General features: G+C 45.2%; 2 protein-coding genes across 6 annotated transcripts; both read right to left on the bottom strand.

Annotated features, from left to right (window-relative positions):
- Positions 1–24,361: 24,361 nt before the first annotated feature.
- ASB1 (ankyrin repeat and SOCS box containing 1) lies at positions 24,362–47,190 on the bottom strand. Its single transcript, XM_012755667.3, has 5 exons — positions 47,025–47,190; positions 41,928–42,069; positions 40,544–40,846; positions 32,130–32,515; positions 24,362–30,893 (listed from the first exon to the last, which is right to left on the bottom strand). Exons 1-5 carry the CDS (start codon positions 47,071–47,073, stop codon positions 30,766–30,768), a joined length of 1,008 nt encoding a protein of 335 aa, XP_012611121.1. The 5' UTR covers positions 47,074–47,190; the 3' UTR covers positions 24,362–30,765.
- A 23,399-nt stretch (positions 47,191–70,589) lies between these two features.
- On the bottom strand, positions 70,590–138,608 carry TRAF3IP1 (TRAF3 interacting protein 1). Of its 5 annotated transcripts, none has more exons than XM_012755668.2 (18): positions 138,281–138,608; positions 134,750–134,818; positions 134,154–134,315; positions 131,238–131,381; positions 130,730–131,143; positions 126,505–126,576; positions 124,349–124,424; positions 121,780–121,881; positions 119,938–120,033; positions 116,793–116,855; positions 113,982–114,002; positions 112,914–112,998; positions 112,376–112,459; positions 110,065–110,188; positions 108,535–108,571; positions 105,407–105,483; positions 72,907–73,130; positions 70,590–71,225 (listed from the first exon to the last, which is right to left on the bottom strand). In XM_012755668.2, the coding sequence occupies exons 1-18, from the start codon at positions 138,401–138,403 to the stop codon at positions 71,060–71,062; spliced, it is 2,139 nt and encodes a 712-aa protein (XP_012611122.1). In that variant the 5' UTR covers positions 138,404–138,608; the 3' UTR covers positions 70,590–71,059. The 5 variants fall into 5 exon arrangements, with proteins under 5 accessions (XP_012611122.1, XP_012611123.1, XP_012611124.1 ...); XM_076006109.1 differs by lacking the exon at positions 70,590–71,225 and adding an exon at positions 107,272–107,314 and having other exon boundaries at positions 72,997–73,130; XM_012755669.2 differs by lacking the exon at positions 121,780–121,881 and having other exon boundaries at positions 138,281–138,607.
- Between the last annotated feature and the right edge of the window lie 5,571 nt (positions 138,609–144,179).

The following is a 144,179-nucleotide window of genomic DNA, read 5'->3' as shown; positions in this document are numbered from 1 at the left end:
AATCACTTCAAATCAGCTCACTACCTGCTTGAATTAAACTGATCTGCGCCTCATCTCACTGCCTGAAATAAGCAAAAGCAAAACTTCCCTAGGGGAAGATAACATTATTCAGAACTTCAACAAATTATGATCACAATGTCCAGCATTTGGTCGGCAATTACCAAACACACTGGATACACACGAAAAGAAAAATGTCACAAGAGAATGCTATTGTGGAAACAATGGAAATAACCATCAACAATAGAATGAGTAAATAAAATGTGGTATAGTCATATAATCCATTGTTTCATACCAATAAAAAAGCTGTTGCAGAGAATAGCAGGGATAAATCTCAGACATAATGTTCAGTAAACAAAGTGAGATATAAAAGAATAAATACAAGGAAATATATTTATAGGAAGTTCAAATACAGACAAAATTAATCCATGGTAACAGAGGTCAAAAAATGGTTATCTTTGAGGAAAATATCAGATACAAGGAACAAGAAGGAGAATTTGGGGTGCTGGGAACTTAAAACATCTTGATCTGGTTGTTAATTGCTTGAATATGAAAATAGATATAGATGTGTGTGTGTGTGTAACATTTTATCAAGCTAAATAAACACTTAGGTTTACTGTACATAAGTTATACTTCATAAAAAAATCAAATAAATAAATGTATTTATTTATCATTCTAAATAAATAAATACAACTCAATACATGATCAAAGTAGATTCAATATAACAGAAGAGAGAATTAGAGACCTGGAAGATAAATCAGTAGAAAATTAAGGAAAGAAAAATATAAATGAAAAATACAGAAAGTCACTTTAAGAGAAATCTGGGGCATGTAACATATGAGCAAAAAAGAAACTAAGTTGGTAGATAGATTTAAGGCCAAATATATCAGTACTTATAATAAATATAAATATATTATTAAATATGTCAATTAAAAAACAAATTATCAGATTGGATAAAATACAAACTCCAACTCTATGATGCTTATAAGAGACAAACATTAAATATAAGGATACAGAGAATGTGAAAGCAAAAAATAGAAAATGATACATCATGCAAGCATTAACCAATGGTATCCAGTGATGCTATAACAATAACAAATTAAACTCAAAAGCAAGAAACATGAATAGAAGGAAGTAGATTTTATAATAAAAGAGTCAATCCATCAAGAAGACATGACAATTCCAAATTCATATGCACCTAATAATATAGGCTTAAAATATGTAAATCAAATATTACACAAATAAAAGGAAAAAATAGATGAATCCATAACCAAAACTGGATATATTAACAAATATCTCTCCAAAATAGATAGAATAAACAGACAAAAGTATCAGTAAATATACAGAAGATTTGAGCAACATGTTGAAATCTCAATGATTTCAAAGAACTGAAAACATACAGATTATGTTCTCTATTTTCTGGCTACAACTGAATTAAGCTACAACTGTGGAGAAATTAAAATTCTCAAATACTCTTTAAATAACCTGTGAGTCAGAAAGATATAATAATAGAAATTACAAATATTTAAAAATGAATGAAAATGAAATATAACATGAAAACATGAGATTGAAGCTAAAGCAATGTTCAGAGGGAAATTTTATAAATTTAAATGCACATAAGAGAAAAGAAGACAGGCTAAGAATCAATTATCAAAGTCTCTATGTCAAGAAATTAGAAAAGAACAACAAACTAAATCCTAAGAAGAAAGAAAAAAGCTGAAGGGATAATCCAGAAAACATTTGTGAATGTAGCTTCTGTCTAATGGGGTCACCTGCAATGAAATTCACATATGACCCACAAAGTTTTTGAGAGATTTATACTAGCAAAAATACTTCTAGCTTAAACTAAAATGGATAAAGATAGAACTAAATAAAAGGAAGAAGTTTGACCCACAAAATCCTACCAATAATAAGAAAGCTATGAAAACTACTCCACTGAATACATGCACTACTTTTCACCAAAAAAAAAAAAAAGTAGAAGCATGACTTGGAGGAAACAAGAGGGCAAAATAAAGTGCTATAGAGAATAATTTCCAGGTCTTGAGACCTAATCAAGGAACTTCTAACATTGGCCCAGCTGGATTTCAGAATTGCTATGGACCAGTTACTAGTGTGTGTCTCTCATTTCCCCCTATTTAAAAAGGAATATCTACAGTTGATTCATTCCATGAGTAAAAAAAAAATAATAATAAAATAAAATAAAATAAAATAAAAAGGAATATCTGCAATGGTTATAGTATACGTGTCCCACCGTTGTATATTAGGCATGGAGGCAGGTACCTTCTCTCTCTAGTTTCACAGGTCTAAAGAGGGAGAGGACTATACTCCAGGAGCTGTGCTGGAGGGACCGTATTTGAGCAGCCTCATCACAGAGACAGTAAACTTGGAGGAGTGTGCATGCATGGGAGGAAAGACATAAGGTAGCTATAGCTGGAGGGGTGTTTTAATCTGTTCAGGCTGCTGTGACAAAATACCATAAACTGGGTAGTTTATAAATAACAGAGATTCATTTCTCAGAGCTCTGGAGGCTGGGAAGTCCAAGAGCAAGGCACCAGCAGAGCTGGCGTCTGGTGAGGGCCACTTTCTCACTCAGAGACGGCGTCTTCTCTCTGTGTCCTCACGTGGCGGGAGGGATGAGCGGGCCCTGGGGCCTCTTTTGTAAGGGTGCTAAGCCCTCGTGACCTAGTCTCCTCCCCAAACTCTACCTCCTAATACCATCATCTTGGGGGTTATTCTACATATGGATTTTGGGGGACACAAACTTTCATATAAAGGGGAGTGTGGGGTCAAGAAGGTTTTTTGAGTTTTTTATGGAAGAGAATTGACCCCCCCCAGTCAAAGGTCAGAAAAGTTCACTCTGCCTCTCAAGGGAGGAACTGAACAGCCAGGTGGCAGTCAGCATGGATACAGGAAAGGAGGGAAAGGTGGGGCCTGACCTCATCTCCGAACTCCAAAATGGCACACTCAAATAACCTAGGCCACATTTTCCACCAGGATGTCTCAAAGATAACTCAAAATTCGACATTTCCAAGACCAGGCCTCATCTGGTAGCTTCCATCTCAGGAAACAAGACTCTACCCAGTTGCATGAGGCAGAAATCTAGACCTCGTCCTGACACCATCCTTTTCCTTACCACCCATTGTCCAGACAGTCACCAGGTTCGGAGGATCTTACTCCCTAAACAATTCTAACACCAGCCCCCTTCTCTCAATCCCCCTCTACCACCCGCCCACCACCACAGTCCAAGCTGCCAGTATCAAAGCTGGACTCCAGCAAGGGACAAATTGTTGGCCTCCTCCAGACCTCAAGGCCAGCTCCTGCAGGGAGAACACACTTCCCAAAATGCAAGTCCCACATGGCTTTCCCTGCCTAAACCTGCCCCAGCAGATGCTCTGTGGTCTCCACCAATCGGCCTCCCCAGCCCCCTTTTGCTCCTGTCTCCCCCAGCCCTCCGCCCCGAGCCCCACCACCCTGCCTCCTCTCAGCCCTCGAGTGCGCTGGGTGCCCTCCCACTGCAGACCTCTGCACACGCTGCCCCCTTCCTCCGCTCCCAGCTCTGCCCCTTGTCTAATAAACTCCCCCCAGACACCAGATTTCACCTAAGTACATCTTCCCTCTCACCCCGACTTCAATCCATGGCTCACTAACTGCATCCTTATCCCCTGATAAGCCCAGGGGAGCAGAAGCCAGCTCCCAGCACGGGGCCAGGCACATGCAGACACTTGCTGAATGAGCGATGAACCTCGTTTAACCCCTGAAATAATCCTGAGCAGTGGACATTCTTGGTCCCCCTCTGCACATGAAGGGACAAAAGCCCAGAGAAGTAAGGAGAAATGGCCGAGGTCTCAGAGCTGGGGACGGGTCCCTCCCCCTAAAGAGGAACAAGAAGCTCAATTCACATCTGATCCACAGAATAAAAAAAAAAAAAAACAACTATTGGGCAAGTATTTAACACACCTTACTTCAAAACATGATACAAAGAACAAGTGGAGAAGTAAATTCTGTGACTAGGGTCACTTCAGTTCCTTTGTATTTTCTCTTTCTCTCTTCTCCCCAATTTTTTCCTCTCTCCCTGTGTTCAGTAGCTGACTTGTGTCCCTTTAAATACTTCCCAAGGAAGCAGCCCGAACAGTCTTTCCCACAGATTTGAAAATTCCCTGCAATAAAAATGTCAAGGGTGAAATAAGACAATGCATTTTCTCAGCTCAACATCAGGCCAAATTACATATTAAAGGACCAACATCGGAACAATAAAACTCAGGATGAGAGTCACCTTTAACTTGCTGGATCCCTGGTTATGGTCCAGATTAAACACAGCGAGGGCTGGAGCTGAAGTTGTCATTCTCCGAAGTTTTTCATACATGGATAACAAATCCGCTTGGCCCCTTCCCACCCTCCCCAGCTTCTGCCACTCCCTGCCGGGCTACGGGAACGCTGCAGAGGTGCTGATGGACACCCCCTGAGGTTGGTTCCGAGAAAGTGTCCTTTTGCGCCAGAATTAAAAGCCTGCACTGTGCCTGCTCCTCCCCCAGAGCACAAATGCCCCGAGGACCAGCATCCCTAGGGCTGCAGAAGCCGCCCGGTTCCTGGCCCTGCGCTGGGCACAAGGTACCTGCTGAACTGAATGGAGGGTTGTGACCACACTCACCCCACACAGGCCAGCTCCGCCAGGCCAGCAGCGTGGCCACGCCCCGGGAGCCCAAGCAGCACTGGGCCAGTCCCCGCCTGGCAGTGTTGGGCCAGGCAGAACCTGAAGGTGCAGACATCTCATGCCCGGGGACCAGATAAGCGTCGCAGGCTTTTCTCGTTGTCTTGCTTCAGGGCAGCGCCTACCCATACTTCCCATAGCTTTTTTAAAAAAAACTTTCTTATTTAGGTGAAAGGACTCAAAGGTCCCTCTCCCAAAGTGCCTGAAAATCCTCTTTCTGTCCAAACACTGGTGTGCACGTTGTTGCTCCCTCACTGCCCAGCATGCCAGTTCCCGGACCTTCATGACGTCAGATGGCAGCGCAAGTATCAGACATCAGCAGGTGGCTGACTGGAGATGCTTGCCACCATCCCCCACAAAAAGGGACCCGCACACAAATCAACAACTGTCTTCCCACTGGAGCGACAGGGAAGTAGATGGAGAACACGAGGGAGCAGTGAGTCCCTGAGCGGCGCGGAAGCCCAGGGTAGCACCACGCAGAGGGGAGCGCAGCACTGGCCTCTGCCACGCGGTCTCCCCGGCCAGCACGCGGTCTCCCCGGCCAGCACGAGGTCTCCCCGGCCAGCACTGGCTCGGAGGCAGGGGGTCTTCTTCTTACGGGTAAAAGGTAAGGTGCAGACCCTCAGAAGTCCACATCACTGCTCCGGATGCCAGCAGTCACTGCTCCGGGAAGGTCCCCCAGTCCTCACAGGTTCCAAATCCAGCGTGGACAGTTGCTGGGAGTCTGCAGGACAGCATTGGCCCAGAGCAGGAACCCCCTTGACATCACCCACCCCCATGACCTCAGCTGCTACTGCACAGTACCATTTTGAAACCAGACCCGCAGCTGCAGTGCACCTTTCCCTCGGGGCAGTAGTCACCAACTCCCTCCGTCCCTGAGATCCGCCATCATCCCACTACATTCACACAGGCGCCTGCGGTACCAATACCCCAACAGCCCAGAGCCTAGTCCAAAGGAAAGACTGAGACCCCAACATCCAAACCCATAGGCACCCTATCACCAGAGAAACAGGCAGACCTTCATAGCAGGGAAATTGCTTGTTTTAGATTGTTTGACAAAGCTGATTTAAAGGAAGCTCATTCAGGTTTCACAAAGAAAAAAACAATATCTCTCTAATTATTTTGTTTGCTTTTCAAAATATTCATTATACAATTCTCATCAAAATACCAACCCCATTTTACACAGATCCAGAAAAAAATAATCCTAAACTTCACATGGGACCAAAAAAAGACCTCGAGTAGCCAAAGTGATCCTAAGCAAAAAGAACAGATCTAGAGGCATGACATTACCCAACTTCAATTTATATTACAAGGCTACAGTAACAAAACATCATGGTACTGGTATAAAGGTGGATGCACAAACCAATGGAACAGAATAAAGAACCTACAAGTAAAGCCACAAAGCTATGAACAACTGATTTTTGACAAAGCAGACAAAAACATACACTGTAGAAAGGACTCCGAGCTCAACAAATGGTGCTGGGAAACCCAGATAGCCACATGCAAAAGAATGAAATGGAATCCCTCACCTTATACAAAAGTTAACTCAAGATGGATTAAAAACTTAAATATAAGATCTGAAACCATAAAAATTCTAGAAGAAAACACTGGAAAGACTCTTCTGGACATTGGCCTAAGCAAAGAATTTATCACTAAGACCACAAAGGCAAATATAGCAAAAACAAAAATAATTAAGTGTGACTTGATTAAACTAAAAAGTCTCTGCACAGCAAAGGAAATAATCAACAGAGTAAATATACAATCTACAGAATGGGAGAAGATATTTGCAAAGTATACATCCGACAAAGGGCTAATATCCAGAATCTACAAAGAACTCAAACAAATCAGCAAGAAAAAAAAAAAATAATCCCATCAAAAAGTGGGCAAAAGACATGAACAGACTTTTTAAAAGAAGAAAAGTGGCCAACAAACATATGAAAAAATGCTCAACATCATTAATCATCAAGGAAAAGTAAATTAAAACCACAACAAGATACCTCCTTTACCCCTCTCAAGATGGCCATTACTAAAAAGACAAAAACAATAGATGTTCGAGTGGATGTGTCAAGAAGGGAACGCTTATACACTCTTGGTGGGAATGTAAACTAGTTACAACCTCTATGGAAGCTAGTATGGAGATTCCTCGAAAAACGAAAAGTAGACCTACCATGCAGTCCCACAATGCTACTACTGGGTATCTACCCAAAGGAAAAGAAGTCATTTTATAAAAAACACAACTGCACCTGAATGTTTATCTCAGCACAGTTCACAACTGCAAAAATATGGAATCAACCTAAGTGCCCATCAACTGAGGAGTGGATAAAGAAAATGTGGCATATATGTACCATGGAGTACTACTCAGCGATGAAAAGGAAAGAAATATCAAAACTAGTAGCTTTCCAGAGAAAGAAAAAAAAAGTAATGAAATAATGTCATTTGCAGCAACTTGGATGGAACTGGAGACCACAATCCTAAGTGAAGTATCTCAGGAATGGAAATACAAACAACACATGTTCTCACTCATAAGTGGGAGCTAAATGAGGGGTAGTATATACGGTCGTAAAGTTGTGTAATGGATATTGAAAACTAAGAGGAGGGAAGTGGGAGGGGATAAAAGGTAAAAATCTACCTATTGGGTACAACATGCATTATTCTGGTGACAGACACACTGAAAGCCCTGACTTCAGCATGATACGATCCATCCATGTAACAAAAACCACTTGTACCCTCTAAGTCTACTGAAATTTTTAAAAGTCCCCATCCTTATTTATAAGCCAAATTTCCCACAGAGACCACTACATATTTATAAAAACTTTAATTTCATTTCCAGGTTTATTCCAAAAAGAGTTGCTAGATTTAACAAATAAAAATACAGAGGCCCAGTTAAATTTAAATATTGCATGAGACATAACTTTACTAAAAATTCATTGGTTTATCTGCAATTCAAATTTAACTGGGCACCATTCAGTCTGGCAATCCTATAAGATTTAAATCACCAGCATCTATAGAACAGGAGCCCTGGCCCGGCGCGGTGGCTCACGCCTATAATCCTAGCTCTCTGGGAGGCCGAGGCGGGCAGATTGCTCAAGGTCAGGAGTTCGAAACTAGCCTGAACAAGAGCGAGACCCCATCTCTACTATAAATAGAAAGAAATTAATTGGCCAACTAATATATATAGAAAAAATTAGCTGGGCATGGTGGTGCATGCCTGTAGTCCCAGCTACTCGGGAGGCTGAGGCAGGAGGATTGCTTGAGCCCAAGAGTTTGAGGTTGCTGTGAGCTAGGCTGATGCCACGGCACTCACTCTAGCCTAGGCAACAAAGCGAGACTCTGTCTCAAAAAAAAAAAAAAAAAAAAAAGAACAGGAGCTCTTCCTGATTAGACAAAACTCTTCCGGAATCTCATCCTCTCACAAGAACCTGCCAAGGGCCCCACCCATCTTGGCATCATCATCTTGGACTATAAATAAGAGTCTTTCTTCAGAAATGTCCTGTTTCCGTGATGTTGTGGTTTGAATGTATGTGTCCCCCCAAAATTCACATGTTGGAAACTGAGACCCAATGTGATAGTATTAAGAAGTGGGGTCTTTAGGAGGTGATAATGGATTAGTACCCTTACAGTAGGGGTAGTGGGAACCAGCTAAGCTCTTTGGCTCTTCCATCCTTCCACCATGTGAGGACACGCCATTCCAGCTGCCACTGCAGAAGCAGCGGCTGGGCCCTCACCAGACATTGAACCTGCCGGCACCTTGATCTTGAACTTCCCAGTCTCCAGAACTCCAGGGAATAAATTTCTATTATTTTTAAATTACCCAATCTCCAGAATTTTGTCAAAGCAGCATGATGGACTAAGATACATGGATTCAGATATTGTGGGGTTTTTTTAAGGTTTTCATTCATAAGGGTGAAATTTGTCCGGTGCCAGTGGCCTTAGAGAAGTGAAAGGCTTTACAGCTACTGTCAGGCAGAGACTGCTGGGGCTGTCTGTACAAGGTGAGCCCCAGGCACCTTTACCCACCTGGCTGTCGATTAGTTCCAGCCCCTCCAGGCGTGAGGACAAGAAACCTATACTCAGACCCTTACAACGAATGCTTGGGGCCCGGCATGTCCAAGATGGCAGGGAGCATGGGGCAGGGAAGACCACTCAGCTGGGAGGGGCGGGAGGCTTCCCGGCACTGAAAAGGGGGCAGCCCAGGAGGGAGGAAGGTCCTGGCCCACATGTGGGAGGAGCATGGTCAGGCTTAGGGAACTAAGCCCCTGGCGGATGAGGGTGGGACAGGGTGCTGGGCACAGGCCTGCAGCCTACCCAAGTAGCCACCGCAGTAGGTCAGGGAGGTGGGAGAGAGCTGATCCCAAGTCTCCTGCCCCACCGCCCACCGCTACTTGGTGGCTTGCATGTCAAATGCAGTTCGCACACCTGGAATTCCGATTGGATTTTACAAGCCATGAAATGCAAGCTCTCCGGTGCACACGACCCCTCCCAGCCCTGCCCCGGAGCCCACGGCTCACCACAGCTTGGCTCCCGCCTGCGGCTGCACCTTCTAAAACAGCGTGCATATCCAATTTGGGATTTCGAGACCTTAAATGCACATTTTTCCAAAAACCCCCTCCCAGGACTGCTGGATGTGAAGCCAGACACCCCAGACACAGGCCTGGAGGGGGGGCGGGGAGGGGCCCCAGAGCCACTGGCAGCAGGGCCAGGCGGGGCACAGCACAGTCTCTGCACTGGGCTCCCCAGAGGCTGTTTCAGTCTATAAAGCGGATTCTTCCTGTGGGAACACAGCATCCGCTCATTGGACCAGCACCACGCAGCACCTGCCGTCAGCCGGGCTCTGGAGGGGCAAGGACAAGGCAAAGGGAACGCTGCCTCTTTCAAACCAAGGGCAGTGGCTTCTGTAGGAAACGTCAGCCGCTCTTCTAATTCATTCTAGTTTACTTCCTCAAAGAACAGCCTCCTCTTCTGCCCAAAGGCCCTGTGACGCTCAGGGGCCAGGGCACCGCGTGGAGAGGCTCTGGGCGTGGTCCTGGCGCCACCACGGCAGGGGAGCGACCACGGCCAGTTGGCTCTTCTCACCTCCCTGGGCCTCAAGACGGAGCTGGACTCCACCTCTGGTCTTCTCCAAAACCATGACGGTGAAGGCCAGAGCCAGCCCTTGCCGTTGCTGCCATTCTGACGTCCGGCAGCCCTCGCTGAAGTCCCGGGAAGCGCCTGCCACGATGCATGCGAGGTAGGTCGGGCTACCCCTCTGCCTCCCACTGCTCACGGCCGCGACTGTGCTTTCGTGCAAGGTGCGGCTGGGCCAGGAGATGTGGTCCCTGCAGAGCAGAGACAGGAGTGCCAGAAGGAGGTGACCCTCACTCATACGCCTCCAGGAGCTGAGTGTTGAGGGGACGGAAGAGGACCTCAAACTGAGCGTGGGGATGTGGGGACCAGGAGGCCCCCACCAAAAACACAGGAATCTCAGAGGCCGAATAGCAGGGAGACAGTGGAACTCGAGGTTGCTGGTTTATAATCTAACCTTCAGGAGCCCCACCTTGTATACAAAGAGCTTCCTGCAGGAAACAATGAAGCAGTCAGCTCAGACCAGCCCCGGCTGCTTTAGATCTGCTTTAGCTGTCCTATAGCGCCCTACAGCCAATTGCAATACTAAAATCCCCACCTAGTGGAGAATTATAATATCATTAACGTAACACGGGCTGTATGATGGCACACGATGATGGTGCTGTGTGTGCATGATTTGTTTCACTGTGAACAAGCAAAGATACGATGTAAAAACTCTGAGTTATTCATGGAGAAAAAATTTAGGGCAACACCACAAGATGGGCAAAAGCAGACTTTGCATGCGAGAAAGCTCCCGAGAAAGAAATTCCCGTGCCTCCCAGGAGCAAGTGCCCCTGTAAGGGACATCCAATACACTCATCTAACTCGCAGAGCTGGGCTTGCCTGAGTCATTCCTTGGTCTCTTGGCACCCTCTCATTTGGGGGGCAGTTTTTCTATGCTGTCCCAGGATTTTCCTGAAACATCAATATACCAAAATCTATTGTATTTCTCTTCACTTGCAATGAACAATCCAAAAATAAATTTAGAAAACAATTCCATTTGTGATAGCACTAAAAGGAATAAAATACTTAGAAATAAATTTAACAAAAGAACTCTAAGACATGCATCCCCAAAACCTTAAAACATTATTGAAAATTAAAGAAGATCTAAATAAATGGGAAGACATCTTGGGCTAATAAATTATATGACTTAATATTGTTAAGATGGAAATATTCCCCCAGTGCAATCAATGGATTCAACAGGATCCCTATAAAAATCCCAGCTGCTTTTTAGCAGAAATTGACAAGGTGATCCTAAAATTCATATGGAAATGTAAGAGACCCAGTATAGCCAAAATAATCTTGAAAAAGAGCAAACATGGAGTACTTATACTTCCTTGTTTCAAAACTTACTACAAAGCAACAGTAATAAAGACAGTGTGGTACTGGCATAAGATTAGAAATATATTATCAATGGAAAAGAATTACAAATTCAGAAATAAACCCTTATATTAATGGCCAATTGATTTCTGACAAGGTTCCAAGACAATTCAATGGGGAAAAGAATAGTCTTTTCAACAAATGATTCTGGAATAAATGGGTATCCACATGCAAAAGAATGAAGTGGTCCCTCTACCTCATGCCATATATAAACATTATCTCAATATGGATTAGCTGGTCAAAGTGGTTCACACCTGTAATCCCAGCACCTTGGGAGGCCAAGGCAGGAAGATAACTAGAGCCCAAGGGTTCAAGATAAGCCTAGGCAGCATAGCAAGACATGGACTCTACAAAAAATTTAAAAATTAGCCAGGCATCATGGTGCTCACTTGAAGTCCCAGCTAATTGGGAGGCTGAGACAGGAGGATCGCTTAAGCCCAGGAGTTTGAGGTTACAGTGAGCTATGATCATGCCACTGCATTCAGCTTGGATGACAGAGTAAGACCCTCATTCTAAAAAAAGGAAAGGAAAGGAAAGGAAAGGAAAGGAAAGGAAAGGAAAGGAAAGGAAAGGAAAGGAAAGGAAAGGAAAGGAAAGGAAAGGAAAGGAAAGGAAAGGAAAGGAAAGGAAAGGAAAGGAAAGGAAAGGAAAGGAAAGACGAATCAAAGATATAAATGTAAAAACTATAAGACTTATAAGAACACATAGGAGTAAGTCTTCATGATCTTGGATTGGGCAATGGATTCTTAGATATGATACCAAAAGCATAGGTAAAAAAAGAAAAAGATAAAGTGGATTTCATCAAAATTAAACATTTTTGCTCTTCAAAGAAAATCATGAAAGTTAAAAGAAAACCCACAGAATGGGAATAAATATTTACGAATAAAATATCTGACAAGGGAATTGTATCCAACATATATAAAGACCTCTTCCAAGTCAACAATAAAAAGACCAGCAATTTTAAAATGAGCAAAGGATTTAAACATATATTTCTCAAAGGAAATATATAAACAGCCAAAGAACACATGAAACAATGCTCAGCATCATTACTCACTAAGGAAATACAAATCAAAATCGTAATAAGATACCACTTCATACCCACTAGGTATGAAGACAGATAATGACAAGTGTTGGCAAGAACACAGAGAAATCTAAACCTCACGCAATTTAGAGAAAAACAGTCCTGCTGTTTCTTAAACACTAAACACTGAATTAATTACCATATGACCCAGCAATTCCACTCCCAGGTATATAATACAACCAAGAGAATTGGAAACATAATTTGCACAAAAATCTGTACCTAAGTGTTCATAGCAGCATTATTCACAGTAGCCAAAAAGTAGAAACAACCCGAATGTCCATTGACAGATAAATGGATAAACAAAATGTGGTGTATGCATATGGTGAGTATCATTTGGCCATAAAAAAAGAGGAAACTCTGATACAGGCGACAACATGGATGCATCTTAAAATTACCATGCTAAGAAGCCACTCACAGAAGGCTACATGTGATGTGACTCCATTTACATGAAATATAAATCCCTAAAAACTGAAAGCAGATTAGTGGCTGCCAGGGGCTGGTGGGGAGGGAACTGGGGAATGACTGCAACCGGGAATGGAGTTTCTGGAACTGGAAATGTTCTGGAATAAGATAGTGGTGATCCACACACAGCTTTGCGGGTGTGATTAAAAAAAAAAAATTGAATAGTTCGCTTTAAAAGGGTGCACGTTATGGCATGCAAACTATGTCTCCATAAAGGCATGTGATTCTCTGCAGCAGATGCCGTGGCCTTGCTCGAGAACCCTGGGGAGGGTACTGTCCTGTGTGTCCCGCTCTGTGGCTTGGTCTCAAGACGTCCGAGAGTCCTCGAGACGCTGTGTACCCCTTACCCCAGGACAGCACTCAAGCAAGCGGAACCTGGTCCCTTTGAGGAAGGACTGGCAAATCAGCACTGCCTTGACCCTCGCAGTCCTCATTTGCCGCTTACTCAGGTCTCATCACAGTCCTCTGTCCCCAGCCGACCCACACACAGTCACTGGAGCGAGTGGTCTTTCTAAAATACATACAGCTCCCTTGCTTAAAACCCTTCGGTTGTTCCCCAAAACTGGTCCCAGTTGAGGGTTGGACACACTTGAAGTGCTGGCACAGAGGGGAGGAGGGGTGGCAAGGGCAATATATGTAACCCCAACAATATTTGTACCCCCATAATATAATGAAATAAAAGGAGGAAGAAAAAAAAAACACTGATCCCAGTTGAATGGGCTTATACTAGAATCCACTCAAGCTCAGCTCCCAGAAATCCTGATTTCATAGCTGTGGTCAGCAATAACGGGTCCTCAAGGATGCCCCCGTCCTAATGCCCAGACCCTATGACTATGTCACGTCACACGGCAAAGGGGAGCTGTGTTTGCAGACGGAACCCTCAGACAGGCAGATCAGCCTGGCTTGTCCAGGTGGGCCCGTGTTGTCACAGGTCCTAGAGAGCGTGGGAGGGAGACAGTGGAGGTCAGAGTGACGTGATGTCAGGAGGTCAGAGTGACGTGATGTGGTCAGAGTGACCAGAGTGGGGGTCAGAGTGATGTGAGTGACATAATGTGGGATCTTGAGGCCCAGGGAGCCTCATCAGAGTGACGTGATGTCAGCGTGACGTGATATAGGAATGACGTGATGTGGGATGTCCGAGTGACGTGATGTCAGAGTGACGTGATATAGGAATGACGTGATGTGGGATGTCCGAGTGACGTCTGTGGTCAGAGTGATGTGATGTCAGAGGGGTGCCATCGCGTGCACCTGTCACCAAGGCGCCGTCTCTGGCTCACTGACGGCCAAGCCCAGCCAAAGGGCAGGTCCTGCTTCCAGGCCAGTTTCTTAGTCTTTTTTTTTTTTAACTGAATCAGAAATGTTTAGCCTATAATCATAGGTTTTCAGAAATGACACCCCTCAGTGAGACAGTTGGGAATATTTGGACCAAACGCTGATGCCAAACCCAGCGGACGACTTCCAGCGCCCTCGGACACCACGCTGGGCCCCTCGCCGCTGGGAAGACCGGGACAGGGCAGGTGGCTTCCTTGTCCACTCTGTCACACGTCACTCTAGAAAATGCTTCTCCACGTTCCACAGCAGCATTCGAATGTGACACTCGCATCTGCCAATAGCATCTCTCTCTCCAACAAAAGGCCGTGGGCTGGAGGGGGTCTTTGCGAGAAACCCTGTTACCTGACATCGGCACCAGCAGTTACGGCCCTTCTCCTCGGAGCAGAAGGTTCGCACCTCGCAAGGAACCGGGTCGTCAGTGAGGCGTGCCCAAGAACCAGCCACGCGGTGGGGCGGGACAGACTATCCTAGCATGTCAGTGTCATGAATAAGCATCTCTACGTCGTGAGCATTTTGCTCTGGACGCCAGTGTACACACAAGGTGTGAGAATACGATCACTTCCTTCACACGGCACACAGGAACTAGGCACACAGCCCAAGGCTACAATTTCACTATTTCCTTCCCCACCTAAGCAAGATCAGGAGGAGAGCTGTTGCTGCAAACAGGGCCCGGAGAGAGCGAGGACCCCTCTCCGATCCACAGAGCAGCCCCTCCTCACTGCGCCGCCCGCCTTTTTCAGGCTTGTCTGCCGGTCGTCTGCCGTCCCTCCAAATACGTCCCGAGCGTGTCTCTGCCGATTCGTAATCTTCACATCAGAGGCTAAATCCAAGTAGGAAGCAGCATATTTGGCGACATGTCCTTAGGACAGTGGCTCTCCCACATCCCAGCAGGTACCGGCTGAAAATGTCATTTCACAAAGAAACTGCCGCACACAAGAGAGTAATCAGCAACTCTGCGGGTGGTTTCAGTTTCTCAGGAATAGTGTGACTCGTGTTCGTTTTCTTGTCATGAGAGGGGTGCTCTGAGTAATTGCCTCTGAGGTTTGACATTCTTCTTTGCCTTTAACAATCAAATTTATCAATTTCATACTGGACAGCCAAACACTTCATCCTGGAAAACATGACTTTTTTTGAAATTATGTCATTGGTTTACTAGAGAAATGACCCTTCACTGTTGGAAAATGACTTCATGCATCTACCAGACAAAATTTCATAACAGGAAAAGACATCAGGGACAAGGGACAAGCAGATGCCTGGTGCAAGGAAATTTATTTTTAAGACAGTATTTATTACTTTATATGTATGGCTAGTTGTGCAAAATCGCCACAACCACAGATTCCCCAGCAACACCCCCACACATTGACATTGACATTGACATTCACCGCTGGCTCCTGTCCAGTGGGCTTGTGACACTCTCGGACTCCTCCTGTTCAGGTTATTGTCACGTTTGCATCATATTTCAGTGAGCCACTTTGGAGCCATCGAGCCGTTTTAATTGGGGCTACATCACAACTGTATTAGTTTCCTATTGCTGCTAAAAAATTCTCACAAACTTAGCCGCTTCATACAACACAAAGTTATCTTCTTAAAGTCTCGGAGGCTGGAAGTCAAAAATGGATCGTATGGGGGTAGAGCCAGGTGTCAGCAGAGCTGTGCCCCGGACACCGTGGAGGAGAACCCTCCCCAGAGCCTTCCGGTTTCCGGGGCCGCCACGCTCCTGGCTGCTCGGTCAGCACAGCCCCTGCCCTGCCTCCCCTTACAGGGACACAATGTGGGATGATCCCCCCACCTCAAACCCCCAACTCCATCACGTCTGCAGAGCGTTTTGTCATGCAAGGTAACACAGCAAGTTCTGGAGACTACAGCGTGGACACCTGGGAGGAGCCACGATTCTGCCAGTCACAACATAATACAAACCATTTTAAAATGCGAGCATCAACAATAATTGGCAAATTGCACGATTATATGAAACCCAGGTGGGCTGTACTCTGTTACCGGGATGGCAGCCAGGAAAGCTAACACAGACTTGCTTTGTAGCACACGGGCGACCCTGAAGAACACGGTTGCTCAGACATGGCTTCCAGGAAGACCGTGACTTATCAAACATCCCGAATGTGTGAAACGTGTGTCATCGATGACGGTTCGCTGCTGTTCCTTATGAAGCTGCCAGGCCTCCTGCACGCTCCTGGATGCTGCCAGGGGCCCCCACGAGCTCGTGTGGAGAAGTGTCTGCAGGAGAAAATCTGGACCCCGCCAGCTGCGCGGCCCACACGCCCCAGGCTGCTCACGGCCGCGGCCCCCTCCCTCCCACGTGCCGCCCACCCACTCCCGCCATCCTCCCAGAATACCATGCTCTCCCTGGCCCACCCAAACACACCAACTCAGGCTTCCAGGGTCCACTGAGGCCATGTCACACGTGGTGGGTTGTCACAGAGCCTCTCCCTCCTTGTGCTGTGGCTGGAGTTCTGGGGCCCTCGTGGTCCGCCTGCAGGCGTTGAGGTGGCCCGCGTGCAGGGAGTGGCGTATGAAGAGGCCCAAGACAGCAGCAGCTGTGAAAACAGCTGGAGAGGAGGAAGCGGGGAGAAGCCGGGTAGCAGCTGCTCCGGTGGGCCCAGACACGAGAACGACCGGCACTGGTGTGTCTTCCTCCCCCCGCCGCAGAGGGCAGGAGAGGGGCAGCCGGGTGCAGACGTGGACAGCCCGGAAGTGCAGGCGCCCAAGCGAGCACACCCACCCTGGCTGCAAGCAGAATCTGAGAAATAGGTTCCCCGGAAATGTATGTGTTTCTACATACAAGTAATGTGCGGCTTGTACCGTTCTCTGTCTTCTAACTATGCTGAAGGCACGAAGTTTGCCTGGTCTTATTTTCTTCTTGATCTGCACATAAGGAGTTTTAACAGCTTATTTGAGCAATAGCTGCCCTGCAGTGAGCTGTGCATAATGGAAGTGCACGAGTTGACCCCCTGCTGTACGTACACACCCCCGGCACCACCACCACGGTCGGGACAGTCACACATCCAACAGCCCCCGTTCCCTAGCGCCCCTTCGTAGCCCTCCCTCCCACTCCTCTCCACGCGCCGCACCTTGCCAGGCAACTGCTGATGGGCTTTCGGTCTCCATGGGTCAGTTTGCATCTCCTAAAATTGTGTATCTGCACAACATGTGGCCTTTTGTGACTGGCTCCTTTCGCTCAGCGTGCAGTTTTCAGGGCTCATCCACGTCGTAGCCCGTGTCACTGACTCCTTGTTAACGCTGAGTAGCTCCATCCTACGGGTGGCGGGTGTGCCACAGCTTGTTTATGCACTTACCTGACGGCAGACACGTGGGCCGCGTCCAGCTCCACAAAGAAGTCACTAGGAATACTTGCGTGCACGTGTTTATACGGACGCTTGCTTTCATTTGTTTAGGTAAATGCACAGGAGTGGGATGGCTGGTGTACCACGTGGTAGGTGTACATTTAACTTTTTAAGAAGCTGCCAGACTGTTTTCCCAAGCGCCATATTATTTTACACTCCCAAGTATATGGCTCTTGACTTTCTGCCAGGCTGTTAGGTGCGTGGTGGATTCTCACGGTTCCCGGTCGCACTTCCCTGACGACCGCCGCGGAGGGGCGCCCCGCGCGGCTGCCGGCCAGCTGGGTCCCTCCTGCGCGAGGTGGCCGTGGGAGGCTCTCTGTTCGGTTGTCAGCCTTTCTCGTATTGCTTCCTACAAGTTATCCATCGTTCCAGACACAAGTCCTTTATCTCATCCCAAGTGTCTTCTCCCACTCGTCTTTCACTCGCTCTATAGCGTCTTTAATGAACAGAAGTTTTTTATTTTAATGTAAACAAAGTTATCGATCTTGTGCTGTGTAGCTCGTGAACTTTGTGTCCTTTTTAAGACCCTGAGGTCATGAATATTTCCCTGTTTTATCTTCTAGAAGTGTTATGATTTTGCCTTTCTCGCATGGACCCACCACGCACCTAGAGCTGCCTCTTGAGCGTGGCGAGACCAGAGACCCATGTCTGCGTGTGTCCGTGGGACGCCCAGCTGCCCCAACACAACTGGCTCCGCAGCCCGTCCTCCCCCATTACTCCGCAGCGTCCCCTCTGTCACGGCTGGAGCACAAACGGGTAAGCCTCAACCTGCTCCTTGCTGTTTACTCCGGTGCACCGGGCTGTGTGTCTCTGCCTGCACACGGCACCATTCTTTGCCATTTACTGTGCCTTACAGTTTCTCTGCCACGTGTTGGGCTGACACCACGCCCTCCAATGAGGTCTCAGTCCCCGCCTTGAGGAGGCTCCCTCCTTCCAAATTCCTTCCTTCCTTGGGCAGTCTCCCTCTGGGAATTCTTTAGAACTCTCTTATCTCTGCGTGGAAACAGTTAATATTTTTTTTTTTTTTTTGAGACAGGGTCTCACTCTGTTGCCCGGGCTAGAGTGAGTGCTGTGGTGTCAGCCTAGCTCACAGCAACCCCAGACTCCTGGGCTCAAGTGATCCTGCTGCCTCAGCCTCCCGAGTAGCTGGGACTACGGGCACGCACCACCATGCCCGGCTAATTTTTTCTATTTTTAGTTGTTTGGCTAATTTTCTTTCTATTTATAGTAGAGATGGGGATCTCACTCTTGCTCAAGCTGGTCTCAAACTCCTTAGCTCGAGCAATCCTCCCACCTCGGCCTCCCAGAGTGCTGGGATTATAGGCGTGAGCCACCGTGCCCAGCCAACAGTTCATAATCCTTTACATCAAACCTTCCTTGCTCAAATTATTGTGTGGCTACTGTCTGAACCGGACCCTGACTGATCCAGAATTGGTACTGCAGCGACCACAGGAGACAGATTCGCAAAGGTGGGATTGTGGAACTGACTCGCTGAGCTCTCGGGCCCAGGCAGCGCTGGTGCGCTGATGGTGGAAATGCGATGTAGCGATCCGCACCGATGACTGGTTACTGGCATCCCAACTCAGCGAGCCATCACCTTTGGTTACCTGACCACGTGCCAGCTGAAGCGAGTGCCTTGGGAGCCCCGTGGCTGCTGGACTTGACATTTTTTGGCAGTGATGGCAACTCCTGTAGACAGTCCCCTGAGGGCACTGTACACTCCAGAGAGAAAATGACAAGCTCCGGTCTGTGCTAAGAGTTGTTTTTTTTTTTTTTTTCCCCTGTAGTCACAGGATTGTTATTTCTGAAAATCAAGCATAAAGTGTAATTGTATTGGCTGTAAACAGTAGCTGATTTAGTCTCCCCAGTATCTCGTAGGAAAGTTAGGGTGTTGCCTGGGAAAGGATGGGACCACAAAATGCAGAGCGGGGACTCTTGGTTGGACCCAGGTGAAACTGACAGAACCCTCACATCACTCTGAGCCCCCAGTGCCAGTGGACGCCCGCCCCACGGCGTCACAGACTCATCTTCCTGGGACTGAAAATCCTGTCATGACGCCCTGAAAGCGTTGCTCATTCTCAATACCCACCACACCACCGTGTTGCCGCCAGACCGCAACTAGGGTCAAATCACAGCACGCTCCTGAGGGACAAGTCCACCCCGTGCCCAGGAAGGACAGCCCATACACCTAGAAAACGAGCGAAACTTTTCTAACACGTATCGGTAGAAATATGGGAAACATGTGTGGAGGTGGATTGCAAGGGTGTCAGACCAAGCAGGGTGGAATATAACACTGGATCAGGCCAAATTTATTGATGTGAGTAAAGTTAATAGAGAGTCCAGACTTAATGTGCTCACTTCAACAGCTGGAGGTGACTCCAACAGCGTATTTGATTGTTTGCAACTCAAACTCAAAAAAGGCCTACGTTTCACAAGGCTGAGGAGCTGGAGTCTGCCTGGCGCGGAGGAGGGATCCCAAAGGCATGGGGAGACAGCAATGCTGGACTGCATTTAACGTGAGTTCTATCAACAAGGCCCGAAACGCTCCGTCCACTAAGGCGCTGGGACTTACACACATTAGGAGAAGGAGCACCTGCTTCCCTGAAGAGCTCGGGGCTGCTCTCCTTGGCAGGCAGGTACCCCAGGGGTGCTGCCGTTGAGACGGGCTCTCAGAGCTCTGTGGGAGGATGGGATTCCAGGGGAGCAGAGGCTGAATGGCAGGACTTGGTAACCAAAGGCAAGGGACACAGGTCTGCCAAGGGAGGCAGCACATACATGCTGGCAACAAAATGCCTCAGTCCACAGGGCCGCTGGCAACAGCTAACTGAACACGGTGTCCCTGGGAACCTAAGACGACTGACCGACCAAAAAAACAAAAAAGCATTAGGTTTGGGAGCCAAAAACCTGGCTTGAGTCACAACTCTGAATAGTGACAGTTCTCCCAGTTCCCAGACCTGGCTCGACTCACAGGCCAAGACCCCGTGACTGGAGGGCAGGCTGGTCCTCTCGATCCTCCTCCCAGCCCTCCAGATCCACCCTCCACCGCCGGGCTGTGACACCCGCGCACTTCGTCCTCGCCATCCGGCATAAGGCCAGGTCTGTCCTTGGAGGGACGCTGGGAGGAGGAAGGGGTTTCTCTGCCTGGCTCCATGGTGCTTCCCTTGGCACTCGGCTTGCATGCAGGACACCCGGGGAGCTCACCTCCAGCAGCATCAGCAGCTTCCTGGGGAGCTCTGCAGGTGCCTTAGCTGACTCCCCAAAAAGCTCAACTGCCCCACAGGCAGCTCAGCCAGCTTCCAGCAAGCCCAGCGCACCCCCTGCAAGCAGCGCTTCCTGCGTATTTCTTTGGCACCCCAGCAAGTGGTTTCCAGCCCGCAGCTCTGGCCCACCAGGTATGAACCCCTGGCCCGGGCACCCCAGAGAACTCCCACATCCTGGCGTAGGCGGCAACCAGGACAAACCTGTGTCGATCATTTGCTCTGACAGTAAGCATGGCTGTCAGAGACACGGGTCTGGGGTCCTGAGGACGTCTGTACACCCTCGCTCAGAGTCTCTGAACATCTGAACGCCCAGTTAGAAGGGACACAACCTATTCCCACCTAGTGTGTCTGCACTGTGACCCCACAAGGCCCCTGCCTATAGGGGCTGCACTTCCCTCAACAGCTCTGGATACAGGAGCCCAAACTCACGATGTCCCAAGACACGCTGGGGGTTGTCACACCACGCACTCTCTCCTCAGGGTGATCTCTCAGCCCCAAAATGACGCTGACATCCAGGCCACAGGATTAAGCCCGCAAAGCCCTAGATCCAGGAGGTCTTGGACAGCAAAACAAATGAGGCCAAAGGTGGACTGACAGCCAGCTCTTCCCTGGACCCTCCTGCTCCACCCTTAATGCTGGCAGACCCCAGTTCTGTCAGCCCAGCCCACACGATAAACAAAACCTCCAGATCTAAGGTGGCTTCAACAATTAGAGCTTTATTTCCACACCAAGCAGAATAAAAGGAAGCAGGCAGTTCCCTTGAAGTTTGACTTGGAAGCCAGACCAACCCATCGGGAGTCTCGTGAGACCCACAGTGTCCGTGAGAAAAGGTCAACCTTCCCTGTAAGCCACAGAAAGCCCCCAGCTACGGTCCCGGGAGCAGGGAACGAGGCCCACTGGCGGCTCAGGCTCCTGGGATTCCCTCAAGGTGCACAAGGCTGAGGCAGCCCTGACAGCTGGCACAGGTGGAGGCTCCTGCCACAGTGACAGTGAGGGGACTCTGGCTCCGGCAGATTACGAAGTGCCACGTGGCTCCACAGGCTTCCCCACAGCCAGCGCTCAGCAGGGGCAGCCCCAGTGTGGACGTGGGGACTCGAGCTCAGCGTCCGGCTGGAGGCAGCTCTCGGTGCCGCTCTCCGATGCTCCCTCCGGCGCGTGTCCCGTCAGGTGCAGCAAGGACACGCATGTTCCCCGCGCACCTAAGTCCTTCCTCCAGGGAGAACGTTCTGGGGGCAGTCAGAGGTGAGGCCTTGGCTGCAGGTTTCGTCACGCAGCTGTGCTCACCAGGGCCGGCCCTCAGGAGAACACCGGCTGCTGCATGAGGCCGTCTCTGGGGGGGGAGCCTCCCGATCCCTGCATTCGTGGTCTTCCTCGGGTGGATCTGCCAGGGGTGAACGAGGTGACCCGCAGCTGACAGCTCTCCCAAGCGGCTGTGCTGACAAGGCTTTTAGGCAGCACGAGTTCAGGGCCTGGGAGGGTTCCCTGACTGCGCACTCCCGCACCTTTCTGGGCCGCGCACTTTCCAGCGCCAGGTCAGAGCAGACCCTTGGCTGAACACTTTCACTCTGCGCTCGCAGGGTCTGTCTCTAGTGTGGGCTTCCTGATGCTCACGAACCTAGCAGTGTGGCTACAGGTACTCCAACCTTCACTGCATTGATGAGGCCTGTTAACGTGGTGCCAAATGTGAATCCTCCGCTGAACACATTCCCAAGTCGGCTGCCCTCAGGCCCAACACCAGCGCGGGTCTCCGGTGCCGAACGTGGCTGGAGAACTCCTCACATTCGCTGAGCTCGTGAGGCCTCTCTCCAGCTCGGGTCTCTGGCGCGGAGCCACTGAGCCACGTGGACCTGCATCGGCCCTCCACGTGCTGTCCTTTCTAGCGGGAAAGGCCTCCCACCTCCGGTGCTCCCACGGCCCCCGACTGCAACGGCCTGGTGCTGTCCTTGCCGCACACCAGGGGCCTCCCACAGCTCTGCCTCGACCCCTGCCTCAGTTTCTCCCCGCCGTGCTCCTTGGGAGCCACTTCAACAGCAGCAGAGGCCCCCCACACCCACCTCCGCACGACGGTGTCTGCCCAAGGTGCTCGCACCTGTCAGCACTGGGCGTTTTCTCTTGGCCTTTCTATAGAAAATGACGATTATTTACTCTTGGCTCACACACCCTTCCCATCGGTCCGCCTCCACCCTCCCTTCTCCTCACAGGGTTTTATCATAACATGGTTAATATTCGGTGTTTGTTATCAGGACTGTAAAAATCCTGACCACAGCCGAGTCATACAGCATTAATACCATGATAACTTTTCCTTCTTTATCCAACTTGCTTTCCTTGGAATTATGTCCCTTGGTTTTCTAGGTACTTGACAGTAATTCAGTCCCAACTCCTATCTAAATCCTCAATATGCTCATCAGAGGCCACAGGGGCTCCAATAAATAAGACATCTTCCTGGTGCCAACAGCTAACCGGACTGGCTGTGTGCGGCGGGTCACGGCTGCCAGCCTGGAATCTCTGCCACTGTGCTCCTGCGGGTCCCCTTGCTGCTGTGTAGGGTCCTCCCTGGCCGTAGGCCACATCTCCTTCCTTGGCTTGCTCCCTCATTTTGGAGGAATACATCCTCTAGTACCTTCCTAAGGCACATAGGAATATACATGTAAATTTTTAAAGTGCCTTCAAGTCTTTTAGCGTGACTTTCAGTATACCTGGAATAATTTTCCTTCAGAATTCTGGAAGGTCCACATTCCTTTAGTTTCCAGTGTGGCCTCTGAGAATGCCAAACCTATTCTGGCACCTGATACTGTTTGCGTACCATTTATTCTCTCCAGAAGTTCCCCAGTGTTCTGAAATTTCACAGCGATGCGCCTTGGCAAGGTGCTTTCTTCTTCCATTCTGTTGGCACTCGGTTAGCTCTCGTAAATTGGAGACTTAAAGCCTTTGTTCTCAGAATTCTAATTCATGGAATCCACTATAAGATGTGTGTCACCTTTCCTTCAGACATATGCTATACTAGTCTTCCTTGCAGGCCAATGAGATTCTTCAAAGAAGTATCTTTTTGGTTTCCTGCAGGGAGGATATTACTGACCTGAGGATTTTACAAACTGAAGGCTGAATACCATACCCCTTTTGGTCTTCCACTGGGTGGCGGGAGGCACTGTGTGGCCTGCAGAATCTAACTGCTTCTTAAACAGGCTTCCGGCTTCACCCGTTCTCATAGCCTGCCAACTCCAGAGCCTCTGGGACTTCTGCAATACAAAGCAGATTCTCAGATGTTCCCATTTCTTTCTTGCAATGGAGATTTCTCAGGTGTTTCTAAGTTAGTTGCCATTCACTTATTTTCTTAGAGGTTTCATCCTAGTGGATTTATGCTTTTAAAAAAAAATTCTGTCACGTTAATGGAATTTTAGGAAGGGCCGCGGTGAATGGCCACGTCCAGTGGTTTGAGAGGCTGGGAAACAAAGCCTTTGCTCCAGGAATCCCAGTGCCCAGCTAAAACAACCTGGAGAGAACGGATGGTGAGTGGAAGCCAGCATCTCCGCCACCTACATCCAGCTGGTCTGAGGCAAAGAGACGGGGGCCACGTGTGACAGGAGCCTTTTGCAGGAGAGCAGGAGAGGCAGGGAAGGTTCAGGTATAAGGAATGAAGAAACTATCTAAAACAACAGAGACAGAGAACACGCAAGGGAGTCACTGAGAGATGAATAAATATCTTTATTTAGTTTATTCATTCCGGGTTCATCCCAAATCTTCACACCTTACCCCTCCTACTGTCAAGATGGGTCACACAGAACCATGGGGGCCAAACGCAAGTCTTGCCCACAGAACACTGTAGGGACAGGTCACCTTGCTCGAAAGCCATGGGTTTCAAACACTTTTCAGGGCACAACTCTCTTCAAACCAGAAACCACAAGCCACTAAGTAAAGCAGACTGTTGGGTCATTTAAATGTGCACAATGTTTTGGGTACCTCCCCAGATCCCCAGAGTTCCTCAAGGCAGTTAAAAAGTCCTGTTTCAGAGCCGTCTATCCAATTATGTGAGGCTTTCCACAAAGCCAGTCCCTTCTTCTCAAAACACAAATACCAAGATTTCACATGGCCAACACTTCTACCTGTTGAAATAAACAGTCCACAAAATTAAGGCATTTGGGAGGAATTAGAGGGAAATAAAGCATTTATTAAAGTTACAATAACATATCAAAAATGTCCATGATACTTTTGAAAGCTCTTAACTAGGCACAAGAGCAAAAACAGTCGTGGTCCCGGGCACTGCAGGCAAACGCATGTTCAGGCCAGAGCAGAAGGGAGTCAGAGGGTCGGTGGTGAGGACTCTCCTCAGCTCGCCCCCAGGCACACAGGCAAGTCACATCTCACGCGGCCAACACCAAACACAGGCGGTGGGAGCTGTGCAGACGCCGCAAGGCGGGACGCTGCTGGCTCCGTTACAGCATCCAACTATGACTGTGCACAAGAGAGCTGTGTTCATAAATGCCACACCCAGACTGGATCTGTGCACATTCCGGTATTACCTAGTGTATCTAAGAGATGTGCAAATCAAAGCAACTTAAGAGAGACTCCACTGCATTCCTGACACTGAACAATGGCTTGTGAAGGCAGCAGCAGTCGCCCTTCTACCCCCACCCACTTCTCCATCCTGCTGTCTGCTTAGGATTTGTATGATTCATTCCGCACCTCACTGTGCACTTCAAAGTCTGCATGTTCCCCTCTGCGGAATTCTGCTGGGACATGAATCCCACCAACCATGTATGCATGATGCAAATTATTTTATTTCACACTGTGGGAGCCAGGCTTGGAGGAGGAAAAAGGGAAGTGAGGCACAGTGAGAAGGGAGGTCATGTGGCCAAAACAGGCACTGTGCCAGGAGTGCAATACAAGCTGGCAGGGAACCCAGACCCCTGCAGGTTGGGACTGGTAACCGTGGGCCTGGCAGGGAGGCAAACAAGCAGGCAGAAGCCTACAGCCCCAGCATCAGAAGACCCACCATTAGTGCCACTGCCAACATTCAGGGGGTGTCACAGGCTCCCAGGGCCTGAGTTAAGGGGCAGTCCTCACCAAAAAGGACACACAAACCTCCTGTGAGTGTCTCTCATGAATCCAGGGGTGGCGGGAGGCCCATCACCACAGGGATGCCTGCACTTCCTAAAACTGTACACAGTGACCTCATAACTTGTTCTTGGACCATGAGGCAGTGGAAATGCCATGATACCTTTCACCAGCGTACAGGCTGTTTAAGAATCCAAGAAGAATTTCTCACCAATACATAAACACACACTATAGCTAGACCATGGTTTCCTGACTTTGGGATTTCAGAAGCAGGCAAGCTTAAAACAAAATTCAAGAGATTGAAAAAGAACAACCAACATTTTATTCTGCGACCAAGAGCCTTTAAAAAGCAAAAGTATTGCCTTGTTCTATCACTGTCATTATATAAAAGGACATTTATCATCCAAAGTAGGAAGGAAATAATCTTATAATAAAAGACAGTCCTCTAGGTTGGATACATTTGACTTCTTGAAGCACTGCCCATGTTGTCCTTATGTCCACATGTGCAGTGCTGTGCTGGAGGCCACACGGACTCTGGTTGCTCCGCCAGGGCCAAGGTCAAGCCCAGGTCTCCCAGGCCCTCCCAGCACCACAGCGCCTCGAACGCACTTCCTCTGAGAAGAGGGACGACAGCCATCACAAGGCTGTCTGCACGTGCACAGAGACTGCTCCCGTCCAAAGTGCTTTCACGGGCAGGCGCGTCCTCTCACGTGACCACACGAAACCCCGCAGGGCAGGCAGAGCAGGAAACCCTGTCCCCATCGGAAGCGGGGCCTCCACTGTGAATGAGGACTTATCCGAGTCCGTGCGGCAGTGAGCGACAAGGCACAGGCCAGAGCACTCCCTCGGAGGCAGATTTTCCCTTCGTTTATCCTGTGCTTGCTGTGTGTTCCTCTCTTTCTTTCACAGACTTTTTATTTGAAGAATCGATTCATGGAAGAAGGAAAATAAAACTTAAAATGATGGCACTTAATCCTGATAACAGAAATATCATCAATGTTAGGAAATTATTAATTGTCCTCTCTTTTTAAAATTACCTGTTTAACAAGTGCATTTTTGACTAAAATTTTCAAATGTCAAAACAGAACACCAAAAATCAAGCATTGCTGCCTCAAACACTTTCCTGGAACAAGGCAGAGTATAAATAAATAAATATATAAATAAGACAATATGAAGAGTCACAGAATGTGTGTGACATTGATGGTTTTGGGGAAATACATCTAAATACTCTTTACCCAGGACTCTGAAGCTGAGTTCTCAGAGGTATCAATACTGCCCAGCCCTGACCCTGGCCCAGCCTGGCCCATCTGTTCACGGCAGCCAAGGCCCAAGGCCAGCAGCCGCCCCTGACTGTGAAAACAGACACTCCTGGGGTGGGCTGGGGGCAGCGCCGAGGCTCCTTCCCGTAGGTCCCTCAGCCCCTGTCCCGTGGAGGGCTCTGGGCCAGCAGGCAGTAGCCTCTCAAGGGCCACCTCATTCCCTGGCTACCTGGGCACCCCAGGGCTTAGAAACATGATTTCATAAAGTGCTCGGATGGAGAGTGTCACTCTCTCCTGTTCTGTAGCCCATCCTTGCCAGCACGAGGGAAGGGAGCATTAGTACAGTGTCACTAATAACAAGGAGGAATGGCCTTAGTCACCTACACTGTTTTCAGATTCATGTTTGGCAGCTATGAAATTTCAAACAAAAGGCTGAACTTTCAAACAAGAGGCTGAACCTCAAAGTTGTTAGAATTCTGAGAAAATTAGCAAAGGCTGACTTGAATAAAGAGGAAGCTGGGGCCAGCAAGGTGGCTCATGCCTATAATCTCAGCACCTTGGGAGGCTGAGGCAGGAGGATCGCTTGAGCCCAGGAGTTAGAGACCCATCTCTAAAAAAAAAAAAAAATTAGCCAGGCATGGTGGCTCATGCCTGTAGTACCAGCTACTCAGAGGCTGAGGCAGAAGACTGCATGAAGCCAAGAGTTTGAGACTGCTGTGAGCTATGATCATGCAACTACACTCCAGCCTAGGCAACAGAGCAAGAGCCTGCCTCAAAAATAAATACAGGCCAGGCGCAGTGGCTCACGCCTGTAATCCTAACACTCTGGGAGGCTGAGGCGGGCGGATTGCTCGAGGTCAGGAGTTCAAAACCAGCCTGAGCAAGAACGAGACCCTGTCTCTACTATAAATAGAAAGAAATTAATTGACCAACTAATATATATAGAAAAAATTAGCCGGGCATGGTGGCGCATGCCTGTAGTCCCAGCTACTCGGGAGGCTGAGGCAGCAGGATTGCTTGAGCCCAGGAGTGTGAGGTTGCTGTGAGCTAGGCTGATGCCATGGCACTCACTCTAGCCTGGGCAACAAAGCAAGACTCTGTCTCAAAAAATAAAATAAGATAAAATAAAATAAAATAAATAAATAAATACATAAATAAATAAAGAGGAAGCTGAGCAGTCCTCTGCAAATGAAGAGCTGAGACCCCAGACACCTGCAGACCAGCTGGAGTGCACCACATACCAGGGAGGGACCATCCTCTGGCTCATTCTCTTCCCAGATACATTATCTCCCTCGGAGCAAGCCTCAACTATAAGGATCGATTCAGTCCATTCCTCCAGAGACAACATGGGAAAATGGTGACCTCTCTAAGTACATAAGCTCTAAACTGAACAAAGAAACATGAAACCCACTCTGCCATGCCCGGGCCCTTGCCTCTGCATGCCTGAGGGTCACACCAGCATGCTCATGCACGGGACTCCTGCACAGGCAGCATTCCCAGGTGCTGCTTCCCAAAAGGTCCGAAAACAGAGCCACCCTCCTACTGTGAGTAGGGCTGAGAAGGCCTTGTCCTTATTAGACCTTTGCAGCAAGCACTCAGCAGGGCAGACTCGGTGCGTGCTATGGACCTACCACACAGCTCACCTGGAAAAAACCTGCCCTCTTCTACCCTGAGCCAAAAGGGCAGCAAGAAGAGGAGACAAGAGTTGGGAAGAGCTAACCAGTACTCCAGTAAGAGCTGAAAGTACAACAAACCAAACATCCACTCCTCAGAGCCCTCTCTCAGCCCTACCAAGGTGAGGAGTCACTGCTTACGGATCTCTAGTGACAAGAGGCCCCTCTAGAGTGGCCCAGTCCACCTGTGGTCCTGCCCCAGCCACAGCCCAGGTTTGAGTGCCATGAAGAACACCCCTAACCCCTCTCCTGGGCTGAAGCCCCTGCAGCACTCGGCTCCGGCTGTCATGCCCCTCACCAGCCACCCATCCTGTGGCTCCTCTCCTCCCTCAGGAAGACTCTCCTGACTTCAGGAGGACCCAGTCCCAAGCTCCCTTAGATGAGCATATGGCCCAACCCCAGGCCTCAGAAACCCAGCCCACGTCTACACAACTATCACGCATGGAGCAGTATCACTTCAGCTGCATGAATGCCTCCAACGCTTGCATTTTTCCCTCTGAATGACTCTTCTTCCCCTCAGAACCGCACACACGCACATCCGGGTCCACGTGGGTGTCCCAGCACAGAGCCATCCACGACACATGGTCGGGGTTTGGAATTCCATTCTCAAGCTGTAGACTATAATGGTCAGACACTGCTTGTCTGGTCAGCCGAAACACACAATAATGCTAATCATTATATAAAGCAATATCATTAGTTCAATTCTTACAAAATAGGATTTCTCTTATTACAAAAAATCATAACACAGATTTGAAATCTGCTCATTCTTAACTATTTCAAGGTCTAGAATCACCACGGGTCCACACAATGGTCCTCATAGGCTTCATATGACAAAATGTGATTTCACTGGAAATAAAAGCCACCTCAGCCACTGGCCCACCTGCCAATGACCTTCACTCCTGGCTGCACAGCCCAGGGTGTGAGAATAAACCCACCCACACAGCCAAAGACAACTGTGATGATGACCCAGGTCATCTCTCTCCCCTACCACACCCCAGGCGGGCTGGGGAAAGACTTCTGACCTCACTGCTCTCCCCTCCTAGATTCTAAGAGCAGCTACCAAGACAAGTGAAGAGCAATCAAACCCCCACCAGATGTTACGTCCACTGGATGCCAAGCAGCTGGAAGCCTGGAACCATCCAGAGGACCAAAAGAACTTTCCACTCTCTGGTGTGTGTACAGACGAGAAGACAGCACCCCAGCATTTTCTTCTCCTATTTACTGGCAGTGATTGCTGTTGGAAGGGGCCTCAGTTCCAGGGAAGGCAGTCGTTTACTGGCTAGGTCAGTGTGGGCCTCCTGAAATCAATCACTGTCTAGAAGCTCCCTAAAGTGAAATGGCAGAAGACTTATGACACCTCTTGGCATGATGTGAGGCACAGTAGGTATGAGAACAGGTACTGAGCCGTGGAGCTCTGCACTGTGACCCCTATGGATTCTGAGCAAATGCACGGATTGGCTTTGCGATAACAACCTGTGCAGCCAGGAAACCACCCTTGCATGAAGACAGCTCATATGACAGCTCCACCAGAGAGAGAATACTGAAGTGGCAAGAAAGGGTGTGTGTGACCAGTGCATGTGCTACTTAACCCCAGGAGCAGAGAAAACAAACTAGCAAATTCATGAACTGCATTTCTGTTCTCTACTTTGCTTACCAAAACTCCCTGTTCATTTTGATATTAGAAGGCTTTAATCGAACAATTAAATTGAGAATTAGAAAAATAAATAGAAGTACAGTTCTGGAAAGTGCTAGGAGTCTTCTCTACAGGGAATATTAGCAGGCCTCCAACCTCAGCCCACACCTGCACACATTCCACAATCCACTTCATTATTATACGACCGTGAAAGTCCAGAACAGAGATATTTAGGAAGAACAAAATTAAGTTTTGTAACAGCCTCTTGACTGACAATGACCCAAAGAGTGTTCAATGGCCCCAGCACCCGAGATGAAATCACAGTCCATGAGAACAAGGCCATGTCGTCATTACCAACAGCTGGTCGGGATGCAGTCGGCAGCACAGGATACGGTTCACAGGGTGCAAGAATTGGTGTGTTTCCACTGCAGATCACCTTCTCCCTCACTGTAATCAACACTGCGCTTGAATCCTACTCATAAAGCAGAAACTTCTTTATGGGGTCTGGCAGAGGCAGCGAGGGAATCAGATGAAGGCGGTATTTGCCAAGAGCTCTTCTCACAGCCACACGGCACAGACTCAGCAAGGTCCTGGGAACCCCTGGGAGCCACAAGAAGAAAGGGGGAGACAGAGGAAGAAGGTTAGTTCCTACCCTAACTCCGAAGGCTGAAGGCTGGCTGTGACTAAGAGCCAGAACTGCACGAATGCTCACTTCCAACCTCCTAATTTTACAGCGAGGAGGGGCTTGTTCTCTCTTCCTTCCATCCAAGGAAAAGCAAAACCTTCACGGCCTCATTTACCTGGGGTGTCAGCTTACATGGACATCGTCTCCCCCTCAACTATGTTTAACACCCTAGACAAGGAAGTAAGAGTTGACCAGTAAAGGCCCCGGTAGGTGTGAGCAAACGGATCCTTCCCCTCTGCCAGCCTCTTCTCTTGGTCAATCCCTACAGCCACAAAGAAGCCTGGGGAATGCAGGCCAAGCAGCACTTGGCAGGCACAGGCGGACGGTTTTGCTCCAGGTCAAAAAAAAGCCTAACCAAGCCTCTGCCTCAGTGAGGAGGGTGACAGGTGACACAGTCATGAACACAAGTTACTTTTTTCTATCAGTTTGGTTCCCAACTGACCATTAGCCAACTATTTTTAAGAAGGCTAAATAAGAGCATGTTTTAATGAACTATTTAGGGAAATCTAGTAATTAAAGTTCTGTGGATGCCCTCAAGACCCAGATTAGGAGGGAGTGTGAGGGCAGGAGGTCACAAAGGATGCACAAGGTCAATTTCTGAATTGACCCAGAGAGAGCCTCTGATAATAAGACCAAACCATAGATCAATTCCAAACTCTCACACTATCGATTTATTAATCCTTAACAAAATCTTTCTTCATAAATAAGGAAAGTACAGACTTCACTGTAACCAAAATTAGACATCACAGAAACCAAAATAATGGTATTTGAATGGGAACTGAAAAAAGGGAGGTGAGGAATCCTAGAAAATAGGCCTGTGACTTGTGTAAGGCCTCATTTATAAACCATGTATGAAAGAAGTCACTGTCTCTATGAATTTGAGTCACAAAGCAGAGCAAAACGATAAATATAATTCTAGGAACTTTGAGAATATACAAGCACTTGTTTAGATTTCCTGATATCAACCCTTGGTGTCTAGGAATTTTAAAAGAGATGATCAATCTCAACAACTATTCTAGAAAATCACCAGTCTTAACTGAAGATTTTGACCAAATGCTTAGAGGTTGTTTTTTTTTTTTTAATTACTACATCTTGATTCATTCAATCGACCCAAACAGACTACAAGTCAGAGCTGAACCCAAACCACTTACTTCTGGCCTCTTTAAAGACCTGCAAGGCGTCAGGGTCCACCTTCCTTCTGCCTCTTGATTCTGGGCCCAGTGACTCCCACTTCACCAGGTTCAGGTTGGCTCCAAACTCCACCAGCAGGCTCACGAAGGCTGCCTCGCAGCCATGACGCAGGACGGCATCCATGACACACCCAGGGGAGCCCCTGTAGAAGCCCTGTGTGTTGACAGGCCCATTGCAGTTGAAGTCGGGGTTTGCCCCGGCCTGGAGGAGCAGCCGGAAGCACTGGAGGTTGTGGTAGGCCGCGCTGATATACAAGGGACAGACCACGAGGGAGGTGAGCCGCCGGGAGAAAGGGGGCTGGACGTCAGGAGTCAGGTGGTGGTTGACATCGACGTCAGCACCATACCTACGGAGAGAGGGTAGTCAGACCTGCCGCGGACTAGCCACAGTGCACAAAGTGCCACAGCCACCCTCGGGGGAGCCTCGACTCGGTGACACAGGGAGCCACTGGAGACTCCACAGACCACAAATAGCTTCCATGATCATTTCTAGCAAGACTAGGTAGCAGAAAAGAACTTGGAATCCACTCATGCAAAAAATAATTCCTGAGTGGAGCCTTCAAACCTTTAAGGATCCAAAAACCCTAAAGCTACTATTTCAGAGCAAAGACAAAAAGGGAAAATACCCAAATTCATCTGATGAAATTAGCACCACGACATCCCAAAACCTGAAAAGACCACACCATAATGAAAAACTACCAACTAATTTCACTTATGAGTATCAATTTAAAAATCGTCAATAAAATATTAGGAAGAGAATCCTAAAGTATATTAAGAAAGCAATACACCATGACTTCTTGGGAGTTATTGCAAGGACAGTTCCAATATTAGAAACTGTATGAGCATAACCCACCATATAATGGAACTAAGGGGAAAATCCTGATTGTCTCTTCAGACGCAAAAAAAAAAAAAGCATATAACAAAACTCAACAGTAATGTATATTTAAATATACTCAATAAAATAGGAAGTGATGGCTTCTCATTAACATGATAAAATATATTCTCTCAACCCAGAAATCAGCACCTGAGTGGGGAAATGCTAGAAGCACTCCTGTTAAACGTGGATCAAGACACAGACACCCAGTTTCCAGCCTCCTGTTTAACACCAGTGCTGAAGGTATTAGCTGGGGTAATCAGGCAAGAGAAAGCAATTAAATGAGTAAGATTAGCAAGGAGGAGGCAAAACGTTCCCTGTTTCCAGAGGATATAATTATATGTCTAGAAAGCCCTAAATAAGCAATATGGAAAAACAACTAGCTAGCAATGAGAGCCATCATACATACAAGTTCAAAGATAACATGGAAGAGAAGACCACATTTATGATAGCAAAATACATTTTAAAATGACATATCTAAGCATAAATTAACAATAAATGTCTAATATTTGCATAAGGAAAATGATAAAATACTAATTAAAGTCACAAAAGTAAACCTAAAACATGAAAAAACACACCAAAGTTTTGGATAAGAAGACCCAACATCTTCACGATGTCAACTTTCCGTAAGTTTTTTAATAGATCAAAATACCATTTATTTTATAAAATACTTACAGAAGAGCTACCTGCTCCCCATTAAAGCTCTGCTTTTTCATCTTGTCTGATCTTCTAAATGAACTTTATAATCAACCAATGTGGCTTCAGGGACACTGTTTTTATGTATTTATATTTGTAATCAAATTATTTCATTCTAGGACTGGAATTTTCATTCATAAAATAAACTTAGGGAAAATTGACCTCTTAAATCAAACCACATATAGAAATTTAGTAAATGGTAAAGGCAGCACCTCAAATAAGTAGTATAGGGGGATGGACTTTTAATAAGTGTTTTTGGGATAACTGAATATCTATACGGATAAAGAGAAAGTCAAATCCATTCATCACAGCATACACCAGAATAAATTCCAAATGGATCTAAATTTAAAATGTTAAACAGGAAACCATATAGAAAGTAGGAGAAAACCTCCAAGTAAAATGTGCCTAACTATAACACAAAATACAGAAAGAAAAGGTTTTTAACATGAAAAATATATTTTTTTTTTTTTTTTTTTTTTTGAGACAGAGTCTCGCTTTGTTGCCCAGGCTAGAGTGAGTGCCGTGGCGTCAGCCTAGCTCACAGCAACCTCAAACTCCTGGGCTCGAGCGATCCTTCTGTCTCAGCCTCCCGAGTAGCTGGGACTACAGGCATGCGCCACCATGCCCGGCTAATTTTTTATATATATATCAGTTGGCCAATTAGTTTCTTTCTATTTATAGTAGAGACGGGGTCTCGCTCTTGCTCAGGCTGGTTTTGAACTCCTGACCTTGAGCAATCCGCCCGCCTCGGCCTCCCAGAGAGCTAGGATTACAGGCGTGAGCCACCGCGCCCGGCCAACATAAAAAATATTTTTAAAAACTTTTGCATGGCAAAAATAACATAAGCAAAGTAAAACAATAAATGAAAAACTGAGGAAAATGTTACAATGGGTTAATATCCTTAACATATAAAGAGTTTCTAAAGGAAAAAGATCAACAGTCCTATAGAAAAATGAGCTGAAGAGGGCAATTGTGGGAATGGCGCTTAACCATATGAGAAGGTGCTTAGCCTCACTCACAATAGAAACGCAAATAAAAACTACACTAAGGCCAGGTGCAGTGGCTCACACCTGCCTATAGTCCCAGCACTTTGGGAGGCTGAGCAAGGCAGGAGGATCACCTGAGGCCAGGATTTCAAGACCAGCCTGGGCAATGTAGCAAAACTCTGTCTCTACAAAAAATTTCAAAATCAGCTGGGTGTGGTGGTGCATGCATATAGTCCCAGCTACTCAGGAGGCTAAGGCAGGAGGATTGCTTGAGCCCAGGAGATCAAGGCTGCAGTGAGCTATGATCTGGCCACTGCACTCTAGCTTGAGCAAGACCTTATCTCTTTAAAACAAACAGAACAAAAAAAAAAACTACCCTGACTACACTACTACACTTCTCGCCTATGAGATTGGAAAAAATCCAAAAGTTTATTGTCCAGGTTGTAAAGAAACAGGAAGTCTCATTCACTGCTGGGGCAATGTAAAATAGAGAAACCCCTGTGGAGGGGAATTTGGCAATTGCTAGCAAAATTACACATAGTTTTAGCCTTTGACTCATCAATCATGATTCTTAGGATCTATTCCCCAAATACATTTGCAAAACTATGAAAAGATGTACGTACAAGGCAACTCATTAAACCACTCCCTGTAATAGCTGAGAACGGGAAACCACCCACATGTCCACCACAGGGGGACTGGCCAAATTAGCTGTGGTTCATCTGTACAAAGCAGCACTGCGCAGCATGAAAAGAGGCGAGAAGGGTCACTACCTACAGCTCGGGAACATCCTCCAGAGAAAAAGCAGGATGATGAAAGTATACAGTAAGCTACTGTTTATCTGGGGGAAGGAGGCTGCAGAGTGTGTGAGTGAGTGTGTGTGTGTGTGTGTGTGTGTGTGTGTGTGTGTGTGTGTGAAGGAGGCTGCAGAGTGTGTGTGTGTGTGTGTGTACACCCAGACACATGCACATATTTGCTTATTTTTAACAATAGAAGGATAAACCATAGAACTTTTAAAATGGTTAGTTAGGGGAGCAAGAGACTAGGATGATGAGTACAAGGATAGAAGCTAGACCTTTTTTAAAATACACCTTGCTTTATACAAACTGTGTAGATATTTTATGCTGTAAAACAAAATTAAGTACAAGGCAATCTCTAAAAATTAAAAGCAAAAAGAAACAATGAACTCAACTGCATACCCAGCTGGTGCCACCACGTACCGCCTGCAAGGGCGGCTCTTCTCTTCAGGTACATTAAGCATCCAGACTCACACTATTATCAACAGCACCGACCCCTCCCAGCATCAGACCCACTAAGAAGGACCTGGGACAGGAAGCACACTCTGCCAGCAGGGCAGCTTCACACAGCTCTGCGCAGCAGGCAGGCACATGGCGCAGTGAGGTGATCCCTAAGGCTGTCCCCCCTTGACCCCCATGGACAGCCAGATGTGAGGAAACAAATCACACACAAGGCAGGTGCAGGAGCCGCCTGCCTTAGAAGCTTCGCTCTCCACCAAAGAGAATCTCTAAACAACTCCACAGGCAGAGCTTCACCGCCATGCCACTGCACTCAGAGATGCCCAGATACATAACTTTCAGGCACTTAGAGTTCCAAGTGCAAACTCCCAGTCATTTTTACTTTAAACAGGAGTCAGCCAACTGTAGCAGAAAGGACAGCCTGGCTCAGAGGGTCAGAGTCCCGGCAAAGTGAGGAAGGTCCTGCCAAGGATGGCTACCTGGCATGGGTAAGGGGCAAGTGTGGGAAGGGAACAGCAAAAGGAGATTGGTTGGCAGGGGGAGGCGGCCTAACACAAGTAAATGTGGTGAAGACAAGGGGAACTAGGCTCCTTGCTGTGGAAAGGAGAATAGTAAATGCAGAAAAGGAGAAAACCCAGATGAACTTTGTGGTGTTACACTGAATTAGGGGTATCCAGGTGAACTCCGGTCGATGTATACATAGAAATAGAAATATGGTATGTATGTATAACCTTAACTTGACCCAGTAAGAGGGCCTGAAAACACTGACAACCCAAAAGCAATAAGCACTCATGGCGTCCAGATCATGGTTTCTACGTACCATTCTTCACTAAAAGAAATCAGGACTCCTTGGAGAAATGGCTTATGCTAGGCCTGAGACAGTCAAAGTACGAGATGAGCCTAGAATATCTTGTTATATGAGAAAGTATGGAACTGCTCAAAGAATGATGGGGACATGTCAAATGGACACAGAGATGGCCTGAAGCAGCTACCAATAGCCCAGTCCAAGATAATTTGAGCATCAAAATAAGTAACAGTAATAATGGAGTGTAATTCACTGGATAATATAAGAAACCATGAGTCTATACTAACATAAATAAATGAACAAATTAAAAATTTGAGATGAGGAATAGGACATATACATGGTTGCAAAGCACCTTTCCACAAAATACTCACTGCTTACAGAGGGAAGATAATAACTTTACAATGGGGAAACTGACAGACAATGGGGAAACTGGTTCTTTAACCAAAAGAACAAACTGTGTATCAGCAATGGAACAAAAGGAGGTAAGGAGAACACAGCCTCATCTCGTGAGACCCCTGCCCAGGATCGTTACTTCCCTCTAATCTGAGTAAACGTTAGACAGCCAGCACCTGTTTTCTTGAGCTTTCACTGGCCCCAGATGGTCCTGCAATGTCTCACAAGTTTTGTCATCACCTAAGTATTTCATTTGAAATAGAAAAGGGCAATACGTAGGAAGCAGTAAGAGGGCCGGACAGACAGGGGTCCGGGGAGGACAGAAGAGCATCGTTTTCCACACTTTAATAAAAACAGCTGGCCAACAGTCACAGCCAGTGATCGTGCTGTGTAATTGCCTCTTCAGCACCACTCTGAGTAGCCAGAGAAATGTTCCCCTGGGACCAAAACTGCTTTCTTTGGGCAGCAAAGACCTGAGGACAGGCACACAGATCAACATGCTCTCATGACAGTGAAGTTTCCAGTACAAATGCAAACGGCATTCATTCTCCAAGACAATCTAGGAGTGACCAGAGAAACATTCTGGAACACATATGATACCAACCAGAAACTGATACTTCATTTCATACTCTCTACCAATTAAGAAAAGGAAAACAATATTTCAAGCAGTGGTATTTTTCTCTCCTTATTCTTAGGTACATGTCTTCCAAAACGTCTGTAATTTTGGGCAATATGACAATCTGGAATTAGCTGAGCTATGGGAAAGATAGCCCCTCAACCACTCATAAAAATATACTGGATAAGATCCAGTTAATTTTAATCCTGAATATTTTCCAAATTCCTCTATTGCTTTTACTATCACTGGCAAGGAACCACTGGGAAAACTCAACAAATAAGTATAACTTTTGCATATACAGAAATACCATGCCTTACCTTTCTTCTAAAACATGAGCAATATATATTAAGGGAATTTACAAATAACAAAACGGAGGTCACTTACAGAGGGACAGAAAATCACAACAGTGAAAGATGAGAGCCCTGCCTACGAGGGAATGTCAGAGGGAAGGCTGGAGCCAAGCTCAAATTATTTTCAGATATTATCTGTTCAGCAACTTAAACATACCACTCTGATTTTCCAAAAGTCAATTACTTTGAAATTTAGAATGCAGAAACCTTTTAATAGAATAATATGTGCTCTTGGTACCTCATTATGAAAGTAAGGCCCTGTGCTCCAGTGAGGGAACAGGCTGTCTTAGTAATGTTTTCTCAAGAAGGGCATCTGTGTATGTGTTTCTCAGTCAAGCCCACAGGGAACTCGAAGCAGTTGTGCACTGTGAATTGACTGAAATGTCCAAAGGGATTTCTGGAACTAAGATGAATTTCACTGATCCTACTCAAAAACATTTCCAAACTAATGACTTACATTCTCCAAGATGCAAAGAGATGGGACTGAGGTGGTTTAGTTTATCAGGCTAGAAATCCTTAAAAAGAGGGAAATTGCCACACAGCTTTTTCATCCTCTAATATTGCGGTCCCCAACCCCTGCGCCATGGACCAGCACTGGTCTGTGGCCTGTTTGAAATCAAGCCCCTGAGCTCTGCCTCCCCTCCCCAGCCCGCCACCCCTCCATCTGTGGAATACTTGCCTTCCAAGAAACTCAGGAACCAGGCTGCAGGGCAGGAGGTGAGTAGTGGGTGGGTGCTCAAGCCATCAATGCGTCACTGCCTGAACTCCACACCCTCCACCCCTAGATCTGGAAAAAACTGTCTTCCATGAAACCGGTCCCTGGTGCCAAAAAGGTTGGGGACCGCTGCTCTAACCTCACAACCTTATCACTGTCATTTATCTTCCCCAAACCCTACTGTATTGTTATTTAACACATGAAACCCCTCAATGGGATAAATATATTCTCAGTATTTAATTTAAAAACCACGTGCTGTGCTGGGCAAAAGGAACGCCAGGTCCCTGCTCTTCAGAACCACTCTGACTGCAGCTGGTAACCACACAGCCCTCACCCGATCCTTCTCAATACTGAAAAATTTCACTGACAACCAGCCACCTAAACTGCACCCCATCCAGCCACACAGCAATCTGGACTCTGGAGCAAGGGATGGAAAAAAGCATTTGAAATAGGAAGTGGCAATACGTACAACTGCCAAATTCCTCTGGTAGAAAGAAGTCACTGGAACATGAAAAATGAAAACACGCTACTTCGAACAGAAGACATAAAGGTAACCATAAGTACATTTAAAATAGACATAAACCTTCCAAAATAATGGGAGTGGAAAGCAAAGAAAACACAGATCATGGAACAAAAGATAACAAATAAAGGAAATAGTTGAGAAACAGAAAGATAAAAGAAATAGATCCTAACATCGGCTATAGCAACCAAAGAATCCCAGACAAATAGTTCTACATGAGCACACAAACTACTTAAACTGAGATTAAAACCAAACATTACACAACACTGTGTAAGTGAGCCTTCAGTGAAACCCACAGTACTCTTTTGTTTTGATAATGGACATAATCTGTAGGCAAGAACTTTTATGAGCTTGGTTAGCATGGAAATATCCACAGCAAAAGCTACTTGAAATACAAGGGGAAACAGACAAAATCCCAAAAGTGATTAGAGACTAAAAGACTTCTCTCTAAATTTTTGGTATATCAATAGCAGAAATGTAAAAAAAAAAAAAAAAAAAAGAGGAAGGGGAAGGGGAGCTTTTAATAAAATAATTTAGGCTAACATATTGCAGTATGCAAATAAAATACTCACAATCAGGTACTTTGTGTCAACCATCCACAATGATGTAGTTTGACATTAATAAATAATAATTTAAAAACCTCAAAGCATCTCCAAAATGGAAACTATAGGGTTCATGCTATCTGAGCACAATAAAATAAAATTCGAAGTTCATAAAAAATGTTATTAAAACTTTCTCCTCCATAACTCTAAGAACAAAGGAAATCAACTTCAATTACAGCTGCTTAAAAAATAAAGAAAAGGCTTAGAGGACATTGCCAAAACTACAGTAAAAGGTAAATGTATTAATTTACCTTTTATTACCTTTTACCTTGAAATTTTACATTACTAATCAAGAATATAATGAATAAGCATTCAACTCAAAAAATTAGGAAAAAACAAAGAAAAATAGAAAACAAAGATAAAAATAGATATAAGTGAATAAGCAGAAAAATAAAAGAACTGATAAAGCCAAAAAGCCATTCTTTTAAAGGCTAGCAAAATAGACAAATCCTCTAAACACTCGTTTCCAAGACAGGAAAAAAGCGAGCACAGAGAACAAGAGGCGAGCCCGTGGCTGCAGGGCCGGCGGCGCAGCCATGCTCCCGGCAGGGCCCACTGCACTGACCTGATGAGGGCCTGCAGGATGTCCGCCCTGCCCACGCGGGAGGCATGGTAGACCGGGGTGCTGCGATGGTGTCGGCTTCCATTGGGGTCAGCGCCGGCTTCCAGAAGGATCTGGGCGCTCTCCAGGTGCCCGTTCACCACAGCCACATACAGGGCAGTCTGTCCCTTCACATCCACCAGGTCCACCTCGGCCCCCTTCCGAATGAGGAAGTCCACACAGTTCCCGTGGCCCGCAGTGGCCGCGATTCGCAGTGGCGTGCAGGGGAGCCAGCCACAGCACCAGACAGACTTCTCGTTGATGCGGCTACAGAAGGAGCAGGGAGCTTATGAGAGGCAGCCCAGGAAAGGGACAGGCTGCTCTGAGCCCTCTCATGCTGACAATATGGAACAGTCTCCCTGAGAAGGGCAGTCCCTCAAATAGTCATCCCTCTGGTTTAGCAAGGCCACCACTTGTGTGCTGCTTTCTGAAACGCTTTCCTGTCTCTACCCTGCTAGACCTGTGCATGGCGGGGCAGGCATTAGGAGCCCCATGCTAGAGAGGAGGAAACTCAAGGCACAGGCAGAACGGTCAGCGGTGGAACTAAGATTTCTGTTCTTACATGCACTGCCCCGTGGCCCAGAGCACCTTCTTCTACAAAGGAAACAAGGGCCTGCCCAAGAGGCAGTGCAGGATAAACAGCACACCCACCTGGGAATGCGGCCAGGGTCCCCAGGCCCCTTTCACCAGTTACCACCTGTGAAGGCCTGAGAGTGGGCCTCTGTCTGGGCCTCAGCATCCTCACTGTGACCACTACGGTCCCTCCACCTCTGACACAGCACGAATGACAGCCTGAATGAATCACTAAGGTGGCATGGGGGCTACACTCTTGGCCAAAAGCAGCAGAGGGAAAACTGTCCAGACTCAGCTCTCAATGACTGTGACAATCAGACTGCAACTACCTGTATGCACTGACCCATCGTGTCAGCACCCAAGGGCCAGTTCACTGCACAACCCCCGTGTAACCCGGAACAAAGCTTGGGGATGCAGAGCACTGAGCGGGAAGCATCCTCAAACCAGCCCTTAGGATTCCTCCTTCAGCTGTGTATCGCTTTGGCCAAGAAAGTATAAGAATGTTCCAAGAACTTATCGCCAAAGAAATAAAATAGCAACAGAAAACACAAAGGTCAATGACAGAACTGGACCTGAACTCAGGTCTCCCCACCCACACCCTCGGGCCATCTCCTACAACTCTGACCATGCTTCCTCCATCTCCACTTTGCTCCCCATCCTCTAACACTGGAACGCACTCCTCCCAGCATGAGGCTCTTCATCTGCACACTGTGAGTCTCAGCTTCTTGCAGACCCCAGGGGCCCAGGACTTGCCCCAGCGGGCAGTGACACTCACCTCCGGTAGCTCTCCTCTTGCAACAGGCTCCTGAGGGTCTGGAGGTCCCCCACGTAGGCTGCATCGTGGAGCCTCGTGTCCTCACAGTGCTCCAGCGGATGGTCACAAAACTGCTCCCGCAGCCACTCCTTCAGATTAGGACCTGCACTGGAGAGAGGGGGTTCCTGTCAGCTCGGGGAGACCAGGCCAAGGCCAACCAAAAGGGGGAGCCATCTGCATGAGTGCTTCCTCTCCCAGCCACTGGGTACTTTCAAACTCCTAAGAAATACATCACAGAAAATGGGGGAACGTTTCCCTTATGAAGCAAGCACATTCCTGACACCAACCCTGACAATTTGTAAATAGCTGATGGGGATGGGAGACTATAAGCCAAACCTAATTTAAGAACATGGAAGCCAAAGGAGGATCCACTTGGACCCAGGAGTCTAAGGCTGCCATGAGCTATGATGACAGCACTGCACCCTATCCCTGGTGACAGAGCAAGATCCTGTCTCAAAAATAAATAAATGAATGAATGGATACAGAAGAAGCCAAGATCCTAAATAAAATATTAGCAAATTGCGGATGGGTGCAGTAGCTCACGCCTATAATCCCAGCACTTTGGGAGGTCGAGGAGGAAGGATCGCTTGAGGCCAGGAGTTTGACATCAGCCTGAGCAACAAAGTGAAACCCTCATCTCTAAAGAAAGTAGAAAAGTTCGCTGGGTGGTGGTGGAGCACACCCATAGTCCCAGCTACTTGGGAGGCTATGGCAGTAGGATTGCTGGAGCCCAGGAGTTTGAGGTTGCTGTGAGCTACAGTGACAGATGACATCACTGCACTCTAACTCTACTGGGGGCAACAGAGCAAGACTGTCTCAAAAAAAAAAAAAAAAAAACTAGAAATTATTAAGCTTAGTGAGAAAGGCATATCAAAAGCCAACACAGGCTGAAAACTAGGCCTGTTACACCAAACAACCAAGTTGTGAATAAAAACATCTTGATGGAAATTAAAAGTGCTACTCCAGAAAACACACAAATGCTAAGAAAGCAAAACAGCCTTATTGCTGATATGCAGAAAGTTTCAGTGATCTGGACAGAAGACCAACCAAGCCACAACACTGCCTTAAGCCAAAGCCTAATCCAGAGCAAGTCCCTAACTCTCTTCTATTCTATGAAGGCCGAGAGAAGTGAGGAAGCTACAGAAGAAAAGTCTGGGGCTAGCAGAGGCTGGTTCATGAGGTTTAAGGAGAGAAGCTGTCTCCGTAACATAAAGCACAGGGTGAAGCTGCAAGTGCTGATGGAGAAGCTGCCGCAAGTTATCCAGAAGATCTAGCTAAGATCATTGATTAATAAACAGATTTTTCATTAAGAGAGAACTGAGTCAGTAAAAAGGAAGACAGTTAAGATGCAAGAGAAAGGGAATAATATCTGGAGAAGGGCTCAGAGCAGAAGGGACCAAGATGACAAATGGGACAACAGATTTTCAATGCAGACAAAAGTCTTCTATTGGAAAAAGAAGACATCTAGGACTTTCTTGGTTAGAAAGAAGCCAATGCCTGGCTTTGAAGCTTCAAAGGGCATGCTGACTCTTTTGTTAGGGGCTAATGCTGTTGGCAACTTTAAGTTGAAGCCAATGCTCACTTAACATTCTGAAAATCCTTCTGCCTGTGCTCTATAAATGGAACGACAAAGCCTGGATGACAGCACATCTGTTTACAGCATGGGTTACTCAATAATCTGAATCTAATGTTGAGACCTACTGCTCAGAAACGATTCCTGTCAAAACATTAGTGCTCATTGACAATGCACCTGATCACCTAAGAACTCTGATGAACATACAAGATCAATGTTTTCATGCCTGATATGCAGCAACAACATCCATTCTGCAGCCCGTGGATCAATGAAGAATTTTGACTTTCCAATCTTATTACTTAAGAAATACATTTTGTAAGGCTATCATTGCCATAGATTGTGACTCTTATAGTGGATCTGGGCAAAGTAAACAGAAAACCTTTAGAAAAGATTCATGATTGTAGATGCCACTGAGAACATTCATGATTCACATGGGATCACCAACATAAACAGAAGCTTGAAAGGTAATTTTTTATTCCAACCCTTATGGATGACTGAGGGGTTCAAAACTTGAGAGTAGGAAGGAACTATACATGCAGCAGATCACAAGAGAACCAGGATTATAAGTAGAGCCTGGCAAGGCACGGTGGCTCAAAACTATAATTCCAACACTTTGGGAAGCCAAGGCAGAAGCATCGCTTAAGCCCAGAAGTTCATGACCAGCCTGGGCAACACAGAGTGACCCTGTCTCTACAATAAAAAAATAAACAAAAAAAGAAGTGAAGCCTGAAGATGTGACTGAATTGCCGCAGTTTCATAAAACTTGAAGGGACAAAGAGTTGCTTCTTATGGATGAGCAAAGAAAGTAGTTTCTTAAGATGGAATCTGCTCCTGGTAAAGATACTGTGAACCTTGTTGAAATGACAACAAAAGGATTTGGAGTATCACATAAACTTAGTTGACAAAGCAGTGGCAGGGTCTGAAGGGACTGACTCCTATTTTGAAAGAAGTTCTACTGTGGGTAGCTACCATTTCATGCTACAGAGAAATCTTTCATTAAAGGAAGAGTCAATCAATGAAGTAAACTTCACTACTGTCTTAAGAAATTGCCACAGCCAATCCAACCTTCAGTAACCACCACCCTGATCAGTCAGCAGCCATTAATGTGGAGGCAAGACCCTCCACCTGCCAAAAGCTTACAACTCATTGAAGGCTCAGATGATCATTAGCATTTTCTAGCAATAAAGTATTTTTAAAATAGGGTATATACATTTTTTAGACATAATGCTATTATTATACACTTAATAGATTGCAGCATAGTGTAAATATAATTTTTTTATGCACTGGGAAACCAAAAAAAGCATGTGACTCGCTTTATTGCAACATTCATTTACTGCACTGCTCTGGAACCAAACTCAAAATACCTCCAAGGTACATCTGTATGTGATAAATGGGGATCAACATCAGTGAGGATAGAAAAGAATACTCAACAAATGGCATTTGTACAATTAGAGACCTATTTGGAAATGAGTTCTTTACCTCACACTATAACCTGACATAAACTCCAGTAGATTAAAAATTTTATAAAAATAATTACACAGATAGTTGTGTAAATAAAGAGCATGAACTCAGACTACCTGGATTCAAGCGCCTGCCTGCCATGCTGTTCTAGCGCGTGACCAAGCACATAGTTATAAAGCACACCCCTCCATGAGTAGGATCTTTCCAGATGCTGAAGTTGCTTTTATATTCAAATCAAATCTCTTTTGAGTACTTCCCATACACATGACTGGACCATAGTACAACAGGAGTGATGAGTAAGTGTCCTTGCTCCCTAGGATTTGATAGTTCATTGGCAGAGGTCAGACACAAAGGCCACAGGCTGTGGGCTGGACAACAAGGGTCCACAAACATGTGGGTCCCTCAAGCTGATTTCACACCTAAACCTGCGGCAGCTCAATAGGCAGATATCCAGCCTGGGAACCGCCCTTTAAGCCATCATCCCAGTCCTCCTTCAGTCATTATCCTCCACTGTAATTACATAATAGTTGCAATTACAATAGGGTGAAAACATTTAAAGTAGGAGGGGGACAGCTTGAGGTGTATGGCAGTAACTGACAGGTGAGCGGGAACGGTAAGACTTTTGCTAAGTCCTCCTCTACCCCTAACACCCACCCGACTGCCCTCTGCACAACCTTTCCCTGGCCCAGCCCAGTGCAGCCTCAAATTCTTCCCCAGCTCCAGATTCAAAAGCAACTTCAACTTTTTTTGCTAACCAGCTACTCCAATGACAACACAATTACCCTAGGATAGAACTTACGCATTAACTGAATATCTGTTGCTCCTCTACCCTAGACCTGATACACACTGAATAACAAAACAGCACTGCAGAAAGACATAAATAATCATGTGCATAGGATAAAGCTAGTGTTTCCTCTACAGTGTTTCTTCCTTTCTACAATGGGAAGTAGCTGTCAGTCCTCTTCCAACTGAATACCTCTCATTCCATCTCTTACTCTCCCATGACATAACAACCCAGACCCTAAGGTCCTGTCTGCCCCTGAAGTCAAAGTCAATGCTAACCAAAGCCCAAGGTCGTACGTGCTTTGTCTGCCTTGTTCTGGTCACTGGGGTATCCTTAGCTGGGTCCAGCCAACAGCAGGTCCTCAATAAACTGTTGAATGAACAAATGGAGGAAGTGCGGGAGGGATGAAAAGGCTACTCGCACCAGTCTCCAACCAAGTCAATCTTCTGAGATGTTTTGCACACTTAAGAGAGTAATAAACTCAATTTATCACTATGAAGGAGTAATAAAATCTTTGGAGAGGAAACCCTCCAAAGACACAGATAAGCATGTAAAGCAAAGAGCACAGGAAGGCACCAGTAAACAAACACAGCAAGCTCAAAACTCGGGCAAGGAGGGAATCCCACCACCAGGCACGGTCACTTCCCCTCCCACTTCACAGATGCATGGTAGGAATATTTCCAGGTGTAGGCTCTGAGCGACATGGCTATTTTAGGTGGTAGGTGTGAGCCTTCCTAGCTGCCTCTCTGCTGGTGGGCCAAGGGCCTCTGGACATGCTGTGTCACTGACAAGCTCGCTGGGGACAGCGTCACCGCTGTCCCCTTGTCTGTGGGGGCCGAGGGGCTGCCCTGCTGTACCACCCCAGACAGGCAGTGAGTGGCGGAATGGGGAAAAGGCCCTGCCCTCCCGAGGGCTGACCTCCGGGGGGCTTTCCTGATGGCTGCGCTCACAACCGAAGACGACCCGCGTCTTCTGTTTACAGTTGGCGTCACATCCGATCTGCATCAGCTAACTTCAAGGCAGTTACAGTGCAGGTTCCACGGGAAAGAAAACCTAACACGAGGGCGGTTCACGCAGGCCGAGGGGCAGTGGCCGCGCCTGCTGGCCCCACGGGCCTGGCCCGCCCGCGGCGAGGACGCGGGGCCTCGGCCGGGGCGCACTGCCCGGTCCCTCGGCAGGGCCGCCGGGCCAGCCCCCGCCGTCCCCACACGCCCGCGGCCCACGGCCCCGCGCACGTTACCTGCGGACCCCAGCCCGGCCCGCGCGTCGGGGCCGCCGCCCTCCGCCATGGGTGCTCCGGCCCTCAGCCCGCCGCAGCCCACCGACCACCACTTCCGGCGCCGCGGGCAGGGGTCGCGTCGGGGGCGGGCTTCCGGGGCGCCGGGCCTGCGCTTCCGGTCTCGCCGCTCGGCCCGAGCGCGGACGGCGCCTGCGTCCGGCGGGGCTGGGGGGCGCAGGCTGCCTGCGCTGCTGTGTGTAGGAAGCAGCAGAAGGGGAAACGGCCCACCTCGGGCGGGGCCTAACGTGCCCGTCCCGGGAGTCCTGGTTGGTTGGGCCCCCGCGAGGGGGCGTGGCTTCCTGGCGTGGGGGCGGGGCCCCGTGTGGCCCGCTCGGGCTCCGGGGCCCGGGGTCCGCCGGGGCCGGGGTCCGCCGGGGCCGGCCGGGGTGCAGGGAGTCCGGTGCTCAGTACCCGCCCCCGAGCCCGGCCCGTCGCACCTGCTCTCGCCGCGGGCGCTACCGAAGGCCCGCCGCGGGCTGGGTCTCAGCACCGGGTGGTGCTGGGCGAATGCTCCCCAGGATTCCTCCCGTGAGACCACGAGTCACGCCTGTGTCTGCTTACGGCCCAGGGCCCGACTCAGAGCGTGTGGAATGAATGAAGTGAACAAGCGAGTAGCTTCTCCTGCACTCCCCCAGTTTCAAGTGCGGCACCGTTGTCACCCCTCGAGTTTCAGTTCTGGGTCCTAGGCGTGGACTCCCTGGGCTCCCGAGCTAGAGAAGGCTGCAGACAGGAGGGCTGCGTGAGAGAACTGAAGCCCCTCGGGTTTCAGAGGCGGAGAGTACAGGACACAGCAAGAGACTGAGGAGCCGGGGGCCCAGGCCCACGACAACTGTCCTTGTGTTGCAACCCACCAGACTGCAGTAGGGAAGCCACACACGTGGGGACCAGTAAGTCACAGGAGCAGCCTCTCAAATGCCCCTGAGCCCTGCGTGGCCCGGATACACTGGGTGGGACCACCTGGGTGTAGACCTGGCAGGGCCTGCACGGCTGTTTTTTCGTGGGGGAGGGAGTGGGGCGTTTCTTGCAGTGTTGCTTGGGCTTGATAACGGCAGAGAGCACCACCGGCACCAGGGACGGTGACGCCAATGATGCGGGAGCCAGGGTGTGCCCAGCCCACTGGCTGTCCGCCATGGCTGCACAGCGGGAACTCCTGGAGCTTCAAACCACTGAAGGCTGAGAACCACCCAGGTGTGGGTGGGTGGAAGGATGGATAAACAGAACGCGGTACATGCATGCGGTGGAATAGTATCCAGCCTCAGAAAGGAGGAAATGCTGACGCGTGCTGCACATGGATGGACTTTGAGGACAGTATGCTGAATGATAAGCCAGTCACAAAAAGACTACAGTGCTGTATGACTCGACTTATGTGAGGTCCCTAGAGTAGTCAAACTCATGGAGACAGGCAGTGGGGCGGTGGTTGCCAGGGGCTGGGAGAGAGGCATGGAGAGTTATTTAAGGGGGACAGAGTTTCATTTGGAGAAGATGAAAAAGTTTTGGAGATGGGTTGCACAACACTGTGAATTGTGAATTTATTTAACACCACTGAACTGTACACTTAAAAGGGTTAAAATGGTAAATTATATATTTTGTGTATTTTACCACAATTTTCAAAAAATGTAAAAAAAAAAAAAGAGAGATTCTGATGCAGTGGCTCTGGGGTGTGGCCTGAGCATCAGGGGTGTCCAGAGCTCCCCGGTGGTCCTAACAGGCGGCCGGGCTTCAGCACCACTGCCGATGCACCGCCTTTCCTGGTGCTGGGGGCCCAAAGTGAATGTCACGGACTGCCAGCAGCCTGACAAGGTATGAGACGGCCGGAGCAGAGCCTCACTCCCGGGCCTGCGACGCCACCTCCCCTGACTTGGGTCCCGTCTCTCTTGGAGGAGACTGTGAGGCACTGCTTGGTCCGTGGTGGGCGGGTGGTCTCACATCCCAGCCCCGCTCCTCCCAAATGCCTGCGCGGTGCACGGCAGTGTCCTCGAGCAGCAGTACTGGAAGGGGAAGGACGCTTTCTCGCTGCCCCACTCTGCCAACACCGTCGCCCCCATTTCTCAGGACTCTAAGGTGGGGGAGGCCCGGCGCCATGCCCGAGACCACACAGCCTGCAGGTGGCCGGGTCAGGACTCTCACGGGGACTGTCTGGCCCCACGGCCTATCTCTCCGTCAGGCCTCAGCCCTCCAGGGTCCCCCTTCCTCCAGGTCTTTTGAGCCCTTGAGACCCACAAACACAGGGACAGTCAGTCAGTGCTAGAGACAGGAATAACTAGGATCATGTCATCTACAACCAACAGGAAAGTGCCAGCGCCATCCCAGCCTGACAGACACAGGACCAGTGCCACCTCAGGCAAAGTGGGGTGCTGCCTCTGCCCCCCTCCATGTCCCAGTGGCTCCAGCACTTCCTCCCACCATAAGATTGCCCATCACCTCTTGTTGCCATCTGGTGGCCCAGCCCTCCCCCACTAGCTCATGTCCCCAAAAGAAAACATCCAGTGTCCCCAAATGACCCATCCTTGGAGTCTAGCCCAGTCTTCCTGGGGGATAACTTGGCAATCTATCTAAAGCACAAAACATTCATAACCCTTAATCAGAAATTTCTCTTTGAGGCATTTATTCAAAGGAAATAATCAGATGTGTGAGAGATTTAGCTACACAGGTGCTTGTATAGCATAATTTTTATAGCGGAAATGTCCAACAGTAGGCTTTCTGGTTCAGGAGGTCTGGGAAGGGGCCAGGACTCTCTATGATAATGGAGCCCCTGGTCCCTCAACTCCCCCTCAATGCAGGGAGCCAGGGCCCCCCCTGGAAACACAGCAGGCATGTGGGGGGCTAGAAGCCTGAGCCCTGCAGCTGCGCCCCGGTGATGACCCTGCCAGAGCTTGGGTGAACCTGCGCTGCTGCCAGCTCCAGCCCTGGCTCCAATTCCAAGTTCCAGGCAGGACTAGCACTAGGGACCTCCTGGTCCTGTACCCGTGGGCCTGTGTCTGGGGCACCTCCTCCAGCGGGCCTCAGCACTGCCTCCTCTTTCGAAGGCTCTCCTTTGCCACCTGCACCCCTTTCTGCAGGTTTATCAGGGGAGGCCACGAGACGAGGGCAGATTGCGGAGACTCTGGGCTTTGCCCTGTAAACATTCTCGCCAGCCCTTGCTCTGTAGACCCTGCCTGGCTCAAGACTCAGAGCCCGCCTACAGAGAGGCCAGGGGTCTGCCCCAGGGAAGGGAGGCAGATCCACTTCCTTCTGGCTGAGTCACCAGGACAAGGTGACTCCTCCAGGCATCAGTTCCCTCGATACAAAACGGGGCTGATAATTCCCACCGTGCAGGTTTCATAAAGACACAAGTTCCATACAAAGCGCCACATGCTTCCCAGTGCAGAGAGAGCCTCGGAACAAAGTGGGTGTCCGTGCCAGGGCTGCTAATGCTCATGACAGCCAGGCTTTGCAGATCAGGGGACAGTCCCCTCTCCTGCCCCCACCAGCTCAGTCCCAAACGGAGCCCACTTTCCTTCTCTGCCCAACTAGGAGCGGAGCAAGGCTGAGAGCCAGAGGCAGTGTCCCAACAGGGCCTCAGCCCCGGGCTGGCAAGGGAGGCGGGGTAGAAGGCCAGTGGTGTCTCTGTAGCCCTGGAAGCTCTGCATAAACACCCTCCCACAGCCAGGTCGGCCACCGCAGGGATGCGGCTTAGCCTGGCATTGAGGGACCCAGGGGACAACCAGGTAGCCCAGCAGCCAGAGACTGCTGAGGACGGTGTGGACCCTAGACCCATAACCCACTAGGCTGCCCTGGGAGCCCTGTCGAGTGGTGCCCTGTCGGAATGTCCCACGGGCGTTCTGCTGTCTCCCTGGTGTGACCGAGGACTCCACGGGCACTGGGAGGTCCCCTTTTCTGAGGACAGCCCCAACCACAGCCCTGACCTCGCTCCGTCCTCCAGCACCCGGGGTCTGCCTGGAACCGACCCTGCAGGGCCAGCACGCGCCCCAGGGCTGAGGCTCCCGCTCCCCACACCCCATCCCAGGACCTGCTCCTCCAGCACCCAGCAGCTGGGCCCGGCCCCCTCGGCTCCCCCACCCGCTCTAGGCCCTCCCTCATTATCTCTTCTCACCTGGACTTACAGCTGCAAGGGCCTGTCCTATCTCTCCTGCCAGACGCTTGGGTTCCCAGAAAGCTGCCTCCGCTCAGAAGGATATTTTGATTCTCTCTCAGGAAGCTGTCCAGGACTTGCTACTGAACCAACAGATAAAGTCATTCATCGGCCGAATTGACAAACTGTCCATCCAAGCACTGGGCCCGGAGGACAGGGACGAGCAAAGCTGGACACTGTCCCACAGAACTGCAGGCCAGTGGAGCAGCTGAATGTGGCTCCCAAGACAGAGAAGTCCCGGCCCAACCTCTGGATCCGTGAAGGGGCCCTTATTTGGAAAGAGGGTCTTTGCGGATGTAATTGAGTTGCGGGTCTCGGGATGAGCGCACCCCGGACTCGGGGCAGGCCCTAATTCAAGGACAGGTGTCTCTACAGGAGGAAGGCAAAGGGAGGATTTGAGAAGATGAAGTCCCTGTGGAGACAGAGGCAGAGGTTGGAGCCAGGGGACGTCTGGGGCCCCCAGAAGCTAGAGGAGGCAGGCAGGACCCTTCCCTAGAGCCGCCAGAGGGAGCACGGCCCTGCCGGCACCTCAATCCCTGACTTCTGGCCTCCAAACTGCGAGGCGACACATCTCTGTTGTCTGAAGCCTCGCAGTTTGTGGCAACTTGTTTCGGCAGCCTGGACGCTCGTACACTGGTAAGGACATGGAGTCACAGTCGCCGCTGCGGGCAGGGCCGTGCAGGGGAGCGTGGGCTGGGAGCCCCGTGGGTAAGGAGAGGTAGCTGCTCTTAGCTGAGTTACCCAAAAGCACATTGGCGCCTGTAATCCCAGCTACTTGGGAGGCTGGGGCGAGAGGATCGCATGAACCCAGGAGTTGGAGACCAGCCTGGGCAACTTAGTGAGACCCAGTCCCTTTCAAAAAAAAAAAAAAACCAAAACTTTGTTTGGGTAACACTTTCTTTGCAGAAATGGGAACGTCAGTGGAAATCGAGCCTGCTGCCTTATTCAGTTGCCACCGTGCGGCCCTCACTGGTGTTCCCCGCAGAGGTCACGCTGGGGGCAGAACCCGGTGCTGCCTGGGACAAGGGCCAACCCGAAAGGCTATTTCTGAAACCATAAAGTAACAGAAGAAAGCCCTGTGTTACAATTAATAAATATCATTGTTAATAGACGTGAACAAAGCCGGCCTTCATTTCTTTATTTGGTGGCCCATTTGGTGAAGCACTTAAGAAGGGCCCAGGCCAACATACACACATAATGGTTTTAATTACATCCTGCGAATTTATTTTTCCAGAGAGAAATATTTCTTGGGGAAATGTCCATAAAAGCAGCGTTAGCAGAGTGCGACTGTGCGTGTGTGCTTCCTATAGGAAATCTGTTTAGTTTAAGTCCCAGCTTCGAGCAGCACAACTTTTTACAAAGACGGGGGACCCGGGGAAGGCTGGCAACAGCAGCCCCCAGAAGGCTGCCCCATGCAGAGAGGAAATCTCCGGCTGCTGCCCGTTGTCTCTCTGGGAACCCGCCTCTCTCTGGTTTTCCACACGGGAATTCCGAGTTGCTCTGAGAAGACCAAAGGGGCTGGGTTTTTTCTGTCTTTAAACTCTAGACACTTGTCACTTCCCCCAGCCGAGAGCCCTTCTGTACACTGGCATTTCTAAATGGTGTGGAAAGGACATTTTTTAAAATGGAGTCCTATTTTCCTTGTTCGAAGGAAAGTCACAACTTCAAACTCTTTTCCAGTGATTCTTCGTGTCAACTGGAATGTTTGAGAGCAGGGCTTCCTCCCCTAAACTGCTGTGTTTTTATCTTAAGTTTCCCTTTGATTTTTAAGGCATATGACCCTTATGCCAGTATGACATTACTAAACTTTATCTGTAGGCTACTGCTCATTTTCTACATAATCAACATCACAGGCAAAATGACTACTGACCGGGTCCTTTGTAGCGTCTTGTCTTTGGATCCGGCCCCTGGACTGACTGCGTGACTGATGAACTCGGGGAGGAACCTGCACAAGGAAAGCAAGTCTCCCCTGTGCACCAGCGAGTTACTTGTTTTCCTCTTCTCTACCTGCCCTTTGTGTCCTTATTCATAAGAGACAGAGCTAGGAAGTTGAGGACGAGGAGTGAAGACATGGAGGGCAGAGTAGGAAGGTTTACTGAGAACCTACTCGGAGTTCAAGAAAGAAGTCAACAGAGAAGGGAGGGAGCAATGTTAAAGGAGACAGTAACGAGATGTTTCCAGAGTTGGAAATCCAGGCGTCTTAGAGAATCCCTAGCAAGTGTATTTACAGAAATGCACACCTAAACACATCACAGTGAGACTACAGGGCACCAAGGGAAAGGAGACTTTAGAAGCAGACAGAGAGAGAAGAGAGATCACATATGAAACAAACGCTAACTGAAGCTGGCTTCCCAACAGCAGCGAAGAATTCTGGAGTGCACTAGAAAGACATCTTCGATGTCCTTAAAGAAAACTGTTACCCTAGAATTCTACACCCAGTGAAATGACCTTTCCTGAGTGATGACAAAATAGACAAGACAAAGAATTTACCACTACACATAGGTACCACAGTAACAGGGTATTGGGCAGGTGGGGGGGAGGGGGGCGGGTATATACATACATAATGAGTGAGATTTGCGCCATCTCGTGATGGTCATGCTGGAGACTCTGACTTGTGGGGGGGGAAGGCATTTATTGAAACCTTAAAATCTGTACCCCCATAATATGCCGAAATAAAAAAAAAAAAAAGAATTTAACTAAAAAGGCACTTCCAAAAGGGTGGGTCCCTCGGTGGTCATCATTGCCGTGGAGCAGAACTTAGATGATTTCCCTGACAAAACAGTTATGGGTTAAGGAATAAGCTTTATCAAGGAGCTTACATGGCAAATGGCAGCAAGAGACACGAAAGTGGGGCACCTTCCACCCCAACCCTGCCCTTGTTCTGCTCACACACAGAGACAGGCGGACCTTCCAGGAGAGAAGCGCCAGTCCCTGCTGCTCCCCTTCTACGGCAAACAGGAAGCAACTTGTTAGCTGGGGAATGACTCGGCTTGGCAGCAGGCCGCTGGGACTTGGGGTGCCAGCTGTTTTCAGTTGCTGTCTGGGAAAGCCAGCTGCCCCACACCTGGGCCCCATGGGCTGTCGGGCTTGCCTCGCTCCATCCTACTGAAAGGAGGCAGGCTGAGTTGGGCCAGGGGTAGTTTTAACTGACTTATTTTCCAGGCAACTCTTAGTGAGGTCCTAGGGTTATTTCCAGACAATTTTGCTTGCTGCATCCTGTGTTCCTCAAAGGAAATTCTAAAGGATCAACTTTAGAAAGAAGGAAAAGTATCCCAGAAGGAAGGTATTTGATGCAAGAAAGCATGATGAGCAATACTGGTAAATATGTAGGTAAATTTTGACAAACCTTTGGCTTCCTAAACAACAACATGTTTAAATCATGAGTTAAAAAAAAACAAAACAGGTTACAACTAAAACACTAGACAATAGAGCATATAAACTGAGATTTTCCTTGTATTATTTTAAGAAAGCTAAAGAAATTGATTAATCTTAGATTTTGTGAAATACCAGTGTTAAAAGTTTAATAGCTGTAACCATTGCAATGATCACATAATGCATAACTTCCAAACTAGTCAGATCTAGGAAAACTGAATAAGAAAAAGAAGATAAGAACTTTTCTTTGTCCAAAACAAGGCCAAAAAAATGAGGCTGAGAAGAAACAAAAAGTGGGAAAAAAAACAGCACTTAAGGCAGTACAACGAATCCAAATGGAAGAAACTCTCCAGATAAAAACAGAGATCACCAACTCAGCTTTTCTAAGAGATACAGTTAAAATATAAGAATTCAGAAAGATTTAAAGGCAAAGCATGAAAAAATATATACCAGAAAAAAACAACAAGGGGAAATTGATTGTTCATCATGGTACATAGGAGCCTCTCAGTAAATGATTAATCAGGTGGAGGAAACATCTATAAGGAGACGGATCTGAACAAGACAGATAGTGAGTGCAACAAAATGGGCATGTATAGACATAACCTTGCACCCAACAATTTCAAAGTACAGATTCTTTTCAAAATTATAGGGAATATGAAAATAACAAGTATTGGTGAGGATATGGAGAAACTGGAACCTTTGTGCATTGCTGGTGGGAATGTAGAATGGTGCAGCAGCTGTGGAAAACAGCACAGCAGTTCCTCAAAAATGTAAACGTGGAACTACCATGTTGTCCACCAATTCCACTTCTGCGTGTATATACAAAAGAACTGGAAACAAGGTCTCAAGGAGATGTCAGTACACCCATGTTCACAGCATTACTCAAATAGTCAAAAGGTAGAAACAACCCAAGTGGTCATTGACAGATGAATGGATAAATAAATGTTGTCTATCCAAGGGAATATCATTTAGCCTTAAAAAGGAAATTCTGGCACATGCTACAACATGGATGAACCTGGAAGACATTTACACTACGTGAAATGACGAAAAGACAAATACTGCCTGATTCCACTTGTGTGAGATTTCTAGAGTAGTCACATTCATAGAGACAGGAAGTAGAATGGTGCTTGCTAGGGACCAGGAAGGGGAGGAATGTGAAGTTATTGCTTAATGGATACAAAGTTTTAGTTTTGCAAGATGAAAAATTTCTAGATATCAACTGCAGAACAATGTGAATGTACTTAAAACCAGGGAATTGTACTCTTAAATGGTTACACTGGTGAATTTCATGTTACATGCATCTTTCCACAATAAAAAAAAGATAATGACATGTTGGAATGCTATTACGTTTGTAATGCCAATAAAGTGATAAGTTGTGAAAAAAAATTTATGGCCCTTATATGAAAACGGCTGTGTGTGAGGCCATGAATGGAGCCTCCATGCAGCTCAAAAGCTTGGCATTAGGCAGTCACATTCTGTCACCCAATACTATCAATCAGAAATCAATGGTAAAAAGATAACCCAGGATGAAAGAAAATCCATATTGGGCAATGTGCCAAAAAAATCATTATGAAGATGAGAAAACATTTGTAACTGAGCCAGAATAAGGTGCCCATTCAATGCAACAGTATGCAACTACTAAAATTATAGTCAAGAGAACACAAGTTCGTAACATGGGGAAAATGCAGTACATTGTTTACTGAAAATTAAAAGTCAACATTACATGATACTGTAAGCAGCATAATCCCAGTGGTGTGAACATGTGTGCTTATGTGCCTGTGTTGTATCACAACAAGAAAAATAATAGATGAGATTGTTTAAAAAGAGAAAAAAAGGATGAAAAAATGGATACATACCAGCAACTAGCATATAAACTGTAGTTAATTTTGGAAGGTAGGATTTACAAGTAATATTTATTTCTTTCTTTGTGCTGTTTTTGAATGAATTAATATTAAGTAATCAGAAAGCTACAACAATAAAGCTAGCTAAGATAAAAGCAGCAGAGGATTGGGAAGCGCAAGCCCTTGACCCCCACCTTTTAGTCCACTCAGTGCTGCTGCAGGCCTGATGCCCACGGCGTGAACTCAGTCAACCAAAGGATATTCGGTGGCCAGGGAAAGACACCAGAGACCTCACCCTGCCTTTCAGGTGAGGGATGCCACCCGGCAGGACCCTGGGCAGGAGTGCCTAGAATCTGTCCCTGGATTCGCTGAGGCCAGTTCTGATCTGTCCGCAGCGCCCCCCCACTTGCCTACTCCCTTCCCCTACACCCCCACAAGTCCTCAGGCTCTTCTCTTGTTCTGGAGCCTTCTGCTGATGGTGGAGGGCCCCTGGGAACACCTCCAGTACCCAATACCCTGGAGCCCACTGAACCGAAGGCCACATTCAAAGCCCCTAATGGTCTGTTCACAGAAACAGAGACTGAAGGAGCTGTAACCTCAGAAGGCTGCTTGAGGGGAAGCAGGGAAGTGTAGTCATTTGGAAAGCATCCAACACACCTTCCTTCCTCACCCCCAGCCCACCTCCCCCAGATCCAGGGAGCCAGCCCTTTACAGGGGCTTGGGGACTCTGGAGAAACATAACTTGAAGAACCTGTTATGGAAGGAGATGATCTTGAAGCCAGGAAAAACCCCAGTGACCTAGAGGGGATTTTCAGGGGCTGCTCTGGAGTGGGAGGAGGGTCTACTTTTCCAGGGGCTGAGCTCCTCTGCCTCCCGCAGGGTTGAGGGCTAGAGTTTTAAGGGGCTCCTGCCCCCAGCTCCCCTGTCAAAACAGAGAGGACCAAAACCAGAGGCAGTTTCCTCCCCTGCCCAGAGGAGAATTAGACATACTACTAATAAAATAATAAATGTATTTTAAAATACTACTGATATATTTTCTCCTATTTGGTAGGTTGTTTATTTGCTCTATTGATTATTTCCTTGGCTGTGCAGAAGCTTTTTTATTTAATCAAGTCCCATTTATTTATTTTTGGTTTTGCCATGATTGCCCTTGGGGTCTTCTTCATAAATTCTTTGCCCAGGCTGATAAGAGTTTTTCCAACATTTTCTTCTAAAATTCTTATGGCTTCATGTCTTATATTTACGTCTGTTATCCATCTTGAATTAATTTTTTTTGAGTGGTAAGAGATATGGATCCTGTTTCAATCTTCTACACGTGGTTATCTAATTTTCCCAGCACCATTTATTGAATAGGGATTCTTTTCTCCAGTGTATATTACTGTGTACTTTGTCAAAGATCAGATGGCAATATGTGGATGGTTTTATATCAGGGTTCTCTGTTCTCTTCCATTGGTCTATGTCTCTATTTTTGTGCCAGTACTATGGTGCTTTGACTACTATAGCCTTGTAGTATAGCTTAAAATCTGGTAAATTGATGCCTCCAAATTTGTTCCTTTTGCTTAAGGTTGCTTTGGCTATTCGGGCTCTTTTCTGGTTTCAAACAAAACACAGAATTATTTTTTCTAGATCTATGAAAAATGACATTGGTATTTTGATGGGAATTGCATCGAATCCGTAAATCACTTTGGGTAGTATGGACATTTTAACAATGTTGATTCTGCTGATTCATGAGCACAATATGTTTTTCCATTTGTTTACATTGTCTGTAATTTGCTTCCTTCATGATTTGTAGTTCTCTTTATAGAGATCTTTTATCTCCTTGGTTAAATGCATTCCTAGATATTTTTTTTAATAGCTATTGTGAAAGGTGTTGAGTCTTTGATTTGATTCTCAGCTTGACTGTTGTTGGTGTATAGGAATGCTACTGATTTGTGTACATTGATTTTGTAGCCTGAGACTTTGCTGATTTTATTTATCAATTAGAGGAGTCTCTGGGTGGAATGTTTGGGGTTTCGTAGGTATAAGATCATATCATTAGCAAAGGGCAATAGTTTGACCTCCTCTTTCCCCATTTGGATACCCTTAATTTTCCTTCTCTTGCCTGATTGCTCTGGCTAGGACTTCTAGCATTATGTTGTGCAGAAGTGGTGACAGTGGGTATCCTTGTCTTGTTCCAGTTCTGAGTGGGAATGCTTTAAACTCTTTCCCATTCTGTATGATGTTGGCTGTGGGTTTGTTGTATGTGGCTTTTATAATTTTGAGGTACGTTCCGTCTATGCCTATTTTGTTAAGAGTTTTTATGATAAAAGGGTGTTGAATTTTGTCAAATGCTTTTTCTGCATCTATTGAGATGATCATATTATCTTTTTTTTTGCTTCCCTTTCTGTGGTGAATGACATTTATGGATTTATGTTGAACCATCTTTGCATACTTGGGATGAAGCCCACTTGGTCATGGTAGATTATTTGTTTGATATGCTGCTGAATTGAGCTGCTAGAATATTCTTGAGGATTTTTGTATGTATATTCATAAAGTATATTGGTCTATAGTTTTCTTTTTTGTTGTGTCCTTTCCTGGCTTTGGTATCAAGGTGATACTGGCTTCATAGAATGAGTTAAAGAGGATTCCTTCCTTCTTGATGTGATGAAATAATTTCTGTAGTATGGCTACTAATTCTTCTTTGTAAGTCTCATAAAATTCGGCTATAAAACCATCTGGTCTAGGACTTTTTTTGTTGGAAGATTTTTTATTGCTGCTTCAATTTCATTGCTCATAACTGGTCTGTTCAGGAGTTCTATTTCTTCCTGATTCAGCCTTGGAAGGTTGTGTGTTTCCAGGAATTTGTTCATTTCCTCACTGTTTTTGAGTTTATGTGCATAGAGATTTTTATAGTATTCACAGATGATATTTTGTATTTCTGTGGTATCAGGTGTAATATTAATATCTCCTTTCTCATTTCTGATTGAGTGTATTTACATGTTATACATCCAATAAAGGGCTAATAACCATAATCTACAAAGAATGAAAGCAAATCAGCAAGAAAAAAAGTCAAACAACACCATTAAAAAGTGAGCAAAAGACATGACCAGAAGTTTTTCAACATAACATAGGCTAATTGCCAAAAAACATGAAAAAATGCTCAACATCGCTAATCAGCAGAGAAGTGCAAATCAAAACCACAATAAGAAATCACCTAACCCCAGTGAGAATGGCCTTTATCAAAAAGTCCCAAAACAATAGATACTGGCATGGATGCAGAGAGAAAGAAACACTTATACACTGTTGGTGGGACTGCAAACTAGTGCAATCTCTATGGAAAATAGTATGGAGATTCCTCAAATAACTAAAAGTAGACCTGCCATTTGATCCAGCAATCCCACTACTGGATATTTACCCAAAGGGAAAAAAAGTCATTTTATCAAAAAGACATTTGCACTAGAATGTTTATTGCAGAACAATTCACAATTGCAAAGATGTGGAATCAACCCACGTGCCCATAAATTCATGAATGAATTAACAAAATGTGGTATATGTACACAATGGAGTAGTACTCAGCCATTAAAAAAAAAAGAATACAACAATCTGGATGGAACTGGAGACCATTCTCCTAAGTGAAGTAGCACAAGAATGGAAAAACAAACAACACATGTACTCACTATTAAACTGGAATAACCAAATGCACTCACGTGCACAGCTGAAAGTAAAACTCAATGGAAATCATGCAGGTGGGAGGGGGGAGGAAGGGATGAGTGAAATCATAACTAATGGGTACAATGCACACTATCTGGGCGATGGGCACACTTATAACTTTGACTCAAGCAGTACAAAATCAATCCATGTAGCCAAAACTTTGGTACTCCCATACTATTCTGAAAGAAAAAAGAAAAAAAAAATTACTGATACAAAGATGCGTAGCACACAATTCACAAATATGGTCACATAATCACCTAATGGTGGGCTATGTTCTGAGAAATGTGCCATTAGGAGATTCCATGGCTGTGTGAATATCAAAGTGTATTTACACAAATCTAGATGGCCCATATTTTTATTTACATATGTGTTTTCATATGGAAAACCAAATGTCCCAGCACTATTACTGAACATCAGTCATTTTCCCTACTTGATGTGCAATGCCAAAGCGAGTGTCATATATCAGGTTTCTGTATCTACTTCATTATAATCTTGCAGGACCACCATCATGTATGTGGCCCATTGTTAACCGAAATGTTGTTATTCAGTGCATGACTGTAATAAAATATACACTATTCTTTATCATAAATTCCACGTAGCCAATTGATTCTCACAGAATGGTTTTGTTGATCTTTGCTGCACTTTTACATCTACAGCCAATGTACTGTTCCCAGTGACAAGTATAGTTCTGACATGAATGTTAATTTTAATATTTTCATTTCTTTTAACAAATAAGAGTAAAGTGAAACAACAAAGACACGTATAGGAACTTCTCTTGTTCGGCAATGATGTGCATGACTACTGTGCTGAATGGTAGGGTAGTTTCTGAATACTGGAAGAACATCTCAGTTTTTTTGTGCTAGTCACAATGTAAGGGCTACAGAGACTACACTTTAAGTTTAACATGCAGCCCTTTCACTGTGTCCCTTTCACTGCATCACTTTATTAAATTCAGTCATCAAAGCAATAAATCAAGCCCTGACTCATTGACCGAGAGTGACTTGACTGAACGTGGAGAGAGGAAGGGACACGCAGTGGCCCACCATAGTGCTGCCCACACAGATATAAGATATAAAATGCTTCAGAGCATAAAGTATGATAAAATAATTTAAGTGATGCCTTTTCAGTATTTATTACCTGTTTTTCAATATAATGGCTCACAAAATTCCTGGAAGCCTACCCCAGCCCATGAGCCCACCCAGCACCCTGGCCCTGGCCTCCAGCCCTCAGTGTGCGAGGCAGCGTGTGGAGCAGAGGGCTCGGAGGTTGGGGAGCAGGGCAGCTAAGCCCCACAGGCTGGGCCCTGCCAGGCTCAACCTGGGGGACAGTCGGGGGGCCCTTGACACAGCCCACTCACCGAGGAGGCCACCTCACTTTATAAATCATGACCTTTTTCATTCCATTGCTAAGCAGTCCAAATATTTTAACACCACACAGGGATGTTTTGGCAGGTGTAAAACTAGGGAAAATGGAGAAATGGGTGAGCAGTTGTACAGGTAGGGGGGAAGAGCTCTCAAGGAGGAATAAAGGCCTGTTCACAAGCCCCGCGCATGTGGCACGGGGCCAGGAGGCAACCGTAGCCCACGCGGCATCTGAGGGGAGAGCTTCCTCCACAGCACCTCGGGCTGCAAGATCCAAGTCGGCGTGGTGACAGGAGGTTTTGATTTTGCAACTATCGGAACAAGTTTAATGCTTAAAATCCATGGTTTAAGAGATTTTATTTGAAGGTTCTATTTTTAAAAGCATCCTGGTGTTTGTATTGAAACTGCCCCAAAGACGCTTTCCTTCAGAGCCATAATCCCTAGAAATGCAACCCCACCAGAAGAACGCAAGCTCGCTCCTCTCCCTGGGCGCACGCTGGGCTGCAGAGTACAGCGAGGTCAGCTTCGCGGTGGGTCCAAGCCACACAGGGGACGAGCGTGGGTCCAAGTGACCAGCCAATGCTCAGGGCGGCATTATGAGTTTCAGGGCCCCTTCCTCCATAAAAAGGTATTAAAAATTCTATTTTACGATTGCATTGATAGAAAGACAAATATATTAATATTGTACATTAAAATGCTTACTTTGACCTAAAAATTAGCTTTTTTCCCTCTGATTATAAAAGAAATGAAAACATTTTCATGGGCTCCGAAAAGCACCGTGGGTGCTGGCACCGTGCCTGCTGGGCTTAACGGGTCGGCTGGCGCTGCTGACTCTCTCAGACGTAGCGCTGGGCCCTCGGGCCTAGATGTGCCCAGCAGCAGGACTGCAAGGTCGTGGGCCGGGTGCTCAGTTCGGGCAGGGAGGGGTGACCATGCAGCCCAGCCCGATGGCGTTGAGACCAGGGGCGCCTGATTCTGCCGCTTCCATGTCCTCTCCCACCCACGGCCCTTGCTGTGGCCAAAACAAGTGGCCACATTGACCTGGAATCACTGACTTGCCTTTCCTTGGCTGTGTGTTCATCCAGATGACAGATAAGCAAGTAGGAGAACCCCAGGGATGGGTGGGCAGCGCCCTCCTCAGCTGCTCCCTCTGACCTGGGGCCAGCCACATGCTCTGCCCACTCAGCCAGGCCCATCTGTCCCAAATGACATCATGCCAGGGACTGAGAGCCGGCGGAGGCCTGGAACTGGGTCTCCGGGCCTCGGTTTCTTCATCTGTCGAATGGTTAGCTAAAGCCTGACTCCCACCCCTGGGGAAGCGCATACAGGAAAGTAGGAGCCAAAGGTCTTTGTCAACAATTGCCCGCCAGGAGGACTCGCTCATCTCCCTGTAGCTCCAACAAAACAGCAGAGGGGCTTCCCTGACAGAGGGAATTTCAACCCTGGCCGAGGTGCCAAGCCCTGGAACGTCACAGCACACCAATGCAGGCGGCCAGCCCAAGGCACATGATCACAGAGGATGACTTTGCCCAGGGTTTGAATGAAATTTTTGGAAAAACTCCAACCCTGAAGGGGTCTCCAACAGCCTTCTTGAAAGCAGGAAATCTGGCAAATGCGGTTTTCCTGTTAACCAGTTCTGAAAGAGCCACAGCCCTTTGAAGGCTGGCTGCAATGTGGTCCTTTCCCTGGGGCCATGGTGGAACCCCCAAAGGCAGTTTCTGTTCAAGAGGGGCAAACTCTGGGCAGTGAGCCAGGACTGGGGGCTGCAGATGCCTTCCTGGGGGCAGGAACCACAGGCCAGGCTCAGCCTGCCTGGGGTCTCCTGAATACCATGTCTGCTGAGGCGTGGAGCATAAGTTTTTCCTGTATGAGGGGCTGACGTATTGGTGCAATGAGCAGATAGTGCAATGAGCGGGGTGGAAATCTGGTCTGCTTGCACACCTCCTGTGACAGGGAGCTCACCATCCACCTGGGCCATCCACAGAGAAAACATCTTTGAACCACTGTCTGAATGGAGACTCCTTCCTTATACAGAGCCAAAGTCTGTCTCCCTGTGTCTCTCACCCACGGGTGCTATGGCCACAGAGAACAGGCTCAACCTCTCTTCTATTCCAGACCTATTTGAGGATGGGGTCATGACCCTGCTCCAGCTTTTTCTTTTGTCAGCAAAATATTCCTATCTTTATTAATAATTTTGAGAAGCAACTTCCAAAATGATCTCCAAAAATCTCGAACAATTTATACCACTACACCCTCAACCACACCAAGTATTATCAATCTTTTTAATTTCTGGCAATTGAAAAATGTTTGTGTCACTGTGACATTAGTATGCATTACACGGATCACAAGTAATACCCAACATCTAGAGCACGCTGCGTCCCAAGGACCGTCTTTGTACTTTATACCTAGTGATGCATTTATCCTCTGACAACAAGCTGTGAAGCTGGCGGTATGTGGATTAACCCAAATATTATAGATGAGAAAGCGAGGCAAAACATTTAGGCAACTTGCCCACTGTTGAAAGCTAATAAATGAGCCCTCCAAAGACCACGGGCACCGCAGTTCTTGTCCTGCTGGGATTCAAACCCAGGTAACTCCCCTGCCAGCCTGGATTCCCAAACTGCTGCCACATTCTCGCCTGATAATAAGGTCAAACATCAGTTTCATATGCTTTCCGATCATTTACCTATTTACATCTTTCTCCCCTCGTTCGATTGGGTTGTGTTTTTCCTATTAATTAAAAAGTCTATCATGAATGTTAAGTTGTCATTATAGGTGTTGCAAATATTGCTGCCAATATGTTATTTGTTTTTTACTTTTGCTTGGTTATATGGAAATTTTTAGTTTTTAATGGAGCCAAGTGTCAATTTTTTTCATCTATGGCTTTTGGAAATCATGTCTTTTTAAGAAAGTTCTTAACTCCAAAATGTATTTAGGATTTAATATGCTGTAAGTTCTTTAATCCTAATATATTAGGTTGCCTCTCATAAAATAGAACTATTATAAATAATTAATATGTATAAATGTAATAATAAATATAGATTTATAAATATTATGTTATTTTCTTCTAGTATTCTCCAATTATTTTCTTCTTGTATTCTCATCTATTTTAAACTTCAATGTTTTGGAATTTCTTTTACATGTGATATACGAACATAACATTATTTTTGTCATATAGATACCTGTCATAATACCATTTATTTGGACAACAATCTGAAATACTTCTGCTTTAAAACATCTCGTTTATCAGAAACTAAAATCCCACAATTAGGTGTCTGGTTGGTGGTTCCTATCCTGCTCCATGAGTTAACTTATGTTTTCCCACACCAGTACCACTTTAATTACCATAGCTTTATAGTATATTTTTATACCTGGAAGGACAAGTTAATCCTCTTTTTTTCTTAATTTTTCCAAGTATACTGTAGAATCAGCTTAAATTTCCTCAATAATCTCATTTTTTAATACTGTGTTCGATTTTCAGATTCAGCTGGGGAGACAGGGTCTGGAACCACCCTGAGGTCCCCCTGCCAGGAAAGCAGGGCCACTCTCCCGACGGGTGCCTGGCCTGCTTGTCTCTTCCCTGCCCTGAGAGGTTGTCCAGAAAGGCCCCCACGGGCTTGGGGACTCTGTAGAGTCTTGTGTCTTGGGCTGGGCTGCAGGAGCGCCGGGGCTCCTCCAGGCAAGGAGAGTTAAGGGCCCTGAGTGGTTTCACGAGGGCGAGTCCTCACCACGGGGTCCCCACACCAGAATGGGACACAGGGACCACACGGTCCTCTGGGGAGCCTTGCCCGGGTGTCCTTCACTGTCTCACCCCCAGCCTCCTCACCGGGCCCTCGGCATCTCCCTCCACCATGGATCCGCCCTCTGCCCAGGGCCCAGGGAGACTGGCCATGGGTGCCCTGTCTCCAAAGTCACTGGCCCCGTCTGTCCCCTTGGTCAGTCTGTCAGGCGGGTGGGCTGCGTCTCTGCCAGGGTGAGCATCCGCAACGGCCTCGCCGGCTTCTCACTGCTCAAGTCAGAAGGGTTTTATGCACTTTATGAAAACAAAACAAATGCTTCCCAGAACCCTCAGGCCCCATTAGCTCTAAGGGGTCCCACGCCTGGCTTTGAAACCACAAACTCCTGGCAGGCGCCTGTCTCATCCCAGCGCCACTACCGAAGAGGCCCGGGTCCCCCACCCATGGGCCTGAGCTCCCCACCCATGGGCCTGAGCTCCCCACCCATGGGCCTGAGCTCCCTGCAAGGCCAAACCCCCTCCCCATGGGCCTGAGCTCCCTGCAAGGCCAAACCCCCTCCCCATGGGCCTGAGCTCCCCATCCATGGGCCTGAGCTCCCTGCAAGGCCAAACCCCCTCCCCATGGGCCTGAGCTCCCTGCAAGGCCGAACCCCCTCCCCATGGGCCTGAGCTCTCTGCAAGCAAGCTCCCCCCCACCCCACCCCCACCCCCACCCCATGGGCCTGAGCTCCCCACCCATGGGCCTGAGCTCCCTGCAAGGCCAAACCCCCTCCCCATGGGCCTGAGCTCCCTGCAAGGCCGAACCCCCTCCCCATGGGCCTGAGCTCTCTGCAAGCAAGCTCCCACCCACCCCACCCCCTACCCCCACCCCCACCCCTCCCCATGGGCCTGAGCTCCCCACCCATGGGCCTGAGCTCCCCATCCATGGGCCTGAGCTCCCTGCAAGGCCAAACCCCCTCCCCATGGGCCTGAGCTCCCTGCAAGGCCGAACCCCCTCCCCATGGGCCTGAGCTCCCCACCCATGGGCCTGAGCTCCCCATCCATGGGCCTGAGCTCCCTGCAAGGCCAAACCCCCTCCCCATGGGCCTGAGCTCCCTGCAAGGCCGAACCCCCTCCCCATGGGCCTGAGCTCCCCACCCATGGGCCTGAGCTCCCTGAGGCCCGGCCCGTCCTTGGGCCTGAGCTCCCCGCAAGGCCTGGGACCCCTGCCTGTGGGCCGCCGCTCCCAAGGATCAGGACGGCCCCCACCGAGGCAGGTGTAAGGCTGGTGACAGGCCCAAAAAGCCCCCCAGCCCCTTTTGGTCGCTGTACTGGAGATGCTGGCTGGCGGAGATGCGCCCCTGTGCGCTTGGCTCCATCGGGGCCACACGGCAAGCATCCGGACAGAAGGCCCCGGAAGCCCGCAGTCGCCGCAGTGGGCAATCCCACAGCCTGCTTAGAAGGCTGTAAAAGCCCTCACCCCGCCTCAAACGGCGCGACTTCTCCAGCCCCGTTCTGTGGGACCCGTGGACCCCGCCCGGGAGCGCTCCATAAACGCCACGTTTGTTTGGCTCCATCCTGTTTCTTCTTCTTCAAACTTCACAGCCGGCACACGCGCGACGCCGGCGCGCCCCGCCCAGCCCTCACCGGCTCCGCGGGGGCCGGGACGCCGTGCTCGGCCTCCGGGTCCTGAGGGAGCCGTGACGACCCCTGTCCGCGGACAGCGGCGCCTCAAAGGAGACGCGCGAAGGAGCGCCCCAAATGGCACAGCCGCGCCCACAGAAAGGACTCCGCACTCCAGACCCCGCGTCTCCCCGCGCCGCCCCAGCTGGGGCAGTGCTTACCCTGGCAAGTGGCGTTTGGCGGGCGAGAGGGACGAAGGCCCGAAGCAGAAGGCCCGCAGCTGCGCCCACCAGGTCCTGGGACCCGTCACGGGAGGAGGTCCCGGCTGTGCCCCCGAGGCCCCCGCGGAAGGAGGCCCGGCCGCGGCACCGCAGGTCCCCTTCAGGACGCCGGCCGCGGACGGGCGCCATCTTGGTGCGGCCCTCGCGCCACAGTCTGTCGGGGATGCAGGAAGCCCGGCAACGCCGCCGCCCAGGTGCAGTCTGCACCTTAGGGAAGAAGCGGGGCTTGGTTGTGGCGCCCGCCCTGGCTCTCAGGGGTGCTCGTGCCCAGAGGGGCCTTCGCAGCCGTCCCTTCACAGCCACGGCCACCACGGCGCAGCCCTCAGGCTGGCGGCCGGCCTCGTCGGTCACCGTGCAAAGCGGGCACTTCCGGAAGCCGGAGGGAAAGCCGGCGGGGAGGCTGCTCGTCGCAGTGCTGCTAGGCAGGGCACGGTGGCGGCACCTGGCCGGAGCGGATCGGGAGGTGACCCCTGCCCCGTGAGGGACAGGACGCCGGGCGACCCGCAGAGGAGCACCGGCGCCTCGAGCAGGGAGCCTGCGGTCTGCGGCAAAGTGCCGGCTTCCTCTGCGACTTTGCATGGCAGACTTGAGTGCTTTATGATGATGCATCATGGTGATGGCGATTTTGAAAAGCTTTTTCTGAGACTAGAATGGGAAATTTGAGAGTGCACCGAGGACAGGATGAACGAGCGCAGCGAGTGTGACTTGCGGGCGCGCGGCCGCACGGTGCCGGGCGGAGTTCCGCCTCCAGCGTCAGCGCCTCTGGAGCACGAATTTCGGTCGCATCCGTTGGCACAGCCGTGAGCCTTCCCGGCTGACCGGAGCACGGCCTTCCCGTGATATATGTACTTAAACTCTTCTTTTGAGCTCCATTTTCTTACCAGAAAAACCAATTTGCTTGGTTTAAAAAACTGATAATCAATTTGGTACTCAGCTCTAAACATGACCTGAAAAGCAAGTTTCATAGTTTAAAAAGCCATTTAAATTTCTTTTCTCTTGCTGAATGAAAAAGAAAAATCTCTCCTAATCTTCCTTTATAAAAAAAAAAAAACACATAACAAGCAAAAGGGGATTCACTTCTGCCCTAATGTAAAGCTTGTATAAACTATTCTTACCAAAACTGCTTTTAGAAAAATATAGAAGCTTTTTATTAATAAAGTGTATCAAAGGGTAGAGTTAAACTCAGAGCCCACATGGAGCAAGCAGCTCCTCTCTGGAGCTTGGTAACAGCTATCCCTTCCCCTCCCACTAAGCTTACATTTTTCTCACTTCTATAGTCAGCAGTAGAGATCGCCTCCCCAGGAGGTGCCATGAATGAGGTGATTTACTCTGCACTTGTAGGTGTGAACAGAAGATTCCAGAGGTAGAAGCTGAGTCCAAGGTCTGTGTGTTTCATTCATTCCCCGATGGTGATGCATCTGAGCGCACGATCTTTGCACCCAGCCTTGTTTTGAAGCACGTTCTCAGATTGGTCACTCCAAGTCTGCTGCTGTCTGATACCAGCTATTTATTCAAAAGCTGGTCAAAGGTCCTAGCCATCTTCTCTTATTCATGTGCCATGACACTGTGCACATCAACGAAGATTCTCTGCAGCCTAGAAAAGAAGCTCAGGAATATCTCAGGGGCACTTGTCAATATACAAACAGAATTTCTTACCATCCCAAATCCTAAATTGTACTTCATGTCACTAAATGGCATCATTTTTCTTCACAGATTCCAGTTTTTTAAAAAGTTGATTATTGAAAAGAAAAATAATTATGAATATCAAAGTAAAACGCTTGAATTTTAGTCTTGAACTATTTTTTCCAAAGGTTTACACATTTCCTTTGAATATAAACTACTGTCAGCTCAACTTTTAAATTCAGATTCCTAAAGTATGACTCCAGTGTTCCCTGAAAATTTATAAACCAAAGTGGAAGAAAATATAATATTTAATAATCCCATTTATATATTTTTTCAAAGTATTAAATAAGATTAGGATCTAATCTGTCTATGATAAGATCTCATAATAATCACATGTAGAGACCTCCTAAAACTTCACAAATGATCTTAAAGTTTCTGGCCAATGCTTACCTAGCTTATAAAACTTCAATTCATACAGAAAAGGGGTAAGCATCACAATATGAATGAAAAAATGTAATTCCCTGAACTTTCTTCACAAGAAAAACTACACACAATTGAAAATGAAAAATCAAAATGCTTATGTTTTTTACATGTGTGAATTGAATTGCACAATCCATACACTTATAGAAAAAATATGTGATTATTTTTAATGATTTATGTATAAAAGAAAAAATAAATTTTATGATACAATTTGATAGACTACTTCATACAAAATTTTACTCACATACAATGTATGCAATTTTTTGTAACCCAAAAATTCTATTCACATATACAAATTCATAAAAGGCAGACAACTTGAAGCAAAATAGGGTCCATTTAGGGTATGGCTAAGTCATTCAATTCAGTAGAAAAGAGATTATAAATATACGAAGGACTAGTTAACTAATACCCCTCCCCTACCCCCCAAAATGTATTTAGGAAAACATTAAAGATTTGTATGATCTGAAGAGAAATCAGAGAATCCAAAATGTATTTAGTATGATCTGATCAAATAGAATTTTATGATGTACTACACAAAGGAGAAAAAGACCAATGTTTCAGAGTGGTAGATCTTAATAACCTGCTCCTGAACTTACTTAGCTTAGAAAATCATATAACTACCTCAGTAAAAAATTTATTTTGGAAATTGCATTAAGAAAAACCAAACTGTGCCATTTGTGCTAATCCATAAAGAAACAAAACAGACCTCAGGCGATTCTCACACTTTAAATGGCACTCCTTAATTTAGATAATAAACAATATCTAGAAATAAAAGTATTAGGACCCAGATTTTAAGACCCATAAGTATGTCTCCAAACACAGTGAAATCCTTTATACAATAACTTAAAACTTTACTATTTACAACAGTATATATAAGTGAAGAACTATAAACCATGTTTTAAAAAACTTTTGCCTTAAAAAAACAATTTCTAAAAAATGGCTGACATCAAAAAAATTTTATAAATTGGTGCCTTTTAACTCTTCCTTGTGCAGTTTGTCCTAAGCTACCTGTCTCTCAGGTGTGTAGGCACACACACCATGCAAAGGAAAAGCCATAGTGTCAATGCCTCACAGAGCAAGACCCTCTTCTTAAAGAGAACGAGGACTCAAGAGGAACCGCACTAGCAGCTGTGCGAGGAAAACCCAGGGAAAAATGTTGAAGAAAATGAGGATGTAGCCTATGACACAATTTCATGTCCAGACAATGTCCATAAAGACCGTACTAAAATCTCCTTTTAAAATTTATGCTTTTTAAGGGCTAGAAACACGAAAGATAATAGGAACCAACAAGAAAATTACATAAAGAAGTATATATAATTATAAAGAGGTTAAAAAAAACAATTTTAAAAAGCAGTTGATCTGTAACTTATAAGAATACAGGCTGAAATTAACCCTTTTCAAATGAAAATTAACTAAAAATATAATTTATTGATTTCAGGCCTCATTCTATTTACAAAGTGCCCATCAAAAAGTGTACAGTCATCCTTCATTCAGTGCTGACCTCTGGAAGTCCTTTCATTGAACTGGAATAAAGGACCACTGTTCCCTGGAATGCCGACACCGCTTACCTGCTAGAGAATTCTGGTGCAGAACTTAACAGGCTGCAGCAGAACACAAAGAACAAGCTTGCAAAAAAAACTCACAAAGGCGTTGGGAAGAGCTATTTATAACTAGCAAATATTCCGGCTGGAAGGAGGTAAGAAAACATGGTCTTTTTACACACTTAATATGCTCGAAGTTTGAAAGCTCTGAAAATTAGCTGGATATTAACATTGTAAACTGTTCATTTTCTGAGCAAACTGGAACTTAAAGAGTGATGATTTTCTATCTTCGTTTTTAAACTGATGGTGACTTTTCATCTCTGAAACTTATGAGTGTTCACCTTCTTGAAGTCAAATTGATACTATACACCATTTTCTGGATTTTTTCTTCATTCTTTAGGATATTGGCCTTCACGGCGCAGATCTTGTCTTGCTGGTCTTTGACCAGCTGCTCCAGCTCAGCCAGCTCGGCCTTCAGGGGCTCCACGGCACAGTCTGTGATGCTGCAGAGAACAAAACCAGCAGCTCATCAACATCTCGGCTCACCTTACGTTTGCTTCTTAATCAAAACACCGAAGACAAAAGTAAATATTCATTTCATCCAAAGAAAAAGAGTAAAATACAAACATATACAATAATGGTATTAAAGAGACAAAACACTCACACCTGGGAAAAATTTATTCCTTATTTTCACAGCCCCTGCCACCACTAAAAGTGAAGTCAAACATGAGATTTATTTATTATTTTTTTTAAAAAAGCAGCTAATATTTCTTCAATGGTAGACTTGCAGTCCTTAAATTATATATGTAACAGAGAGCCTCAGGGTACAGCAAGAAGGTGTGCAGCCAAATCCCCATTGACACTAAGAGAACCACTGCCTGGACCTGGCCGGCCCCTTCCTCACCGGGGGACCCCCCCCCTCCAGGAGAGGCGCACAGGGCTAGGAGGGCTTCCTCGCTGAGGTGTCCCTGGCTCACTTGTTCATGACACTGCCAGGAGACCTTTTAGTTGTTGGGTAAATACTGGGAAAAGTCTAGAATATAGGGTTGGGAAAGCTGAAGTCAAAATTAACCTTTCCTTTTAGGTTTTTAATGGCATATAAATACAAACTAAAATACAAAACAAGGAAGAGCAGTAGTTTCAAACCATCCTGCCATAAAGGCAAATCTGGTTTTGTAAGGAAGAAGTGTCTGGGATGGTATTTTTTAATACTTTAAATCAAAATGCAAGAAGTTCAAACCAAGTATCGTGCCAGAATGGGCACCAAAAAGTTCTTGGTGATTGTCTAATTTCCTTCATGTTGTACATTTTAAATTGTAAAGGACTTTTTAAAAATAAGCAGACTAATACTAAAGAGAACTTCATTATAATATACTTTTAATTACATAGACCTATAGGTATATCATCGAGTCAAATCATATTTTCTGAAAAAAACACTTAATGATTGATAGTTACATGCATTCCAGATTGATTAAATATAGTATATCAAACACTGCCCTAAAATAAACCTCACTATGGCTATCATATTTCTTTTAGTCACACTTAAAATAGGTTTGCCAATATTTCTTTTAGAGTAAAAAATTAAAATACTTAAAAAAATCGTAGACATTTACAAACATTAGGGCTTATGATAAGACACATGAAAAAATGTTATCCAAACTGCAAAGTTCTCTGGATTTATTAATGTCTAAATCTATTTTGTGTATGAACATGAACTCCAAATCTTTTCTAATTGCTACAAAGAAATGCTTGCTGTGGTATGAATGAAGGGATATCGGTTCTCCTTGTGAGGGAGTAAGGAAGGGAGGGTTGAGAAATAGTGAATTCTAGGGAGATTCTCCCCAGACTCTGGGCCAGACCCATGGGCATCCCAGAGTATTTCTCTCCCATTACCCCCTCGACTCCCGCCCCCCACCCCCACCAACCTCTGTCCTTTCTACAAGACTCCCTCTTTATTACCTCCTCACCCCCAACTCCTTCTGCAGGGCCCCCTCCTCATTACCCCCCTACTCCCTCTGCAGGGCCCCCATCCTCGTTAACCCCTCCTCCAGACCTCTGCCCCTTCTGCAGGGCCACATCCCCACTACCCCCCAACCCAGCTCCTTCTGCCAGAGCCCCCTCCCCTGCCCCCCCAACCTTGACCTCTGCTCCTATAAGGCCCAGCCTCCCTGTTAGCCCTCCCACCTCTGCTCCTTCTGCAGGGCCTCGGCATGCTGCTTGTTCTCGCTGTGCCACAGCTGCAGCTCATTCTGCATGGCGTCCACATCCTCCTGGAGGTAGTCCATGATCTTCCCCAGGGGAAGTGCGCTCTTGCACAGGGTCTGGATAGACACACGGAGCTTCTCTATCTCCTTGGAAACAATGTCCTTCTCCTTCTTCCATGCTGACTCAAAGACGAGTGATCTCTCCTACAGTCAGGGAAACACAGGAAGAAGCAGCGTCCTCAGTCTCAAGGCAGGCCGGGGCTTGCTAAGCACATTGCCACAGGGACAGCAGGAAAGGCACAAGTGGGGACAGTGCTGGCTGTGGGACACCACCTCACTTTCGTGACAAGGGGAGAGTAATGCCACTCAGCAGGGTAGATGTGAGGTGCCCTGCACTATGGGGGCACACAGCAGTCTGGGGAGAGGCTAATCCTTCCCTGGCCAAAGGCGACAGGGTCTGTCTTTACCTGGAAATCTGTCTAAGGGGCAAATTTCTACACAGTAAGATTCTAGTTCCCAACTAGCCAGAAACTTATTGTAGTTATTGTTTCAAGAGCTCAGTACCATGGATGATTTTCCCAAATAGACTGGCAGAAAGGGGGCCTGACCCTTAACTACTCAAAGGGACCATCTTTCCACCCAAATGACTCCAAAATCCAGCTGGCCAGGAGGAAGAGGAAAGGAAACACAAAGGAGAGGAGGAAACTGGTGACGTGGAAATGAAGGGATGGTGAGTTGGCAGAGGAAACCAAAGCAACAGCACCCAGTGGCAGAGGGCCAAGTCGACACAGCTGGACTGGGCTGGCTAGTCAGGAGGTTAGAGTCTGGGGACCTGGTGCAAGCTGGGGGGGGGGGGGGCGCTCAGCAGCAGGTGACAGAAGTGAGGACAAGGAGACGGAGATGAGTGGGAAACTGCATTCAGTTTTGGCCAGGGGTCCTTGGGCTCTTTGACAAGCAATGTTTAGAATTCTCTTTATATGAGCTTTGATCACAGACATCTCTGAATTTCAAAAACTAATATAAGTTGGTAAGAATCAATAAGCTTGGGAAATTTCTCCTATTTTTCTTTAGGAAGCTCTCCCTGGGTACCCTCACCTCCCCCACCCCCCCAGACTGGCTAAAATACCCTTACCTCACACACTTATACAATGAGCTAAATGCATTACATTGTAATTAATTCACTTTTTGTTTTAGTTTTGAGCTTATCATACCTATATAACCACTTGTATTACTTCTAATGCTAGTTTCAGACTGTAGGCTCCAGGAGGGTAGGACCCAATGTCTGGATCTGCTGTGGTCCATATAAACTCTCCTTAAGTATTTGTGAAGTGAACAAATGAAATGGATAAATGATTTAAGTATTAGGATCCTAGCTCTACCACTTACTGGGTTGGACAAGCATAAGGAGAGCCTTAGCATAATGCCTGGCACATAGAAAATGTTAAATAATTGGGGCTAGAAATAAAAGATAAAACACAAAGAACTACTAAGTTCAACAAGGTTGCAAGAAACAAGATAGACATACAAAAATCAATTGTATTTCTACATACTAGCAATGAACACAGGGACACTGAAATTTAAAATACAGTGTCATTTATAATTGCTCAATAAAAGAGAAATGCTTAGTTGTTAATGTAATAAAACATGTATAGGACCTGTATATTGAAAACTACACAATGTGGATAAAAGAAATCAAAGGAGATCTAAATAAATGGAAAGATATACTGTGGTCATGGATTGGAAGACTCAACATAGTAAGGACATCAATTTTCTCCAAGATGATATACATGTTTAATGCAAATCCTATTAAAATTCCAGACAAACATTTTATAGATATAGACAAGATTACTCTCAAACTTATATAGAAAAGCAAAGGAACTAAAACAGCTAAAACATTTGCAAAAAGAAAAATAAAAACAGAAGAAACAGTCTGCCTGATTTCAAAGCTTTTTATAAAGCTACAGTAATCGGCCGGGTGCGGTGGCTCACGCCTGTAATCCTACCACTCTGGGAGGCTGAGGCAGGAAGATTCCTCAAGGTCAGGAGTTCGAAACAAGCCGGAGTAAAAGCGAGACCCCATCTCTACTAAAAATAGAAATTAATTGGCAAACTAAAAATATATAGAAAAAAATTAGCCAGGTATGGTGGCACATGCCTGTATGCCCAGCTACTTGGGAGGCTAAGGCAGGAGGATCACCTAAGCCCAGGAGTTTGAAGTTGCTGTGAGCTAGGCTGACGCCACAGCACTCTAGCCTGGGCAACAGAGTGAGACTCTGTCTCAAAAAGAAAAAAAAAAAAAAGCTACAGTAATCAAGACAGCATAGTATTGGCAGAGGGACAGATATAGATCAAAGGAACAGAACAGAGAATCCAATGATAGATCCACACAAATACACTGAAGCAATCTTTGACAAAGGTGCAAAAGCAATTCACGGGAGAAAGGATAGCCTTTCACCATTTGGCACTGGAGCAAGTGGACATCCATAGGCCACAGAAGAAAAAAAACAGGAAGAGATCCTCTGTCAGCCACATGGGATGAGAAAAAAAAGCAAATAAAAAAATAAGGAGGAGAAAATCTTCAGGATCTAGGGCTAGGTAAAGAGTTCTTAGACCTGACACCAAAAGCATGACCCATAAAAAGAAAAGCTGATACATGGAACTGTATCAAAATTTAAAATGTTTGCTCTGCAAAAGACCCTGTTAAGAGACTGAAAAGAGAAGTTACAGAGTGAGAGAAAATATTTGCAAATTATACATACAATAAAATACTCCAGAATAAGTAAAGAACTCTCAAAATTCAACAGCAAAAAACCAAATAATTCAATCAGAAATATCTCACAAAGAGACATTTCACTGAAAAGGAAATACATATGCCAACAAGCACATGAAAATATGTTCGAAATCACCAGCTGTTAGGAAAATGCAACTCAGATCACACTGTAATATCACCACACAACTGTCAGTACAGCTAAAATAAAAAAATAGAGACAACACCAAATGCTGGTGAGAAGAAACGAGACCACTCATACATTGCTGGTGGGAATGTAAAAAGATACAGCCACTCTGGAAAATGGTCTGCCTGTTTCTAAAAAACTAAACATGCAACTACTGTCTGACCCAGCAATTGTACTCATGATATATACCCAGAGAAATGAAAACTCATTTTCACATAAAAACCTGCACACAATTGTTTATAGAAGCTTCATTCAAGTTAGCCACAAACTGGACACAACCCAGACGTCCGTCAATGGATAAATGGTTAAATAAACTGTACATCCATACCATGGAAAATCACCCATCAATAAAAAGGAATGAACTGTAGAAACACAAAACAACCTGGATGACTCTCAGAGAATTATGCTGAGTGAGAAAAGTGAATCCCAAAAGGTTACATGTTGTATAATACTCTGGAAAAGTATAGACATTATAGAAATGGGGAACAGATTGGTGGTTTCCAGGGGTTAAGGGGGGGATCAGGGTTGGGAGGGAAGAGGGTGTGGTTATAAAGAGGCAACAAGAGGGTATTTATGGTGATAAAAATGTTCTGGATCTTGACTATATCAAAGTCGACATCCTGCTTGTGACAGTTCTACAAGATATTATCACTGGGGAAAGTGTGTAAAAGATATACAGTATATCTCTGTTGTTTCTTACAACTGAGTATGAGTCTATGATTATCTCAAAATAAAAGGCTTAATTTTAAAAAGGCAATATAAATGCCTTTAAATTAAAATGCTAAATGAATTCAATGCAATCATAAACTATTTCCCAAAGGAAAAATGTATTGTCTTTATTATACACAAATTAGTAAATCTCTCACTTGGTTGAGAAATTAAAAATTCTATTAAAACCCATTCATAACGATTATTAAGTAATACCTATGCATTTGGCTTTTTGTTGACTCTAATATAAAACTGTTCATGTTACAGAATTTAGGATGGGAGACTAACATGAATAAATGTCTTATAAAATCGGGGAGTTGCAATGTAGAAAACTACACCAAGAGGCAACCTGGTCAAGCTCCCTCATATTTTTGGTTCCCTTGTCAAACTCCTGCATATTTCTACATCACAGAGCCAAGTAGAATTTAGGACAAGAAACATTTGGGTTGGGATTACAATAGGCAGGACAGACTTTTATCATTACCATAAAGACGCTGGAACACATTGCTGCAAAACACCAAAATTCTGGCAATTTTCAAGCTTTCATTTAAATTAACATGGCACAGGTGTGGTGGATAAGTCAAGCAATGATTATTTGCTTTAAAAAGCACACCCCTCTTGCGATTGGCTTTGATTTACATGTAGCTCATACAGATGTATCATCAACTTTCCTTTTAAGGAAACTTAAAACTTTTCGTTTAAGAATCAACTATGTTTTAAACACAACCTTGTTTTAAAGAGTTTTAATATGATAGCGGGGTTTGAGAATCCCATTACCATACTCACCACGCAGGAATTAGTCATAAGAAATACACTAAACCTTTGGAAACAGAGAACAAAAAATATTGAAAATCTGTCATTATACAAAATATGACCTAAAACCACCTAGAACATGGGAGCACTCCTGGGCAACGGGACCAACAGTCTGTGCCCTGCGGTTCTACAGCCTGGTGCCAACCTGGCTCCACCACCTCCTAACTTTATAGCCGTGGGAGCTTGGCTCAACCTCTCTGGACCTCGGCTTCCTCACAGTAACATGGAAATAATATTCATCCTGCAGGTAAGATTAAGTGGGATAATATAAAATAAGCAGCTCAGTGCCTCACACATAGTAAACCCTCAAAGATGTTAACTATCACCGTAAATTTGTCCCCCAGAAAGAACACAGTTGCAAGCCCCTGCAGGACAACGCGTGGGTGCTCTTCCTCCAGTGTACTGACATGGCTGTTCATCTCATCTCCCGTCAACTTATCAGCTAGAAAAGATTCTCAGGCATGTTTGGCATACTTTGGTGTATACTGAAAAAAATATTTATATGTATTTTCAGCACTTACAAAGAAGTTGTTATGTCCAACTTTTGGTAGACATTTCATTAACTAATGAAATATTAGTTATTGACACATTCCCTTTCCAATCTCCATTTTAGAAATCTAAATAACCCACAGCTATGAAATTAACTTTAAAATTCTCTACTGAAAGATCTACGACCCTGAGCTCAGAGAAAATCTGCAGTGAACCCTGCAGAACAACCTTTTTGTGACACCCTTGCTGTAGATCAGTGTCTAAAGGCAGCTTCTACGGGTTATACAAACAGAGAGGTGGCAGCTTGTGTGTGTTTCATGGGGACACAAGCCCACCCGCCTGTCCCCTCCTGCCTCCTACCTGGCTGGCCTTCCTTTTCCTGCAGGCTGCAGACTATTTACTCAGCTGCTTTCTGGCAGGAAGGCCTCTGCCAAGTGTTTCAGCATTTGGCTGGCCGCTTCACACAGACACGCGCGCGCGCGCACACACACATACTTTTTAGAAAATGCTTCCAAGATTTTTCAGGTGAACAGTTACTTCTGGGACTTAATATTATTTGCATTTTACCACACACACACTTGTCCCCAGAAATAGAGGCATTTGCATTTATAGTGATTTTAAGATTTACGATTATTTATTATAAGTCATACAAATAAAAATTATTAACTTTAGAGATTTGTTTCTTTAAATTTTAACTGCAGTGCTTCAAGAAAGAAAGTACTATTTTAAAAATAATGTCTTAAAGGCCTGGCCCTTGGATATTGCCAGAAGTCCCTCTCAGAAGTGGTATCTGGGGTACAGAGCCTGGCAGCATCTGAACACAGACCTCCACCTCTGCTGCGGGCTCATCAACTCTCCTGGGCAGAGCTCTCCCTCCATTATGCAAACCCAATAAACAAAAGCCTGATTAACTGGGGGGGGAGGGGTAGGTAATAAATCAAAGAGTATTTGTTTTAAATAACATATCTCCCATAACCTCAGGAAGTGATTTATATGCAACTTGTCAAAAGTTCATTTTCTTCATAAACAGAGGAATACCTACATTCAAGTTACAAAAGAGACGCACAGACCGACAGAATAATTATCCTGTGTCCTATTCATCCAGAAATATTCCATCACCAAACTTCTTCATAAACCATACATTCATCTCTCTAATGTGGGTCAAGTTGGACCCCTTGAACATACAAGCAAAACAGTTGGCAAACAAATATTTAAGCTTTTTTTTTTAATTTTTTTTTTTTTTAAGACAGAGTCTTGCTTTGTTGCCCAGGCTAGAGTGAGTGCTGTGGCATCAGCCTAGCTCACAGCAACCTCAAACTCCAGAGCTCAAGCGATCCTGCTGCCTCAGCCTCCCGAGTAGCTGGGACTACAGGCGTGTGCCACCATGCCCAGCTAATTTTTTCTCTATATATTAGTTGGCCAATTAATTTCTTTCTATTTATAGTAGAGATGGGGTCTCACTCTTGCTCCGGCTGGTTTTGAACTCCTGACCTCGAGCAATCTGCCCGCCTCAGCCTCCCAGAGTGCTAGGATTACAGGCGTGAGCCACCGCGCCCGGCCTATTTAAGCTTTTAATGCACATACAGAAAAGCACATAAAAGAAAAATGTACAGTTTAACAAAATGATGAAGTAGACGCCTACAGCTATCAGCTGGGTCAAGAAAGCTCACTGCCAGCATCCCTGAAGCCCCTCATGTGCCCCTTTCTGAGGTCACCACCACCTGCCCTCCATGTGGCCAAGTCCTGGGTCTGTGCACCCCCGGCTCTGCTGTCTTGTTTACCGACGTGCTTGTTTTACTTCACATAGCACAACTGGAATCATGCAGTGTGTATCTCTTTGTGTCTGCCACCTTTGCTCAATATTACATTTAAGAATCAACCATGTCACATGTATTTTGTTCATTTGTATTGCTGAATAGTGTTTCATTATATGAATTAAATATCATTATTTGTTCATCCATTCTACTGCAGATGGACATTTGGTTAATTTTTTGTCTGAGACTATTATACAAAATACAATTCTGAATAATCTTATAAATGTTCCAATACCTACAGGCACATGATTCTCTAGGTTACTGGTGGGTCAAAGGGAATGTATGTCTTCAACTTTTAGGACATAATGCCAAACAGTATTCCCAAATGGTTTTAGAAATTTATATCAAATCTTTCTCATGAACCAATATTCTGTTTCTATGCATATGAAGGAACCATCACCTGTACTCCTACGTCATTTCTACAATCAGACAACTGCAGGTAATAACTACTTAATTATCTTATGGGCAGCAACTAGAACACTACTGCTCCATCAGGAACATGCTGTTAAAAGGAACCTTCCAGATGATCGTTGCTCATTATCGCAACTACAGAAGAAGAGCTAAGCACGAGTGGTAAGCTTTTAGTATGGATGCGTGAGAAGCTAAACAGTTTGAGGGTAAACTGCCCAGACTGGGGCCAAACAGATCTGGGGTAGCATCCTATCTCTGTGACTCATTGTCTACATCGTCTTGGACAAGACAACTCTTGTGCCTTGGTTTCCTAACCTAGGAAATGAGGATAACACCTACCTCGTAGATTACTGTATTAAATAAAGTATGCGATTCACCAGTCATAGTAAGTGTGCTATAAATGTTAGCTGTTGTTATAATCTTGTCTACAATTAAGAAGAATTGATGGTAAGCTCCTATAGGAGAAAAAATGCATACAGAGCAAAATATCATTAAATGTTATTAAGTTTTAGCTGCTTTTACAGACAAACAAATGTTAATGTCCTTGAAAGATGAATGAGAAACCTTCTTAGAATTACATACAAAACAAAAGCAAGCTTGGCACGAGACCCAAGCGTGTCACTGTGGATGAAGCGAAAGGTCAGAGCACAAAACAGAAAAGCTAAATCTTCAGATAGGCCTTTCTGATAGATATGTAAAATGGTATAAAAGTTGATTATATGATTAGGTCACTCTTGTTAATACCCAACTAAACCAGGGTCAATGGGCCAAGGGAAAAAGCACTCAGGGAACATGGCACCTGCTCCAAGAATTAAATTTTTCACCAGCCCAGCTGCTGTAACAGCCTGCTGCAACCTAAGACCAGTTTTACCCACTAGCTGCTGAAACGACCTGCCATGACTCTAAGACTAGTTGTACCTACCACAGTCACTCACCAATCACAGCTTGCCAGCTCCCAAAAACTTTAGAGCCAATGAACTTTCTTTTAAAACAACATGTTTCTCTTTCTAATAAAACTCCTAACCTTCTCTTTGTTTTTTGAATATACCAAAGACCATCTGGTCTCTGTGCATACCCCAAACTGCAATTCTTTTTTTTTTTTTTTTTTTTTTTTTTTGAGACAGAGTCTCACTTTGTTGTCCAGGCTAGAGTGAGTGCCGTGGCGTCAGCCTAGCTCACAGCAACCTCCAACTCCTGGGCTCGAGTGATCCTTCTGCCTCAGCCTCCCGAGTAGCTGGGACTACAGGCATGCGCCACTATGCCCGGCTAATTTTTATATATATATATATATCAGTTGGCCAATTAATTTCTTTCTGTTTATAGTAGAGACGGGGTCTCCCTCTTGCTCAGGCTGGTTTTGAACTCCTGACCTTGAGCAATCCGCCCGCCTCGGCCTCCCAAGAGCTAGGATTACAGGCGTGAGCCACAGCGCCCGGCCTCAAACTGCAATTCTTGCTTCCCAAATATCACATTTTACATTGACAGCTTCGTCACTATGTCTCATTTGACTTTGACAATGGAAATATTTTTAAAAAACAATCTTATTACTGAAGAGTGGCAGATTATCCCACCCCAAATGCTGCTTTGGAATAAGAATTATTTGGAGCTAAAGGCACTTAATAAACAGCAGGTACAAGAAGGACTCCCTGACCTTCCCCTTTCTTCCTAAAAGTGGAAGATGAAATCCATACATGGAAGATGCCCTCCCTGTACCAAAAGGAAACATTCTTATCACCATAGGTGGGAAATCGAGGCCAAAAGAATCCTATACAAGCAGATCTAGTTAACTCACGTCTCCCTTTAGTCTCCCCATATATTTTAGTCACTTTTCCACACTCGCCCTTCTTTGTTCAACTTAGTTTATAAGTATTTGGCTCTAACTGCTTCCTTGGGTCTTCATTTTCCTATGGGGGCTCCCATGTACACATAAAAAATCTGTATGCTTTTCTCCTCTTAATCCGTTTTATGTCAATTTAATTCTTGGGCCCAGCCAGAGACCCTAAGAGAGTAGATGTAAAGTTTTGCCTGCTGCATCACACAGAGAATTAATCATACTGACAATAAGTAGGCAACAGGGAAATGCAGAACTCAAATTTCAGCTAAAATGAACATTTCTCTACTTAAAGTTAAGAATATGAAATTATCAGCCTAAACCTGGTCCTTTCAAACATTTCAATGAAAGGCCATTCTCATGTATTTATCCTTTTGGATGAACTTTAAAATATTCTTTCCCAAGTTCCAAAATATCCATTGAATATTTACTGGAATTCCATTAAATTTATAAATTAACTTGAGAAAAATGACATTTCTATAATATTGAGTTTCCTATCCAGAAACACAGTGTTTGGAAGTCTCTTGACTTTTTCTAGACCTTTTTATATTTCTTGGTAAAATTCTGTGGTTTCTCAATATGGTTACTATAAATTTCTTGATAAAAGCATACAATGATAAGTTACATTTTGTTTCCAGTTCTGGAAAGGAACTTTATACACCTTGTTTCCAATTGGTTATTGCTGACTTATAGAAAAATACTGACTTTTATATATTTGTCACTGGCTATCTCAACAATTTTTTTTCTAATAGTTAATTTTTTTATTGATTTACCTGGTAGACAGTTACCAACTTCAAACAATGATAATTGTGTCTGCTTCCTTCCAGAATTAAACTTTCATTTCTTTTTGCACTGGCTAGAACCTCTAGAATATCTCAACAGGGTTATGGTACTCACACTTGTTCCTGTGTTTAGTGAAAATATCTCTAGCCACTATTACATATAATGCCATAGCTTGACACAGGTGTTCTCTCTCTCATGGTAAAGAAGTATCTTCTATTCCTAGTCCACTACAAGTTTTCAGTTATAATGGATGTTGAATTATATAGGAACCATTTATTTTTTAAGAGAAAGTACACTGACAAGTGATTTTATTTGGTTTAAGAAAAAATTATTGGTTAAATGTAAGATAAATAATCCACATTTAAAAGATGCTATGACAACTGACTGGAATTTTTAAAATGGAAATGATTCTTTCCTGGACATGACAGCATGAATAAAGAAGAAACATCAAAGAGACGACTAAATGAGATAGACACAAATATATTTACCTAATAGGAAACAGAGTTTTCAACCCCTGAATATATACTATATTCTTTTTTTTTTTTTTTTTTTTTTTAGAGATAGGGTCTTGCTCTGTTGCCCAGATTAGAGTGCAGTGATGCAATCATAGTTCACTGCAGCCTTGAACTCCTGGCCCCAAGTGATCCTCCTGCCTCAGCCTCCCAAAATGCTACAATTACAGGCATGAGCCACTGTGCCCAGTCTTCAACTCTAGAATATATTCTATTTCACTACTGATTTCATAATAAAATGCATGCTTTAGAAAAAAATTACAGGTAATTCCTAACTTTAACTTTTGTTCAACTTCTTCATCTTTGTTTAAAATGAAATCTCTAAGGCCATTTCTAGCTATAGAGTTTTAGGATTCTATAATCCTTTCAAAATATCTCAAGTTGATTCTGGCCAAAACAGAAAAGCTGGAACCAGACTAGCAAACAAGTATAAAACAGAATGAAATATCAGAGGCAGCTGTTCTCAGCAGTGAGCAAAGGCAGCGTATGACGGACAGCCGTGAGAGAAGAGACACTCAGGAGGCCAGCCCACCACTGTGCCCTACAGGGCTCTTATGCGGGGACAAGATCCTGACTGTGGCACAAAGCTGGAGGCCAAGAGCAGCCTGAGGGTGTCACTCAGCCAAGGAAGATACGACCAGGTGGGGGGACCCTGCAAGTCCCTGCCTGAGTCAAAGTAAACCAGTCAAAGCCAGGGGAGAAAATATAGCAGAACACTAACAAATAGTCTATTGGTCCCAAAGCTGGCAGGAAAGGAGCAAAAGAAAAAAAAACAAAAACATAAGAGACAAATGGGAAACAAACAGCAGAATGATAGACACAAGTCTACCTATATCAATAACCACATTAAATATAAACAGACTAAATTAGAATACCATGCAAAAAATAATAACGGGTTCACCAAAGGAGAAACACAACTAGCACATATGGAAAGTTGCAAAGTGAAAAGTAATAAAACAGGGTTAGCTGCTAACAAGGAATCTAAAAACAATGAAAATGCCCAGAGTTCATTAGATGTGAGGAAATGGACATGCTCAGGCACGGAACAGAAAGGTGTCAACAATCTAGGTAACCCGAGATTCCACTTCCAGGATTTACCCTTAGGAGACATTAGAGAGGAGGCCAGAAAGACCCAGGCAAGAATTTTCAACTCAGTACTGCTAATCATGACAAAAGCCTGCACCGTGCCAGGGCTCTGCAGCAGGGGCCTGATGGAACGTCCCATCACAGTGCATCCATGCGGCGGGACAGCAAACATTCACCTGCTGGATGGCAACTAACAGACTAAATGCAGACTGTTGAGTAATGGGCAGTTTCCAAACAAGCGCATGTGGGACAGCAGTGTATGTGTGTAGTCACACAGTCACAGGCACCTGCTGTGCCTGTGCCTGGACCCACTGCACTCATGATGCTCACAAGGTAGCCAGAAGTCAGGGCACCAAGTATGGTACAAGCTACCAGAAAGAAGACTGCCTGGAGGCCAGCCCACAGGGCAAAGGGGTCCATCGTGGGCGAGCTGGGTGCAGACTTCCTCAGGGAAGGAAGCCACCAGCAGGGTTCAGGAGCCAAGGAAAGGCTGCAGGCTGGAGGGCAGCAGGCAGTGCCAGACAAGGAGGTGGCAGGAGCTATGTAGTGGTGAGGATTTTGGATTTGATCCTCAGGACAATAAAAAGCCACTAAAGGGATTTCAGCAGCACAGAAACCAAATGAGATCTGAGTTTTAATAAAAACACTTGCATTCAAACTGGAGGAGAGAGAAAAGAGGGCAAGGACACTCCTGTGTCCAGAGAAGTGACAAGGGGACAGCAGCAGGGCTGGAAAGAAGCCTGGGGAACTCCTACTTTAGGAAAAGCGGAGGGGCAGGGAGAAGCCTGGGACACCCAAGCAACGTGACGGATGGTGGTGCATTCACTAGGCCAGCAAAGGGGGTCCAGGAGGAGGCTGGTGACGTTCACCGTGAAGGTGCTGAGCCTCAGATACCTGAGGTGCCAAAGGAAGACGCGGGGCTGGAGGTGAATGTCCAGATGTGGCTCCCAGGAAGGCCTGGCCTGGGCAGGCAACCAGACATCCATGCCCCCCCACCACCACCACCTGCTGTTACTTCCTGAGCCTTTGCAGCTCTGGAAACATCCTTTCTCTGGCTCCAGATAAAAATGGCCACTTGGGCAGGTATAAAATTCTTGCATTGCCATGTTTCCCTTAGAATTATGGAACTTTTTGTAGATTCTTTCAACATTTAATGTTGCAAAAGTCTGTGGTCAATCTGACTGTTGTCCATTAATCAGCTTTTTTGGCTTGTGTCCTTGGTAGCACTTTCCTTATACTTGACAGTCAACAATTTCATCCTGATGTTTTCGGTATCACATTGGAACCGTCTGCTGACTCCAGGGGAGTGCCTTTCCATGGGCACAGTCGTGTTTTCAATGCAGAGCGGCCCCGCTGCATCTGTTCCATCTGTTCTTGCTCCCTTCGTGACGGCCGACTCGTCACGTCCGTGCTCTCCGTCCTGTTCCTGTCATCTCCTCTTTTATATGTTCCCCTGGCTTTGTCATTTCCTCTTTTATATTCTGGGAGGGCTTCTGAAGTGTGCCCCAAACATCTCTGGATGTTTATTCCGTGGTGTCATTTCTTGCTTTTATGGCTTCAAATAAATCCTTTGTTCCTACAGTTACTTCTTTATGTTTCCTTGATGGAGCTCCCTGACTCAGCCTCTTCTCCGCCTGCTGCTGCCCAACTGCCGGCCCCTTTCCTTCTGAGCCTGTCTTTGCCTCATTTTTTATCTACTGCTTAATTGTTGGTATTTTCTTAAATTCTCAGGGCACGGTGTACGTGTTTACTGAAGTATCACATCCCGCAGGGAGCTCCCCCCAAAGGGAATTTGCCGTCTTCACCATACAGACTTCTTTCCCTGCCCGGCCGCTCTGCTCACAGATGGCATGAGGGGCGCCCACATGCGGGTGCTTTGAGAAGCCGCTCTCTGCTCCCGATGTGGAACAGCGGGGCAAGAGGATTTGCACAGGCATTTTCAAGGATCCAGTCTCCAACAGGCACAGGGAGTCAATCTATCGGTGGGGGTGGGGAGTGTCCACAGGGAACATCGGTGCGTCTCTCCTCAGGGACCCACGCCACCATCAGGCTGAGCGGGCTGGCCCCCACACTGGGCCCACCACCCTGCAGCCAGCGTCCTTCCAGGCACTGCTGCTCACAGACTCAGGCCTGGCCCCCACCTGCCCGCTTCCAGCATGGTACACACCCTGCTGAACCTAGGAGCTCTGCAGGACCCACTTCCAAATGTCACTGAGCCCCAGCAGGGAAAAAGAATTCAAAGAGCAGCCCTGTACCCACCTATGCTTGTGACCCTCCAAAGGTGTCAGGGGGGTTCAGCCAGCATCTCCTCCACGTAGGCCCCACAGGCACCCCTCAAATCTAGCCCCATCTACATACCCCAAAGAAACACCTTAAAGGTTCTGGGATGTAGATGCAACACCCCCCCTGGGTCCCCATCCCCCCATGTTTATGTCCCATTAGTTTCACTGGGATTCTGAAAGGAAGGAAGATAAAATCCTGGGCTCAAGCTACCCCAGCTGACCCAGAAGTTCTATGGAAACAGAATTTTGAAAAAAACATCAAGCATCCTACTGACTCCTGTCAGTGTGGCAAGAAAAACAGTTGCCATTCTGTGCAAATAGGACAGATGACTCCTCTCGAGAGTATCCTCAGAGAATCAAAATAGATGAGTCAGACTCAATGGAGCTTTGGAAAAGCTGGTATCAAGCACTCAAAAGAATTTAAGTCATTATAGAAGATATTCCCAGGAAGGATCTGTGTTCTCCATCCTTGTTTTATGGCTACAGCACTCACATTAAACACATCAACTAATACATCTTCATGGAAATGAAAGTTATTAACACACTTTTATCTCATTTCTTTACATCTTGCATTCCTCTAATGTCTTTACAACAGTGTATTTATTATTTTGAAGTTTTCAGGAGTTCAAAGACTAAAAGGTGTGTGCAGGTATTTCTTTTAAAATATTGTTAGGATCATCTCATCTTGGGGCTGGGGTGGGGGCGGGGAAGGGTGACTCATGGGGCGATGGAGTCTGCTCAGGGAGCAGCTGGGCTCAGGAGGAGCAGGATCTACTTCTGACACAGCAACCTGGGAACAGACCCCAAGTCTGTCCACACGAGCAAGAAGAAGATACTGCAGGTGGCCCGAGCCCAGGTCACTGCACGGGGCAGCAGTGCGTGTTTCCTGTTGGTATCTTCCTATTAGTTAGGAAGATTCTTGAGATCTGCCTCAACACCCAGAGCTTCCCACTCAAATTAGCCACATCCAAGAGGACACTGTTTCCGAGGGGGACAGACTACTTCCTCCCTGTGCCTGATACCAGGTCTTCTGAGGATTTAACAGGACCAGCCGTTGTGTGTAAGAACCAAAGGGCCAGGGTAGGCAGCTTCCCCACCTTGTTCCTCCAGAGCTCAGAGAGGCCCCTGAGTAAAGCTGGAAGGCACCACCCCTCCCCTAGCTGCACATGAGAATCACCTGGGGAGCACATTTCACAAAACCGGTGCCAGATCCTGCCCAAAGATCAACTTAATGGAGGGGCCCAGGCAGCAGTATTTCATAAAAATTCTCTGGATGGTTCTAATACACAGATCATTCTGAGCAAATTTCAAAGGACATAAGGTTCTAAAGTTCACTTGCTTTTCTGGCTGAACTACATTAAAAAAAAATAAAGTTCCTTGCTCTACATTTTATAATTCCTTTCCACACCATAGGCAGTGGCAGCAAAAAAAATCTAAGTTTAAAAATATACTTTAAAAGTGTTTTTCTCTTTTCACTATCGTTTCTGGAAATGACCATTAGGATTTTAAAATTATGTTGTTTTTTTTAATTTCCATTCCCCTATTAACTAATTGGACTTACTATTTTAAGTACATTACTAAAATATTAATCATTTCCTATTGAGCCTAAAAACATGAATAATTTTCTATTGTGCCTATTGGTATAATCTTTCCGTCATTGTGGCTTCAACTTTACTTTTATATATTTAGCCTTCTAAATTCTTACCATATTTAATAGCTCTAAAAATACTAGATAAAATAACCACACACAAATTAACCATTAATCCTAAAAGGCAGTTACTGGGCAACGTGAGACCCACTGAATTGAACAGCTGGATATAATGGGGGAGGAAATAAATATCCAAACCTGTAGCGACAAGTGGCCAGGAGAACAGAGGTCCTCAGCAGACAATAAATTTCATAGAATTAGTTATGAATGTAAGAAGCGAGCCCAAGGACTAGATGAGCAAAGGAAAATTCAAATAACAATCAGGCCACAAATACCGAGGAGTGGCAACACATAAACATAGAGATGATGGCCACGCGAGAAGGTGTCTGTAGCTGATGCAGTAGAACAAGGAGGCTTTGCAAAGCCTCCCTACTCCTGACCTACGTGCCCTGCAGGCAAGACCAAAAGCAACCTGGCACTAACCAGCAATTACTGGCGGCAGAACCACATGGGCGCACAGTGATACTAGGTTTGCAAACTGCAGGCAAAGGAGCAGCTTTTCAGCAGCCTTGGGGAAAACAAGCCCCTGGAGAGCGCCGACTTCTGAGCAAGCCGGAGAGAAGGTTCTCAGCCTCAACGTCTCATCAGACCTGAAAACCAGGTAACTCCTCGTACCTAAACTGCGCTACGGCCCAGGGAAAAACAAAGGGTCCCAAATTAATTTATAAAACTAACACAACCTTGATTTTAAAACCTAACAACAGCAACAACACACATGCACACTTCAAAACTTCAGGCCAACTTCACTTGAATATAAGGTTCTATTTTAAAATATTAGCAAATTAAATATAGTTTTACATTGGATAAGTAATAGATGGTGACATTTTAGGAATGTGAGAAATGCTCAACATTAGGGATTCTATTAATATATGATAATCTCAATAGCTACCAAACGGTTGATAACATTAACATTCATTTCTGATTGAATATCTAGAACAGACAGTAGTGAATGAATGAATGCTGGCTTTTAAAACATGATAATTTGGGCTGGGCGTGATGGTTCACGCCTGTAACCCATCGCTTTGGGAGGCTGAGGCAGGAGGATTGATTGAGGCTGGGAGTTTAAGACCAGTCTGAGCAACACAGTGAGACCCATCTCTACAAAAAAATTTTTAAAAATTAGCCAGGCATGATGGTACATTCTTATAATCCTAGCTACTCAGGAAGCTGAGGTAGGAAAATTGCCTAAGCCCGGGGGTTGGAGGTTGTAGTAAGCTATGATGATGCCACTGCACTACTGCCTGGGCAACAGAGTAAGACCATGTCTCTAAAAAAGAAGTAAATAAATAAAAATAAAAAATAAAAAAACATGATAATTTATAGTCATAAAATAAATTTATATTAGGAGGTCAAAAAAGGCTAAATAAACACTAGTAACTTAAGTGTCCAACTTAAGAAATTAAGAAAGAAAATCAATAAAGAAGGAAATGAAAGAAAATTAGAGATATTAATGGAAAAAAAAAAAAAAAAGAAAGAGGACCAACAAAGCCAAAAGTCAGTGGTTTGGAAAGACTAAAGACTAAATTTGTCTGTTGACAAATTTCTGAAAAAACAGATTTAAAATGGGGGGGGAAGCACAAGTAATATTATTATTAATAGTAAAAAGAGGACAAAACTAAACTACATATGGAGCAAATAGTAAACAGTTCTATCATGAGATTTTTCTTGGTCAAGGCTACCGGTATCAAGGTATCAAGGCTACCGTTCTTGAAGTAATGGTGATCGATGGTGAGATAATTCTTTAAAGAATGGTTATTTTAAAGGCTCTAGGATCGATTTCTTCAAAATATCCCCTTAGCTAGGCATCAACGTAGAAATCTCTGCCAGAATCATCTTAGGCCGTGAGCTCATGAATCCACTCCGTTTAAAATTATGGTAAAATGGCTGCAGTCCTTTAAAGATGGTGAAATAAGCTTTATTAGAACCTAGCCACCTTCCTTCATTTACATATTGTCTGTGGTTGCTTTTGCATTGTGATAGCAAATATGAGCAGTGGCAACAAAGATCATATGGCTGTCACAGCCAAAATATTTACCACCTGACCCTGTACAGAAAAGGTCTGCTAACCTCTGCTAAGGTAGCAAACACCAAAAGACCCCCATGCATATGGAACTTTCAAATAAGCTTGAAAAGTTTTAAAAACTGATAGAACTGACTCAAGAACAAATAAAAAGCCTGAATATTCTCATAATACAGAAATTAAAACAGTAAGTTTTTCCCATAAAGAAAACATCAAACTTAGATGATTTTACAGGTAAAACCATCAAATTGTCTCATCAAATTGTTAAGAAATATATTGCAATGATACAATCTCTGCCAGAAAAGATAAAAAGCAAGAACATGCCTCAATTCATTCTAAACTTCGGTACAAAAACAGTAACAGGGATCATACAAGGAAAAGAAAATTATGGGACCATTTCATTCATGAATATAAACAAAAAAATACTAATTAGCAACTAGAATGTAACATTGGATTAAAGAAGACAATACAACATAACAATGCTGGGTTTATCCCAGGAATGTAAGGACTGTTTACTGTTAGTAAAGCTACAAATGTCACTTAGTGAATTAAAGAAGAAATGTAACAATCATCCCAATCAATGCAGAAAAAGCACTTAATAAAATCCAACTCCCATTCACAATAAAGCCCCATACTGGGGGGAAAACAGAACTTTCACAATATGTTAAGTTACTAAATGCTACGACAAATATCGGAGAAGGGTAAATTCTAGAAGCATTCCCGTTAAAAATCAGGAAGGAAGCAGGCTGCCCACATCATCGCTGCTATTCCTAAGATAAAGACTGGAGAGGAGGAAATGAAGCCATGTGGCTCAGTTGACACAAACAACGGTGCAGCAAGGGCGAGGGGCAGGACTCCGGCTCTGACTGGAATCCCGGCTTGAACACTCACCACTCATGTGGTCTCAGGCCCTTAACCTCCTGATGCCCCAGTTTCAAAACGTGCATAACAACAGTATCTAAATCTATTATCTATGTTGTTATCTACGTAAGGCTTTTAGAGCAAAGCCTGGCACACAGTGCTGTTATGTGTTTGCTGCTACTACAGCAGAGAAAACACAAAAGAATCAACAAATATTTAATACAATCATTTTTTCAAGGAAGCTGTTTAAAAGTCAACAGCATCTCTATTTACCAGCAACAAAAAAATTAGAAAGCAGTTTAAAACATACAGTATTGACAAAAGCAGAATAAACTAGAGTAAGATCTAACAAAAGGTGTAAACCTCTACAGAGAAAATTATGAACATTTACTAAAAGACATCAAAGAAAGGCCTAAATAAATGGAGAGAGTATTGTTCATGAATATGCCAGCTAAAATTCCAAGAGGGTTTTTCATGGCACTCAATAAGCTGGTTATAATACTTATATGGAAGTGGAAAGGACCAATATTGCCAAGTTATAGCTGAGGAAGAATAAGAAGCTGGGTGCAGTGGTATGCACCTGTAGTCCCAACTACACAAGAGACTGAGGCAGGAGGATCACTTGAGCCCAGAAGTTCGAGGCCAGCCTGAGCAACATAGTAAGACCCTGTCTCTATATAAAAAAGTTAAAAATATTTTTTTTTAAAAGAAATGGGGGTGGTTTTCTACCAGACACGAGGCCTTATTATGAAGCTACCGTAAATAAAGCAGGGTAGTAATTAGTGCAAGGCTAGTGTGGAACACTGTAAGCTACAGCCTGTGGGCTGGCCCACCACCTAGTCTTTTATACAGCCCATGAGGTAAGAATGGTTTTTACATTTATAAATAGTTGAAAAAGATATTTTAAGAATATTCTGTAACACATGAAAGTTATACAAAATTCCAATCTGTGTCCATAAATAAATGAAGCGTCATTGGAACCCAGCCACACTCCCTCATTTACATATTGTCTGTGGTTGCTTTTGCACCGTGATAGCAAATCTGAGCAGTGGCAACAAAGATCGTATGGCTGTCACAGCTGAAATATTTACCACCTGACCCTGTACAGAAAAGGTCTGCTAACCTCCGGTATAGAGAACACCAAAAGACCCCCATGCATAAGGAACTTTCAGACACAGCAGACGTAGCAATGCAGATCAATGTGGAAAACAGGAAAAAATGGTTATACATATGGAAAAAAAAAAGAAATTGCACTTTATCTCACAGAATACAGGAAAATCAACTCCAGGTGGATTAAGCACGTAAATGTCAAAACAAAGCTTTACTTTTTAAGGAAGAATAAATATCTCTTTGACCTTGGAATAAAGGATTTCTTAACTCAGACAAAAAGCATTAGCCATATGAAAAAAGACTGAGAAATCTGAATAGATTAAAATTAAGAACTCAGTCATTAAAAAACACCATAAAGAAAGTAAAGAAAAACACTTTTAAATAAATGATGATTTTAATGTGATTTCACTTCCCTTAACACCCCCATCCCTACCATCTATTATTATGATGTTATTTTTCCACAAAACTAATTTTTCAAGAACAGGTTTAGGGCCTTTGCATTCAATTCTCTAGGGATAGTTATATTCAATTCTATATGCTTAATCAGTTTTAATTCTAATTCATTTCATTTATACCAATGCTGCCCAATAGAAATATGCAAGCCACAAATGTAATTTCATATTTTCTAGTAGTTTAATTTAAAATGTTAAAAAAACAGGTGAAATTAGTTTCAACAAATTTTATTTAATGTAATATATCCAAATCATTTCAGCATATAATCAATATAAAAATTACTAATAAAACATTTTATATTCTTTTTTTCTTACATAGTGTCAGAAATCTGGTACGTATCTTACACTTATAGGACATTTCATTTGGGACCAGCCACTTGCCAAATGCCCAAAGCCACACGGGCAAATGGCTCCTGCACTGGTGAACCCAGGCCCACACTCTGCCTTTCCCAAGGTACGGGTCTGGGACTTCTTTTGATGTGTGTTTTTTGATTTTGTAGGTATCTAGATAGACTATATATATTTTCTAAGCAACTTTTTTTTTCTCGGGAAGAAACCAAGAATATTATTTTTTTTTAGCTAATCTGGGTATGTCTCCCATTATTTTTACATATGAAATGACGACCCGGGTAAATAATAAGAATCTTGAGTCAGTATGTTTCTCTCCAAATGCTGCAGCAACTGTTCCATTTTCTTCTAGCATTTAGGGCTGTAGAAAAGTCTAGAGGAAATCTGACTTTGGTTATTTTGAAAAGAACCTATTTTTTTCCTTGCTGTACAGTATACTTTGTAGAATTTTTTATTATTGTTTGATAAAAAGAAAAACCCTTGATCTCAACAATATTGCCAATATTGTGAGTTCCCTTTTTACCTGGAACATGAAAGCTCTTTTTTAAGTGTAGAGTCAAAGAAAGTTAAATGTCTTGCTCTTCATGAAAAGTACCAAAGCACCTCTAGAAAAACATACTTTTATGTTTATTGTCACATTAACTTAGGTCAGAAAGCTATTAAACTTCATTCTTATCACACTTTATTTAGAAATCTGTATTGCAGCAAAAAACCACATCGAAAGAGAGCTCCACCCCTCCTCGCTGCTCAGCGGCCTACAGTTCGGCTGCACCAAGATGGGCTTAAAGCACCACCTGGTGTCAGCATGGGGCTCACCAGAGGCTACGGCGCTCCCGGCCCATCCTCTTTCCTCCTTGAAGCATCATGAAAAATGTCCAGGCTTCCCCTAAATGCACGTGGCTTCATTGTTTTCATACCTGGCATGTGCTTCCTCATATTTTATCAATCCTTCCCTTCCATTTCCCCCTTTATAACTTTTATCAATTAGCTATGGAATTCACCTTGTCAACAGTTAATGACAATGTGCTAATGTCCAGTACTATGCTAGCCACGAGACAGAAATGAGAGACTCCTGCATTCACCTTACGAGATGCCTATCCAGGGGAAAGTCAGTAACTGGTCTTCCCCTTCCTCTCTTCCCTCCTGAACCATTCAGTCCTGAAGCCTTTAGGCGGGCAAAGCAAGGCAAGCACCTGCAGCAGGTGGAGGGGTGGGAGAGCCCAGAGGGGAGGATGTCTGTGTGAGGAGGGCCAGCAGCCCAGCACAGGGTGGAGAGGGCACCCATGGGGCCAGGGGGACCAGGCCAGGAGGACATCTACACAGGGAAACAGTGGTCCAAGATCCCTCCCACATGGATGGGATTAGGAATGGGGGTGGGGGTGTGAAGCGGGTTTCCATGCAGGCAAGGGGTAACAGCAGCATGGGAGACTGCCTTCACACAGCAAGGTAACCACATCAGTCACTGTGTTAAGGAGAGTGAGAGGCAGGTTTCTCACTACTGGAGACAGGAATCACAAATACAGAAAGGAAGAAAAGGAGAATGGCCCCTGTGGTACTGCGCTGGAATTGAAGATGTATATGAGTGTGAGCTCATGGTTATCAACACATTAGATGTAGAAAGATAGATGTAGATGTTTAGACACACACACATACATACACAGACATGCACCTTTTCCCCTTTCTGTTCACTGAGAGGACCTGCAAGCTGAAACAGTCCCAAAACAGAGAGCACACCATTCTCCACTAAAAGGAACCTGGAGAAATGCCTGATTCTGGGGCCAGGGCAGGGAAAGGCTCAAGGTGAGCCAGAAAGCATGGAACTGTCACAGAGTGAGGGGCAGGGTAAGAGGACACAGAGCCAGCTGGAAGGAGCTCTCACAGCCAACCCTGAGGCAATCTGAGCATGAAAATCTTGACAGTAAGAGATTATAACCCATTGAATAAAACTGAAAGCCATGAGCCAATAATGATATAAATAAGTGAATAAAATTAGTAAAGAACAGGACACTTACATTGTTCCCAAGTACTTTCCCACAAGGCACCAGTAATTACAGGAGAAAAGGAGTAAAGACAATGGAAAGGCAGGCAGACAGCACCTTAATCAAGAGACTAAGGTGAACTTCCGCAGCGGTGGACAGAGACCTCGCACCACCCAGCAGGATGCAGGAGAGGGGCTGGGCCTCGCTTCTGGAAGACTCCTACCCAAGATGCAAAAGCTGACTCCAATCACAAGGAAACCCCAGACAAACCCAGACTGAGGGACATTCTGCAAAATAACGATCTTGAAAAACTGTCAAGGCCTTGAAAGTTAAGGGAAGAGTAACAAACTGCTTCGGACTGAAAGAGGCTAGCAAAACACCCACGGGAGCTAAACACCCACAATTCTGGATCTGATACTTCTGCAACAACGAGGAGCAGAGCAAGAAAGACCCTATATAGAGGACAGTGAAACACACTCCATTTTTAAGTTAAATTTAACATAATAAAATATCACTATCATTAACCTCAGAAGTGCCTGAAATCCCAAAACTATCTTTCACAACTTCAAATGTTTTGCCTGCTTCTAAATGTTTCTTAAAAAGTTGCTTTTAAAATTGTTAAAAAGTATTTGCTTTGTTTAGTTTTTACTATTACACCATTATTTTCTATCAGTTTTTACTGCAAATGAACTCTACTTATAGTGCAATAAAAACTCTGTTAAGCTACCTGGAAACTTAGTACCAAAATTAATATATAGTTCTATCAAGACCAATATTAATATACAGAAATTACTCCTAGCTCTAAAAACTGACAAATAAAACTCTGAGACTATATCATGTTTGCATAACACACAGTGTCAAGTAGGAGTATTAAGATATAGTGTATTTTATTTATAAATTATTATAAGTTAATATTTAAAATAAAATTAAACATTTTAAACATTAATGTTTAAAATAAAATTAAACATTTCTATTTTAACGTCTTTTTTTTCTTTAAGGGATTTAAGACTATTCCTGAAAATTTAAAGCTTACACAGAGCAAACCCTGACAGAAAACAAGCCCCTCACTAAGTGGGGGTCAGTCCTGGGCTCTGCAACAAGTATTATAAGAATTTTCAAGAGTCTTAAAGGGTCTCATGGGGGCTGAGGGGTATCTACTGGCCAGAAGAAATTGTTTGGGGATTTCAATCAGAAAAACCTTGATGATATTCCAATAGAAAAAATTCTATATGCATTCCTATAAATAGGAAATCAAAGCATTGTAATGCCAAGAATTTTAGTTTTTCTTTACTCTAAAATATCCCTTTCTAATCCATACCCTGGAGAAAAGTAATAAAAGTTGTGCCATTATTTTGTCCATTTCAGCCCTCCTGAGCCTGTTTTACCCACATTAAATTAAAAACTCAATAAAAGCTAATTCATTCAGCCACGTCCTGTTCCTCTAGCAATAGCTCTTCACTGGAAGCTGCTTTTCAAGTCAGAAACAGAGAGGAATAATAAAGAGATGGGAACTAGAAAAACAAAAGAAACACACTTCTCACTTAAAACAGTGAGCACAATGAATATGTTTTAAAAAGGATGAAAATAACTAAGAACTTCTTAAAAGTTACCATGAAATAAATTTCTGAAAGTGAAGCCAAAGAAATATGGAATTTCAGGATTAAAACAATTCTGGAAACAAGCTGCTCCACCTACAGGTGAGGGGAGAGCACTGTGCCGCCTGCACTGCCACCAGGCCTGTGGCGCTCCAGCCAGCATGCCGTGCGGCTCCCTCCTGAGGTCAGAGCCTGTGCCTGGCGCCTGGACACACGCTTGGATCCAGGCTCTGGAGGGCGAGGCCGTGGCCAAGGCAGTCGGCGCTCCCAAGCCTCCGTTTCCCCGGCAGCGAGTTGCGGCGACGGCGAAGGAGACCTGCGTGTGAAGCCTGGCATGGGGAGGACTCAAGGTGGGCTCTCGGGGCTGCCACCACCTCAGCCAGGTCTCGGCCAGTCCTACCGTCTCTCTGGGAAAGCAGGAGGGCCGAGGAGACCCAAGGCCAAGCCAAGCTTGACCAAAGGCCCAGGACCGACCACTTGCTCAGCTAGGTCGTTTCTCAGCCATTCCTTTTAAGTCCAAATTTCTAATACACGAACCACTTTTTCATCAGGGACAAGGCACCTTCAGTCTGTTCCTGAAGCTCCTGTAGCCCATGACACAGCTTCTTTTCCTTCACTGCTGCTCTCCAGATACTCTCCTGCACTTTCCTCCACTGAGCTCCACCACTTTTTCATAGTTGTTTGGCTACATTCAGTTTGAATTCTAATCCTTATCAACTGATTTCATCCTGTGGCTAATCAAGATAACACCACCCCCATCCACCCGTGACTGTGGCGCCCCGTCTGAACACCAGGGTCTACGCTACTTAGTAACCGAGCTGACCTGCACAGGCTGTCACAATCAGACTAAAGATATTTTTTATGCAAAGCATAGAATATTAATGGGATTAAGTCCTGAAATGACCCATCAGGCTAACAACTAAAATCTAGAACACTGAGGGATATAATCTGATATGAAGTTCAAACTGACATTTGGAGTAAAAATGGAATCTTAATTCATCATATTATCGTTCATGGAGTAATCATAATAGATGATGACCATTCAATTTGGAGATGTTTTTGACAAAATACCTAACCATATTTTTATAATCAAATTTTCTTATCATATACATACATATTTTTTTCAGGTAAAGTACAGATATTTTGTTCCTATCATGAACTTTATTTGTCTATAGAGGGAAGGCCTGCATCATCATAATTATTTTTATAATGTTCGTTACATGTAATATTTTAATGACTTCCAAACCATTTTTGTTGTCTGTAATATACCCATGCCATATATCTATAGATTTTTTTTTTTTGAGACAGAGTCTGGCTCTGTTGCCCAGGCTAGGGTGCTGTGGAGACAGGGGCGGGTAGAGTCTCACTTTTGCTCAGGCTGGTCTGGAACTCTTTACCTTGAGCAATCCTCCCACCTTGGCCTCCCAGAGTGCTAGGATTACAGGTGTGAGCCACCACGCCTGGCCTATAAATATTTTTAAGTGATATTTTTCGTGTCTGAATTTTACAAGATAATGTGATGGTGACAATTTAACTTTATATCCAAAACTTAAAATCCTCAGCCTGCATATTAGAAGATACTGCATTCAGAGATTTGACTCGGGAATATACAACTATCACCTTATTTCCTTAAAAACAAAAACAAAATTCCCAAGAAACAAACAAAAAAAAAACCCCCACTGTAACCCTTCATGCTTAGAATCAATTTCAGTGGTTTCCCCATTTTAACTTTATATTAAAGTCTCACCAGTGAAGAAGTAATGTTAGTACATGTCCCCTTTTATTTCTTTCACAGTAATTTCAATGGAAACAATATTCTTAGCAAAGGGCACATCTAATAATACTAGGACTGCAAATATCCAAACTATAAATACTTTTGTCAGGTGTAGAACTTCAGTTAAGGGGAGATTTTGAATAATGTGCTTCTTCTACGAGGGTTAGAATATTTATGATGTAATTGCACCATCTACCTGCCAAAAAAAATAATTTCAAGTTCTATTCAGATAACCAAAGTAAAATAGAGTAAGACTAAAACCCCACACAACAATTTAGCTAAATATTATTTGCTATATACTATTTATTTTAATTAAAATATAACATGTTCATGACAAGGTCATTTTATCCACCAAGAGCCATTTCAAGATACAAATTCTTACATTCCCAAATAAATGTTTCTTTAAGCTATCATCCATATCTCTAATGACGTTTGCTTGCTCATGACGCCTTTCTTTCAGAAGGACAGTAGAAACACGCGTGCAGGTCAAAGGCAACACATGCTGCGTCCTTGTCAGGACGAGCCGGGTGTGTTGGCCTCCAGCACCCCCAGAACAAGGCACAGTTCACACGGCCAAGAAAGTGGGGAAAGTAGAATCACAAAAACTACAAATGAACTAAAAGAGAGAAAAAATCTAAAACAGAAGTACTCCAAGAGAGTCTACTTCAAAATAAAGAATTTAAATGAGAAGAAAAAGCATCTGAAAATTACACTCAGTTAGAACAGATATAAAATGAAAAAGAGAGATGAGACAACGTGAAAGGCCATTGAAAAATTAGTAGTAAGAAATATTTAAACAGTAATTCAAAGTAAATGAACAAAGTTTGAAACTGTTGGCCATTACTTTAAAGTATCTTCATGTATAAAGCTTTGGAAAGCAAGTATTTTTAAAGCATAAGAAACACTGTAATAAAACTTCTTGTTTAGCGTTTTTCAAAACCTTCTTCATAAACCTGAAAAAAGAAAAAAAATGCTGGCAGGAGCTAATATTTTACTATTAACAAAGTTTATATTTCCTCTTGAAAAGAGAGCAAGTAAGTCAGGATAATGAAGACAATGCTTAAAGCAATCTTATTCACATATTTATTCTATAATGTATTATTCAAGTCCATTAGTACAATAAGAAATGGCTTTTCTTCCAATGCAACTTCAAAGACAGGCTGGAGAGATGCCCAGATTACAAATATGTATTTCCTTAGCATTGAGAAAATGCTTCCTCCCCAAAAAATAAAGAGTACCTAAGGAAGGGCACACCACAATTTATGTGAGGAGCAGAGAAAACACCTATTTGAATTTTTAAATGAGATAGAAGATAAGCAATTAATATGATTAATATGTACAAACCAATGATGAAAAATACAACATACATGCTTGAGGACACATTCTTACATTTGCCTCTCTGTGAAATCAAAAAGGGTACTCTGAAACCTGGATCCAAAATATATCTAGAAAGTAGACATGTTTTGCAAGCACTTTGAAACATGTATAAAAACTGATCACAAACTAGGCCACAACAAAATTCCCATCAACTCCAAATAATCAATACCATTATATTAGATATTATCATTAAAAAGACTTTAAAAATCTGTATGCTTAAAAGCAAAAAAAAAAAAAAGGGCTAATAACTCACATGCTAAAGAAGAAATCATGCCAAACTATTTCATATTTTCATATTAAAATTCAGGGAATTTTTAATATTCAGTATAAATTTAATATTCAAGGAATACAGAAGTCAAGGATAAAGCATGCTTAAAAGGAGGTGTATAGTCTTAAATATATAGGTTTAAAATGACAAAGACTAAAAACAAATGAGCTAAGTGTTTTACTCAAGAGTTAAGAAAAAGTAAACACCCAAAGAAACTGAAAGGAAAAACAAAAAGTAGAAATTAACAATAAAACAAAAGTAAATATCTACAAAACTTACAGTTGATTCTTTTCTAGAGAGTATCTATTTTAATAGTTTTACAAAGTTTCATCAAGGAATAAAAAGATACAAAATTTTTGGAAGAAAAGGGGAACTATAACTACAGATATAATATTTTTAAATCATAAAAGTATACTTCAAAGGTCTTCATGCCACGACTGTAAAATGTGAACCAAAGAACACTGTGCAAGAGACAGCTGGTCGACCTCATTTCTGATCTCCACTTTGGCAGAGCTTCCTGCCTCCGTGTGCAGCCCACATGTGAGAGATGTGCTGGTTCCAGAAACCCTCGGCCCCTAACCAGCCAGGCAGCCTCCTTCACTTGCCCGTGTGCCTTACAAAAATTATCATTTTCTGAGCATGTCAGGCATGGAGAAAATTTGGCAAGTTCTAGCCTATCGTAATGGAATCCCCAACTGTTAGCTAAGCAAATGGATGCCTGAAATAAAGGTTTCATTTTATGGTCTCCTTTGTGATGAAGTACCGGCCCATATAAAGTCAGTCATAACTTCCAATAAATATCCTAGAAAAGGAGAGGCATGCCTTCTCCTTGCTCCTTTTTCCTCCTTCTTGCTGGCTGGAATGTAATCTTGAAGGCTGGAGCTGGGACAGCCATCTTCACCCATGAAGTGCCCTGAGCATGAGAAGTCACACATGGGGAGGGAAGAGGCCGAAGGCATCTGGGTCACTGCTTCCTGGACTGCTGCCTCCAGACTCTGACCCCTGAGATAAAACACTTTCTACTTCGTTTAAGCCACTATTGTTTTAGATCTTTCTTTTGCTCACAGGTAAATCTCAACCTAACTGATTCAAATATTAATTACCAAAATAAACTGAAGAAGGAATAGAAAAATGGAATATAATCACTAAAGAAGTCAACGTTGTTATAAGAAAAAAAAATTAACTTGAGAGAAGAGAGACGCTAACAACTTTAAGACTCCACTACTAAGATAAGAGTGAAAAGAGCACAGGATGGGGGGGTGGCTGGCACGGCAGCTGGGCAACACAGGAGCACACCACGGGGAAGCCAAACAAGGAGGCTCATCAAGGAGAAGAGAGGAACTAGGTGCACCAAATGCTGCTGGTAATTCCAGTAAAATGAGGACTGCGAATTAAACACTGGACATAACCGGAAGGTCAGGTGACCTCGACAAGGGCACTCATGGGGTTAGAAAAGAATGGAAAGAGGCAAATTGCAGACAGCAAGATATGCAATCCTTTTGAGGCATTTTGCTGCAAAAACAGGCAAGGTAATGAATGGAGCAACAGTTAGTGGTAAAAGTCAAGAGAAGATTAGTAAATTCCAGTCAAAATCACACATGGAACCACAGAAACTGATTCTAAAATTTACATGAAACCATGAAGATTTAATTATAGTCAAGACAACCTGGAGAGTGGGGGGGACCACTTAAAAAGTCTTTCCCAGACTTAACAATACAGTGCCTAAAACAAAGAGGACACAATGGAGAGCCCAGAAATACACCCAAGAAGGACATCTGGGCTCACTAGAGACGGCATTACAAAGGCGGGAAGGAGGAGGGGTCAGGGTCAGATATCTACCACACAACATAAAATATAAATTCCAGACCAATCAGAGACCTCAATGTGAAAAAGAAACTAAAATTTATAACCAGGATAGAACAGATTTTTCAAACAAAGCTAAAAATAATGTATAAAGAAAAAGGCTATTTAAATTTTATATCAAAATAGAAAAGTTTTTTAAATAAAAAGATATAAAGTCAGACACAAGTAATGGATTAGAAAAATATTTACAACATATGAGACACACAGGATTAGATTAGATCCATTATATGTATTATACTTTTGGAATGTAGTTTGGCAGTGTAATAAAAAGATAAACATACATTACGACATGACTCGGCAGTCCCACTCCTAGGCACTCCCCACTCCCCCCCTTATCTGTAGTTTCAGTTACTTGCAGTTTGAAAGCACTAAATGGAAAATTTCAGAAATAAACAATTCATAAATTTTAAATTGCATGCCATTCTGAGTAGCATGATGAAATCTTGGCTGTCCCGCCCAGGCACAAATCATCGTTAGTCCAGCGTGGCCAAACCACACGCACTATGTGCCTGTTAGTCACTCGGCAGCCCCCTCGGTTATCAGACGGGCTGCAGCAGTGTCGCAGTGCTTGTGTTAACACTTATTTCACTTAGTTATGGCCCCAAAGCTCAAGAACAGTGATGCTGACACACTGTCAAAATTGTTCTATCTTATTATTAGTTATTGCAGTTAATCTCTTACTTTGCCTAATTTATAAATTAAACTTTAAAATAGGTATGTATGTATAGGAATAAACGTAGTGTATATAGGATTAGGTACTGGCCTTGGTTTCAGGCATCTACTGGGAGTCTTGGAACGTATCCTCCAAGGACAAGGGGGAGAGACTACTATATTTACACAACAGAACAAAAATATTTGTCCATACAAAGATTTGTATGAATGTTCATAGCAGCTTTATTTGTAATAGTCCAAGCTGGAAACAATCCAAGTGCTCATTAACTGATAAATGGATAAGCACATTGGTATATCCATATAATGGAACATTACTCATCAATAAAAAGGAATAAACTATTGGTACATGCTGCAGCATGGATTAATCGTAAAATAATTATGCTAAGTAAGGGCAGCCAGACACCATCCCCCCCCCAAAAATAAAAGAATGCACACTATATGATCCAATTTATATCCAATTCCAGGCAATGCAAACTAAAACATAGTGACAAAAAGCAGATCAGCGGTTGCCAGGAGACGGCGCATGGGGGCGAGGGAGCATGGAGGGAGGAGGAGGATGGAATGACCCAGGGCACAGGACACTTTTGAAGGTGATGGGTGTGTTCACCATCTTGATGGCACAGATGTGTGGAAACAGAATGTCCATTCTGTTGGGAGAGTAAATTGGTACAGCCACTTGAGGAGTAAAGTGGAAATATCTGGTAGAACTGAAGATCCGTGTATACTCTGGCATAGTAATTCTAGGCCTGGGCACAGCTTCTAAAGCTGGGGTTTGTAATCTATGGCCCACAGGCCAGATCCTCTGTTTTGTAAATAAAGTTTTACTGACCAGAGCCAGGCACATGCATTTACAGTGTCTACGCTGTGGCTGCTTTCATGTTATATTAGCAGAGTTCAATAGATGCAACGAAGACCATATAGTTCAAAAAGCCTAAAATATTTACTATCTAGACCTTTATGGAAAAAATTTGCTGATTCTTGCTTGAAGAAACACTGGCTCTTGCATGCCAAGAGACATGGAAAGGAGTCCATGGAAACACTGTTTGTAACAGCAAATGGTTGGGAAAAAGCTAAATGTCCATCAATAAAGGAATTAATAAATACATAAAGGGCAACAAGTCTTCAATTAAAATGAATAAACTAGACTTACAAGTATCGAAACAGGGAGAGTCTCAAAACATGCTGTCTGAAGAAAGCAACTTGGATAACATATCAACAAGGTAACATTAAACACTCACAAAACACCACTACATACATGTTAAGGTAGGGATACACACTGAATTCATCTTAGTGGTTGCCCTCAGGAGAATGTGATTGGGCAGCGGAAAAAAAAAAAAAGAAAAGAAAGAAAGCAGACTTTTCCTGTGCATTTTTATTTCTTTTATTTAAAAAAACCTAATTAAATTATTATAAGAAGATCAAGTTAAATTTAATTCTGATGTTTATCAGTATCCTAAAGAAAACCATAAAGACACTTGCTGATCTTTCCCTACCCTATTGTAATATATGTCACCCCTGATTTTGAAGTACTCACTAACTATACTTCTTTAAAGCAGTAAATGTTCACCAAACAAGAACATTTGTTCCTTTTATCTTCTGAAGTCAAATGATTTACCAATCTGAAATTTACTCTTTTAAGGGAACTTTGAAATACGGTCCTAGTATGCTCTGTGTAAAAAACATGGCTATAAAATTTGAACCAATGGACATTTCAAAAGTTACTACCTACACTAACAGCTTGGAGGCGCACGCTCAAGGTTTTCGACTGGGGCTCAGACGCATCACCAGGGAAACCAGGACAACCCCTCACGCACATCAAAGGACTATGACATATTAAAATTCCATAACAAAACCACAGAAAAACACTTCTCCTTTCAGAAGAGCAAACAGTGCTGCTGTCAGCAAAGCCTAGGCAGCTGCATTCTCCAGTCGCTGCTGTTAGAAGGGCTCCCTCTGACGCTAGTCTCAATCGTACAGCTCTCCTTGGCTGTTCAGGCCCTAGCTTCATGACAGAATAGAGCATTTTAATCAGAATTATCTAAAACAAATAACCATTCAATCAGCTGGGGGAAAATGTATGTGTGTGTTCATGTGTGCACATACTCCCACATATAAACTTTTTGGAATTATTGACTGATTAAGCTAACTATCTAAGAAATTTCTATTAAAAAATATTTATCCTTACTATTTAAAGGGACTATAAGAGAAATCTAGCCACAGCACAGTGGGCACACCCCCTAGCCTGCAGGTGCTCACCCGAGAGCCACGTGCCAAGGAAAGGGCAGCAGCCGGTGGGAGACTGTAGGTTTCAACAAAACCGCATCACATAGCTGCAGGGAGGACGGCTAGGCCTCAGGTACAAATAGCACACACATTTAAAAGCCAGACTTGAAAACTTCCCCAGCTTCTTATTTTGCAACCATCCAGGGCCAGGCAGCCAGCCCGACTCTGCAACCAAAACCTGAGGGAAGGTACTGGTAAGGCCCAAAGGGGAGAGCCATGGAGCCTGAGCAGAGCAGGTCTTCGGCTCTTGGCTCCTGAGCTTCTAGAGCGAGCTGCTGCCTACCCAGCACAGGGCTGGAAGCGGTCCAGGGAAGCAGCCCCACACAGAAAGAGCCCCACGGTTTCTACCCTCTCAGCTGGGCTGGGGAGGAATGGCATTTAAACATGTAAGCAGACATTACTGATTTGAAAGATGATTCTAATTTTTAAAGTAAATGTGTGAAACGGACTGCTAAAATGTCAATGTTTACAGAAATCATTCCGTTACCTTCTCTCCAGGTTTCAGTGACTGCTGCAATTTCTCATAATCTTTCTTAGTCTCCAAAATTTTTTTCACAAGTCCACCTGTTGAAAAATCAGTGGTTTTATGTTAAAAGTTTATTCTCTGCCCCAAGAAGCTATTCTAAATGGGTAGGAGGGTGGAAGAAATACTAAGTTCTTATCCTCTTTCAACACTGAAAACAGTTTAATCTTTATTTGTTAAAATCTTTATTTGCAATCTTTATTTGTGTAACTGTATAGTCTACAATACAGTTATACAATAGCTGGTTGTGGAAATTATAAAATTTCTAAGTGTTTCAAGGAAATCAGCTCCTTGAAAACTAAAAAACTTTGGAAATAAAATTTATTTTCTGCCCAGGCATAGTGGCTCATGCCTATAAATCCCAGCACTTTGGGAAACCAAGGCAGGAGATTTGCCTTGGTCTAAGGCCAGAAGTTCAAGACCAGCCTGGGCAACATAGCTGTCATTACAAAAGACCCCATCTCTACAAAAATAAATAAATAAAAAGATTTTCTATTCTATTTTCAAAGACTAAGAAGGAATATAGGTTAATATCCAAAAATATAACTGCCTATTACAAACAGATATAACAATTATGAACTGCTTCTAAATACTAATACTTCTTTTATATTAGGGCAAGGGTATTCCATTTCTTTCATATGGGATAAATATCATAAGAAAAATCATTACCCAAGGATGCATCAATATGAAACTGACTGAATAAATTAGGGCACATCCACATGGTGGGGGACCACACAGCTATGCAAAGGAATGAAGACTACTTATCTAAATTGCTATGGAATGAATGTCGGTATATACTGACAAGTTAACAAAAGAAAGCAAGAGGAAGACAAGTATAGATATTGATACACACACACACACACACACACACACGAACACTCATTTACTTATTTTTGTAAATGGAAGTATAAAACATATTTTTTACTGTTACCTATGGGGAGGGAGAGCAGAGGGTGGAGACCAGGATCAAAGCTCCACATCTCTGATTATACCTTGTTTTGTACATTTGACCTTAAAACTATGTGAATATCTTACATAAAAAAAATTAAAAACATCAATGCCTAAAAACTGAAACCAAAATGAAATAAACTTATCAAATTAGCAACTATATGCTAATGGAGAAGAATTATCTCATGACTTTAAAACATAGTAATTGATTGTACATCCTTAATGGGATATACTCTAAGAATAAAAAGACAAATGGACCTACCAAAAAAAAAATCCTAAAATATTTTCAGTAATCCTATTGTTGTTGATGACTAGTGGTGGTGTTCTAAAATCACCGTATACGTATTGCAGGATAAAGCATGAAAACAGCTGATGTTGCTGAGAACCAGGATTTGGGGAATGAGATGGAAGAGATGCACATGTAAAATCAAAGAACAAAGACATAACCCTATAATCCCAAATCTGAATTAGAAATATTAGTATGAACTCAGGATATGTATTCTCATTTTTTAAAAATGTATATTCTTGCTTTGTGCCATAAAAACATCTAGAAACAAGGACCGACCCAGAAGCAACAGGAGCCAGGCTTCTTAGAGAAACAGCAGACATGGGCCAGGGCATATACAAAATGAGCCTGAACCATCTTGTCATTTCAGAAAACAAGGAAGCTACAAAGTCTACTGGGATGTGTCAAAAAGGCTCCCAGAAGATAACTGGAAGAGGCTCCCACTGGTCAAATACTGGGCAATTTAACATCAGTAAAAAAAAAAAAAAAAAAACTGAGATAGAATAAAATGAAACACATAATATACGTTAAAAATTCATAACTTCATACAGATACCAGAAATAACCCCCAAAACAAAAAAGCCCTCATTAGTTACCTTTCATGGGTGCCAGGAAACAAAGTCACCATAATGTGAAACCCTACATCAAAAATCAAAAATGTCACTATCATAGAAACAGATCAATACAGGAAAAAGCATTTAGCCTGTCTCTTCTGTAGGAGCTGTGCCTCAGAGTAGTCAAACTCCAGGGGGGTTGTACTACCGAGCTCTCTAGCTACAGAATGCAGAAGGGAGGGTGAGATGCCAGTATCACCATTCTGCAAACCTTAGTGTAAAAACAAACCTAGCCTAACATAAGAAGTCAAGAGTCAACTAGACATTATATTAAGAACCAAAATCATCTATAAGGTATGCTTGCTCCCCAACCCTGAATCTGACCAAGTCTCCTAGAATAACTGACAGGTTACAAAGGGAACAGACGAGCATGATGCAACACACTATGGGGTTTCATGAGAAATTCTGAAGGACAACCCAGCCAGCTTCTTCACCAAACGCATCACAAGTGGGCAGGGTTACAGATAAGGAGAGACTTAAGAGTTAGATCAATCAATTGCAATGCAGGGACCTTACATGGATCCTGACTCAAACAAACTAGATAAAATATACAAGACTACTGGAAAAACCAGGTATCTGATGATATTACGGAATTATTAAGTTCTTCTATATACAAAAATGGAATTGTGTTTGTTTGTTTGTTTGTTTGTTTGTTTTTAAAAAAAAGAGCCCTCACCTTTTAGAGATTTGTACAACATATTTCCAGATGAAATGATGTTCTCTGGGTCTCTGGGACTTGAAAATAGTCTAGGGGGAGTGACACAGGTACAAGCTCAGTAAAACAAGATGAGCTGATCACTGCAGAAGCTGTGTGACGGGCACAAGGGAGTTCATCAGGCTATTCTCTTAACTTTGCAAATGTTAGAGATAAAAGAAAACACTGTGCTTAGAAAGAGAATAAATAGTACTGCAGAACTGGACTTGGGAAGGATCTTATCTCTAAGGTCATCTACTTCCACTGTCTGATTATATGGTTAAGAAAAGAAGTCGTGTCCGTGACAGCTCACAGCGAATCTCCAGTGTCCTGCGGTGTCCTCCCAGTTCTCCGAGGACGGGCAGCAGCCCTCAGCACCCACACAGGAGGAGCCCACACCTGCAGGTGGAGCTACCTGCTGCTACTCTGACCCTGAACCAGAACCTGGCACACAGAAGTCTCTCATACTGCATCCTTCCCAAGCATACGCGTGCACACGCACGCATGCACACGCGCGTGCACACACACACACACTCACACCCAGGACTCACCATGCTTCTCCTCTTCTTCTAATTCCACTGCTGGTACCTGCACAGGAAAGAAAGGAGAAAAAGAGAAGATTCAGGCTTGCTACATTCCCAAAATCATGCTTTTGTAGATCTCAAAAAGGGAACGACAAAGAAGATAAAAAACTAATGAAAAAATTAGAGGAAATTTTTGTCTACATAAATCTAAAAGCTAGAGTATTAACAGGTTAAGTATGAAATGTCCGATTTCATTAAGTACTAAGATTGACAGTTGTTATCCCTGACGTTTTGCTTTGACACTTCTTGTTTTATTTTTATCATAAAGGTACATCCTTGTTCTTTCGAATGTATGGTTTGCCTTGTGATTACCTTTCAAAGTTTTTTTTTAGAGGAATTTTTGTGAAACCCTGGATAATTCAAAAGTTCGCGTTATTTTCAAATCTGGGTTTTATCGTGGAACCCATGCTGAGCAGACAGCTTGAAATATCAACAAAGTGTTTGGGAAGGATGCAGCCAATGAATGCAGAGTATGTCGAAGATTTGAGAAGTTCCGTTCTTATGATTTTAACCTTGAAAATAAGCTACATGGGCGATCTGACACCCAGGTGGATAATGATGAGCTGAAAGCCGTATGTAGTGGAAGCAAATTCATCTCAACCTACGCGTGAATTAGCAGCAAGGTTTGCCATTACTATTCCAACAACATTGGACCACTTGAAGCAAATTGCCAAGGTAAAGAAGCTGGATAGATGGGGTGGGCATGAATCAAATGAGCGTCAGAAGAGAAATCATCTTGAAGCTTGCCTTTCTTTGCTGTCATAACATAAAGGCGAACCTTTTCTACACTGTATTGTTACGTGTGATGAAAAATAGAGTCTATTTGACAATGGCAAGCATTTGGCACAATGGCTGGATAAAGATGAAGTGCTGAAACACAGTCCAAAACCAAATATTCATCAGAAAAAGCTAATGGTGTCTGGTGATCCAGTGCTGGCATTATCCACTACAGCTTCATGAAACCTGGGCAATGATTACAGATGTCTACTGCAACCAACTGGATGAAACGATGATGATGCTTGCCATTAAGCAGCCAAGACTGGTCACTAGAGAGCGGCCAATCCTCTCTCAAGACAGTACTCGACCACATGTCGCACATACAACGCTGCTCAAATTACAGAGGCTGGACTTGGAAACTGTCATCCACCATATTCACCAGACCTTACACCAGCTGACCGCCACTTCTTTCAGGCTTTGGGCCACTTCTTGCAAGGAAAAATATTCAATTATCAACAAACCATGGAAAACACCTTTTGCGATTTCATAGCCACTCACTCTCCAGGCTCCCTCACTGCTGGCATAAGCAAGCTACTGTTAAGATGGCTAAACTGTGTCGACAGTTTAGGTGTGCACTCTGATTAATTATACTGCTTCGTATTTGAGATGTAATAAACTAGACTTTTGATTCAAAATTGGACATTTCATATTTAATAACCTAATCATGCCAGTCCAGATAAAATATAATTATTAAAAAAAATCCTGCTTCAGTTAACTAACCATTTCAATTTCTGACATTTCAGAGATCTGAGGGGCAGCTTCCACCACAAACTGATCATCATCTTCATTGTCAGAATTCTGTGAATCTATAATCACATTTGAGACGGTTTTACCACTCCCTGTCCTAAATAAAAAGAAATTAGATTAAATTAGAAATGTTCTGTCAGTCACAAGTTTTCATCAATCCTATGCATCTGGAACTATGTCAGGGCTATCTGAGAGGAATCTAACCACTAATCATCTCTAGAACAGTATCACAAAATACACGCTGCAGCTGAGATGAACTGTACGGAAACCGTCCTCAAGGAAGCCCTCCAGGCCTGGGTCCCCATGAGCCTTGCCCTGCACCCGAGACACCAGACTCCCACCCCCACCCCACTGCCCTCCCTGTGCCACTGGGACCTCGTGGTCCACACCTGGCATCCTGCCCCAACTGTGTCCTCTGTTAACGAAGGCCTCAGGACCGTCCTCTGCTGACCCTGGCTTTCTGCGAAGTCAGCACTTTCCCTGCCGCCCTCCACCCAGAGGGGCTACTCTCCCAGGTTGCAAGCCTCGGGCAAGGGGTTGTCCTGGGGGCCCAATAGCCAGGGCTGCCCCCAGACCTCTCTACACACAGCCGGCTCGAAGCCCGTCATTTGACTCCTAGTCTCAGCTGCTGCTCTATGCCCTGTATGGCACCCGACGTGTGCACGCCACTGCTACCCAGGACCTGTCGTCATTCTGGGCAAGTAAACATTCAGTAGGCTGGCCCCTCAGCCCTGACCTTGTCCTCCCTGGTGACTACCTTCATCCAAAGGCTCTCTCATGCCCTCCAGGGCCCCTTGCTGGAACTGTCCCATCTATAGCCTCCCCACCCAGACCACTGTCGGCGTCCTCTGCTTCAGGACTCATTTCTCCTGCACTGGGCCTTGGCCACAAGCCCTCAGACCCAGACGCTCTGTGGGCTTCCCATTGGCTACTACTGCCCTCGTTCCTGCCCTATACAACTTAACACAACCATGCGTCAACCAAATCCTGCCCCTGCGCCACTATCCCTCTGTAGTATGTGCACACACAGGTACACAGATGTACACACCACACACTACACACACACCACACCTTTTCCTTGCTTCAGTGCAATACACAAGGGCCAGACGGAATCCACACACTTGGGAATGAGCTCTTTAAATAACACCCGCCTCCCCAAACAGCCTCAACTCCACCTGTGGTGCACTCTGATCTTAACAACCCTCTCTCTGGCTCCACCATGTCCCATACCCCAGCTCTATGGGCGTGTGGCCCATCATCCTTCAGATACACAGGTCCCGTGCAGTGTCCTGGCAACCCTGCCCCCAGTCCCCCAACCAGATGTCCAAACCTTCTCTCCTTCACCCCTGCCAAGTCATGACACTAAAAATGCCTCCAGACATGGCCCAGTGTCCCTGGAGGGAGGGGTCACCTCTAAATGAAAACCTCTGCCCCAGTGTATTCACTAGCCCACTCTTGTGCAGACCGACTTCGTGCCACCCCCTCTCCTCTGACCTCCTCCTCCTCTTCCTCAGGACCCACTTTCAGCTCACAAGAAAAACGAAGCACCAGAGAGAATCACTTTCAGAATCTGCACTACAGGTCAACTCTCCACAGCTCCAAATCCCACACCCACACCGGGACTTCACTCCCCCGGCTCCCCATCCACATCTCCTGCATCAGCAATCTCCCCCCTCCATAGATCATTCCCAGTAGCAGAAAAATGTGATGTTTCTCCCATCTTAAAAACAAAAAGTAATAACTTCCCTTGATACTCTCTTCCCCACTGACTAGCGTCCCATTCCTTTGCTTCTCTTTGTAGCAAAACTCCTGGAAAAACATGTCTACTCTTGCTGTCTTCAATTCCCGCCTCTTATTCAATGTGAAATCTACTCTGAGCCCACCTGTCTGTTGCTTGTCTTTATATTGCTTATAACTTTCTGACAACCTTTCATTTTTAATTTTTGTGCAATTAAGCATTCAAACCTTTTTTCCTCATTGTTTTTATGTTTAGAAAGACTTCTATCTAGAGATCGGACAAAGACAGCCTAACAGTCCCCCATATATTTTAAGATTTAATGTTATACATATGCAAATTTTTCCCCTTTCATTCATCTGAAATGTCTGTTGGTCTATGGTTTAAAGGGAGGCCCTGCCCTCATTTTTGTTTCCTCAATAGCGAGTTTTCTCAGTACCATCTGCTGCATCCTCAACCCCATCTCCTCCCGGCAGAGGCACCAGTACTCCTCTGTCTCACTGTCCCCACACAGTGGAGAGGACACTGCGTGACCAGAGCCAGCCTTACCTCTCTATCGGCAATGCTTCCACGCTTTCTTGTTGTTTGACCCGGGGAGGCGCTGGTCTGGCACTCCCGGGCCGAGGTATTCTTCTAAATCCAAACATTAGAAAACCAAAAGAGAGACATGAAACACTTATACATTTCAAAACGGGCAAAGAAAACCTAGGTTAATGTTAACACTAGTTCCCGGGCCATTATCCACGTGCTACCATAGTTAGGACATACTACCGCACAGAGAATAGGAAAAGTCCAGTAACCTGCATCTCTGCCGCTTGTATGTTCAGTAATTTCAAGGTACCAAAAAAATAGCATGTAACTATCTTTAAGCAAAACATGACATAATTTAGCCATAGTTATGAATTTCCCTAAATCTATAAAATAGTCTACATATCGTTATATAACTCAGGTAGTGAAAAATTACGTAAATAGTTTTTGCTTTCTTTGTACAAGTAATTGCTCATGAGGCAGCTCAAGCACTCAGGGAGCAGCAAAAGGCACAGAGAGGAGCACCGCAGCAGAGTCCTGGGAGCAGAAGCACACAGACCTGACACCGGACGAAAGCTCACTGGGGATTTCTGGATTCTCTGACATCTCAGACTTCTCTCGGCCAGGAGGTACAACTTCTCCTTCTAAACGGATGACAATCCAGTCAGCAATTCACAAAGGAAGAAACACAAACAACTAATAAGTATCTGAAAAGACAACAATCAAATAACTGCAAATACAGATGAGCTATTTCTTCATCTATCATTTTGATGACAATAAAACAGATTTTTGATATATACCTTTGGGGAAACGGGCACACTTAAACCCCGGAAATGCAAACTGGTTCAACTACTTCAGAAATAAAATCTAAAAGATAGGCCAATCAACTCAGCATTTAACTTAAAGGAAATACAACCTAATAAATGAACTCATGTCCAGATGTTCACTCATCGTCATCGATAATAGTGACAAACAATTGGTAACTAAGTAAATTATGGTATAGTCACATGCTAGATCATTTTGTGTAAAACAATGACATCATCTTAACATATAATTAGTAGTATAGTATAGTAATCATCTTAACATATAATTAGTAATACAGGATAGTAGTATATCTATAATTACATACACATATGGTATTCTAGAAGAATATTCATTCAAGTTATGACCAGTGGCCTTTTTTATTGTCTTCTTCATATTTTTTTGCATTTTAAAATTTTCTGTCTTGGGGATGTACCATATTATTTTTATAATCAGAACACAGTTTTCTTCATTTTGATAAAAAAATTTAATCACGAAATAACAAGCCCAAGCTATTAAGACAATTAAATTTATCCTCCCTATTTAAAGTAAAAAAAAAGTTATATTTCAGAAAACAGTAAAAATAAATCAGAATTTGAATATTAGAAATGTACTTTATACTCTGGAAAAAAAATCTTAAAATGTATTCGTTTCAAACTTAAAACATATACATTAAATCTCGAATTAAATTGATATAGTTAAGATTCATTTCCGTAAAATGTTACTTTCACTCATGCAACTTGTAAAACATCATTCAGAGAGTACACGTGTGTGTTTATACACACACAATCTATACCAAACATACTTACTTAAGCCCATTCCTTACCTGCATCGCTGGGCGAGTCGCCTAAAAAAAAGCACAGGAGAGAATTAGCTTCTGTGTAAGTAAACCTCAATATGCTGAATGATCAGAGCAGAACTAGAGAAAAAACACTGTAAATAATGTTGGATGTCTGTCAGAAAGAAAGAGCCATTTCCACACAGCCTCTTTTCTAAGTTCCTATTGCCATTTTATTTTCAAAAACAGAAAACAAAGAGCAAACAAACAAAACCACAAATCATGAAATGTTATTACATAAAAACACGAAACAGGGATATCACAGAGATGAACTAAATGCACGGTCAAAAGTTGGCAAGCCAGGACGCCATGGAAAAACTGCCTCCGAGTGCAAGGGGAGGACGTGACAGGCTGCGCCCGGCACACCAAACCTCCAGGCCGTTTCTAAGACTGGGTGAAGCCAGACATGAGCCCATCTTATAGAACTGTCTATCTGCTTCTGAAAGCAGAAAATTCCCCAGCTCACGACAGGCGTACCTCCACACCTGACAATCCTTCAGGTGCTGTGTTTTGGGGACAAATGTGACCTAAGCAGTAACAGGTTAATGAGCAGTGGCACCGTAAGAGTGGGGTAGACTCAAAACCATAGGTGGATAGTTAACCTTTGTTTCACACTCCCAGGAAGCATGAATGCATTTGCAGAAGAGCCAACGACACCATGCGGGGAGAGGGGCTGGCCCCACCCAGACAGGGATGTCTCAGTCACATGCCAGGAGGAATCAGCCTAGGTTACCATGAGGATCCACATGCAAATGCCGAGTGAAAAGCACTCCTCACACACTCCTAGGTTGTCTGTTCGCAGGGGACTTTCTGTGAGCAATCCAGGCAGAGAGCAGCATAAATGCTGCACTAAGGAGGGTGGCTCTAGGGGGAAAGGCCCAGAGCTTCCAGAGATCACACCCCACAGAGTAACACAGCACAGAGGGTGGGCCTGGAGGGGCCAATGGTTAGGAGGGGCCCAGAGAACACAGTTCCAGACAGCGTCACTAGCAGGTGCTGTGAGAACAGGCACCATTGGCAAGGACTGTGGCACGAGAACCTGCACATGGCATTTTCAGAGACCCCAGGATGACACCTTGGCGCAAGTGGGGTGGGGGGCTTGCCTCAACCCTGGAACAAGGCTACTGGGGACCAAGAGCAGATGGCAGCAGACCCTCTCCTGGAGGCTGTGTGCCCTAGACAGTGTGCTTAGCAGAGACCAGCACTAAGAGTCACTGTGTTACCAGAGGCCAAGCAGCTGAGCCAGGTCCTCAACTCCAAATCCCCAACCTTTTCTTCAAAACTAAAGCCATCGGGGTTTCATCAGGGTGTCAGGGACAGATCCTGGGTTCACACAGTGCTCAGAAAGGTTACTGAGAGGTGGTCATTGAGGCTGACACCCAGAAGGTAAACTGCACCTTTCACAGTTTGGGTCCCTAACCCCACACAGGTCCCATCCCCGGAGCCCCAAGGCACCCTCCACACAGTCGACTCCTTCCTCCTCTGCTCCCACAGTACCAAAGCTCCCACCTCCTGCAGTCGCAAAGCCTCTAGTGCCAGGTGACGTCATCCCCACCCAGGCTCACACCGTCACCCATGCACCACCACCACTCACCTTTTCTCTCTAGTCCAGACCTGTCCCCTAAGCTCTAGGCCTCGTCCCCGAGGACATCTAGCAGCCCTAGGATCCTCCCGTTGCCCGCCCCTTGCTCCACCACAGCCCAGCCCACTCTCCTCTTCCCTGGACTGCTCTTCAAGCCCCCTTAATTAACATGGCTATTCTTTTTAAAATCTAAATATGATCATGTCACTCCTCCTAAAAATATTATTGGCTCCCTTCTGCTCTTATGATAAAGACTAAACTCCCTAACTGGCCACACGAAGCCTGGCAGGAACCAACTGGACTCTCCCCACTCCCCCAACTCTGGATGCTTCCCCCATACCGAGCCAGCCGGTCTGCTGAACATGTCCCACCTGGGATTGTCGTTTATGTAGTTCCTTTTGCCCAGCAGGCTCTCCCCAGCCACCTCACCGCTCTCCAGGTCACCCAAGGTCCCTTCCACCCTGACCACCCGCAGCACCTTTTGTCAAATGGTCATCTCTGCAGCCTCATCTCAGCTTGCGTGCAAACGCCAGGAAGGCAGGAGGCCAGTCTGACTTTCCTCGCTGACGCACTCCCTGCCTTGGCCTGACACACGGTAGGCCTTCAACAAATAGTTTCTGTTTGAGCACATCAACAGACGCTATCCCTTGCCCAGCCACGCCACGCCCTGGCCGCATGAGGCACTGGCACTGCTGCAGGCCATAAGGAGCTCCAGGGACTTAATGCTGAATGTATAACTCTACCAGGATTTTTTTAAGTGCTGAGAAAAATTATGCTGAAACAGAATCTCACTAAGGTACAACTTGACACTGAAAGAACGATACAGAAAGAAAAACCATAGTAGCAACAGCATTTTTAGCTATTCAAAAGTCCTCTTTGAACAGGAGGTGCGGGTAGTACACTGCTTGGCTTGTGGGGCTCTTCAAGCAGTGACCCTGAAACTTGTTCAGGGATCACTCATGACACCCCCACTTTAACCTTGCTCAAAGCACACTGGGAACGACAGAGAGAGTCTCATGTTACCAAGCAACAACCTCCTCGATTCTAGTTCACGCAAAAAGGCAGAAGTGAGTCGTTTGCCACATTCAGACCCAGGGGGGGAAAACCTTGGGCTCTGGACCGTGTCCCTTTGAGAAGAAAGGTGCCTGACACCAGTGCCACTGTGGAGTGCTCTATCTCCTCTCCCTAGGAAAGGGGTGAAAAGGGATCGTTCTTACCTTTCTGCTTCATTGCTGGGTCTGCCTCAATATTCTCACGCCACAGACTAGTTGAATTATCATCTGAAATACTAGTTGAGTTAGTATTAGCTTCTTTTATTTCTGACATAAAACAGTTTAAAACTGGTCATTAAGGTGATATAGCACCTCTTGTATATTCCTGGATACAGCTGGAACCCATTCTACTAAGTGAAGTATCTCAAGAATGAAAAAACAAGCACCACATGTACTCACCAGCAAATTGGTATTAACCAATCAACACCTAAGTGGACATACAGGAGTAACATTTATCGGGTGTTGGGAGGGTGGGAGGGGAGGGGTATATACAACCACAACGAGCAAGATGTGCAACGTTTGGGGGATGGACATGCTTGAAGCTCTTACTCGAGGGGGGAGGGGGGCATGGGCAATATAAGTAACCTTAACACTTGTACCCCCATAATACGCTAAAATAAAATAAAATTTTTTTTAAAAAACTGGTCATTAAGACAGTCCACTGAGGGCTGGTGATCAATGGCTTCACTAACACAGAGCACACTTATCTGTTTCCCTACACTGCAAGTTTACGAAGGACTGACCAAAGGCAGCTTTTAGGAAACACACATCTAGGATGTTCCTATCCCGTGTGTGGCTCTGGGATTAGGTGAGAGGGAAAGGATGCCCCAGACTGTGCGTGGGCGTCAGGTTTACTCAGCCAAGGAGGAAGCTTGGGGTCTTCCCCAGCCAAAGAAGACTGGCCCCTCCACCTCCCATTTCTAGAACCACCCTGACGCTGTCAGTCTCCAACTGTCTCCCACTACAGAGGGCCCAGGGGTTGAGAAGTCCAAGTAAGTGGCTGTTTCAGAAAAGTAAGAGGAAAAGAAAAATATTTTTGACACAGTGCACAGTCCTAGACATATTGAAAGCACCCAAATACTTGTCTTCTGATTACTGACTGATGTTCCAAAGTTAATTAAAACAGGGAAAAAAAATCAAATACTTTAGAAATAAAACATTTTCCCTATTACAAACAAAAAGGATGGGGGAGGTATTAGAGGAACAGGTTTTGAATTATAGTAGGACCCAGAGCTGGAAAACTAACCCATCGTCAAAGGACTCACCACTCTCTAAAAAGAAACTGGGAGACAAAAATAAAATTGGAAAAAATGTTCCCTTTCCTGAAATACAATCTTACAATTTCTTAAAAATATTTAAAGAAACAGCTTATATCAGAATCAATCTGTCATTAACTATCAAATAACTGCTTTATTTATGTAACAGAACTACATAAAATAGATGACATAATTTTGTAAGGAAATTTTTTTTTCAATCTCTAAAAATGATGCTTAGTCTCATGCAAATAGTTAATTGTTTATGATATTTTATAGAGGACAGCCAAAGAATGAACATGAAATATTAAGTTCTTTTAAAAAAAATCTAAAAATAAATGTAACCATGGTAATTGTAGATTATCAACTTTAGAAGAAAACTACCTAATAATTTTAAGTTTTTATATTTGATTTTGAAGTGTCAAATATTTTCTATACTTTACAAAACCTACCATCACAATAAGTAAATTGCAAATGCATTGTCTTCATTCTGTAATTCAAGGAGACGAATGACATTTTGCACATTTTTATCTTTTCAAAGTTCTAGTGTTATTCTTAAGTAAGCTTTACTAAACCCCAAGCTCACAACAATAGAATAAAAACAGACTACTATACATTCACTAATAATACTACACTGTACAATCAATTCTTAATCACAGAGGGTAGATCAACCAGTTTGTTGAACAACCGTCTTTAAAAAAAGAATGTACTTTAAAAAACTAAAATTACTATGAATTGGAAAAAAACAATCAAAGCGTTAGAGCAATCTATTCTCTGGAACTACCTGGTAACCAGTGAACCTTGCAGGTCAGAACGTGAGCCATGGCTCAAGACTTTCTAAGGTCAGACACTAGCGCTTCTTTCTGTTCACTACCTGCTACACTTTGGGCAGGCAGCTGTCCCTTCCTGAGCCGCAGCGTGCCCCACCTCATGGCGCTATCATCAGAGTCAGAGGAGATCATGTCTTTAAAGCCAGGAGCACTGTGCCTGGCCAGGAGGGCTGCTCTGTGTCAGTTACTGGTATTAATAAAACTCACTAACCAGATGTGTGGCCCACAGTACAACTGCAAGCAGTCTGTCACCTGACAGTGTTCTGTGCAAATTTTAGCTACATTGAATTAGTGAATGTATCTGAGTTTAACTGATCACATAACCAGTGTTTTTTTAAAAAAAATGAAAAACATTTTTGGGACCATAAGAATGCAGCCTGGGTTTTGGATGCTATTAAGTAAATAATAATAAAGTTCGGTTCAATTATTATTTTGTGGCTATGTAGGAGAATGTCTTTCTTTTTTTAAGCTGCATGATAAATAATAAGTAAGAGATAAAGGGTTAGGAGGTTTTTAACATTCTTTGAACTAGTTCATTAAAATATGTAACTATAGATGAAGCAAATATGGCAAAACATTAAAACTGCTGAATTTAGGCGAGGGGTATATGGGTGATAATTGTACTATTCTTTCTACTTTTCTATATTTTTCATAATAAAAAAGTTTAAAAACTATTTTTTCCTCAAATGCAACTGAAGAATGCTAATATTTCTGAATTTAGCCTGAATTACAGAAGACTGTGGTTACAGAATTTAACCAAGGGTTATCCCATCTGGATCAGCAGAAGACTTATGTGCATCACGTCACAATGCACTGGGCAAGCTACACGACAACTTCCCAAAAACCGTTATCATGAGCATTTTCCTAATAGAACAAAGCAGAGCCGGATGAAGATATAAAAAATAGTTTCTCTACATAATCATCCATATCATTTTATAAAATTCCAATAGCAAGATTAACAAAGCATTTTGACTTAAATATAAAAATAAGTTGTACATAAAAAGGCATGTAAAGGTTAACTTAAAGCTGACTTAATAAAGTTATCATATAATTTAGCAAATTAAAGCAAATAAAACATTAAGTCATTTCTTATCTTTAGTATATTGTGAAAAAATCTGATGAACCTTAAAGTGGTTAGAATAATAAAAAAATAGTAACTATACTGAGATATAACTATTTCATATTAAAGTGGTGAGGAATTTAAACTAAAGAATATATTTTTCTTACCTATTTCTGAAGCTGTAGTTTCCTGATCTGGTTCAATATTTAATCCAGACACTACGGGGTCTAAAAGTTTAGCTGAAATATTATCCTCCTTCCTTCCTGACATAAAATAGTTAACAACAGATTAAAATATTGTAAAGGTTTGTGTTTGGTTGCTATAGTTGGGATTTACAGGGGGCTGTGCCAAGGTCCCCAACAAACTGCCTTGTCAATGAAATGTCAATTCTCAGCCTCCTCGTGACCCAGCCTTGGAAGGGTTTAACAGGAAGCCCCTCTCTCCTTCCCCAGCACTTCCTTCCTTGGCCTTCACACACTCTCCCAGTTTTCCTCCAGCCTGTCAGAGGAAAGTTCTGCTTCCTTTGCCTGGATCCTCCTCCTCCCCTCCTAACCTTCAGAGCTGAGCAGGCTCCGGAGCTCACAGTGCCCTTCTTCACCTACACACACCCCTGGATCATCACACGAACGCCCATGGCTGTAAGCAACACCTGTATGCTAAGAACTCTCAATTTTTTGTTTTTACCTTCAGTTTCTCCAACTCTCTCATTCATCTCCAGGTCTACACACCCAGCTGTCTACTCAACATCTCTACTTGGTGGTTTCACAGATATCTCAAACTTGACGTATCCAACACAGAATTCCTGACCCCGCAGCCCCATTCCACCAACCAGCTTCTCCCTAAGCCTTTCATTCCAATAAGTGTCACCGCCTGTGGGCCCAGACCCCTCCCAGAATGGATCTTATCTTTGATTCCTCTCCTTTCTAACAAGTGACATCCAATCCATTAGCACAGTTACCCAATCTGCCTGTCATCCAGGTGCCTCAACCTCCTCACTCCTGTCCTACTAAAACATAAGTCAGATCCTAGGAGGAGGACCCTCCTTAGGAAGGATCGCCTCTATCCTGCTCAAAACCCTGCAAGGTTTTCTGTTCACACCTACTGTAAGACACACGCTGACGTGGCCCAGCATCCCTGGGCCCTGCCTATTGTTATTGCCCCTCTCGCTGCCCCAGCCTCACCCCTCACATAGGCAAGCCTGCCCCCAGCTCACAAGCTCTGCTCAGAGGCTCTGGACACTTGCATGTCCTCCTTCACCCCCATCAGCCTCACTGTCCAGATGTCCCCCTCAGAGAGGCCCTTCCTGCCCATGCTCTCACCCTGCTTCCACGGGTTTCATTTTCCTTCGTGAGTCTCACCACTAACATGCATGTATATGCTTCTGTGTGCTCTTTATTATATTATACATCTCTGCACAATAAGGAAAGGGAGGCTCAGCTGGGCACAGTGGCTCATGCCTGTAATCCCAGCACTTTGGGAGGCCAAGGTGATAGGATTGCTTTAGCCCAGGAATTCATGACCAGCCTGAGCAATATAGCAAGATCCTCCTGTTTCTACAAAAAAAAAAAAAATTAGCCAGGTGTGGTGGCACACACCTATAGTCCCAGCTACTTAGAAGGCTAAGGCAGGAAGATCGCTTGAGCCCAGAAATTCAAAGCTTCACTGAGCTATGATTGCACCACTGCACTCTAGCCTGGGCAGCAGAGCAAGACCCTGTCTCAAAAAAAAAAAAAAAGCAAGGCTCAAATGGACAGTTTCAGCCCGTAATTGACTTAGAGTAGAAAATCTGTGCCTTGCAGGGCACACATGTCTTTCTGCCCCCTCTCCACTCTGGCCAGGGGGACAGTGCTCTAGAGCTCAGGCCACAGGTCAAGCAGGGCCAGACCTGTGCTAAACACCACGTGGAATCCCAGGAGTTCAATGACCAAGGAAGCAAAGAAGCAGGCAGCAAAAGGCGTCCAGTCACAAACACTCATGCACAGCATCCGCTAGGGCTCACTCAGTCTTACCGAGCTGTTTCACGATATGTTCCTTCTTAGGTTTACAGTAGGAAGAGTTATGTTCTTTTTCAGAGGAAAGACTACTTTCACTGGTTCTAGAGTCCCTTCTTCCTGACATGAAATTGCATAATGAAAATACGTATTAAACTTAACTTATAATGCTGCCAAGTTAACAAAAAAATGAAATTAAAATGAACTCACTCAAGGTGATCAGCTCTGCTATAATGCCATACTTAAGAATAAGTAAAAACTATCATATTCTTATGCAGAATGTGTTTTGGATTCTATAGAGATTATAGAATGGCTTTCAAAATGAAAGAATGTTTAACAAATGTTACACCCTCACACTCTGTAGTAAAGGCTCATCCTCTCAAGCAGAACACAGACGCCCTATGTCTCAAACACCTCTGGGTACTGGGCATTTGCCCAAATGCCAACCCATGTAAGTGAGGCAGAATGTTCAGGCAGAGTGCCAGCTCTGCCAGGGAACTCATGGTAAGGTCAGTGACCTGCTAGCAGGCTGGGAAGACAAAAGTCCAGAGTTGTTGACAGCTCAGTGAAGCTAATGTCAGAAAGCCTGCAAATCTCTGACAGTATAATCTCTTAAAGATCACACAAAAAGAACTGTACAGCACAAGCTTACCAGTAAACAAGATGCAAATATCCTGAGTGATTAGAAAAGAACAGATGATACAACTGCTGCTTAAAAACTCAAAAGAATCAATGGAAGAACTACTGAATTCAAGAACGAAACTAGATTTAGGATACAGTTAACAAAAATCAATAAAGCACCTACATACCAACAATAATCATTAAAAACTAATAAGAGCAAAAAGATACCACCTCCTCCCAAAAACCTAAAAACCAAACAAACTATCAAGCAAACACCTTGACTAACAGACACACCCAAGCACATCACACACATCTTCTCAGAAGACAGAATAAGTTTACTAACTTGAAATTAGAAGTATCCAAACTCCCCGAACTAATGAATGCACAAATTTAACACAAGTCAAATTAAATCCTGAGAACTTAGTTAGTTTTGTGGGAGGTAGGATTCTTTTGAGTCATGAAGTGATTTTAAAATTCATCTGGAAGAATAAGCAAATAAAATGCCTTAAAACTCTCTGAAAAGAACAATGATAGGAAACCAGTAGAAAAACAGAAAACAGTGGAAGTAAAACACACACACACACACAGACAAAAGAAAACAGAACCCAGACTACAAAAGGCATCACAGAGGAGGGAAGAGTACAACTAATTATTAAGTGACGCTGAAACTGCTAGGGAATTATTCTGAAAAAATAAATTCAGAGCCTTACTTTACACCCGGAATTAAAATAAGAAATAACTGAAAAGATTAAATATGATAATGTATGATAAAATACAAATCTTCATCTCTGAAACCTCTGAACAAATTACCAAAAAAAGATTAGTGGCTTCAACAAGTACATAAAAATTTAACACTCAGGCAAATGAGAAACCAAACCAAACATAATTAGTGGAAAAAAATATAACACTTATGTAAAAATGAGAAGTCCTTAATGTACAAGGAGCACATGCAAATTGGCAAGAACACTGAGACTCGAAACAGAGGCAACTGAAAGAACAGACAAGTCAGAGAAGCCAATAAAACTAACACACATGAAAAAAATGTAAAATTTCAGTGGTAATAAAATTTTGGGTTTTCATTTATCAAAATCAACACCCCTTTCAAACACTGGACAAGGTGTGGGCAGAGGGCACAGCTGGTGGCACGAGGTAGCTGAAACCTTACAAATTCCATGCCCCTTTGTGCCAGTGACCACTCGGCTGGGAACCGATCCGACCGCGATCACCCGACAGAGAGGAAAGGCTTTTGGCACACAGATGTTCACGAAAGCATCACTTACTATCATGAAAGAGTAGAACTTACCATCTACGTTCCGTTTCTAAATGAAAAATTCCAACTGCTACCTTCTTGCCACACTTTATTAACTTACACAATTTAAGAGAAGGATAATTCTTCAGAAACTACTACTGCTCATTCAAAGGAACTTCATACTTCAATTAAAAGTAAGCCTCCAACACTACTGGCCTCCAAAAGTACTTTCCCTGCACCTCCCCAACATTCTTGTCCTATTTGCTGGTCTGTTATAGGTACTACCCTTGGGCAAACCCCAGGCCAGGCCTGTGGGCCTCAGTTTATACTGTGATTCCCAACCCGCTGTTTTTAAATGCATAAACATTATCTGCCTACGTTGCTCTTCGTGTCCAGCCTGCCTCAGGATTAAATTTAGCCTACCAATGTGAAGGACAGGGTCAACAAAAGGCAGATGACTTGTAAGTATTTCTGGAAAATGAAAATTCAATCACACGTTTTAGATTTTAACACAGATCTCCAGCAAAGAGGGACTGTTCTGTTCCTGGTGTCATGAGCTCACACGGATATCTTCATTCTGTCTACACAGTCACTGTTCATCCCTATACACAACAGGTCTGTTTTCCAGCCACAAGTACTTTCTACTAGATGTTGCGAATAGAGCAAAAAAACTAATATGCATATTTTCAGCTACATATATAGTAAGTTTTGCAGTACCTTCCAGTGAATTTCTGGATCGCCGTTTTGAAGTTTTTGTTGTCAATGACCTGGATGATCTAGAGGTAAGCTCAGTCTTAAAGAAAAGAGGATGAAAAAAATTAATTGATGCATCACACAGCAATACCATCAGCAGATTTATTTTTCAAGCTCTGCTTGAGGAACAAGTATGAAAACCAATAATAGCATCCATATGCTTTAAAAGAGAAACTGATACCAACACAAAACAACCAAGCACTCAAGACCTGACTGTGTGAATTAGAAGGAAGCCAAAATCTCTTTCATCCTAAATTTAGAATTCCCTCTTTTTGTACAGCCCTAAAAAGGTCAGCAAACTGACACCCACACTTTGAGAATCATTGTCTTATCAGATATGCTTATGAGGGCTCAACTTCTGTTGCCATATACTTACTAAATGTATTTATAAACAACTCTGAAAGTAAAAACATACATGTTGTGTTTAAACAGAAAACAAATTGGAGACACAGCATATCCTGCCTCTCCCTTCGTGGCACAGTTCCAGTCTCACGTGGTCTCCTAACCAGCCTCCAAGCCTCTACTCCAGGCCCCACCCATCTACCCGGCAGCTGTCCGAACACTTTCTGAAATGCAAAGTGGATTACGAAAGCTGACTTAAACCTTTCAATGGCCCCTACTGCTTGGGATGAGTCTAACCTCCACAGAACGCCCTATGTGGAGATGGCGGGCTTCCACTGTGCCTGGCCATGGGAAACACAATATGGGGTCCCAAGCAGGACAAGCACACCTTGGAGGGGTCCCTTCAGCTGGCCCTCCCTTTCCCTGTCTGCCTGCTGACTTAATCCTTAATTCTCTCCCATTCTCATCCTGAGTGCCACCTCCACCCTCTCTCCAAAAGACCACCCTGTCCCTTCGTGCACCACACATCACACTTGTTAAATAAAGGTGTAAGTGGGCCGGGTGCGGTGGCTCATCCTGTAATCCTAGCACTCTGGGAGGCCGAGGCGGGCGGATCACTCAAGGTCAGGAGTTCAAAACCAGCCTGAGCGAGACCCCATCTCTACTAAAAATAGAAAGAAATGAATTGACCAACTACAAATATATATACAAAAAAAAAAAAAAATTAGCCAGGCATGGTGGCACATGCCTGTAGTCCCAGCTACTGGGGAGGCTGAGGCAGGAGGATTGCTTGAGCCCAGGAGACTGAGGTTGCTGTGAGCTAGGCTAATGCCAAGGCACTCACTCTAGCCTGGGCAACAAGTGAGACTGTCTCAAAAATAAATAAATAAAGGCATAAGTGGACCCAGGAGTGCCCCCAGAAAAACCACAGAATAAACACACCACATCTATTTTATCAGGAGGTAAACCATTTAAATTATTACTTTTACAACAAAATAAAGAAGGCCCCATAGACTGCAAACTAGTTCAACCTCTATGGAAAGCAATATGGAGATACCTCGAAGCGATACAAGTAGATCTACCATTTGATCCAGCAATTCCATTACTGGGCACCTACCCAAAAGATCAAAAGTCACTTTATGAAAAAGACACCTGCACTTGAATGTTTATAGCAGCACAATTCACAATCACAAAGCTGTGGAAACAACCCAAGTGCCCATCAATTCATGGGTGGATTAATAAAATGTGGTATATGTATACCATGGAGTACTACTCAGCTATAAGAAACAATGGTGACATAGCACCTCTTGTATATTCCTGGATACAGCTGGAACCCATACTACTAAGTGAAGTATCTCAAGAATGGAAAAACAAGCACCACATGTACTCACCAGCAAATTGGTATTAATAGATCAAAACCTAAGAGGACATATAGGAGTAACATCTATCGGGTGTCAGGAGGGTGGGAGGGGGGCAAAGGGGAGGGGTATATACAACCACAACGAGCAAGATGTGCGACATTTGGGTGATGGACACACTTGAAGCTCTTACTTGAGGGGGGAGCGGGGCATGGGCAATATATGTAACCTTAACACATATTATGGGGGATGGGGATCCCCCATAATACGCTAAAATTAAAAAAATAAAAATAAAAAAGAAGGGCCCACACATAATGGTGCTCTGCTCCCCTGCCTCAGTGGAGTGGGAGAGGACACAGCATTTATTATTTCAACATAACCACAAGCTTGTATCTCTTACAGTCATTTTTAAAAACTTACCTCTGTTTCAGCTTTGGAGTCTTTTAAAGATCCATCTGACAACTTTTTAGATAACTCCCCTGAGCTTGCCAACTATAAAACAAAAAAAAATTTTCAAACTTTAGAATTATTCAAATCTGTAACATCTAAAATACATCAACATTTTATATAACACTGACCAACAGCAAGATGATTCTTCTGTAAGAACATCACATTACCACATTACCACTCAGATGTGCTGATTTGTTGTTGCTATTGCTGCTCGGATTTCCAGAGTCTTCCAAGCCAATAACAGGATCTCTTCTCACAAAGGGCAGAGTAGGTGGGCAAGGACTTCAAACAATTGCACCTCTCGGGAAACTACATGGAACACCAAATCCCTATGCCAGGCCAAATTTCCTGGAAACATATCCCCGTGAAACACTGGGATCTGGAAACGAGGGATGGAGTGAACAATGTAAACCTCCAACACCCACCAAAAACTCGTTCCTATTTCTATGTTCTGATAACAGGGTAACTTTAGAATGGAACGACTCTTTTTAAGAAAAGGCTTCAAACTTTAAGTCAGGAAAGCACTCTCATAACATAAATTATGTGAAAACTGTAAATACCATCTCACATCCTAAACCAATTCTTTAAAACATATAAGTCAATATGAACAGATTATCACCACTGACATTTTCCTCTGTGGCGGCTGAGAAGCAAAGGATGCCTGTTCAATATTTCAAGAATGCAATGTCCTCATAAGTTAATTATGAGTGCATCGGACTGCATCAGCGGTAATTACCCATGACTGCAGGCCGGGCACCCACATGCTACCTGTGCGGGCTCACAGCCCTCGCTGCTCCCACTGGAGAGGGGGTTAGAGGCAGGGCCCAGAACTCCCAGATGGCCAGTCTCACCTAGCACATGGGCTCTCAACTGCCTGCCTCACTGAAACACACCTGATGTGTGTTTACACATCGACTATGTCACCTTTCTTCACTAAAGCCCATGAGGCAGCTTGGGAGCATCTCGTCATCCTCTCTCCCACACAGAAATAAAGTGAAGCATCAAGGGATTTGACCAGAAGGTAAAGAGTGACTATGGCAGAGCCTGGGTTAGAACCTGAGTCTCTGGCCTCCCCAGAGAGGACAGGCACTCCTAGGGCTGACAAAGGGCCCTGGGAACTGGGGCTCCTGGGTAAATGTCTTACAGAAGCTCACCCTGCTTGGCATCTTTTACCAGGAGACCACACAACTGCCTCCCAGACCCACATGGCTCGATACAGAAAACCCCCGATTTCTAACAGAAGAGCCAGGTGGGCAAATTCACCATGAAAGATCTACACAAATCTGACTTCAGCCAAGTAAATGCCAGCTTTGAGTAGGAAAACGATCATTTCACCATAGTCTCAGATACTTTCAAACAAAGCCATCATGCACCCTTGGTTCTGCTATGTTTCCAAATATCATCCCATAAAATTTCTCTTTGGAATTGTCTTTCTATCTAAAAAGCTAGTCACATCAGCAGCAGTTTTAGTGAACATAATGTGTCCACACTTGATCTGATGACCTTGAGAGCTGAGGAAGCTTAGCCCATTCCCAGGCTGCCTCACATAGGAAAATACACCAGAATAAGCTAGCACCTCAGCAAATTCAGGTTAGTGAAAAATACTTTTTCTGAGACCTCTAGAAAAAGGCAAAATATGGGGAATGTCTTTTTGATTTCTAAAACTCATAAAAGAATCCAGCTTATGACACATATCATAAGGCACGCTACTCTAGGCAGGTAGGAGGGAGTGACATTTTAAATAGCAAAACACCCAAGTTCCCAGGAGAACACTACACGCAATTACTAACAAAACCACAACGGTCTTTCTGGGTAAGTACCCCTTTCCCACTGTGATACACAGATCTCAGAATGGGCTTACACTGACCTCCACTGAACAGACTGGTTCACGGGATTCCTGCAGGGTCAGTCCCACAGAGCCCCCTCCCCTCCCTGGACAGTCACACCGAGATGCAAGGTTCAAAACAAGATGGCTGCAACAGGAGGAATGAGTCATGGGGGCCCACTCAGGCCTTGCCCCTCACTGCCGAGCTGCAGACCTTGAACCTTTGCAGACCTCTGCGTCCTCCTTTCTAGCAGGTGAAGACCAGGAGATTTCCACCATTCTTCTAGGATGCTTTACAATATGATGTCCCCATGAGAATGGGCATCTGGAAAAATGGCCCTGACATATATGGTGAGTCCAGAAGTAATCTGCACATTTGAAAAACACAGTTCGAAACCAAAAGGATTTTCTGGCCAACCCTAAATTTATCTGAAAATTTAATTAAACAAGAATTATCATAAACTAAGGTCTTATTGTACTTATCTGTTAATGCCTAAAAGACTTTGAAAGCAGGCCGGGCGCTGTGGCTCACGCCTGTAATCCTAGCTCTTGGGAGGCCGAGGCGGGCGGATTGCTCAAGGTCAGGAGTTCAAAACCAGCCTGAGCAAGAGCGAGACCCCGTCTCTACTATAAATAGAAAGAAATTAATTGGCCAACTGATATATATATAAAAAAAATTAGCCGGACATGGTGGCGCATGCCTGTAGTCCCAGCTACCTGGGAGGCTGAGGCAGAAGGATCACTCGAGCCCAGGAGTTTGAGGTTGCTGTGAGCTAGGCTGACGCCACGGCACTCACTCTAGCCTGGGCAACAAAGTGAGACTCTGTCTCAAAAAAAAAAGACTTTGAAAGCAGCCCAAATACTTTACAAACTCAGTAATATCCATGCTCCAAAGGATACCACACATAGCTCAGACAGCTTGCAAACACGGCTTGAGATGCTGACATACGGGCTACTCCAAAGAAAGTGGGAAAATACCCAAACATAAATATACGCCCGACAGAGAAGGTGAAAAGCAATAAATCTTAAGCCAACTGGCAAGATGAAGACTTGGGCAAATTAGCTCAAACTCTGAAAAATGCTACTTTCTCCACATGCCTGGTGGGGAATCACTAACCTCTAAAAAAAAGCAAAGATTTAATGTATTTTCCTGACTTCCTCAACCAAATTATCTTCCACCATCCCAAGATCCACATCCGTAATAAAAGACCTCATAAGCCACTATCAATTGATCAATTCCACCCAATGTTTCATGATCTGAAAAGTCTGTCACCCCTTGCCTGGATTCTCAATTCATTCCTTCACCAAATATTTACTGTGGACCTACTACATGTCAGATACTCTGCTAGGCTGGGAATTCAACAGTGAACATAAGAGTAAAAAATCCGGCCGGGCGCTGTGGCTCACGCCTGTAATCCTAGCTCTTGGGAGGCCGAGGCGGGCGGATTGCTCAAGGTCAGGAGTTCAAAACCAGCCTGAGCAAGAGCGAGACCCCGTCTCTACTATAAACAGAAAGAAATTAATTGGCCAACTGATATATATATATATATATATATATATATATATATAAAAAAAAAAAATGAGCCGGGCATGGTGGCGCATGCCTGTAGTCCCAGCTACTCGGGAGGCTGAGGCAGAAGGATCACTCGAGCCCAGGAGTTTGAGGTTGCTGTGAGCTAGGCTGACGCCACGGCACTCACTCTAGCCTGGACAACAAAGTGAGACTCTGTCTCAAAAAAAAAAAAAAAAAGAGTAAAAAATCCAACTTACACTCTTATACAGCTTATGTTCCAGAAGAATTCTTCTTGGATATAAAGTAGGAACTGGTTCAAAACTTACTGAATAATGCCTTAATGAATGATTGAACAATAAACTGCTATTAAGGGACAAAAAAAACACCTGGCAGGAAAGAAACTGGAATCTCTTTGAGTTTCTACTAAGATCCAACATTGTCAGAATTTTAAATTGGCATAAAAGAAAACCAGTTTCCAGCCATGCACAGTGGCTCACATCTGTAATCCAGCACTCTGGGAGGCCAAGATGGCAGGATCACTTGAGCTCAGGAGCTTGAGACCAGCCTGAGCAAGAGTGAGACCCCATCTTTACTAAAACTAGAAAAATTAGCTGGGCATGGTGGTGTGTGCCTGTACTCCCCCTTGGGAGGCTGAGGCAGAAGGATCACTTGAACCCAGGAGCTTGAGGGTGCAGTGAGCTATGATGATGTCACTGCACTTCAGCTGGGGTGACAGAGCAAGACTCTGTAGACTCAAAAGAAAAAAGTTTCCTAATCACATTATAAGACAGAAACCATTTTAGAGACTATCACAAACTCTTTCTAAGTTAAGGCAGAAGTTTCCAACAAGACTTTACCTTCCTCTCCACTTTGTCGTGCTCTCTGCTCTTCTCCTTGTCGGGGTCCCGGGAGTGCTCCCCATTTCTCATTCTCCGTTTATCCCTGTCCCTCCCTTTGTCTCGGTCTCGATCTCGGTCCCTGTCTCGCAATCTCTCTTTTTCTTTTCCTCCATCACTCTTCCTCTCTCTCTCCTTCTCTCGTTCTAAATCTTTGCCTCTGTCTCTGTCTCTCTCTCGCTCTTGCTTGGACCTAGCCTTGCTTTTTTCTCTCTCTCCTTCTCTGTATTTCTCTCTCTCAGAGTCTTTATGTCTCTCTCTGTCGTTCTCCTTGGCCCTTTCCTTTTCTCTTGGTTTGCTTTCTTCTTTCAACTCTTCTTTCTGTTTTCGCTCTCTGCTTGTACTTCTCTCTTCTATCTCTGAGTTTCTTCTATCCTAAAAACATCAAAAAACAGTATCATTTATGAATGTTTCTACCTAAACCACAGAAAACAATTTCATTTTCAAATATGTGCAACTTGCAATTCACCTCTTTATCTTTGTGAGTTCTGGACTCTTCTTCTCTCTCATTTTTATTATCCAATTCTTGAGATTGTGAAGTCAGTGAGGCCCTTCCTTTCACATCTCCCTTCTCTCCAGCTAAGACTCTCTTCACGGCATCATCACTGGAGAGCTTGCCGTCCAAATGTAGGAGAATGAAATGCAAGGTGAGAATGAGACCACACACATAACAGGAATGTCAGCATTCAAAGACAGCTTATTACACAGATCCTTTGTTGACCAATGAAATTCAAAGGATAGAATGTTAAAAGAAAATGTTATCACAAAGCACAGCATCTGAAGTTCATAACTATTGCTCTTAACACTTTAGTCATTAACAGTAAAGTTCACCCAAGCTAAACGAATCCTATTTCAATTCTACTCAAGCTGCCAAGTACGTATGTGTGTTGTTCAAGAACAGTAAAGCTGACCCACAGAACTCCACAAATACCTTTTATTTCCACAGCAGAAACCCAGCTGAAGGGCCTTAAGATTTGATCTAACCGCCTCATACCCATTACAATAGCTGCTACTAAAAAAACAGAAAATAGTAAGTGTCGGCAAGAATATGTACCTTGGACACTGTTGGTGGGAATGTAAAATGGTGCAGCTATTAAGGAAAACAGTATGGCAGTTCCTCAAAAAATTAAGCATAGAATTACCATACGACCCAGCAATTCCCCCTCTGGGTCTATATATACAGAAGAACTAAAAACAGGGTCCTGAAGAGACATTTGTGCACTCATGTCCCATGTTCACGACAGCATTATTCACAACAGCTAAAATGCTGAAGCAACCCAAAAGTCCATCAATAGATGAATGGATAAACAAAACGTGGTATGCGCGTACAACGGAATATCATTTGGCCCTAAAAAGGGATGAAATCCTGATACATGTGATACATGCTAGAACTTGGATAAATCTTAAGGACATTACTAGGTGAAATAAGCCAGTTACAAAAGGACAAATAATCTACGATCCCACTTGCACGAGGTACTGAGAGGAGTCAGATTCATGGAGACAGAAAGTAGAACAGTGGGTGCCAGGGCCTGGGGGGTGTGGTGGGCAGGAAGGGAATGAGAGTTTGATGGGGACAGAATCTCAATTTTGCAAGGTGAAAGAGTTCTAGAGATGGGTGGCAGTTGATAGTTGCACAATATTATGAACTGTACACTTAAAAATGGTTAAGACGATAAATTTTATGTTAATGGCCATTAACACAACTTGTAAAAACTGAAAAAAAAAAAGATGTGATCTAATTCAAGCCCTATCAAGTGCAAAAATTCCTTCTCCAGCATCCCTGACAGCCATCTAAGGTCCCTGATCGCTCCAGTCAGGAGTCCTGCTCACTCACACACTCCTGCTCACTCACACACTCCCTCCACAGGCAAGCACTGCGTGACTGTGACGAGCCCGGCTCCATGGGCCCAGGACACACCAAGGACTGGGGCAGACAGAAAAATACAACAGTTAAATGTCAATAGGCTGTGGGGACTTGATGGGGGCACCTAAGTCACCTGGAGGGAGGAAAGACCAGGACTCAGGGAAGGGCTCACAGACAACTGCTGCCAGGTGAGGCTGGAGGAGGAAGGCAGCTCAGGCCCCAAGAAACCAGCCTGCACTGAGGCAGGAGGCATAGTGAGGGAGCCAGTGCTGACTTCAGGGGTGCGCAGTGACCGGAATTGGAGGGGCACAGATGTGGGGACAAGACAAGGGCCTGAAAGGAAAAAACTAGCAGCAGGTCTCTAGGGGCCTCGTGAGCCACACCACGGAGCAGGCTGTGCCTGGAGACAACCAGAACATAGCAAAAGATGCAGCAGGGAAGATGGAAGTCAGATTTACTTTTCAGAAAGATGAGCAAGATGAAGGCTGCAGGGAGCAGGGAGTAAGGAGGCTGGGGACAGAAGCCAACACACTGGCAAAATCAGCTTCAAGTCTCTAAGCCCAAGTTATGGACCTATACCAGGACAAGGCTCTCTCAAGACTTCCTAGGAGACAGCCTGACTCCACTATGCACCCCTACACCCCACTGCTGTTACAGGGAATGAAACCCACCTGTATGCATTTTGGTAACATCTAAGGCTAGCCCGCAGCCAACTACCCACTGGGTACAGGAAGGGCTGTGTTAATTTTACTCTGGGACAGGTCCAACTCCACTCCTCCATGAGGGCTACTTGGCCTGACGACGAAGGCAGGCCCTGGGGGTGACCTCCTCCAACATCCAGGCAAATATGGCCCAGGCTCAACCTAACCAGAAAGCCTGACATCCAAGTTTCCAGCCCACAGCGAGCAGCTTAGGAAGGCACAAACCTACGCATGTACGACTGACGCAGGATTCCTTGAAGACAGTATAGCTATTCAAACAGCAACCAGGAGACAGAGGAACGGTGTAGACAGGAAGGAAGGGAAGAAAACAAGGAAGGAGGGAGAGAGACAGGGAGGGAGGGAGAGAGGTAGACACCAGAGGCTGGAAATGCAGGAAGAGAACAGAGACACCCACATGCCCAGGGAAGAGGAAAAGCAGCTGCTGCAGCTCCCCTGGCCCTGGCTAGGCCACCTGTCCTCAAAGGAGGTCCCAAAGGAGAAAGAATGATGGCTTAGATGCCTGGGTGTGCAGTCTCCAGCCACCAGGCCTGAAGCAAAGTGCCTGTAAAGTTTCCTATTTCATACGTAAAGCTTGAAGGACTTGTGTATAACACAGGCTTGTTTGTTTTATTATTCAGTTTTAAATCACTCTGTCTATAACTCTGGGGCTCCAGCACAGGTGGGATCAGATTCCAAGCACAGTGTTCAACAGACACCACTGAAACTCTTCCTGAAACCATCCCACTAAATTCAAAACACTCACCCATCACTACTTGTTACTCACACTGGTAAGTTCAAAATGCCAGTGGTGCAGTATTACCTTGTTAAGACAGCATTTTCCAATTATCTGGAGTAGCTCATTTGTTCTTTCAGGCTCATGCCCGGCCACAATTCGGGCTGGTTTTGCTGATAATGGCTCTCCTGAAACCATTACAACCACGTCTATGGCCTTCTGTAGGAAGCTGATTTTTGCGTCTTTATCCTAAAATATTTCCATAAAATACAAATGTTAAAATACTTCAAAGAGTTTGTATTATATTCAGTTTGTTCAATAGGCACAAGATAGATCTTGTTTATTAAAAATATTTTTAGATTTATGAGTAATTTTAAAATACTGACCTTTTATAACAAAACAAAAACGATTCATTAAAGCTTTTAATTTAGTGATGGGGTAGTATTAGCCTTTGAAATATTAACTTCATTTTTCAGTGAATAAAATTAGCATGATATGGCAGTTGCCACAAATGAGAAAATGAAATGAGAAAGGTATGTACGTCAATCCACGAATTAATAGACCTTGTATTCCAACCATTTTTCAGCATACAAATGATACGTGCCACAGTACACAGCCTATGAAAAGTCCCCACACGTGAAGGAGAGGAGCGGTAGGGGAGGCGGCACCCCACACAAACCTACCTTCACGTTATCAGACTTCATCTCAGCGTCTGTGTAGAGGCCCTTCATGAAACCAGTCATTCTAATCACCTTCAAGAGATAAAGAGAGGCCATCATAAACCCTCGCAAGACAGCCTCTTCATCAGCCTCATCCATGGAACCCCTGTCAGAATCCACTCCACGCATACTTGACATCTACTACTCGGAGTGTTGCGCCAGGCAGAACGCAGCCCGGTCCTCACAGGACTCAGTCTGGCTAAGGGGGCAGACAGGTAAAGATTACAAACACTTTGCAGGTGCTGAAGATGCACACAGGACTATACCTAATCCACACTCAGGAAGTGTCAGGAAAGGCTTCCCATTAGAAATCGTGAACTGAGCCCAGAAGGCTTACAGAAGAGTTGGGGGAGGGGCCATTTCGGAAGCACATGCCAGACAAAGAAATAACCTGTACCAGGTCCAGGGCCCCCTAAGGACCCTGTTTCAGGGATTGAAAAACGTTTGGGACGGCAGGAGCCTGAAGCCAGAGATACACCAGCCTGACCTAGAGGCCCTTCGGGCCATTCAGTAATAGGAATTTAGCCATTCAGTAATAGGAACTTAGCCAAAAGGAGGCGCAGAATAGTTCTAAGGTGGGGAGAAACCAACCGCAAGAGTCCCTCAGGTGCAGTGGAGGGAATGGAGTCCAGAAAGAAAAGGAAATTTTAGCCTGGGTTTCTAAAACTGGAAGTTCCAGAGGGATCTTTAGTCTCACTACCTGTTGTTAGTCACTTCTTAGGAGAGTAGGGTGAGAGCACCCCATCACTTTCGTTCTCTCCCCATCTAGCCTCCCCTCAGGTAACCTGTAACCTAATCAGCTTTTAGGGCAGTGATTTTCTCTGTTCCTTCCCACTCCAGGCCAAAGTTTTTCTTTCAGACCAAAGTTCTGGGTTCTTTCAGACCAAAGTTTTTCAAAATGTGGTAGGTTACTATAAAACCAATATAATGGTAGCAACAAGCATCTTTTACAAAACAAAACAGAATAGCTGGGTCCCTTTCCCAACAGGCTGCATGGTATGTAGTAAGGACAGGTATGTGTGCGCCAGGTCAGGTATTTATTACTGTGAGACATGTTTTAAAAACAAGATAGTCCCACCCTAATATCACCCTTCTCTGGAATCAAGCTACAAGTACTTAATTTGCATCAAGTTAGCTATTAATTAATCTAGAAGTTTTCATTCCACACCAAACTTCTTAAAAGCCATGCTACTGTTTTTCTTAAGAAGACAGGTGGGACATTAAGGGCATCCTGTATTTAATATTCCTCTAACATTTCACTCTGTCCTTGTTGAGGTTTTCTCAAGATGCTGGCAGTTAAAATTGTAAGCAATAATTCTAAGTAACAAGAGACATTAATGTCATAGGATTCATGCTTAGCTTAATGAAAGAGGTAGTTAGTTTAGCCATAGCTAAAATATAAATATGGTAATTTGAATACAATATTCAGGGACAGTAAAGAATTTTCATAGGGCTGGGAGCTGCAGCTCACACCTGTAATCCTAGCACTTTGGGAGGCTTAGGTGGGAGGATTACTTGAGGCCAGGAGTTTGAGACCAGCCTGGGCAACAGTGAGAATGCGTCTCTGCAAAAGATAGAAAAATCAGCCAGGTGTAGTGGCATATGTCTCTACTCCAACCTATTGGGGAGGCTGAGGCAGGAAGATCATTTGAGCCCAGGAGTTTGAGAATGCTGAGCTATGACGACACCATGCACTCTAGCTGTATAGAAAGAGCAAGACTCTGTCTCCAAAAAAAAAATTTTTTTTTCATAGGAGGCTCTCCACCTATTATCTGAAAATGCTTTCCAGTATGTCAGTCCTTCTAACATCTTCATCAAGTAGGTGACAATTAATGTATTTATCTTTAGACAGGTAGTGAAATTAATTTCAGCGTCAGATTAGGAAAAGTCTTTGGAAGAAAATCATTCCACACAACCTGTCTACCTGACCAACAGAGTCAATGCCCACTCGAATGTTCCTCTGCCTCTCCCATGACGATGCCCTCCAGCCAACCACCAGGTAGTCACTGAGCTGCCACCCTAAGATCCACGGGATAAGCACACACCCTGCGTCTCCCTCCTATAGCTCTGCATTCCATGAGGCAGACAGGACTAACACAGAAGATAAAAGGTGTTGGTGGCCACGGCTATGGTAGATCGGGCTCACATCTGGGCTAACTCTTACTCTTACTTGTTCTCCCCCAGTCAGACGACAGAGCCTGCCTACTTCGTAGGGTGTTGGTGACACAGCACACTGTCCTGCTCCCACAGGGCCCTCCGCACAGCCAGGACAGGCTGCAAGTGCTGGAGGAGGAGGAGGAGACCACTGCAGACAGCCCTTGGGACGTGGGTGGATTCAGGAGCATTTTTAAGCACAAGCAGGGTTTTAAGCAGGGTCACACGTTCCAGGAGAGCGCACATTATAAGCTAAGGAAAGAGAGCAGAAATGAGTAAAGCAAAGTCTGTGGAAGAATAAAGTGCCCAACCTGTGGAAAAGAGTGAGAAAGTTTGAAGACCACCACTGGAAGCCGGCAGGTTCAACCTCACTCCTAAACCCCAAAGAGTTCCCGAGTGCCCTCGGGTGCACCATGGAAATGGGCACTGCCCCCTCCCCACCCCCGGTGGCGACACACCTGAGAGTTACCAGGAGCCTTGACAGATTCCATTCAACAGGGAATGTTTGTTGTGTAATTTCTATGTACCTTGCCCGGTGCAGTTCACCCGAGATGTGCTAACAAACAAGCCACAGTCTCTGCCACTGAGGAATTCACCAACCTCAAGCGGGGAAAAGTCAGGCAACCAATTTCAATTTGTGCGTGTTGTGCAGTTTACTAACAAATACTAAACTGCTCTCTTACAGTTTTTCCTGGCAGGTACCCCTACAACCACCTCCAGTAAATTCACCCAGTGGTATTTATTAATGCTGTGTAGAGGGAAATTGGGGGCTAGGGGGAGTACAGAGAAAACTAATTCCACTTTCCCAAGATTTACGGAGCACCTTCCACGTGCTACCTGCTGCAGGGTACGAGAGAGGGATGTCACAGGGTTGGCGGGCGCGCGACACAGAAACTGCTCTGCCAGGCAGAGTGGAGGATGAAAGAGAGGATATAAAGAGATACACAGGCAGGCGGGAAAGAAATAAGAACGGTCCCTCAGGGGGCCGGGAGCCTCCCTGTAAGAGGTGGCCCAGGGGGCCGTGAGGGCCAGGACCTCCACGCAGAGGGCACCCAAGAACTGGGCCTACTGGTCGCCCTCGGACCGCAGGCCGGGCTCCCGGGACAGGGGCCGCTCCAGCCCGCTCCGACCCCAGCCTCTGACCTTGACGGGGTCCCTGACCCCGACCCTGGGCCGACCAGCACCCGGCCCAGATCCAGCCCCCAGGCGCGGCCCCCACCGCGCACCCGCCCCAGGTGACCGCCCAGCCGCGGACCTCCGACCCGCACCCTGACGCCGGCCCACCCCCGGCCCCGGCCCCGACCGGCCCCGACCGGCCCCGGCCCGCACCCCGGCGCCCACCTCCGTGATGATGTCGTGCAGGTAGCGGAACGGGGGCTTGCTCAGCAGCTTCTCCGTCAGCGGCGGCCTCCGGATCACCTTCCCCAGCGCCTCCTGCGTCCGCCTCACCACCGCCGCGTTCATGGCGGCGCCGCTGCCCGGCTGGCCGCCCGCGCCCTCCGCCGGCCCGGCCGAGCCTAAGCCCGGGTCCCTGGCCGCCGCCGGCCCCGCCGCCGCCGCCGGGCCCCGCCGTGACGCGCCGCTCGGGTTTCCATCCCACAGTGCACCGGCGCCCGCCACGGCGCCTGCGCGGCGGCCGCAGGGCGTTCGGTCGCCAGGGCTGCGCGGCCTTAGCAACGGACGCGCCGCGGCGCCCCGCCCACCGCTCGCCCGCGCCGCGCCCGGCCGCAGGAGCGCCGGTAGGTGCGCGGGCTGTGTCGCCCTCTCGCGGCCGGGAAGGCGGCGCTCGCGCTGGCTGTGGGCGGCCCCGGCGACAGCGGCCCGACTTCCGGGACTGTGCCGCCCGCCTCACTGCCCCGGGGTGGTGGAGGCAGGCGCGGGCTCCCCGGAGGGGCCGGACTGTGTTGCCCCGGAGACACGGGGTAGAAAATACAGCGTCCCGCCTGGCACTTGACGGGGCTGCTGGGTCTTCCGTAACGTCTCTGGCTGCCTTCGAGATTCTACTTTTATCGTTGGTTTGCCAGAAGTTGGCACATGATGTATCCATTAGTGGATGCGGGGGTCTTTTTCACCTAAAATTTACATTATTCCACAGCCCGCGGAGAGCAGGGGGCCACGGGGCGAAGGAGGCCTGTGGAGACCCCGAGGGCTCGGGCCTGACTGCTCTCAGGGACCGCCTGAGCATCCGGGTCTCTGAGGGCATCCCGGACAAGGGCAGGGAGCGGGGACTCTGAGGGCGTCCCGGACAAGGGCAGGGAGCAGGGACTCTGAGGGCATCCCGGACAAGGACAGGGAGCGGGGACTCTGAGAGCATCCCGGACAAGGACAGGGAGCGGGGACTCTGAGGGCATCCCGGACAGGGGCAGGGAGCGGGGACTCTGAGGGCATCCCGGACAGGGACAGGGAGCAGGGACTCTGAGAGCATCCCGGACAGGGGCAGGGAGCGGGGACTCTGAGGGCATCCCGGACAAGGACAGGGAGCGGGGACTCTGAGGGCATCCCGGACAGGGACAGGGAGCAGGGACTCTGAGGGCATCCCGGACAGGGGCAGGGAGCGGGGACTCTGAGGGCATCCCGGACAGGGGCAGGGAGCGGGGACTCTGAGGGCATCCCGGACAGGGACAGGGAGCGGGGACTCTGAGGGCATCCCGGACAGGGACAGGGAGCGGGGACTCTGAGAGCATCCCGGACAGGGACAGGGAGCGGGGACTCTGAGAGCATCCCGGACAGGGGCAGGGAGCGGGGACTCTGAGAGCATCCCGGACAAGGGCAGGGAGCGGGGACTCTGAGGGCATCCCGGACAAGGGCAGGGAGCGGGGACTCTGAGGGCATCCCGGACAGGGACAGGGAGCAGGGACTCTGAGGGCATCCCGGACAGGGACAGGGAGCGGGGACTCTGAGAGCATCCCGGACAGGGGCAGGGAGCGGGGACTCTGAGAGCATCCCGGACAGGGACAGGGAGCGGGGACTCTGAGAGCATCCCGGACAGGGACAGGGAGCGGGGACTCTGAGAGCATCCCGGACAGGGGCAGGGAGCAGGGACCCTGAGGGCATCCCGGACAAGGGCAGGGAGCGGGGACTCTGAGAGCATCCCGGACAGGGGCAGGGAGCGGGGACTCTGAGAGCATCCCGGACAGGGACAGGGGGCGGGGACTCTGAGAGCATCCCGGACAGGGACAGGGAGCAGGGACTCTGAGAGCATCCCGGACAAGGGCAGGGAGCGGGGACTCTGAGGGCATCCCGGACAAGGACAGGGAGCGGGGACTCTGAGGGCATCCCGGACAGGGACAGGGGGCGGGGACTCTGAGGGCGTCCCGGACAAGGGCAGGGAGCAGGGACTCTGAGGGCGTCCCGGACAAGGGCAGGGGGCAGGGACTCTGAGGGCGTCCCGGACAGGGGCAGGGAGCAGGGACTCTGAGGGCGTCCCGGACAAGGGCAGGGAGCGGGGACTCTGAGGGCATCCCGGACAAGGACAGGGAGCGGGGACTCTGAGGGCATCCAGGACAAGGGCAGGGAGCAGGGACTCTGAGGGCATCCAGGACAAGGGCAGGGAGCAGGGACTCTGAGGGCATCCCGGACAGGGGCAGGGAGCAGGGACTCTGAGGGCGTCCCGGACAAGGGCAGGGAGCGGGGACTCTGAGGGCGTCCCGGACAAGGACAGGGAGCGGGGACTCTGAGGGCATCCCGGACAAGGACAGGGAGCGGGGACTCTGAGGGCGTCCCGGACAAGGGCAGGGAGCGGGGACTCTGAGAGCATCCCGGACAAGGGCAGGGAGCAGGGACTCTGAGAGCATCCCGGACAAGGGCAGGGAGCAGGGTTACCCAACCGTGCCAAGAGCCTGGCTCAGAGGAGGTGGCCATGGAGTGGACACATGTCCCTGGACATTGCCGCCTTCAGGAAGCATGGATTCTCCCCTAGGCCAGCAGGTCCGAGAAGATGCAGCTAAGGATTCCTGACTCCAGGAAAGAGACCTGGAACCAGGACCTCCCCAGGGTGGGGGCTGGGAGTAGGGGTGCAGAAGCCCCCTGGAGCCCACAGTTCTGAAGGCTCCAGACTGGGAGGGCGGCCATGCAGCCTAAATTACCCTTAAGCTTCTCAGAGTTATAAAAGCTCTGGGGAGAAAGGCAGAGAATACAAAAAAGGATCATTCATAAAAAAGGATAATCGGTTAAAGGACTGCAGAAAATCACAACAAAGAAAGTGTTTGAAAGGTAAAAGGCAGGCAGGAGATGCTTTTGAAATGAGCAGTTTCTGAATGAATGCTAACCACGGCTCTGACTCACTCCAGGAGCCAGCCCCACAAAGCAATGTGCCTTCCAGGCCCTGCCTCCACTCACCTGGAGACAAACATTGCCGGAGACAAAGGCCTGGGGAGGCCGACTTGGCCCTACCTCATGAACTCCACATCTGCAAGCCCAGGATGTGGGTCAGGATGGGAGGTGGGGGGAGAGTCAGGCACCAGGTCGGAGAAGTCCTGCAGAGCTGGGACTTAACCAGCCCTGGACCCACAGGGGCAGCAGCGGGGGTTGAGGCTGGAGCTACCAGATAAAATGCAGGATGTCCACTTCCATTTGAATTCCAGATAAACAATTTTTTATAGTATAAGAATATCCCAAGCAATATTTGTGACATCCTTTTACTAAAAGATTTTTAGTTTTTTATTTGAAATTCAAATTTAGCTGAGCATGTGGCATTTGTATTTGCTAAGTCTGACAACCCTAGCCATGGTGGCCAATGTCTGTCCACTGGGCAGAAGAAGGTAGGTGAACTAGGCCCAGGAAGCCCAGCAAAAACAGATTTCTCCCACAGGTAGGAGGCCTTTCCTGTGATTTCTGTTTCCCCAGCTTGGAGTACAAAAGAAGGTCGCCAACTTTCCGAAGTCCAGCTCAGATGTTCCTGCCCCATCACTGAGTCTCTATTTCTGTCTTGTGCAAGCAGAGGGCCCTGTGGGTGCCACGAAGAATGGGGCGGGAAATACACAGTGAGCAGACCATAATACCAGGAACTCTCCCTGCTGCAGTGCTAGCAGTGCGGGGGTCCGCTGCTCTCCCTCTCGCAAGGAGGCTCTCGTGACTTTGGAGGGGTTGGGATCTGGGTCCCCTTGTCCCCAAAGGCCTCTGAGTAACTTGTGCCAATTCCACAACAATCTTTCAGCCCTGAACATCTTTCAGCCCTGCTGCTCAGTTGCTTCTCTTGGGTGAGGGGTAGAAGGCCTGCCTCGCCAGGCAGCCTGGGACGCCCTTCCTTTGCCCAAAAGATGACACCAGGAGAGTGGGGCTGGGGGATCCTTCACACCACAGGCCCCCTGCATGTGAGAAGAAGAGCCACTGTGGACAGGAGGCTTTCAGGCTGTCTCAAGGGAGCCTCCAATGATGGCTCCTACTGGACACGCTCCACTCTGATCAGGTTACACAGAGCAAATGTCATTACATTTACAACTTAGTTTTATTTTTTACTTATTTATACTTTTAGAGACAGGATCTCCCTCCGTCACCCAGGCTAGAGTGCAAGTGGCGCGATCACAGCTCACCGTAACCTCCGACTCTGGAGCACAAGTGATCCTCCTGCCTCAGCCTCCCGAGTAGCTGGGACCCATAGGTGCACACCACTGCCCGGCTAATCTTTCTTATTTTTTGTAGAGATGGAGTCTCACTATGTTGCCCAGCTGGTCTCAAACTCCTGGGCTTAAGCAACCCTCCCACCTCGGCCTCTCAAAATGCCAGGATTACAGGTGTGAGCCACCTCACCCGGCCTACTTTTATTGTTTACCATGTTATTTATTTATTTATTTTTCTGAAACCTCCTCAGCTTTATTAAGGCATAATTGACAAATAAAAATCATACATATTTACAGTACAGTGTGATGTTTTGATTTATGTATAAATTATAAAATGTATTAAATTAAATGTATTATATTTACATGTATTAAGCTAAATGTATTAAATGTATTATATATTTACATGTATTAAATTTATTATATTGTATTTACATGTATTAAACTAAATGTATTAAGTTAAAATCAGCTAATTAACATATCCACTGCCTTTCATATTTATCTTTTGATGGTGAGATAATTTAAGATCTAGTCTTTTGGCAATGTTCAAGTACGTAATACATTATTATTGACTCTAGTCTCCATACTGTAAAAGAGATCGCCAGAATTTATTCATCCCATCCAAATGAAAGTTTGCACCCTTTGAATGAACACCTCATTCACACACACCCAGCTCCTGGCAACCACTATTTTATTATCTGTTTCTGTGAGTCCAACTTCTTTAGATTTCAGTATTTGTCTTTCTGTGTCTGGTTTATTTCACTTAACATAATGCCCTCCAGTTGCATCCATGTTATCACGAATGACAGAATTTTCTTCTTTTTTAAGGAAGATATATATACCACATTTTCTTTATTCACTCATCCACCAATAAACACTTAAGTTCTTTCTATATCTTGGCTATTGTGAACAGTGCTGCAATGAACGTGGGAGTGTGGAAATCTCTTCCACAGACCGATTTCACAGCCTTTGGATATATCCCCAGAAGTCGGGGACCTCTATACAGTTTTCCATAACGGCTGTACTAATTTACATTTACACCACCAACACTGTACAAGTTTTCCCTTTTCTTCATATCCTCACCAACACTTGTTTCTTTTGTCTTTTTGATAATAGCCATTCTAACAGGTGTGAAGTGAGCTCTCATTGTGATTCTGATTTACATTTTCCTGTTGATTAGTGAAGTTGAGCATTTTTTCACATACCTGTTGGCCATTTGTATGTCTTCTTTTGAGAAATGTCTATTCAGGTCATTTGCTTATTTTTTACTTGGGTTATTTGTTTTCTTGCTCTTGTTTAAGCTTATTATATGTCCTCAGTGTTAATTCCTTGTCAGATGTATATTTGCAAGTATCTTCTCCCATTCTGTAAGTTGCCTCTTCACTCCATTGTTTCCTTTGCTGTGCAAAAAGCCTTTTAGTTTGATACAATCCTAATCAGGGGTGGGGAACCTGCTGCCTCAAGGCCACACGTGGCCCTCTGGATTCCCAAGTGGGGCCAAATCCAAACTTCACAGGACAAATCCCTTTATTAAAAAGATTTGTTCTGGCCGGGCACGGTGGCTCACACCTGTAATCCTAGAGCTGTGGGAGGCTGAGGTGGGAGGATCGCTTGAGCTCAGGAGTTTGAGACCAGCCTGAGCAAGAGCGAGACCCCGTCTCTACTAAAAATAGAAAAATTAGCCG

The sequence above is a fragment of the Microcebus murinus genome, chromosome 8 (genome assembly GCF_040939455.1).
Source record: "Microcebus murinus isolate Inina chromosome 8, M.murinus_Inina_mat1.0, whole genome shotgun sequence".
NCBI classification, from domain to species: Eukaryota; Metazoa; Chordata; class Mammalia; order Primates; family Cheirogaleidae; genus Microcebus; species Microcebus murinus.
The sequence above is the reverse complement of the archived record's forward strand: the minus strand, read 5'-3'. Positions and strand labels throughout refer to the sequence as shown.

Bases quoted from the DNA above. Each gene is read 5' to 3' on its own strand.
- ASB1 (XM_012755667.3), bottom strand. From the start codon at position 47,073: ATGGCGGAGGGCGGCGGCCCCGACGCGCGGGCCGGGCTGGGGTCCGCA. The intron at 42,070-47,024 runs GTAACGTGCGCG...TCTCCAGTGCAG, and splicing joins GGCCGGGCTGGGGTCCGCAG to GTCCTAATCTGAAGGAGTGG. The intron at 30,894-32,129 runs GTAAGTGGTTTG...TGTGGCTCCCAG, and splicing joins GGTCTTTAAAGAGGCCAGAA to GGGTTCCCAGGACCTTGCTG.
- TRAF3IP1 (XM_012755668.2), bottom strand. From the start codon at position 138,403: ATGAACGCGGCGGTGGTGAGGCGGACGCAGGAGGCGCTGGGGAAGGTG. The intron at 131,144-131,237 runs GTGAATTGCAAG...TGATGTTTTTAG, and splicing joins GAACTCACAAAGATAAAGAG to GATAGAAGAAACTCAGAGAT. The intron at 112,460-112,913 runs GTCTGTGTGCTT...GTTTGGATTTAG, and splicing joins GAGCTTTCGTCCGGTGTCAG to AAGAATACCTCGGCCCGGGA.